The sequence below is a fragment of the Phoenix dactylifera genome, chromosome 16 (genome assembly GCF_051530095.1).
Source record: "Phoenix dactylifera cultivar Ajwa chromosome 16, Ajwa_hap1_PhDact_Kaust_v1.1, whole genome shotgun sequence".
Lineage (NCBI taxonomy): Eukaryota > Viridiplantae > Streptophyta > Magnoliopsida > Arecales > Arecaceae > Phoenix > Phoenix dactylifera.
The window spans coordinates 10,372,279-10,516,457 of NC_143205.1; the positions used below are offsets into that span (position 1 = coordinate 10,372,279).

Genomic DNA, 144,179 nt, shown 5'->3' on the forward strand with positions numbered 1-144,179 from the left:
TTTGTGCGGTGGCTTGAAGCAGCCTGTCCTAAGTAATACATTTCGAAATAGAATTTTACACCAACTCTGGATATTGTTGGAGGGCCTATCCTTTGTTTGCTTTTAGAAGGAATATAAGGTATCATCTATTTCTGTGGTTACTTTGAACTCGAATTTTTTGGGAGCTTGTAGTTCACATCTCTGGTTTGGTTTCTTCCTATAGCCATATTTACCATGCCAAATTTAGCACAGGTACACGCTGAGGCTTTGTTTGGATCAGGCATAAGAAAAATGGAAACAATAAGGGTTATGCCTATGGGAATGGTTAAGCATTGACGCATGCCTATTTTTGTTTGGCTTTACTTTTGAAAGGCAAAAGTTTCTCTTTGGAATAAATTTTAATTAATGACTGTCGTCGTAAGGAAGTAAAAAAGAGGCATAAAAGATATTTATATCAAAATATTGGTTATGGCAGCTCTTCCTTGGAATGGTTATGTTTCTTGTGAGCAGGTTTGACCGGCATGAGTATGCCTTGGTTATGCCCTTTTAAATCCCAAATGTTATTTGGTAGGCGTAAGGTTTATGCTCGAACCAAACTCAATCGTGTTAGTGAATATTTGGGATTATTTGATGAAGTATTGCCAAAATCATGACCACCCTTGTGGGGATAAGGCCTTATGATTTGTTTGTTATGTAGTCTAATTATCTTGATGTTTTATGCCAGAAGCGTATATAATATCACTTTTCGGACAAAAAGATTGTAGCTTACCAGTATGCTTTGTTTTTCTAATTATTTTTTTAACAATGGGCCTTTTTGAAACTTTCACCCATTAAGTATGGATAAATAGGGGAAGAATTAAACTTTCATGGGTCCTGGGGAAGGGTGGTTCTATATACACCCCCCCTATTGCTCAGGACACCCTCCAAAAATTAAAAAAAAATTAAATACTCTCTACACCCCCCCATTTGCTAAGGATACCCCTAAAAAATTAAAAATTTCTAAATTACCTCCCACCCTCCCCACCCCCTCACCTAAATTGCTCTCTACACCCCCTAAACCTCCCCCCCACCCCGCTCTTCCCCTCCAAAACACCTCGCCAACGCCCAAAACCCCCCCGTTCCCCCTTCTCTCTCTCGTCGCCGGCATTCTCCTGATCTCCGACCACCTCGCCGGCTTCTTCCGGAACCACCTCGCCGGCTTCTCCCGAAATTTTTTTTTTTCACGGTTCGTGCTCCGTTCGGCACTGGATCGCCGAACAAAAGGCTTCTGTTCGGCTGAACAGTGCCGGACAGAAGCCTTCTGTTCGGCACTGTGCAGCCGAACAGATCTGTTCGGTTGAGGGTTGCCGAACAGAAGGCTTCTGTTCGGCACTGTTCAGCCGAACAGAAGCCTTTTGTTCGGCGATCCAGTGCCGAACGGAGCACGAACCGTGAAAAAAAAAAATTTCGGGAGAAGCCGGCGAGGTGGTCGGAGATCGGGAGAATGTCGGCGACGAGAGGGAGAAAGGGAAACGGGGGAGGAGGGGTTTAAGGGGGGTTTGAGGGGTGTTTTTTTTTTCTCTTTTCAAAACGAAACGGAGGAGGAGGAAGGGGGGTGTATGAGAAAATTTCAAGGGCAATATGGTAATTACACTAAAGGTTAGTTTGGGTATTTTCTTTTTGGTTTTTGGGGGGTGTCCTGAGCAATAGGGGGGGTGTATATAGAACTACCCCCTGGGGAACTGTTGATCTCTGGCTATATTGGAGATGTACCTTCTAGCACTAATGTTGAAGAGGCAAGATGGAGCCCTTTTTTGTTACTGTCTCTTGGGTACCCCCACCCCTTGGCTATCTCAAAGTAAACTTCGATGGCAGTAGGTCACTAGACGGTTTGACTGGAGGGGTCGGCTTTGTGATTAGGGATCACGGTGGTAGATTGGTGGTTGCTGGTGGGCGTCGGACACCTGGGATTACAGTTGTTGGTGCGGAGCTACGGGCTGCTTGGGAGGGATTATCCTATGCCAGGCAGGTCCTTGGCGCCGAGCGAGTGTTCCTCGAGGGAGACTCTGCAGTGGTGAACGATTGGATCCGGGGAATGGACAGGTACGGCGACGGTCACCCCCTCATTCGGGAGACTCGGAGGATGGCTCAGATGATGGTCGGTTTCCAGATTGGTCATGTATTTAGAGAGGCGAACAGGGCCGCAGACTGGGTCGCCTCTTTTGTGGCCCGGCATTCCGGGGATGTTTTGTGGACGTCTACTGTAGACGCTCCTTCTTCTCTGTTGTCTTTTATTTCTACGGACATGGCAGGCTGTACTCATGTTAGATCTATATGAATGAGTAGCCGTTTTTTACCAAAAAAAAAAAAAAAAGAGGCAAGATGGAAGAGGCAAGATGGAAGGGAACTTCTATTAATGGCCTGTCTTTTTTTTTTTTGTTGTTGTTTCTCAAAATTAAAGAAAATTTATTTTCTCTTATATATCTCTTTGTTTTTTGGTTTTTTTTAGCTCCTGTATTTCTCTCTTCTTTTTTTTGTTAAGTTGATATGTAGTTTCTAAAAGATGATGTTCACTAATATATGATTCATAATTAGTTGATGAAACAATTTGAAAAATTAGCCGTTCAGCAATCCAATAATTTTGTTTAGACAAATTGATATATTGTTTCAAGAACATAATATTCTACTATATAGTTCATGGTTTGCTGATTGATATTTGACTAGTTAGTTAGCCAGCGATTTAATACATATCTTCAAACAAAGCAATACAGAACTTTTATACTATATTATTAACCAATATACTATCTATGATCAACTGATATATATTTGACAAATTAGTTATCAAGAGTATACGTCCTCTAGCTTCCAGAAATGAAATGAATGATGGTCTTTTGTTAGTTTTATTTTTTCTAGAAATAATGGGATGATCAAACTCCATTGCTAGAGAGAGTCTCCTTCTGTCTTACCTCTAATCTTGACTCTTCAAGATATATGCCATGGGATACGTGGCAAAAATAATAAAAATAAACCATCATTAGCTGATGAGGATTAATGTTCTAAATTGGATGGATTAATGTTACAAACCCAGCCCTGGCTCGAGGGGATGCCGGGCCGACGGAATGTCGGTTGCGGCAGCGCATTGCAGGCTGGAGTCCAAGCTATTTAAAAGACGGTGAAAATTGCTTGCTTATCAATTAAAATATATATATATATATATATATATATATATATATATATATATATTCCCTTGCATCCTCTCGGAATCAACGTTGTTCTATGGCAAAAAATATTGAAGTACCCTCCCATGACCCTTCCAAAATTTAGTTTTATCTTCTTATTATTATTATTCGTCACAATATGCCAAGTTGAATAGTGGATGCTGCCATCCATGAACAAAAAAAAAATGAACAAAAATTATACGGGAGTCCGTCAAATCTATATTTTTAAAAAAAAATTACATCAATAAAAACTGTATATAAGAAAAAACTATTGTATCCCCTTTTCCTTCTCATAAAGTAAAATACTCATTATCTTTTTAATATATATTTTAGTTTAGGTTTGTATATACTTAATAACGATCTAATACACATCTTTAAATCAATTGATATATAGTTTCTAATATATAATATTTATTTACATACCGTATACGGCTAGTTGATAGTATTTTTTTATTTTTTTAAGTTAGATTATTGATGGACTCTGTTCCTAAGAATTTTTTTTTATCCATATTTAACTTTTAGATTTCTATTTATATTAGGCGTAAACGTGTCAAAAAAAAAAAAATCCCCATCGTATTCTTTCTGTGGTGCCCCGCCCGTATGATCTTTGTTCGCCATTAAGTTCTTGCACGCGGCGCGATGTACGGAACCGGACGGTGGATTCGCGCGAAGGAAAGAGAATCCTTCTTTCGCCAGGAAGATCCAACCCCCTTCCTTTTTTTCCTCCTGAGTCCTGCAAAAGTAATTAAGGAGCTCACATGGCCAGCTGTTGGACCCCGTGATTACCTTTCTATCGCGGGTGGTGGCGGGCACGAATCCTTAGAAATGTCGTTTACGTCGGTAGATCTACGGTGTCGTTTACATCAAGAACATCTACGGCGGTAAATTAGAATGTAATTCGTGCCGCATGTGGACGCTGCTACGATCGAGGTGTCACCGTCTTAAAAATAAAAATGACGTGGCGACGAAGCATGAACGCAATATTGTGAAACCCGACCCGTTATGATGTCCGGGTTACGGGTAAACGGGTCGACCCGGTTAGCTGCCTCCTCGGTCTCTCTCGGTTCCTTTTTCTGAAGCATGAGTGCGCAGCTGGGGTTTTTTTTTTGGTATCTTGGTTTCCTTGATCAAGCTAAGTATGTCGGATTGGGGATGGAATCAGAAGGTACTCCTTATCTTCTCTTCTTTCATGTATTTGTGAGTAAAATTTTTATTGTATCTTTTTTGTTGGTTCCGATGTTTTGGGTTGTAAAGTGATGCATTATTTTGTGTTGTTTTCGTTATTGGACTTGGCTGGTGCCTGATATTGATCCCGTGGGTTTTAGATTCCGTTTGGCAAAGCTTTTGATGGGCCAGAAAGTATTTTCTAACCCTCTAAAAATACTTTTATATGGAATAGAGATGGTTGATAAAAATATCGGAAAATTATTGTAGCTTTGTCAGAAAGCTAAAAGAGAGCTTCTTAGAAGAAGCTCCAAAATGAAGCTTATTCGGAAAAGCATTTTTAGCATGCATCGAAAAGTTATTTTGATTTATTATTTTTTTCTTTTAGACCAAAATACCCATAATAAAATATTATAATTACATAAAATAATAATATTAATATATACTAATAATAGTAATAATAATAATAATTTATACTCTTATTATTATATATACTATAAATATAATATTATATTATATTATATTATAATACATTGATATGTTATGTTATATAATATTAATTATGTTATATTATTTATACTATAATATACAATATTATATTACTATATAATAATGATATTATATTATATTACAATAACATTATACTATATCATATACTTATGTATTAATACATATTATATTTTATTATACTTTGCTGTATAATACTATGCAATGTCCTTTATAGTCATTTGTTAGACCAAAAGTACTTTATCAGTTCATTTACCAAACATATTAAAGTTTCACATCACTTTAAAAATATAGTTATCAAACAACAAATAGCTTTTTATAAAAACTCTACTACCAACATCTCTGCCTTGGTGTATTTCTGAGATTTTTTTTTTCTTTTAGTTCTTTTCTTTTTTCATATTTGTCTTATATTGGAAATTTCTGGCCTTAAGTGGTGATTTTATTTTCTCCGCAATCCATGGTTCCAATTTTGTTTATGTTAAGATGTGTTCTACGAGTATAATCTGATTTGAGTTGTGTATATTGCGATTTGCTTGATTACTACTTCAAACCATTGCAATTTCCGCACTCCAAATACAAAATGCTAATTGTTGAAAGGCCCCTCCCCTTTTGAATGGGTTTCCTGTTGAAGTTAATAACCCAGTCGTTATTTATCAATATCTCAGCCCTTTTTCCCCCTCATTACTTCTCTTTTGAATGGGTTTCCTGTTGTCGTTAATAACCCAGTCGTTATTTATCAATATCTCAGCCTTCTTTTCCTCTTAACAAACACACACGCATATGCATATATATATATATATATATATATATATATATATATATATATATATATATATATATATATATATATATATATATATATATATATATATATATATAATAAGATTACACGGCATGAAGAATAATTTATAAATTTATTTGCAATAGAAACTTGACACTATATTTTAAAAGATGAGTGATTTATTCATGCATAATTTACTTGATGATATGTCTTTAATATACTGTATTATGAAATACTTATTTTGAAATATGTATTATTTTTTTAAATAATGCATCGACATGAAAAACTTATGCTTGATCTAATAAGGTAGTGAGAGATTTACTTACTAAACTATGTCGCTCATATACCTTTATTTTTATTTTTCTCTTACCGGACGAATAGGATCAATAGGAATGAAGAATGGTCCAGACTTGAACTTCGTACTAGCAAGCTTAGTGATCTATATAGCAGAGTAGAACTTTAGTTCTTCAGTTGATTATAAAATTATAGTTAGTAAGCTTCTAAATAGTAAAAATTATAGGTTTAGTTTTTATATTTGAATGTAAACGCTCTAAACCAATATTGATTTTATTTAATAGATACTGAAATTAATCTTTTAGTTATTTTATTTTATTTGTGATGGATTTGAAAGCTAAATATAATATTAGCTTTGTGTTATTGTGGATTGTACTCCTCAGTAGCACAACCATGTCATGCTCCGAATTTGAAGCGTGACACACGATCATCTTTTGGTTATCCTATTTCCAACTGATCCAACATTAACGGCATGCCCATGCGTCTACCTAACCTAAGCGATAAGATTATTACCACTCTCCACCAGCGGACAATTTGTGTAGTATGCCCGTCTCCATACAGAAAAGAGAGTAGGAAATAGAAATATTCTAAGGGCATGCTTGTTGAGTTGTTAACTTACAATGTTCATAGATTTTAAGTGATCTTAATTATCCAGTAAAGAGAGCTTCAACAAAAATCATGTCAATGAACTACCATGTTGTTAACAATCCACATGTTAATTGTCAGCAAGAAAAGAATCCACATGTTAATAATTGCTGGTGGAAAGTGCTTCTTCCACAACAAAAATCACATCAGTGCTGATATTAGTGGGCGAGTAGTGCCTCATCCATGAATATGAAAGTGTACTCCACAATACAACATGGTGAAAAAATTACATCTGAAAAATCTACTTTCAGAGTAGCATATGTTTATTAACATCTAGTTCAAAATCTTTTGAATGTCATTGTTCAGATAAATTGTTATCATGCAAAAATATAGTAGATGGACAAGGAATGATACATAATCGAATGGTAAATATCATAAATTCAAAACAATCTGCACCAAGAAATTTCAATACCTCATACTCATGAACTTTGAAATCTCCCTCCAGTCATCCAAAAATCAAACTTCATTCAGTTATAATCCATGCCTACATGCAGAATTTGGAGAGAATTAAGATCACTATTGCATATCGAAACATCAAAATGACCAGTGTTTGGCTTATCCATGCATGACATTTTTCACGACGATACGAACTGGTTTAGTAAAGTCAGTCTGTGTTTGGAAACAAGTGATTAGGGTTATATCCTACCCTCATCCTGATTTTGTTCAGGTTTCTCCATGCTACTTAGCTGTGGGGAGGTTGGGGGTGGGGGAATAGTTGAAGAAATTTTTTTAACCCTGAATTAGAATAATAAAGAACTCACCAAACCAAGTCCTGGGAAAAGGAGAGAGAGGGAGAGAGAGAGATTAATCTTTAAATTAGGTAAAAAAAAAGAGGTAGCCTTGCGATATTAGATAGCTTTTTTATTGAATAAAGGAACTATATTAAAATTTTTCATACAGGAACAAGAGTATGCCAATCAAATTGCAAGATATCTACAATTTAACTATATTGAAACAGTGCACATAATGAACAATGTTGTCTTCTGGGGCTTGTGCTCCCTACTATCCTCAGGCACTTTCTCTATTTTATGCAATAGTGCTCAAAATTAAACCATAGGAATAAAAAACCTCGAGAGCCCACAAAGCAATAGATGGAATAAAAAGCTTGAAATAGGCAACATATTTGATGAATAGATCAACAGAATACCATGTAGCCTTTGAATTGAAGCTGAATTTCAGCAAGAGAATACAGGTAATATAGTTCTGCAACAGAAGTTATATACCATAAATAGAAAAACTTACCAAAATAATAGAAAATAGTGCAGCGATTGATTGTTGTAGATTTCTTGGTGCCGTTGATCTGGTCTTTCCAGTCCTACATCAGCAGATATTACACTACAATCATCTCCGAGAATGATATGCCAGCGAGCGATACTGAATATATACATATACACAATGGCATCAGAACCATATAAACAGAACCTACATTTCTCTAGCTTAGAAATTAGAGGCAGGAGATTGAAACATAAAGCTTCATTGTTCAAACAACAACTTAAATTATAAATTTAAAAAGTATGTTTCTTTAGGAAACAAAAAAAACAGTGAAGGAAGTTTTATTGGAACAAAAAGGGGATGCTCTGTCCGGTGTCACCACAATCTGAAACACTAGAACTTAGAATGCATGTCTGCAACAGCATTGGATTCTCCAAAGTACAGACAGCCAAATGCATTCTTAATATTGGTTGGTTCATTTCAGAATATCTAGTGATACAAACAACTGCAAGTGGCCCTACAGCAGAACCGATCACATGGGCTAAGTCAAATCATAACAGCCATATACAAAGGCCACGATGATGTTGTTCCTGTTATTGCTAGATATTATATGGGTTGAGATTACAGATTTCCCCCCTGTTCAACCCATTGTTTAATATTGAAAGATTTCAAAAGTCTTCACATCATACGGGAAATTTGCTTAACTGAAAAAGAAAAAAAGGAGAAGTTCATGAAACTGAGAAAGAACTCAACATGGATAGAAGGTAAGGAAACCATAAACTTTTGCAGAAAATAATAACTAGAACTCTCAAGAAATTCTATTCAATTCAAGGGAAGGACATATCAACATATAATCTTTAACATCAAGCTACAAGTCCACAACATCCTTGCGAAACAAGCAACTTCAACGACGCAGAAACAGGGAAGGAAGCATAGTTTTAGTAGCTGCAGATTTCGTAAGGTCATCAAACAAATTCAGTTGTCTCTTCTATGCAGTCATGGCATCATAACTATAAACAAGAAAGATGATGAAGGACTCTGATAAGACATGTGCATAAACAATGGCATCACAACCGCATATCCAATTGCAGGAAAGAAATGAGTCCTAGCTAAATCTTTTGCATGCATAATAACTCCATCTTAGGACACATGCTGCAAAAACATATAAATTTGCCGATGAAATGAGTGCGTTGCTCCAAGTTTTGCGATTGATTTGATCGATTTTGAAAGAGATACATCCGACAACGTACAGGAGAACATGTAATACTGCTATTTCACTGAATGTGCTGCGATGCATGCAGAATAAAAAATTCCAATGTTAAGCACACAGCTCCATTACAAGACCAAAATTATATTTAAATCTAGAAATCTGCATCTTAAACAATTGTAAAAACCATAATTCAAATATTTGAAGCATGTTGCACCTGATGGACAGCAGCTTTTAGCAATTCAAATTTCTTCCAACATATACAAGTATTGGGGTAAACAACATGAAACTAAATGGCTCCCAACATCACCATACTTCAGACTAGAATGGATCTGACAGTCATAGCAGACTATATGTCAAAAAACAGACAGTCATAGCAGACCAAGAGGAGTAGTTTAATGGCAAAACTGATTAAAAAAGGCAAGCAAAGATGTGCTCAAGCTACTTAATGGCACAATAAAGACAAAACTTTGTATTTGGAGAACCATGATCACTCATTGACCTCAATTCATGATACTAAGTTAAATCAGAATGGGTCGAAAGGACAAATTGTGTAGTATGACCTGCCTGGTAAGAAAATGAGAACGAAGAAACAGCAAATTCAGAATGCTTTAAATTGATTAGAATTATTCACTTAGTTCAGCATACAAAAACTCCCCAGTTATCACGATAGATCCCAGTTGAATTAACATATATTTCTAACTCATTTTACCACAAATAACAGATAGTCTCAACGATAAGAGAGACCTGGTAGAGCAGTATAAAGATGTATAAGAAATCAAAGACATATAAAAAATGCTGGAAGATCAAAGAAAAAAATAAAAAAAACAGAGCACAAGATAGCTTTCTAAAACATTTACATAGCAACAAGTTCAAGTCGCATTTTACATATTGCCAGAAAAGCAAGAGTTGGACTTCAGTTTGCAGCCTCAACTTTCACTCTTTTATGTTTCAGAGAGACAGTGAAACATATAGTTCAGAAGGTTAAAAGCAAAATATGCAGAGAGAACAAACTTTTGACCTATTTCCTGCTAAACAAGCTCCTCAATCTCCCTCGTTCTAATCGTTCAAGTAGCTTCTTCGCGCCAGGCACATCCATCTCCGAGAGCTTCTTAAGATACCCAATCGCCCCATACGAAATCATCATCTTCTTGCACTTCTTGCTCGAAGAGAGAGATAAAAGGCAAGACACTGCATACTTCTTTGCTGTATTCTGAGGATTGGCATCGAGCAACTGAACTAGATTAGGCACACACTTCTCATCTTTCTTAACCTCCCTATTGTTCTGTCGGCAGCTTATCAAGCTAGCAATGGCCTGGGCAGAGACCTCTCTCGCACCATTCGTCGTGCCCTCGAGCATCTTCACAAGCAAAGGAATGCAACCAAATTCCCCGATCAGTCTCTTCATGTCCATCGAGCTGGAAACCTTACAAATTGTAGCCGCTGCTGCCTCCTGCGCTCCTAAAGACCCATCTTTCAGCACATGAACCAACCGAGAAAGGAGGCCGAGTGAAACGAGGCTGTCTGTCGAGACTGAGGCCACCAGATTCCTCAATGCACCGATCGCAGATTCCTGCGGCAAGGGCCCATCAAGGTAGGCCAGAAGGCTCCGAATCCCCCCTTCAGACACAACGGACCTCCTCAAACTGTCGTTACTGGATGTCAGATTCTGCAAGCATTCAGCTGCATACTCCTTCGAGCCTAACACAATTCCACAGTCAAGAAGATTGATCATCACTCTAACAACTCCCTCCTCAGCCAGACCCTGCCTCGCTTCGGGCACGATCGAAAGGTTCTTCAAAGTACCAGCAGCCGCTGTCTGAGAAATGGAGTCACCAATCTGACAGAGCTCGATAAGCGGCCGAATTCCACCATGTCCGGCGATGGAGCGGGCAGTATTGACCGACATAGACAGCCTCTGGAGCGATATCGCCGCCTTCTCTCTGCCCACCAAGCTTCCAGACTCCACCAGCCTTATCAATGGGGGAAGCACCCCTTCAGAAACCAGCAAATCCTCGCAATTCCCCGACTCGGCAAGCAAACAGATCACAGTCACAGCCTTCTCTCTAATCTGGGGCGAGGTCGCGGTGAGGAGCTGTATAAGACCTGAAATATTGCTCCGGCCGAGCACCGCCATGACGCTCTTCTCCTCGTCCCTCATCGCCTCCAGCAGGCCATCCAGCGCCCGGTGCTTCGCCTCGGCGTGGCCAATCTGGAGACGAGCGAGCAATTCGCGGAGATTCAAGCGGACGGCCACCGGCTCGCCGTAGCGGGCGGCGGCGGCGGGTGGCGGCGGCATGGTAGCCTCACCGAGGACGCCGGTCTTGACAAGGAGGCCGCAGTCGCGGAGGTTAAGGTCGAGCTTGCCGGAGAGCGCGTCGAGGTCGCTCTGGGTGCGGAGCTTGCCGGCGGGAGGGTCGCCGGAGAGGCAGCGGTCGGCCAAGTCGATCGCCTCCGCGAGGGTGTCGGCGACCGACTGGAGCTGGTCCCGGCAGAGGGCGTTTTTGGCGAAGCATGGGTGGCTGGCGAGGTCGGACAAGCATGGCGGGATGCGCTCTAGCTTGGAGACGATGGCTTTCCACCGCCCCGAGAAGCCCGTCGCTGCCCGGGCCTTTTCTTGGGCCGTGGGGACTAAAAGCTGGGCCCGGGCGAGCCAGTCCTCGGCCGATCCGGCGCCGGAGACGGGATCGGACATGGTTTCCCGGCGATGATCTGTCGCTGATTATTTGACAATTGGAAGAGCGTTACTACGAAAGAGGAAGCGGACCAATGACGAGAAAAGGGGCGGCGTGGAGGGTGGGATTAGTTGGGGATAAAATATTGGAATAGGGGAAGGAAACAAGGAGGTAACATCTTGCTTCAGTTTCTGAGAATCTTCTCGTCACAAGTACCCAAATGATGGTGGGGCGAGTAGCATTGAATAAGCCCACTTATAAAACATATAATTCTGAAAACATTGTAAACTCACCAGAAAATGAAAGAAATGGAAGAATTTTTTTTAAAAAAAAAAGAACAGAAAAGATGATAATAGCTTCCCTTAACTGCTTTTAATCGCGTTGCTTTTTGAAAAGCTAGTGAAAAGTTAAAAAAAAAAAATAGGCGAGTTTTAAGTTAAAAACGACAGGAAAGTTCGCGATTCGACGGGCGAGGGTGGAGGCGTGGCGGCGTCACCTTTTGGAAATGGAGGGGCAATATGGTCATTTGACTACATCTACTTCCGAACAGAATCCGCCGACAGCGGATCCAAGTCCTCAAGCACGGGGGCACTTGAAATCCGATGACGAAAACACCCTCGATGTAGCCGGCGATTCTTCCCCCGGAATGAGGGCAATTCGGTCATTTCTGCTACCGCGTGTCCCTCCCAACCGGCCGGCGCCGCGCCGGAAAGGCAGCTTGAAAACTGAACGATTAAGACTAGCTTTGAAAGCGGGATTTTTTCACAACATTACCAAAATCTCCCCAAGTCGAAATAAAGAGTGTGTGAGAGAGGAATTCCGTTCGAAGATTCCGGTGATACCTTCTTCTCCTAGGTGTGGTTCTCTTGAACAAAAAAACGTGGCCAAAGGTTGCAACTTTGGCGATCTTTGCTCCGTTTCTCTTCTTTGAGAGCAAGAAACAACAAAGGCAGAAAGGAAACAAGGCTGATAAGAGAAGGAAGAAGAAGAAGAAGAAGAAGAAGAAGAAAACTCTCCTCTTCCCTTGAAGCAGAAGCGACGAGAAAACGGGGACAAGCATTAAAGAAGAAACCCTTGGAAGCCAAGCCCCCTTTTGTGAAAGAGATAAAAAAAATAGAGATAGAGGTGAAGAGAGAGTTACCTTGCGATTCAAACCTCGACTCTTCGCATTCGAATCGCCTGTCAGCTTCTTCTACGGAAATGGTAGGAGGTGACCCCAGGGAAATGGAGGATATCTTTTTGATTTTATTCTCGCTAATTTTATTCCCGTTCTTAAGAACGGGGATATATTTACATATATCCCCACGGATCGGACGGTAGTGGTGGGGTTTACGGCGATGTCTCGAATTCGAAACATATGGATTTTCTAAATAAATTAATCCACCGGGTTTGGGCTTACCAAGGTACTGACACCGCCGAAACGTGCCACGTGGAACAGCAAACATGGATATCTTTTTTGGAGCGGAGCTACCGGTTAATTGTTCCTCGTGAACAACTTATTTAATGTAGATCCCGTGTTGAGAGCTGCCAGCTGGATGTTGAGATAAGAAAAGTTGCTTTGTAGCATTAGTATGGGATAAGATAAAACAGTAGAGAGGACTGATTTAAGCTATGAGTCGGAAAGACAGCTAACGCGGCTCTGGCACGGCTGAAGAGGATGACACGTGGCATGATTCGGTAGATGGATAGGTATTTACTGTAGGAGTTGATAGGAGAGAACCCTGAAATGGGGATGAATTACGGGAAACGCTACAACTTTTTGAATTAGGATCTGAGAGCCGTTAGGAGCGCGGGGGCGACGTGTGGATCTGTGCGAATCCTAAAGCAGCATGGAGATAGCGTCAAAAGAGTCGTCCGAAAAGGCTGAGGCGGGACTTCGGCGCGTACGGATGATGCTGCGGGCCAGCTCGATTATTTCGGAGGACGATTCGACCACTATTATTAGATGGATTCAGAGAGGGTCGAGGGGTGAGAGTACAAACCACCCCTTGATCCGCGATATAGTGATGATGTTGAGAAATTGGGGGCCATCTAGGTCAAGCATGTATTTAGAGAGGTCAATAGGGCGGCTGATTGGGTGGCTGCCTACGCAGTCAATTACTCGGGGTACTCTTTTTGGTCGGAGGATGGAAAGCTGTCATTGACACTCCGCAAGTTGTATTTTGATCTTATTGAATATATTTATATACATGAAGCACCAGCTTAATATATATATATATATATATATATATATATATATATATATAATGCATTGGATCGCCATCTTTGAATGATTGATGGATTTGTTTACCATATCATAATTATGAAGTGACTTATTTCGCATCAATGCGGAAGCCACATTTTGCTCCGTTGATAACTGGAAAAGAAATCATGAGTCATTATAACAGATGGAAGGCATGATTGATGCATACAATCTCTCTGACATGAGTATGTAGAAAAGATATCTTTGGGTACCCACAACAAGCAATCTAGCCAACAAAGGCAAGAAATTAGCATTACATGATGGCAATCGCTTGTGATCATTTTATGGCATTCATAGTCATGTTAAGGGAAAAATGTGGAACATTGTTGGCTGCCAACAACTAACCCAACTTTCTATTTTAACTTTGGATAATAGTTCATCACCGAACGACTCACACCAAATATGCATGAGTACAATCAATAAAATCAGAAAAAATAGTTGGAGAAAAACAAACGCTAGATCCTTCTAAAAAATCCCTTCAAAATGATGGGTCGCAAAGAAAATGACCTAGTCAGTAGTATTGTTTGCCTCTCAATAAATATGAGTGGTCCGAAAAAAGCCACTCCCTCTTGATAGCATGTGTATATTTCGGAGTAACGAGAATCTGTCATTATAGTTGTGCTGGCCTTAAATCCACTCAATCACCGTAGCCGAGTCTCCTTCAAGATAAATTATGTCCGCACCCAGAACAAGTCTCGTATAGATGATACCTTCTAACGCAGCTCTACTCCGATGATAGTAGCCAAAAATATGTCAACCCCTAACCGCAACATTGGACCACAATTGTGCATAATATACTGGTCTTATCGAATGAATGAAACCAAAAACTTCAATTTTTTGGTTGTGTATTGCTTTGGGATTGAGTTACTAAATTTAAACAAGCATTCAAATCCAGCTTATTAGATCTTTTCATAATGGAAGTTGAGATCTATCTACCTAAGATAAACATTCTAGAAGGATTGAAAAAAATAAACTATAATAGATCCCCCCAACAAATAGGTACAATCTCGAAAGTGAGATATATAATTGGCATGCTCACAATTATAATGCTAGTCTTGATGAGATTGCCACCTATAAATCTTTAAAAAGAAAATTGTTTGGGTGATCAATGTGAAATAATTGTAAACAGCCGTGACATAAATTCTAAAAGAGCGTAGCCTGCTTCTTCTTTTTTGGCTAAGGAACATAGCCTGCTTTTGGTACATGCATTTCACTTCGTGATACTCAGGTCCCTAATATTTTGAGAGCATTTGTAGCGTATATACTTAGCAGAAAATTAGTTAGGCAATTGAAAATTTTGACAAATTGTTATGCATGGATCCTTTTGATATTTTTGGGATGGTATGGAGGTAGAAAATAATCGAAAATGTATAACAACTAATAAAACTAAAGAATTAATTGATCAATATAAGTGCATTCTATAATATGGAAATATCTATATAAGTCAAAGGCTTCATAAAGATCACATTATCATTATTTAATCATAATAATATTTGACATAATATATTATTAACACATAGTATCTATCACATATTAAATTACTTTTTATTATATGAACTTTGGGAAAATAATAGAAAAGGTAAATGAAAATTTATATATAAGGCAAATCATTGGGATTTGGATAGCTAGGCTCCAAATGCCTTTTTGATATATGTTTTATTTTCTAAACTTAAAAAGGAAAAATAAACTCCCAACTTGCTACTGGAGTGTCAATATAATTCACTAGGAGAGGCATACTTAATTTCTTGAGAACATGTTAGGTTGCTTGAGAAAGGCTTTAGAAAGCTTAAATATTTCAGAAAATTTGAGTTTGTTAACATTTTGGATGCAGAAAAAGAAAAGATAATCCATAATTTTCTTACATTTCTACTAGATTTTTTTTCTTGAAAAATATTTTATTCCTTCTAAAATTTTGGAACACCAAATGTAATATTATATTCAAAGGCTAACATACTTAGAGGTCACTAAACTATTAAGTAGAATTCCCATCCTAGACGATTTGTAAATTATAGTATGGCCTCGCCAAATGTGTTCTATTTGTTATTAGTTTGTTTAAGTCTCTGAAAGAATAGTGCCTTGGGGGGCATTTGTTGAAATCACCACTTATCCCAAAAGCTTAAGCTGATGAGATAAGGTAGATTTATTTATATATTTTATATTTTCTTACACTTTCCCTTACATGTGGGCTGGACTTTCCTTTAATGGGCGAGCCCAACATGTAAAATTTTTAATAATGGAGTTAAAGAGTGTGGAGACAGGGTTCGAACTCAGGACCTCTGCACTGATACCATGTTGAAATCACCATTTATCCCAAAAGTTAAGTTCATAGGATGAGGTAGATTTATTTATATATTTTATATTTTCTTACAACATTCAATAAAGGCATTGCCAACCCCACGCCCCCCAACTACATGACATCCCTCCTCGAACCCATAAATGATCATTAGTTGCATCAATCCCTTGACTGCACGCAGGATGGGGGTTTTCGTGCGCACAAAATTAGGCCACCCTACCATTTGAATCAACTATCTTTCTAAGTTTGCTCCAAGGAATTTTCTAAATTCTCTTCATCTTAATTACTAAGTTACACATATATTATGGTTGCTACTGCTCTTTAGGCTGATGTGCAAGGAGAAATAGGTGATCTTCTTCCCTTCGAACTTGCAACATACATGGCTGCAGATGCTTTTGGCCTTTTCTCCTTCAGACTATATAATCTTCTGATGTACTTGGCTAGATATTTTCTTTGTAGCTTTGCCCCTTATGTACCCAAAAAAAAAACCACATGTATTACAAAATCATTCTTTTTTCATCTTCATATGAATGATTGAGTTTCATTCTAGTGAGGCACAAAAGATAGAATTTAAATGGTTAGTCTTTAAAAAATGAGATTGTACATAACTTATGTTAAGAAATATAGTTTATCATTGAAACTTAAATTAACTTTTGAATTGAAAATTAACATATCACTTAACATCGTAAAAGCATTGCCCTTAGTGAATGCTCTAGAAACATCCATTAATGAGACCTAAAAATTTTGAGCCCATCCTATCTAACTAAATAGCCAAAATTTTCATATTATTATAGGGGACAATCCATAGTTACCAAAACTGGGCATCCAAAGTCTCCCTGAACAAATCATACTTTGAAATAATACATTGCAATAATTAGTGGAATCAAGAATTTGAGTATTTGGTCAACCAAACAATCTTATATGATCATAATTGCTTTTTATAATCTAATGACTTAAGGACATAAAACAGGAGATATCCAACTTCCTACAAATTTGCAATGCTTCATGAAAGTTATATCAAACTTCTTTTATTAGCTAGCATCAGTGGCATCCTACATTTATACTAAGAATTACATAGGAGATTTTCATAAATCTCCAAGCCATGCCTTTTTCCAGTCTTGGATCTTCCATGAGATTTTCTTGTTCATCCCCTTGTCAATCTTGATACTGCATACTTCCTTTTTATTTTTAGGACTTCTTGAGAGTAGATGCCATATATAATGCCTACGATTTTTGTTATTCCTATTGGTTGATTAGTGAACTTAGACACAGTGTTTCCTTTATCAAACAATACTGGTATTATATTAAATGCAATTTTAATTATTATTATTTTAACTTTTTTTAACAACATCCTTCATAAAAAATATATATATATGTATATATTCAGTAACATGTCTGCCTTGTCCAAACCTGGGAAACACTCCTAATCTACAAGGACTGAACCTTGTCCATGTGGTTGGCCAAGCTCTTAAGCCAGAGCACTAATGGTCCAAAGGTTGGCTTGGAGTTGTTACAGAGGAGGACAAGTAATGTGACTCCAAAATTATATAGGTTTGTATAGGACAAATACAACTGTGCTACATGCTGCTCTTATCAATAGATAACATGATCACTTCATACTTGATGTACATCATGGTACACTTACTTGTTCCAGCAGTTCTAATGAATTTGTCCTCAAAGCATTCCTCTTCCTTCTAGCAAGCATTGCTTCTCAATATGTCAGCAGAAGTACCTGTCCCTCCCTAGCTCAAGAAGGACCTGGACTTGTTCAAACCACAATCTAACATATTTGAAGGGGAATCTAGGATAAGACAAGGCTCCAACTAGATAGATGTGTACTGAGAAAGGTAGCGCATGGGCAGAATGCTTTCACCCTATTTCTCCATTTTTTGTTTTTAAAAAAAAAAACTATTGTTTTGATGGGTGGGGCTTCCCCTCCCTTTACTTAAAATCCAAAAATTTGATGTACGAGTTATGGATGCAAATCAGAATATAATTAATTAATTAATTAATAAGTCGTTCAGATAATCTAAGGTATATGGAAAGCTAAGCCTATGTCGTATTCAATCTCGGCTTTTTAGCTTTTTAACGAGTCAAGCCAAGCTTCAATGTAATCATGTAATCCATATTTTTCATGCTTTGCTCATTCATTAGTTTGAATTCCAAATGCTAATTAAGTTCGGCTCGTTTTCTAAGCCAAGGTCGAACAGAGTCTCAATCGAGATGATCCCGAGCCTAAATTGCTCATAAGCAGCTCGAATTGTTTGTAGCCCTACAAGTAGCAACAGTGGAAGGAAAACAATTCAGAATGATACAACTGAAATCCCTTATCATTAAAAATCCATAGTGAGGAGGATGGATGAGTTGCCCTTTACTTCCTCCAACACCTTTATTACATTTTTAGGCACCAAAAACTACCTCAACACACCTTATCACAAGGATTGTAAGTTTTATGCATCTGAACAGGACCTAGGCATATTTTATATCTCCATCAGTATATGCAAAACATTGTTCCATCTACCTAATGTGCATTATAGGATAGAAAATGAGAGGAAACATTGTTCATTTGTTGGTAGGTCACATCATTTTTTCTCATTATTTAGACATCTTTGTGCTCGCACATGTTGATTGTATCTATTCAAGTGGCAAAGAAATTATAGGCTTCAATTCCATCCTATCTTCATGTATTGAAGTTTAAAATCCGCAATAATAAAAAGGAAAGGATTAGCATCTTGCTAATCCTATTAAGAATTCCCGAACAAACTAATAATTGTGTATTCGCATGCACGATTTTTGTGACACAAATTTAAAGATGTTAATGATGATGTTAGAAGAATCATATTGTTGTTAGGTATGTTTTTTTGAACTGGTTTATGGGACATGCATAGTTTGTTGCGACAACTATAGCTTGTAGATGAGTGTTATTGGATCAGACATACAGATGTTCTCATGACTTAGCTAGGTATGTTCCCACCTACTCCACATCATGTCCCTTCTTGATCACCATACCAGGACCATGTCTACTCGCTATACATCAATCTCACCCAAATGGATCTCAAAATTCTTTAGGTGTGGGAATAAGAACCACCATTTCTACGCTAGTTCTTCAGACTTTGCTGCTAAAACTCTTAATTTATGTTAACCAGCAATTATGGAGAATCTTACTGGATGAGGGATCCAATCGGATCAAAATTTCTATCCTAATCCGATCCGACGGAAAAAGATGCAGCTCGATAAAATCTAGCCCATTTTCAACCCTAACTATTGGTTGAGGTCGTGAGTCCCACAAAGTCTACCACATCATACTCCATCCATCAGCATTCATATGGAGAATCTTATTGGTTGAGGGATTTGATCATATCAAAATTTCTATCAGAATCCGATCCTCTTCGGATATGGAAAAGGATGCGGCCAGATAAAATCTAACCAGTTTTCAACCCTAACTACTAGTTAAGGTCATGAGTCCTACAAAGTCTACCATATTGTGCGTCCATCCACCAGCATCCATTTAGGAAAACCAAGAATAAAAGACAAAAGCCAACTATTACAGCTGACCTGATGATCAAATTCTGTCATTAAAACATTTGATTATTGCTTCAGATGCAGGTGATCGCTTAATGATTTAGAGTGTCTAATTAAAAGATCATGTTTGAAAAAGTATGGGGAGATCAGATGGGCTATGATAATAGTGAAAGCTTCACTAAGGGTGACAATTGTAACTTGAACCTGCAACCTGCCCAAACTAAAGGATTGGTGAGGGGGTTTTACAGATGCATTAGGCTTGGATTTCTTGTGATCAATTTAATTAATTATGTCTAGCTTCAACCTCAGAGATGATGCCATGGACTGAACAAGGTCTTAAAACTTCACCGTAGGAAAGTGAGTATAATATATGTGAGATGGGCTAGTTAAATTTTTATTTAGATGATTAGAGAAGCTGCACAGTCCATAATAATAAAGAAAACTAAACAATATTGAAAATAAAAGTGGGGCAAATAGTACTTAGGATTTAGAATCTGGCCCTCTAGGAAAATGGTATATGTGCAATGGGCTAGTTAAACTTTATTTAATTGATTAGAAAGGCAGTGAAGTTAATAATAATTAAGAAAAACAAATAATATTGGAAACAAAAGTGGATTAAATAGAAGTAAGGATTTAAAACCCGGCCCCTTAGGAAAATTGATTAATATATGTCCATGGCTAGTTAAACATTGATTTGGATGATTAAAACATCTTTGCAATCCATAATAGCAAAGAAAATAAATAATATTAAAAGCAAAACTGTATCCAATAGTATTAACAAATTGTCATATTCTTTTTTCCACTTCAATTCCCTCTCTCTCTCACACATATGTTTGGTTAATTAAACCTAATCCCCTCTTCTTGGCCTCTCATTTATACTTCTTCAAGGTATGGAACTTGCAAGAGAAACACTAGCTGGGTTATAATAGTTTAACTTTTTCTAATTATCATTTTTAATTTTTCCGGACTTAATTATAAAATGCATTTGGATTTGGATGAAGATTTTTTTTGAGTCAATCGAAAGTTGATCTTAACCAAATCCAACTCAACTTAATCCAGTACCACCTACCTCGAGACAGCATTAGCCAATCCAATTGCAGTAAAGTCACGCGGTCCATCAGAGGATCGATGCTAGATGATTGAAAGGTAATATGTTGAAAGGACATTGTTTGTTTCCTAAGGCCCGTTTGGGAAGCTTTTGGGAGGGTCAAAAGCACTTTCTGCAGCGATAAAATATTTGTCCATGATATATGAGTACCGGATAAGAAACCTAAGATAGCTTTATGGTCCTTCTGGAAGTTGAAAATCTCAATTTAATAAAAGCTCCAATTTGAAACATCTCCTTGACAAGCTATTTGTATAACCAAAATACTATCAAATTTTATAATTATTATGTTATTTATTTAAATTTTATATTAAAACAATATATATTAATAATATTTGGCACTATATTATATTAATATAAAAATAATATTATAATATTATATTATATAATATTATACTAAAATAATATTATCATATTCGTATGTTATACTCAAGAATTGCCAAACCGGTACTAGATGTTATACCGGTTGGTGCCCGATCCGGTTCGGTACCGAATCCGTACCGAGAGAAAACCAGCCGGAGCTGGAGAAGGAGAAGAAAAACAGAGAGCGAGCGGGGAAGGGAGAAAGAAAGAGCCGCTCCTCCTTTCCTCCCCTGCTTGCTCTCTTTTTCTTTTCTTCTTCTCCGGCTCAGACAACGATCCAGTTTCAAAGCCGGAACCATACCGGTAGCTTACCGGCACAGCTCGGAGCGGACAGAACCGCCCGATTTGAAACAGTTATGCATTTCTTGGTTATACTAATATTATACTATGTAATAATATATTAATATATAATAATAATAATTGATATAAACTATTATATTATAGCATATTACACTAAGATTATTACGATACTACATTACTATCATTATTTTGTCATAATAATGAGTATAAAATTGCTATAGGAGCATAATATCATACTTTTGTATCACAACATTATACTATTCTAATATTAAATTATTCAAAATAAATAATTTGTTATGATAACAGTTTTTGATAGTATAAAAACTTAAAAAAATTAAAAATACAATACAATATTCTTGATTGACATCTTCTCGTACTAAAAGTACTTATTAACTAGAGAATAAAGTTTCATGGTACTTCAAAAATGAAACTGTCAAATAGCTAACAATTTGTTGTTAAAGCTTTTACATATAAAGCTCTACTTTTAAAAACCAAGTAATTTCGAATAGAACCCAAGTTTATAAAAATTGTAGAAATGGCATTTATAAAATTTATTTATTAAATAAACAATTTGCAGCTAGTAAAATTTGCTTTCTCACAACAGAAGATCACGGTTGTCAAAGCATGGAGCAACATATTCGACTTTGGTAGATATGATCACCATCTAGGTTCTGTTTTTCCCAAAGAAGTTACAGACTGTGGCTAATGCAAGAAATTTTTACCATTTTATGTGAAATCAACTAAAAGAGTCAACAAATTTTTACCATTTTATGTGAGCTTAAAGTACCTTGGAAGCACATCCAAAATATCAGACCATCAGTAGCCTATTTCACCGTTTAAATGTATAAAATAATGAAAAGCAATTTATTTATCAAGGATGGAACATCAAGGAAAACATGAAGCAAATTGAAACAAACATGTCAAAGCAATAGACAGGCAGCTGTAGTGGAAGCAACACATAGGTTAAAAACATGGCAAACGATCACTGACAGGCAATTGCAACAACTAATTTGAAGACCAACCTTAAAGAAACTATGAGGTTTGAGCCAAAGATTATGTCATTGCATAAATGCATCAGAGAATTGTTCAAACTCCTGGAGTCACCTTCACTCATAGCTTCACTATGATAAATAACATGCCCAATCTAATCAAAGACAATATTGTCAAAATCAGGGTGAAAGTTGAAAAGCTATATACTATATAGACCAAAATATCAGTTAAAAATCAGAAAAGACAAAAGTTCTGCAGATAACATCAAGTTAATTTTCAAATGGTCTGAGAAAAGACTTGTCAAAGATATAAATCCTCTGGTGGTTACTCGATTAAGGCTATTTGATCCTCAGATTTTTCTAAAACATTGGGATTTTGCTTCCAACTTCAACCTTTTTTCTTCATGTTGCTTGTTTGTTAAAATTGAACTTCTACCAACACAGAATAGCAAAAACTGTACCATTCAATCTGAAAGTTGGGTGCATAACGACAGCTTAACTATTAATTACTAAAGGAGACAAAATCCAATTGCATATTACCTTAAATTGAGGGGAGTCAGCATTCGGCATGGGTGGCATTTATATGACCCATGATCTCATCCACTCACCAGAGTAACCATCATAATAGATAATGGAAAGCAAACTCTAATACATATAGTTGCTACTTACTCGGAACAAAAACAGGAAATTAAGCAACAAGATGAAAATAATAACGAATTTCCTACATGGCACAATTTGTCTGGTTGTACAAGCTGATGAATTAATAGAAACATTCATCATTTACCACCATGAGAAGGATTGACTAACTGTACACGAAACAGAAAAAATTATATTTTGTTCTATATACACGAGTTCACGTGATAAGTGTTGTGTCTGGTCAACTTTCAGAATCAGTAGATTGTTTCAAGTCCAACAGATCAGCACTTCCTGTCAGCCGATTGTTTTGTGTACAGTGACCCAAGGGCTGGAACATCAGCATGAGAAGAAACCATTGCAGAAAGGGGCTGAAAATTGGTATTCCCGACAAACCAGTACAGAACCCATTTCAGATTGCATAAAGTGTATTTTAGAGCCTTTGTCCAATTTTCCTGCTTATTGAAGCTCTGGGTGATGGTATAGCTCTCTACTTTGTCATTCTCGATCCTATGAAACAAAATTCTTTTAGAAAGCAATAATGCAAATATACAATACAACAACAGCAACAATAATATTAAACATTATCCACACTATAATAATTGACAAGAAAAATTAAGATAATGAACCACTTTCCTATTCATGATTCAGGCAATGTTTCAACTTTAGGCATGAAAGCTCATGTACTCTTGATTGGTGGTGCTGATAATGATGAGTTGAAACTGACTGAATGGTATAGACAAGGAAAGCAAGCAGGTTGTACTTTTTGTTAGACCGTAATGTACATTAAATTCTAACTTTCTAATATTAGCGTATTTAAACTAATCTACATATTCAAATATTAAGAGAAAAAGGCCATAGCAACATGAGTTTTACATCAGTAGGAAAAATGAAAAAGTGAGAAGAATTTAAGCAAGCAAGCATCTCCTGCTTGAGATGGGGGCGGATTTGTCTTGTTGCTTCTATGTTTCTACTCTTCCTTCAGTTACTATGTAAATCAAATCGCAAGTTAAGAGTGCAGCTAACTTTGAATCAAGAGTCAATCAGATGACTATAACCACAACCATAATTTGCCTGGTCCCAACTATTTGGATTCAGTTTTATGGGTCCTAATTTGCCAAGCATTCCTATTTAAGGATATCTCTAATGTCATCTCTTGCATATTCATCTCCTTCTTGGAACCATTTGACCTTAGGTTTTCCCCTCCGTTTCCAACATCCTTCAACAAAGATTAAGGTACCCCTCCTTTATTCCCCACAGATCTTAGGACCAACTCAGGATGTCATGGGCCAGTTGTAAGATGTTCCTAGTGCATCATGCATTGATCCATAAACATATAGATAGGACACTTTATGTACATAGATGATGACGTAGAATAAAAATTGCAGATAAAAGATTATTCAGTGATATTTAGTTGAGAAATGTTGGATAAAAGCAAAAGACAGATTCACAAGATTGCCATGGATAGGCTGTCCTTTGTGTCTCAGTGCCAAGGCATCAATATTAATCTAGAAGTATCCATAAATTGTTTACAGTTATGCACAACAATACAATAGTTAACCGTAGTTTCAGAATTTAGAAGTTCACTTATCAAACAAATATTATGATATACCCCTTATTTTAATATCACATCATAAGTGGGGATGAGGTAGACCTGTCAATGAATCAAATCTTGACCCGACCAACCTGAATGAATCTTAATCTATCCCACCCAACCCAACCCAGGAAACCAACTCGAGCCAAGGACCCAATCCAAGTCTAAACACGATGAGTTTGTGACCCAGTGCGAAGAGTGAGAAAGAGAAACAGCGGCATCTCAACTCCCTCCACCTGAGGGAGATTGACCTGGCTACTCTAGCAAGCTCATCGTCGTCCTCAACCACTCTAGCAAGCTCCTCGCCATCTTCAGAACCCTCCTGCTCTAGCAGGACAACCTTATCCACCCTCACCACCCACCTTCCCCTCCGACAGTGCGGCTGCCCCCACTTCCGCTCCATAACCTACAATGGCCCCTGAGCTCGACCTCATCCCAACTCCTTGATGTGGCTGTCAATGTGGCTTCTATCGGGGAGCAGTGGCAAGTGAGCATAGGGTCAGATCCAGTGACTAGCCCCACCACAATCCCATGTCAGGCCTGAAGCCCACGACGGCAGCAGCACATGTAGTAGAGGTACTTCGAGCAGGGGCACGCGGCGATGGTGGTAGAGGCACTTCGAGCGGTGGCATATGGCAATGGTGGTATAGGCACTTCGAGCGGTGGCACATAGCGATGGTGGTATAGGCACTTCGAGCGGTGGCACATGGAGATAGTGGTAGAGAGGAGGGAGGGTGAAGAGGGGCACGAGGAGAAGGAAAATGAGAGGTTCTCTCCCATGCCCTAGAAATCTCCTCAATATCATAAAAAAGGGTCAAATTTGGGTGATTGGGTTCTTGACCTCGGGTCAGGTTAGATTATGGGTTGGATTGGGTCAAGTAATAGATAGTTTCATATTTTTTAGACCCAATATGAAGTTTCAAGTACATGGCAGTCTAGAGGCAATTCTACATGAACAAACACTCACTGTTGCAAAAGACAAGGTGTCACAGTCATATTCGACAAGACCAGCGATGTAATCTGAATACCAGAAACCCTAAAATGTGAAACTTTATCAATACAAATAGCAGTGAAATCATATTAAGCATGGTCATATGTGATGGAATAATCCAAAGTCTAACAGAAATGATTCCACATTGCATGAATAAGTTGTACAACTTTTATTAATGCTGTTTATCACCAGCAACATCACAGATTCAAAAAGAAAGAGAACTCACCTGTAAGGAAGTTTAAATCACTTCTCTGGTGATATCGGTCTACGATGAGGTTTGCAAGATATAAAGCACAATATCTAGTAAGACACGGTGTTTGCACATGAATGCATGGATGCATGAACATATTATTACAAACAGCAGAATAACAAATTTCTCACAACCTTCCAACAATACCAGAAGATGAACATAAAATAATATATCTAATGTAAATGCACTAAAGAAAGCCACACCAAGAACTGCCAGGCGACCATGCCAATTAATAGATAGTTTCATACTTTTTAGACCCAATATACAGTATAAAGTAAATAGCATTCTAGAGGCAATTTTACATGATTAAACACTCACCGGTGCAAAAGACAAGGTGTCAGAGTCATAGTAGACAAGACCAGCAATATAAATGGCATTCTAGAAGCAATTCTACATGATTAAACACTCACTGGTGCAAAAGACAAGGTGTCACAGTCATATTAGACAAGACCAGCAATGTAAACTGAATACCAAAACCGTAAAATGTGAAACTTTATAAATAGAAACAGCAGCGAAATCAAATTAAGCATGGTTCATATATGATGGAATAATATGAACAGTCTAACAGAAATAGACTCCACATTGCATGAATGAGTTGTGAAACTTTATTAATGCCATTTATGACCAGCCAAATGACAGATTCAAAAGTAAGAGAACACTCACTTATAAGGAAGTTTAAAACACTTCTCTGGTGGTATATTGTTTTCTTGGTCTTTCAAGTTAGCAAACTCCGCAAACTCTTTAAGGCATGTTAAGAACAATGTCATCGCTTTGTCATAGCGAGTGCTCCAAAATAAATTCACAGGGCCAAACCTGGGGAAGAAAAATCTCCATGTTCTCATATTCACAGACTGAAAAGAAAATGGAGTTACATGTTCTCAAATCAATTTTAAGTACAGTTTTATGAAACTGGGTATAATGATGTTCATGATACAGCATTCAAAATGTGCAGTGCAATTTAAATCGAGCAAATATAAAGATGGCCAGCAAAGAAATCATAAATGACAAATAATTCAAACTTTACAGCATGTACAATTACAAGAATTAGGTAGAAGTGGCTTACGTCAAACACATGCAAGAGAATTTCATTACAAAAAATACCTAGTTGTATTATCAGGATGTGTATCTGTGCTTATCAAGGACTACGACCTTGATTGACCAAACTTTTCTCCTCTCATAATTTCCTGGAAGACTTAAACCATTCCACATAATCCAATCAGCTCCCCCTATTGGGACCTCTTCTGTATTCAGATGCACATGCCTTTCTCCCTGAGAGAAGTTGCACATGACAATACAATCTTTACCAGTGAAAATCATCCATCTAATATATCCTTCTCCAAGTAAACCAGAACGAGCTTTGAGAATTTTATATAAAAATTCCACAAACTAATACAGCAAAAAAGCACTGAATAAACCTAGTAACCACAAAAGCTTCGACAAAGTCAAGCTTGATCAAGGGAAGAACCCTATGCAATCACATATGTGTGTACTTTGAGAAAACAAAAACAAAAAAAAAGAGAAAAAGAAAAGACACTATACAATTTGCAAGATTGCAAAACCACCCCAAACCGCCAGGTTCAGGCTGATAGTATCAAACCAGCGTGGAATTGGTCGGTTTGCTGGTTCGATAAGGAGACTGGTCCATACCTATCCAAACCAGCCAAACTGAGCAGAGCCGCCCAGTTCCGCTTGGTACCAACTCATACCACCCGATTTCGGTTTTATGATGAAAACTGAGAAAAAGGGGGCTGGAATCTGTCTCGTTATGAAGTACATATTGTACTGTACCGAGTCAATAACATACTAGTACAGTACCAGATATTGAGATTGCAGATCTTGATTCCAACTCTTGCCTTCTTAATGTCAAGCTGTCAACACTGACATACAATAGCATATTATCCACAAGGCTCATATTACATCTAAACACTCTTTAGCTCCAATCCTGCAACCATACAACATTTTTGGCCTTCTAGTTTCTTCCATAGTTTTCACTTAGGTCTCACATGAGTGCAGGGTTAACAATCTTCCAGAAATATCTCTTACTCTTTATTCAATTGACTAATTCTTATAGACAATTTCTTTGCCAATATCTCGATTCTTTAATTTAGTACCAAGAGATAACAATAATGATCACAATTATGTTGTCACATGAAAATTGATTTTAATAGGCATGTTATGTTCACATTGATTCCTACTAAAATTGCATTCATAATTTAATTTATTGTCGATCAAAGAAATGCTGATTGTACATAACAGTGTAAACCAAAGTCTGCAGTGCCAGTATCGGAGCCCGAATCGGTCGGCCGGTGACACGGTTCGGTTAGACCTGACCACGGTTCGGTTCTAACCGAGGAACCGGACCGGAACCGAATCGGGAAGAACCGGACCGGAACCGGAACCGTGTCTTACGGTTCTTAACCGAACCGGAACCTTGAGGAATACGGTTCGGTTAAGGTTCCAGGTTTGACGGAACCGGAACCGGAACCGAACCGGAACCGAAGAAAACGACTATTTTACCCCTCCTAACAACTTAAAAACGGCTAGTTTGAGGGGCATTTTGGGAAACGACTATTTTACCCCTCCTACAACTAAAAAACGGCTAGTTTGAGGAGCATTTTGGGAAACGAAAATTATTCCCAACACTATATATATCTTTCCAAATCAATTTTTTCACCACATCACTCAATCTTCCAATCTTTCTCTCTCAATTTTTCACTCTCTCAATTATTCAATCTATTCCAATTCTCTACACATTCCATAACCTTCCCATATTTTCATTTTTTCCAATCCAATTATCAAAAATGTCTTCCTCCCGCTCAAATAAAGGCAAGAAAATATATGTTCCAAACCCAAATTCTTGGGATCCAAATTACCGACCCCCTCTATTGATGAGTAAATAATAAAATGAGGTACAAATTATCATTTTGTATTAATTATACAATCTATTTGTATTTAAAATTTTTTTCCAAATTAATTACACAATCTATTTTTTTTCAAAATTTTATAACCGGAACCGGAACCGTCTAAAACCGAAACCGTCTAAAACCGGAACCGTCTAGAACCGGAACCGGAACCGGAACCGGCGGTTCTAGAACCGGAACCGAACCGACTATTTTTGGTTCCAGTTAAGGTTCTAGGTTTTTGTGGAACCGGAACCGGCGGTTCCGGAACCGTGGTCAGGTCTAGGTTCGGTACACCCCCATGCCGTTCCATTCCGAACCCGAACCAACACAGCAAAGAGGGCGAGGGAGCAAAAGAGGGAGAACGGGAGAGAAAAAAAATAGAGGGGGGGAGGAAGGCAGAGGGAGAGGGAGGGAGGGCTGCCGGAGGGTGTGTCAAAGGGGCCGCGAAGGGCCGGAGCAGGGGCTTCGCCCTTCGGACCCCTGTTTCGTTGGTCGGGGCTCCTTTTTTATTTTGAAATGTTTAAATAAAGTCGGCAAACCCCTTGCCAACTTCACTAAACTTTTCAAAATAAACAAAGGGGCTCCGACGGACCCCTATTTCGAACGAAACAAAGGTCTAGAGGACAGAGCCCCTGCTTCGACCCTTTGGGGCTCCTCTAAAGGCCTCCTATAGCCCTCCATTCGGGTCCCCTTCTTCTCCCTCTCTCTTTTCCTCTCTTTCCTTCTCTCTCTCCCCCCTATCTGCCGGTTTACCGTTTTGAATGCCGGAACCGTCCTGGTCTACCGCCGATACGGCTCAGCACGCCCCAAACCGAGCGGTTCGAGATGGTTCCGCATTCCTCGATGTAAACACTAAAATTAGGTAAAGCTCAATTTATTCTTTTGAAAAAAAATATAATAAGAACCTTAAGATTGTAGCCCTAACTTGACAATAGCAAGCTACGATATTTGGACGATAAACAAGGAACACTTCAATGTTTGCTCATTCAATCATCAAATAAAATTGCAAATTTTTATTGTTTCATTCCACTTAAGCAAATAAATGTAAATTGTAAAGCAGTGCATATGTTACAAAATTTATCAACATCAAGTCATACAACAACATATTTATGCAAAATAAAGCAAATAACATCATAATCATCTAGAATCTAATGACTGACAGATTATGATTTTATGGTAAAAGTACCAACAATTTGCAATAAAAATCACAAGGCTGATAAAATATTGCAAAGAAATTAAAGACATAAATAATGGTGCATGGAGAAATGATCATATCAGCGTCAGAAGTTAACTTACAATTCATATGTATTGTTATTGTTGTCCATAATGCGAGGGTAACTTCCCATTGGAATAATCTTGATTCGATATCTAATGAAAAGAATAAAGGATGTTTCCCATGCCAAATCATTTTTAAAAGAAATGTGGTGCTTCATGCATGGTTCTAGCTCAAAATATTATACAATAGATGCACGAGAAGACTTCATATGCACAAGCTCAACAAACAACAAGAGGTATTTCAATAAGCATTTTCAGAAAACAAAACTTGCAACTTGCCATTGTCCATCCAAAAATTCATGTATGAGAGAAAAAGGAAGTATGCAATTACAAAAGTTAATTTATCATTTGAAGCTTCCAACTAATGTTACCAACAGCAATATAAACAAGGGACCACAACCCAGACACTATCTATAATCCACAAGCCTTATCCCACTTGGGGTTCTTCACCAATTACTACAACAAACTACTACATATACGATTGACATGAAAAAAATGAATGAGGATATGCTTGTTCGCACGTCAATTAATAGTAGAGGCTTGTCAAAAGCTTATTGAAGTTATGACATCATGGAATTATCTTGATCAAGGTTTGCCAAACCGGTACCGAGGCTTGTACTTGCTGGCAACTAGTTCGGTACAGTATTGCTGTACCGTGCCATTCTAGGACATACCGAAATAGGGAGAGGGAGTGTGGGAGGGCAAAGGAGAGGGAGGGACGGAGACGGAGTGTGAGAGGGCAAAGGAGAGGGAGGGATGGAGAGGAAGGGGAGAGAGAGAGTGGAAGAGATCGAGAGAGGGAGAGAAACTCACCTGTGAACCACATGGAAGGAGACGGGGATGGACAAGGGCATCAACAGAAGAAAGGCAATCAATGCAAGGCTTTCCATCGACCAGAAGGGGGAGGGTTTCCATCGGTTCGGCTAACCGAGGACCCTGAGAGAAGGAGAAAGAAACGAAGGAGAGCCTCGAATGCTCTTGAAATGTCGTGAGGGGAAGGAAAGCCTCAAACCGTGTGGGGAGGGTTATCAAAAATAAGTAAACACCTATTGACTTAAGAATAAGTTATTATCAAGGTTCGAACCGTGTGGAAGGGGGCTAAAACTTGTGAACTGAACCGACCCTATGAGTCGTTCCTACTTAGCATCAATTTAGTTCAGTACGAGCCGAACCACCCGATTCGGGATTCAGTAATCCATGATTTTAATACTTTCTTCTCAAGTTACAAAAAGAAAATAAAATGAATGCGGAAATTATCTCATGAGTTATGTAATTTTAGTGCAAGGATACGAAAATTTTGGCCGAAAATAAGATGCCATTGTGTGCAGAAGAAGACATGCCTGGCCCCAAGCAGCATTTATCTCATCCCACTCAACCTAAAAGATACCATACAATGGTTGAGAAAACATGTTAGCAACAATGAGATGGATGAAACTACAAACAAAAACAAGAAGTATAAAGCTTCCAAGAAAATATTTCTTGCATGAAAATTTCTCACCTTAACAACCAAAAAATTAAAAAAAAAAAAAGCATACAACCAAAAAATTAAAAAAAAAAAAAGCATACAACCAAAAAATTACAAGAAATGTTTCATATCTTCCAAGCCTTCTATTAAACGCAGAGCAACTCTAGAGAACAACTCTAGTAAATCAAGAAGGCAATATACAAGGACCGAATAGATTTTACAACCAGCTGTTAGCTTGGTGCTAGAGCACTATGAATTGGCACAAAATTCTTGGCCAAGGCAAATTAGGCAAAAGTGCAACCTACAAGTTAAACTATATGGCCAATGGCTAGAATGCAGGTAGAAAGATTGACTATATTGGTCAGTCTAAGTTCATGGAACCAAGGATCATGTAGTTAAAAGGAATCATGACAAAAGAGAAAAATCTTAACTAGAGAAAAGCACAAGGAAAATGCAAAGGGAAGTAAAACAAGGGAAAACATCAATCAAGCAAATATATCAATATATAGTATATACACACACATGCAAGCACAGATAGAAATTATTAGTTGCACAAAGAAAGCGAGTAGTACCATAACACTTGGCATATATAAAGATCAGTAAAAGAAAAATACAAATAAATAGCCATATGACCTAATTTTGGCATCAAATACCGGTATCTTAGGAAGGCGGCCAAGTCGGAAATTGTTAATAGTTCCAAATTCACCATCATGCCAAATAAGAAAGGCATCATTCAGCACATTGGTGCGTTTCAGCAATTCAAGATGTGCTTGAGAAACTTCTATCTTAGCCAAAATTGCATCTCTCTCTTCCTGTTGTATTAAAAAAACAAATCCAAACTATAAGTTGACTGGATGAAGAAAATAAATTAAAATAACATGAATTTAATTGCTCATGTCATAAGACAATATACTAAGATTGTCCTTGAATAACTAGGAGAAGCACTATGTAAGGAGTCAAGATGCACCAACCCGACCACAACTTGGGAACATTATGACTTCTATGACCAACTACATTAATGAACATTGTCCTTCAAGGAAGAAAAGACATTTCTGAGGGTGTAGTTGAAAAAATAATGAATGAAATGAAGAATTTGTTTTCACAAAATTAGTGTAGTTTACGCCTGCAAAATGCTGAATTGATTGCATTCTCGAGAAGGCCTAAAACTGGTGACTTTGACGCAAAATAATAAGTTAATGCATATATGATCTTTTATAGGTAAACCCATACAACATAAAGAGATGATGATATGAAGCATGGAATGGAACCAGCAACTGAAAATAACCAATATATGAAGGGAACAAATTAAAGTTTCATGAAAAGGCACAAGATACATGAATCGACAGCCCAGGTTATGCTCTAGGAGATACAACCCAGGCAAAAATTTATATGGCTTGAGAAAGCGAATCCCATTTACCTCTGAGCCTCAGGCAAAAGGTTATGAGTTAAATAATCAAATAAATATGCAATCAAAATGATGAGTTAAATGAGTTTTTGCCTTCTTTTTTCAACAGTCAAATAATCAATACATAAGCAACAGTCAAATAATCAGCAACCAACTTCTTTTTTCAGTTGGGAAAACAGAAACTAAACATTGATAAGGAGAAAAATGTTTTTCATCAATTATAAATAAAATTGTATAGGACTAAATAAATCTTTAAGATGGAATAAATTGAAAATTTGACAAAAAAAAAGGAATGGAAAAAGAAAAAAGTTTGTAAAGAAACATGGATCATGTGGAAACACTACCTGATGAGATATCAGCTGGAACTGGAAATTGTTGAACTCATGCCAATAACTGCACAGGAGAATCAAAGCAGCTTCATACATAAGTTTCTCAAAAATTATAGTCACAAACTGAGATTTAGAGAAGCATTAATCTCCAAGACAAAAAGCTAACCCCGACCACCAATTTGAAACAGCATTTGATTCTATAAACTAACTATGAAGAAGTACAACCCCACTAATAGGTACAACCACAAAGAAACAAAAAGTTCTACCATATCATTAACAATATATAAATATGGATCATATTCGCCCATAGTTGCAACATGAGATCAGTTGCCATTGAAATTTCTTCAAAATGACACTGAAACACTGCAGTCAATCATAATAGATATCAAGGTTCGCCGTACCGGATCCAGTAGGCGGACTGGTCGCTTACCAACCAGTACGGTTTCGGTTCGCTCCGGAACCAGCCAGTACAAACCGGCTAGCTCTTTTCTATCGGAGCCAGGGAAGAAGAAGAGGAGGGAGAGAGCGGGGAAGAGAGGGAGAGAGGAGACCCGTCGACGCCATCGGAGAGCCGCGCCCCCGCGGGTCCCCCTCCCCGGGCCTCCGCCACCCCTTCGCGGCTCTCCGATGGTGGCCACAGATCTCCTCCCTCCCTCTCTTCCCCGCGCTCTCTCTCCTTCTCTTCGTCTTCTTCGTCTCCAGCACAGAACCGGCCCGCACCGGTTTTCACTGCTCCAGCGTACCGGTTACAGGCCAGACTGGTTCAAACCGGCCGTTATGGGTCGATTCGTCAGACCTTGATAGATATGATCAAACACCATGCTTATATGCTAGTAAGCATTCGCTTTCTTTTAATTGTTTCTCCTTACATATCTTACTAAAACTTCAAGGTTGAATGTGTAGGAGGAACAAGAAAGCATAGGACAATTACTAGAACCAAAGGTAAGTTATGTATGTTATCAAGAAAGCGAGTAAAGAACCAAAAATAATGATAGCAAAGTGATTGCACATATGACTATTTTCATTAAAAAAGATGCAGTATGTGAAAGGATAAGAGATACATCAACATACATCCAATAAAAGTACAAAAATGAAGCTTAGATGTGCTGCTAAAGTGTAATGCATATGGCATGCCATTGACAATAACAAAACTTTAATATGATGGCAAGCTTAGCCTTGCTTTAGTGATAATTTCTTAAAATTATATCAATAAAAAAGATAATGAAGAAACAGGCATATCATTTATGTCTAGAAAGCCCCCCAGAAAATTCTTAATTTAACCTGAAGTGCTCCAAAAATTCAAATTATTTCAACCTTTGATAGGAATACATTACAAAGAATTATTCATATGCAAATAAAAATAACAACTGCTTGTAATATAGGATATTTGATCTTAGCATTTAACTTTCTAGTTACAAGATGGACAATATACTAAACACGATGTATCCCGAAAGAAATCTAGTCCTGACCATAACTTAAAAAAGATTAGTTTGAGAATGCATCTTATTTTGATCCATCAAACCCTTCTTTAAGCTTTAGCTTGAGCCTTCTAAGCTCCTTGTGAAGAAAAAAATTCTGTCCTCTAGCACCTTCATTGAATAAATTACTAACAAACCATTTGCATAGCATTAACAAGAACATTAGGTGCTACCATATTTATATATGATATCCCATCCCACTTTAAGTTTGTCTGCAGGCAACATATCAAAAGATCTGCAGACATGCTTGATTTGCGTGCTCAGAATCAACTTGGAATGTTGGGTTACCATCACAGACCATCGAATATTTCATCTCCTCTTCAAACTTTCTCAACAATATAGGAACCTGAGAATTTTACTCATGCAATTCAATGCTTGCCCTGGGTAAAGCCACCAACTCAAATGAAATATCTTACACATATCCAGCAAAGTACTATACCTGATGGTTTAATTGTGTCATATCTTGCATATTGATATTATTTATGTCACTGTATTTTCAGCTTCCAAATATAATTAAAATGTCAGGAACAAGTTATATTTACAAAGAGCCGAAGAACCATAACATGAATTGAGTGCCAGAACATAACTTAGAAGGAAATTATGCAATCATGACTAGATCCCATTATAGGGGCTATCACTTGGTGCTATGGTAAACAGCTTGGGCTGACGTGCAACGGTGCGTATTGATATTATTTATGCCACTTTATTTTCCGCTTCCAAATATGTTAAGGTGTCAGGAACAAATTATATTTACAAATTACAAGGAACTGAACAACCATAACATGAATTGAGTGCCAGAATGTGGCTTAGAAGGAAATTGTGCAATCATGTCTAGATCCCATTATAAGGGCTACTACTTGGTGCTATGGTAAACAGCTGGGGCTGACAAGTGCAATGGCGCGAGTTCAAGTCCAAGGGCAGCCACTTTGTGCAAAAAAGTCCAAGGGTTAGGTCTGTCCCAATCCGCCCCTCTCAGGACCCTGGGTTCCCAGACCATAACTAGGTAATGGCCTTTATGTCTAGATCCCACTATAAACATCTTATCATCCTCGAAAGATATATGTGAAACTCCTATGCAAATTGGTCAAGAAGCTGTAAGTTTAAAGCAAGAACTCGAAGACTTAAAAAAATGTCAAATCAGGGAATATTCAAAGTACCCACCGTTCCTCTAAGTCCTTGAAGAGCTTGGATTTTGCTTCTAACTCCTTCATTTCAACCTTTACTTCTGAAAACTGCTTCTCAGTTTCCTCAATTGCAGCTTCAAGTCTTCTCTCTTCTTCCTCAATCTTAAAAAAGAAATAAAATATATGAAAAATAACAGCTCTAAAGACTAAAAACACATCTTTAGATAAGGTTAATTTGCTGATCAGATCTTGTTTCCTTAGCAAATATCACTAATGGATAGATATACGAGCAGACAAGTAAATAGACAACGAAGTAATTTTCTGTCCCATATCTGCACATCAACTTTTATTTTTCATAGACCTAAAGAAAGTTAAAACACAGAATATTTCACCAAAGCATCAAATGAGATACTCACAATGACAAATACATGCCTGATAAGATGTTAAAATAAAGTAATCGTATCTGCTTATTTATTGATGCTTATAGATTCGTACGATGGTATATATTCCTATTGATTCTATGAAGTGCTAAACACTTCTACTCACTTGCCAACTTCCTTATGGTGCCACTTCTGGAAGTCAAATTATAGTCTTCAACTCCAAAAAGGCAAACAGGTACATGTCTGCTTTATTTACATGGATTGAATGCTTTAAACTCTTAAAGTGCCCTGATCAAGCAGAGGAAAAATCAAAGAACATGCTTTCAAGTACCCTGACAGGTGGAAAAAAGGCTTGCTGATCATACTGATATCGAAGGCTTGAAAACAAAAGTAATATGGCATGCACATTCTTCAGATAATATTAATGGAACCATAATGTACTTTCTATCTAATCAAACTCCCTTTCCCAACAGTATGATTAGTTCACTCGTGCTGTTGTGGGGTTTCTTAACTATGTTTTTATAACTTCATATTATATGGGGAAATTGGAACCATATGTTAGACAAAATCCAACATTTATGATAGTAGGTTGCAGTCATGACATACTGGAGTTACCAGAAGAGTATCATGGAGTATAACCATATATGGAAAGCAATATGAGAATGACAACATAACTGTGTCATTGGTGAGCCGTAAAATATGTTACTTCATCACGCAATTTAGTGAAATCATTTAAGCTTGTACAAAATAAGTATTGTGCAGATCAACATAACTTTTGTTTCTTATTCTATATGACAACATAACTGTGTCATTGGTGAGCTGTAAAATATGTTACTTCATCATGCAATTTAGTGAACTCACTTAAACTTGTACAAAATAAGTATTGTGCAGATCAACATAACTTTTGTTTCTTATTCTATATGACACCATTTATAGCTGCAAACTATGTTGTCCAATGTGAACTATTTCTGGCTTGTTTAGGCATGAATTTAGAAGAATTTTAATATTTTACATCGTTATTGATAAAAGGATATATTTTGAGTGAAATATGACAGTTAGTCAAAACAAATACCTTCTCCTTCTCCCCAAGAAAGCCAGCCTCGCTGAGAACAGCATATGACTCCAACTCAGAATGTTGCAAACACGCTTCATAAGCTTTTATGTCTCTATTCACATCTTCAATCTCTTTATCTAGTTTATCTGACAGCACCCGCATGCATTCCAAACAAAGAGGTTGTTCAACCTGTGAAAAGGTGCATCAGATTAGAAAATATACATGCAACCCAGATTTCCAATTTTCGACATCCAGATATCAGTAGCATAACACAGAATAACATAAAACACATCAAACTACAGTCTTAGTTCAATAAGCTCCAAAAGTACATTACCAAAGAGAATAAATTAGACACACAATTGGTGCTCTATGCAAAACCAATAGCTAACTGTACCTGTGTTTGGGATGTTGCAATATCAAATGCCCTCTTCAAGACAGTTATGGTTGAGTGAAACCCTCCATTGTTTGCTTGCAAAGGATTACTTGGGTTCTCGCCATATGCTGGTATTTGGACCCCTCCTCCCTCGGATGTAGACTCACCCTTGTACATGGAAGCAGCAGCAGGTGGCAAGACAACAAAAGATTCCTCCATTGCCTTTGTTAACTGGCTAGTCTCAGAATGTGGAAGCCCACCACGAGAGCGGGGCGGGAACCCATGACCCTGAGCTTTTTGTTTTGGCAACACAACAAATGAATGGTCCATTCGACTAGATCCCATCACACTCCCTTGGACCGAAGAGACTTGCATTCCTATAAGCATTCAAAGGCAAAAATTCCTAGTATAGACAATGCACTTCCAAATAGCAATTAACGTATAGATCAGAAAATTACATTAAAATATTTTAAAATAGACACTTAGATACCAAGAGCACCTACGTCTGAAAAAGGAAATAAAGATAATCTTATTAAGGCAGGTCATGATAAACTAATTACTATTTCATATACACTAGTAAAATGTATGTGCATTGCATGAGAACATTACAATTATGTGTATAATTAAGTTAGATGTCAATCATTTAACCTACACTTACAAAGCAATTTTAAACTTTCAACGAAAGGAAATTCGATGTTGTTTTTGGTATTGCTTTTCCTCCTTCACATTAAAAAGAAGGGCAAAAGTGATAGCTAATTCATTATTACATTTCTCCAGCACCGTGATTGCTACCACAATAGCAACGGGCATACAATTTGAGAAAATCGAGATATACTCAAGTTTGAAAAATCATATTACAACAATCTTTTATGAGAATTTGCTGCCTCAAACATGCAGTACTTGATTCCTAACAGCCCTCAAATGTGAAACAGCTTATGGTCTAAAGCTTTAACACGACTGTGGTTATCTTCATAAGCATGTCTAAAGTATACCAGCTTTCTCCTATGACTTTAACAAGATCAATATTTAGGCTAGGTTTGGATTGGCATATGTTCTGGACAGGCAAAGCTTGGATCAAGGCTTAAGTGGTGTGGTCAGAACTCAGGAATGCCTTAGACTTGGCTACAACCACCTAATGTGCTCACTAATGAGGACTACATATTTTCTTTAAGAGCGAAGAGTAAGCTGCTGAGGATCACTAGTTATGTGAAATGGATATTCAAGCTTAAGCCAAGCTTGGCAACATAAATTCAAGCTCAGCTTGTTTGTCAAGTAAACCAAGCTTGAACAAGGTTGTTATCTAGCCATGCCAAGTTTCCAATTATTTTGAAATCTCAGAGCATTGAAGCTCATGTCATTTATAAGTTAAGTTTCAAATGATGTTCACGAATCAAGTTTAAAATGATGTTTGAGCTCAGCTCATTAGCTTTAAATGATACTTGAGGTTAGCATATTTCCTAGTCTAGCCCACTTTTTATCACAATATGCTTGAGCTATGCATGAAAAACTTGCTTCACTTGCTGCCCTAATTTTCTTTTCTGATTGGATGGTCCAATGAAATTCTGCAAATCCTTCCCCTCAAAAGCAATTAAGAACCTCAAAGGAAAACAGGGTGCAGAACTTCTCCAGTCAACCAAGCCCCTCCAATCTTGAAAAAGGAAGGATTTGTACCTAGGCTTATGGAACAACTATTAGGGAACTAAACTTTTCCCCTCTAAGCACCAAAAAGAGAAAAACTCTAAAAGCCCACTATCTAATAGCATGATATTGGCATCCTGTAATCTCCTCTCAAAGTGTGTAACATGGCAGATTGCAATATAGAACCTACTTCTAAGCTTGCCATAGCAAAGCTTACATGAAATTTCAAAATGATACAGTTTTATTACTTTAGGATTTTGAAAATACAGAAAAATAAACAGTAGTTTTTCATTACAAAAGAAGAAAGTTTCAAGGCCTAAACCCTTGGGGAGCAACAAATGAATCCTAGCACTAATTGTGACTTTCAGTCTAGGAAAGAGGAATGCTAGCAAACCCTCAACAGAGGGTGCTACTGTCAAGGCCGTCATCCTCAAGGGGATTGAGCTTGATGAAAAATCATATATTAGTTAGCAATATAAACCAGATTTCTTTTGCAAGAGCCACTTCTCCGAGTCATCATCAAGTTCCTCCTCTGTCATTCTTCTCTTCCTATTGAGATATGATAGACAAGACTTTTATTTATAGATGATAGCATCTCCAAGGGGGTTTTGGCAAGGTTGATAACAGTGCTGGTGATGGGATGGTAGCCAAGTGAATAAAAATAACAGCACAATCCAATAAAGGATTTTTGATGGCATACATTGGCCTTAATTATAGATGTGTGCTCTTGATTGAAATGATTATCTATGCAATATCAGAGACTCTAACATAAGAGAATGTTATGGGTAAATCCTATAAAAAACATGTTGAAGTAAACTCTGACACATGTGGAAACAAATTCCATGGAGATCAACTTCACGAACATAAATTTTTTGTAGTTTGTAAAATTGCAATGAAGCTCAAATATTGTATTTATTTAAAAATAAATGTAAATGGCAAAGAGAAAGCATGAGTCCAAAGCAAGGACTACAAAACCCATCTGAACCACCCGGTTCAAGGCTTACGGTACCAAACCTATGCAGCATTGATTCAATATGCCAATTTGGTATGAGAACTAGTCCGTACCGATCTATATCAAAAGGAACCACTTGGTTTTGCTCGGTACAAATCAGTACAGCTCTGATTTCGAGTAATACCATGATAAAAAGTGAGAAAAAAGGCGGGAGCTATCTCCGTATGGACGCGCATCATACTGAACTGATTGTATCTTACCGAACCGGTAACGTACTAGTGTGGTACCCGATACTAAGATTGTGGGCATTGGTCCGGAGAGATTTATTAATAAAAAAAACAAAGTTAGGTAAGGAAGACAATATATGATTTGTACAGAAAAACTAGCACACTTCCAATGCAAAAATCTGCCACCTAAAACTTTGGACTTGGATGTACCTCCTCCTCAAAGAAGAAAAAATATTAGGGAAAAGTTCAAGCAATCATCTAATGGCATACACAAGATCATATAATTGGTCAACAGCCACCAAATGACACTCATATTTCAATTTTTTAATTAAAAAAAAGATGCGGAATCTATTAACAATGCAACATCAAACATCCATTAAAACAAAAAAGTAATTTACAATTACAAAGCATAAAATGAGCATTAGAGATATAGGCAATGTCAAACAAGAGATAAAAGAGCAACTTGCATCCAATGGTGGTAAATAGCAAGGTAGCAAGGAAGTTGTTAGCCTTCTCTACTTGGAGATGGACAAGGTGGTGTGACTAATAGGAGGGTTGGTGGAGGTTGAGCAGCCAACAGTCTGGTTTGTGATAAAAGAGGGAGATAATGGGAGAGGTGGGTGGGAAGGAGAGAATAGGTGTATAGCACTAAATATTATGGCAAAGAAAAATATATAATTTACTTTGAATGTTATTTAATTTGCAATTTTGTACATTGATAACCTAAAATATTATGTAGTATTAACATGTTAACTTAAACAAAAGGGGAAGAAGTGTTGCACCTAGTTCTTTTGCTTTTTTATTTTTGGATACAAAGCATTTCCATTTTTCTAAATTCAATTGATGCATACACAAAGAGCTACATACAAGAAACATCCAAAGTTATTATCACTAATATCTATTATGTTAAAGATGGTTATGAACTAAAAATGTTTATAAAGCATACATGTGAGGGACCATGCAGGTGTGCGTTTAGTCCCATATCAGTTATGCACTGGGGATATTCAGATACTTATGCAAGGCCAAGAAACCTAAATAATAATTTCTAACTATCTTTTTGGACAAGGTCTAAGGTTGTTGTAAATGATCTTAGAGTGGACGTAGCCCATAACCTATGTGGACTAGGTGACACTACAACATGGGTCCTTTTGAGATTAACCACAACTTGATCATAGTGTTTGTGACCAAATTTAATTGTATTTGGACCCTTAACATGGTGAGAAAGCCAGAGATTAAATAGAAAAAAAATGTCAGAAACAGTGTGGGCATGTGTTAGTCCCACGTTGGATGTGTTGTAGCGATCTTGGATACATATACAGGGCCAAAAAACCTAAATAATACCTTCTAGCTAAATTTTTGGATGAGGTCCTGGGTTGCTGTAATAAAACACTTGCTTATATACCTCTTAATTCCTAATATATATATATATATATATATATATATATTCTTATATGAGCTAGCTAGTAATTTTTGCATGCTTTTTCTTAGAAAAAAAAGATCCTGCATGTTTGAGAGCTTAACTAGTGAATAGCTGTTTGGTTATTAAGGGTCTAGTTGTAGCATAACAGAACACGTTTGGATAGTCTCAATCATGGAGGTTTTAGGGTACAAGTATATGTAACTGATTTGATGAATAGGAATTAAGGAAAATTATCATAGTTAAAAGTTGTAATGATGTAGCTCATTATTCATGTCACTTAATATATATTGATAAGTTAGTGTGTGAATTCAATCACATAGTAAAAGATAATAATAATAGAAAAATAACTCATTATTCATGCTGCTTCATAGAAAATTTGAGAAGAAAACTTAAGTTTAAGATATTTTAGTGAATTCCACTAGTATACCCAAAACTCATTCAATTTGCTTTTAGGAGTACTAGAGATATAGATTAGGGAGGAAAAAAACAAATATCAAGAACTATCATCTTGAGCCTACTAAATAACAAAGAAAGATTTCTTGAAGCATGATAAGTCATGGTAAACAAGAGTCATAAAATTAAACACAATAACTACAAGAGATCACCCAATTAAGCTAAATTGATAATGGCAAGTTTGGTTGCATAAACAAGTGCCATAAGTTTTGCTTTTCTTGCAAAAAAGTTTTCCATCTGTTTGTTTCACTAGAATGTTGATAAATTTGAAAGCTCATATCTAGATCTTTAAAAAATAACTTTTCTTTCTCCTTGCCCATTAATTTCCTCACAACCAAATGTACACTAAATGAATCGATGAGATTGCAAGTTGATTCAGTCATTCATTTCATCAAAAAATAGAATATAAAAGAGATGGTGAAAATAAGTAGCAGTTCAAACAAGAAAAATGAAATGGCTATCCTGATTGGTATATTTCAAAAGAAAAATTGCAAGAAATTGTATCAGATCAAGCAAGAATAACAGAAATTAAACAATTGAGTCAAGTATTATCAGAATCAAAGAAGAGATGGGATAAGAAAATGGAAGTAGAGGGAAAATCCTAACCAGAGCGAGAAGGGTCATTGAAGAACTTGTCAGCATAGGATTCAACCCCAACTATGCAGAGGGCATGGCGGCAGTTCTGGCAAACCCATCTAGGAAGATTGGGATCCAATGGGAAGCTCCTCCCTTTATCTCCTTCTCTGATTTCGTCTTTCATCTGCGCTCTTTTAGGGTTACTGTTTTGTCCTTTTCCTCTCCTTACTTATAATACCTACCATGGAAGCATATTGCAGAATATTAGTTACCAAATATAAACTCAGTTTCGTCACCACCATGGCAAGCATGCCACAGTAAGTTAAGAACAAAAAATGCTGTACACATATAAAACTCAGGCATGTACATTTGAGAAATCTAGGGAAGAGAGCAGGGAAACAAGATATTATCATAGCATCTAATCCCTGTTTGATCCATGTTACTTGTAAAACAAGAGAAAGAAATACGCAATTACTCATGTCATCCATCATGGAAGATTGCTTCACAATATGCATGACCAATATAGACTTGGTGCTGTCACAGCCAAGGTAAGCATGCCATACTAAGAAAATACAAGCAATAAATTTCTCCTGCAGGCATATAACAAACACAGGCATGTACAGCTATGAAATCCAAGGATGAAAGTAGAGAAACAAGTAGGTTTGTTTCCCGGTGCCAACCAACCACCAAGTAATCTATAATAAATATGTCCACATGAGGAAATTTCTGTCATTTTGTTAAATGACATATTGGAGAATTAAGCTTGCTATTTGTGTTCAATTATTCTTTTCAAAATTAGAATACATTTTCCTTACCGTACTAACATCAATTGGAATTCTACTAACAGTAACAAACATATCAGGAGAGCTCATCACCAACTCCCCTACAAGAAATCTCCAAACCCTAGCTTCAGACCAGACCCTCCGCTAAACCCAAATGGCCTAGGCGACCCTAGGCATTGGACCCACCTATAGCCTAGGTGATTAGGCGAGTGCCCATGAAACAGAATATGTATTAAATTTACAAAATAATTTATGCCTCCATAATATTTCAATTACTTATCAAAACTGGCATAACTCTCAATAAGCTATGGTGGCAATTACTATAACAAAAATACTGACCATCGCTAAATACAATAAAAAAGAAAAATATAACAAATAATTCTAACGTAGCAAAATTACTAATCAAAAACCAGTTTTGGAAACTTGGACCGACCCCTTTCATTTTGAGATCTAACAGCATCAGAATTTAACGAAAAGAAACGACACAGAGGGGATAGAGAAAGGAGGGGAGAGAGTTACCTCGATTGGCCGGCCGTCGTCAGTCCTCGCCGGACCATGGACAAGCCTGCGGCCACCGTCGACCACCGTTCGAGAAGATTGAAGAGGGGAGTTGTAGGCGAGAGGAGCCCTCTTTCTTGCCCTCGGTGGGAAAAGAATGAAAGCGGAGGCCGGAGGGGGGGTGATTCCGCGCGGATTAGCCCTGCCCGTTCTTTGCTTTGGTTTGACCCGATAGCTGTCAACTTGGTCTAGTGCTCGGATTTGAGTTTCCCCACGGCCTCCTTCTTTTCTTTTCTTTATTTATTTATTTATTTATTTATTTATTTATTTATTTATTTATTTATTATTATTATTATTATTATTATTATTATTATAATAATAAATACAACGGCGACTCACATCCTACGGATGTAGATAGGCCAACAGAATCCAAAAATAACAAAGCAGAAAGAGACTCTGATACTATGTTGTGCTCCCTCCAAACAAAACCTTCAGAGTGGTGAGCCACATAAGAAGCGGCTCAATCAGCTGCAATTTCCCCACGGTCTTCATTGGACTGCTCAGGTGGCAAAAATATTGACTCGACTTGAAAACCCTATCTACTCATTTGGATCAGGTTTGGGTTAGGGCGTTTTTCAGTTTGGGTCAGGTCAAATTTTTTACTTAAATTATAAATAGGTCGAGTATGCATCAAAGCTTTAATTCAACTTGAACCATGAAGATAGACTTCCAGTTGGATCAAAAATAGTTGGATCAAGTTGAGGTGATTTTGTATAAAAATCTCATATGGTTGGTCATCTATCAATGCTAGTTATCTTAGAAATTAGTAACTAAGGTATTAAGTGGTGGTTGTAGATTGGTTATTCACTTAACCAGCCAAACACTATAGAGGGTTGATAAATATTGTTCTATTGTTATCATCATAATCAAAATTTTAGGTAGGCATGTTCTTTATCCATGTTTATTTCTACATGCCTCCTATACAAAAAGATCTCATTTTAATCAGAATTATAGGAAGGGCAAATGCTCTCCTCGTCCTCCATAGTTCTGCCAATAATCAGGAAGGCACTAATATAGGAAGTCACAGTAAAAAATCTGCAGCATAAGATTGTGGCTAATAGATAGGGGATCAGATGAAGAGAAATATAAGAAGAAGAATATTAGTTGAGGGTGCCAACTTTTCAAGTTGCTAAAAAACCTAGGCTATTGATATAAGAGACTTGGGTTCAATTCTGCCCTTAAAGGGCTTACTTTAAATGAAATTGAACGCCTGCCTCTTTGCCCAAGTGGCAAAGGGTGTTACCATCCAAGCAAGCACTCCATGGTGTTCATTGACAATTACTTAGTATTTTTTTAATACAATTCAATTTTCAATTATCTCAAGAATAATTGCTATGATCGAAAGTTGAGAATTAGTCTTAAAAAACAATATTTATTTTGACAAAAAGCAGGTAAGGCCATGCAACATTAGCCAAACATCATGCTTTGTAAGACAAAGATGTCTTGCATGGAGTTGTAGCTCATGATCCACCCAACATCCTGCATATCATGAGTTGGAATGTTGTAAGGTGGTATGGCCTACCAAACTAGATCTATTTTTGGAGCTTAGATGGACAAGTCAGAAGTGTCCTGACTTTCCTTCTTTATACATAAGCCAATTATATTGCGAACCGTGTGGCATGGTAGAGCAAGGAGGTTACATAATTGACATCATTGATAAGAAGCTTCCCCTCAAAACAAATAAAGTTTTATACAAAAAGACAAAAAAACAATAATAAGATCTTGTAGTTGTTAGAAGAGAGATATATAAATTCATCTGTAAGAGTCCTCAACATAGGACTCTAATTGTATTTCTAACATGTTGGGCTTAAATTCCTACATGGGCGAACCTGATTTACGGTTCTTAAATAAAAATCATCTTTTCTAATAAGTTTGGTTTAATTACTTATACCTTACAACTGAGTCCTACAATCCAGGTTTATGAAAAACATGAGCTGTTGCTCGCCCATAGGAATTCTATCAGCAATAACAAAGATAAGGAGTTTAGTGGCTAGTTGTCTCAGTCTCTTTGATGTCTACTGAAGATAAGCTAACCTTAATCAATTCTATACTATAAAGTTTGCTCTCATAGTGTATGTCAGTATTTTAGGTCCCAAATTGGGTGGTAACAAGAAAAGAAACAATCAGAAGATCTTATCGTTGGAAGGGTTCAAATCATGCTAAGAGTAGTTTTGGCTGGTGAATTAGGTGCAAAGGAATTTGAGAGATCTAAACCTGGCACTCTTGGAAAGGAGGTGGTGGCAGAAATTGTTCGGTTCATAGGATCACCAATGGAAGAGGTTTGTTGGATGGTTGAACTATAGAAGGAATTCCATCTGGTGCTATAGTAGACTGCCATTGGCTTCAAGTTTGAGAGGGGTGTTTTGAAGGCCAAAGACAACTTCACCTAAGGGTTATCCTCTCATAGAAAAAGTCAAATAAAATTTTGGTACGACCAGTTGTTAGGAAAACATGCTTTTGGGACCTTTTTCACCTATTATCTTTGATCTAGTATCTGATATGGCTGCAATGGTGGCTGACATGCATCAAGGAGCTGATAATAGATTTCAATGAGTATGCCAGTTTAGAAGAAGCGCAGATGAGTCGGTGCTTGTTGAGCTCTCATGCTTGATGGATATCCTGAGAGTACTAAATCTCATTCTAACCCTAGCAATGCGTGAGGATGGAGTTATTCATGATAAGATTATATTATAAATTTTTGAATTTTAGAGGAAAGTTTTATCACTTTTCGCCAAACATCTGAAGATTTCCTATTTCAGAAAAAGTAAAAGAGAATAATTTTTTTTCGCCAACAAATCCTTGTAGCTAAAAATCTTCTTACAAGATCATGACCTGAATGGCAATATTTTCTATCCAATGTAACTCAGCTAAATAATCATCTTCCCATCTGTTTTTGAGATGCTCTTGTATGTGGTAGACTTCAGAGTTATATATGCAAATGAGAGTTTAAAGGAGTTACATATGCCAATGACAGTTTAAAGGTCGGCCTGGTTATCTCTAATTTCAGGGTTTAAGAAGAATCAAAATCAACAAGGATTAAGAAACATCTCCCTCATCTCCCCTCCCCCCCTCCTCTTTTTTCCAATTGATATTTAACCTTGTCTGTATACCACATTCATGTTTTCAGTGAAATATAGATGCAAGCAAGCAAAAAAATAAATATATTGTACCAGTTGAGCTTTCAGTATTGAGTTAATGTCAAAAGAATCTGAGATGGGAAATACGAATGACAGAGAAAACATAAATTTGGCAAATTGTCAATTTCACAAATTATTGTTTTATGCAAGAGATTTCATTGCACAAGCACTCGCCATTATTAAGTGATGATTTGAATTTCAAAGAGCATTAACATCATGATGTGCCAAGATTATCGTTCATCCAAGCACATTTGTTCTATTTCTCTTTGGAGATGGAGGGTTCACAAAGATGCTTCACTAATTTGGCAGCACAAACAAAATGATTTGCAGGTTGACAGTTACCTGCAATCTGATTTCTGGTCAGTTAGGAGATTGCCCCCACTTTTCTTTCTTTATTTTCTTTTCTTTTTTTTTGGCATATGATCATAGAAAGAATGCCTTTCCGCAAGCAGAGACAAGGCCACATATATCTGACACTCTCCAAACCTTACCGGAGCCTCATGCACCAGAACATCCTTTATATCATCATATCGAAAGAATAGCCTCCAAAGTTTAGGATAAGGATGCTTGTTTAACACAAAGTTTCAAACAAACGTGAAGGAGGTATCTTGCATTTAGGTAGACGTGAAAAACATTTATTTACCTTTATCTAGGAGAAAAATAGCATATATCACATCTGACAACTTCAAGCTGCATGTGCCATCTCAGAGGTCGCATGAGCAAGTTGGCCAGACATTCACAGAAAAAATGTCACAGAATCAGCAAAGATGACCGAATAGGCTTATGCATCCCTTAACTAAGGTTATAAGCTTACACAAAAGCAGGGATCCAAGGAAGCATGCTACACTCAAATCAACGTGAAGATCACTTCGTAATTCAGAGAAATGAAAGACTATGAACGGGAAAAAGCCACGGATAAGAGGCTGCAATATTCTTCCACCTCTTTCCAGCAAAGTTGGAAAGGCATATAAGTCTTGCCTCACTGGCTTTTCTGAGTTTTAGGCCTGACAGGTCTGGCTGGTTTGATTATATGGCCCAGTAGGATAATCACAATAGGAACAATGGTACCGACAAAATATACACTCCTGTAGGCAGCAACAGTTTCTTGCATGCTTAGTACCTGAAAGAAAATCAAAGGTATCAGATGCATATGGTCTGTTTTTTTGATACAAGCAGTGTAATATGAGAAATGACTTCAAAAAATATGCTAGTCATTCAATCAAGAGAAAGTAACATTCCAGCTTCTGATGAGGTTTAGATCTAGAACAGGAGAACAGAAGCTAAGTTTCTGTTTTGCTAACTTGGGTCGATTTTAACCAAAAAGCATAAGATCAATTTTTCACAACGTTGGTTTTGACCACTTTCAGCAGTTTTGGTCGAGGAAAAAAACGAAGATGTCAATAAAATTACAAATAAAAAAAAATATATAAGCAATAAACTAACCTAGGCATCATTCAAATATTATTATGTTTTTCAAGACCTTTCAATGTATTACTACAGTAATTCTGCTCTACAATAACTAAAATTTATTTTTTAGAAAGATCTATTGTTAGAAACATCTTTAAAAAGTACTGTATTTATTTTTTTAGTGACATTCTAACAGATGACAATCCAAATGCATATGAGATATGAGTTTTAGATACCCAAACCAACATAAATAAAAAACTCACCTTCCTCTAACCTTTTTGGAACTTGATGTTGCCATGCTTCAATGTTTTCTCAATATTCAGAATATGTAAGTTTAGTTTAAAGAAAATGCTTCCTAACATCTAAAGAAATAATAAACGTTCACAAATTTACCTACCTCATAAGCCCATTGAACTCAACCTTATAAGTTAGATTCAGTGCCCCAGTTTGGAACAAATTCAAAGCAAAACCACAGTGTTTTAAGTTCTGGAGTTTCTAGAGGAACTCTATAGGTTGGACCTGATCAATTTTGTAACTCAGTTACATTAAACTGAAATTCTGGGGAAGTTCTGGTTTCTCAAAAAGCTATTGATGGCTTCCTCCACATGGAAGGAGTACTCAACTCGTGTTTAATCTAGTTCTGCTGGACAGCTGTTAAGTCTCCTCTAGCAGAGGACTTCTATGTTCTTTTCTGTTCTGATTGTATCCATTTTTCATTACTCCAAAAAAGTTTGGGTAGGTTTTCCCTCCTTTCTAAAAATAAAAAATAAAAGAACAACACATACAAACTCTATATCATAGGCCTGGGACAATTTATATACTAGACTACAGTGCAAATATTTGTTCCTTCTTATTCTTCTTCTTTTGCGCGTGTGTACATACTCGTGCATGGGTCCTGGAAACTGTTTGTAAATGGGCACATGCAACTGGTGCAGTTAATATTCCAAAGAAAAGCAAAATGGCACCGCATAACCAAGCAGATCAATAAAACTTCAAAATGATGAACAAAAGGTGGAGAAGCTCTGTAAAGTAAATTGCTGCTACCAGATAAAAAATTGATTTTCATGACTGAACACCCGGTGAAATGGATTTAGGAAAGCAATGGATTTAGGAAAGCACGTGCATTTTCATAGAATAAATATGTAGAAAAAAGCCACATAAGATGAGAACTGACCAAGAAGCCAATGCAGGAATAGTTAAGAACAAGTAGCGTGTAGGCAAAATTGGTAAATGCCATTATCTTTCTAAGCAAAGTGTTCCTGGGGGAAATAGCTTGCTGCCATCTGTAGATTACTGCTCAAACATAAGAAAGAAAACACATCACCAAAGTGGATAGAAAGTTCAAAAACCATACATAAAGGCGGGTAGAATAGCTAAGTTTGAGATGAATACCTCGTGAACCAGCGATCATCAATGCCGATTGAACAAAAAATATCATGTATCCAGGATACAATCCCTATTGCCATAAGGTAATAAGATGCATGAGTAACTTACTGATATTGAAGAAACTTATATTTTATACTATTTGGGACAGCGTATGTTGAACCGGCCCGTACCGGCCGGTATGGGCCGGTACAAACCGGTCCGGCCAGCTACCGGTACGCCAGAGCCGTAGAAACCGGTACAGGCCGGTTCCTTGCCGGAGACGAAGAAGACGAGGAGAAAAAAAGAGAGCGCGGGGAAGAGAGGGAGGGAGCCCATCTTCGGCCGCCATCGGAGAGCCGCGGAGGGGCGTCGGAGGCCGGTGGGGGGCGGCGGAGCCCGGCGGGGGACGGGGGAACCCGCGGGGGCGCTGCGGAGGCCGAGGCCGCGGCCGCATCCCCTGTTTCAAAACGGGGGCGCTGCGGAGGCCGAGGCCGCGGCCGCGTCCACTGTTTCGAAAGAAACAGGGAACGCGGCCGCGGTTTTAAATTTGGGGAGTTTAAGTGAAGTCGGCAAATCGGTTGCCGACTTCACTTAAAAATCCCCAAATTTTTTAATTTGGGGATTTTTAAGTGAAGTCGGCAACCGATTTGCCGACTTCACTTAAAATCCCTAAATTAAAAAACGCGGCCGCGGCCTCCGCAGCGCCCCCGCGGGTTTCCCCGTCCCCCGCCGGGCTCCGCTGCCCCCCACCGGCCTCCGACGCCTCTCCGCGGCTCTCCGATGGCGGCCGAAGGTGGGCTCCCTCCATCTCTTCCCCGCGCTCTCTCTGGTTCTCTTCTTCTTCCCCGGTTCCGGCGGGGAAGAGCTTCCCGGTTCGTACCGCCCGGAGCACAGTACGAACCGGCCCGTACCGGTCCGGTAGGCAACCGGTACGCCTACCGGATCCGGTACGGCGGACCTTGATTTGGGACATGATATGTGGAAGAGAATGAAGCACGGAAGTACTTCAAGACCTTTTCTTTTTTTCTAGCTTCTCTCAAGTTCCAAATGACAACAGTAAAATAGATCAAGAAGGACAAGTACAGATAAGATCATAGCTCAAAAAATTGCGACTAGCCTAGCAAGGAGAAAGCTTATCATGATACCCATAGATAGAATGGATAGGGAACGAAAAGTATTTAAACATTATGCACCTCTACTGGCAAGAATGCATACTGACCATGCAACAATTAGACACAATCTCGCTGTGTTATATTGAATGAAAATTTTCAGATTTTAGGACTATTCTTTCATGTACACAAGAAAAATTTCTGCATAGTGGACTAATCATGGATCAGATTCATGTCTACACCGAGATTAAAATATTCAACAGTCAAGAATAATATACAATCAAACAATATTTTCTGTGTTATAAATATATAAAGAACATCTAAAGGAATTATTGGTCCTTTATAAGGCTTAAATTTGCATACAACTTATTCCAGTAAAACAAATGTAAAACTAGATAGCCCACAAATTATTCATATAGTGTAATTTTTTATAAGAAAGACACTTCAAATGAAATGACCACATTGAGATATCTTTAGGAGTGGAAAGATAACTTTATACTCACATGCCAAACAGCACTGACAGTCTGCGTAGCCAGCAACTGAAGGAATCCAGGTTTTTTCCCTTTCTGAATAAGCCTTTCATATACATCTAAAATAAAAATGACATCTCAGATTGCATGTTCATTCAGACAATCATCTGACCATTACAAACTTTTAAATGGTGCAAACTTCAAAGGCAGGTTATAGGGAGAAAAAGGATTAGACCAAATATTGGTATCAACATATTAGTAATTGACATTAAAATATAGAGTAAATTACAAAAAAAACCCCGAGATTAGGGGTAAATTACACTTACATCCGATAGTTTGAAAAACCTATGCTTACCCCGTGAGGTTTATTTTTGTGTAACACTTTAACCCATAACTTAACAAAATGTTAGTCAAGCCATTGACCTTAAATGGGAACCAATTGCGACATCAGAAAATTTAAAAATGACCAAATAGGATTAAGTGACATAACAGCGACTCAAGGACATCAGAAAACATGCAATTTTTCACATGAGGTAAACAGTTTCACTAACGCCATTAATTTAACTGGGTGCAAGTATAGGTTTCACAAACTATCGAGTGTAAGTGTAGTAAATGTAAACCTCAGGGAGAGTTTCGTAAGTTACTCTAAATATATAAAACAATCACAAGGCAAATAAAAGAGCAAACTAGCATTCATTATTCACCCATTGGATTAAAAAGTTGTGCATACACTTTAAGGACTTCCGCTTGTAAATTCTACCACCATAATTGCATTAAACTAGACCAATAAACACTCAGCAACATGATAAACAAGTGAAGATCCAGCATACACAAAAGTTTCTGATGTTATTGATCTATACAAGTCCTTGAAACCATAAATAGAAACATCCAAGTATTTGGCTTCATTAACTGTTCATTTGTTCACTAAAGCAATTGAAAGTAGCAGTTGTCAGTGCAAAAGCCAACATTTCAGGACTCGACAATAAAATTAACCTGTTTCATTTAACATCATCCATGACTGAAGCCATGCAATAAACCACACTGGCATGCATAGATGCCTTCGGACACATGCATGTGCAAATAATATTATCTTTCACAAGAATACTTGCATGCACAGGCAACAATCAGCAAAAGGTGGATGAAACCCAGACATACAACTGCCGTAGAACAATTGAACTTCCCGGAATACACCCTCAGACTCCAATTTGCACAACTTCACACAGGCTTTCAGTTCCTCATTCAAATTAAGGGCAGGGAATCTAATAAGCACATGCAATAATACGGGCAGGATACAGAATATAAACTTACAGTAACGTAGCCAGGTGCTGACTTGTATGTTCCATACAAGTGGTAGCTGAACTGCACTCGTGGCAATCTCCACACCAAGAATATCAACATTTTTTGCACGGTCCCACTGAGGTTTAGAATGTGAGGAGTCTGACCACCCAGTGAAACCCAGACCAGAAATGATGATTGAAGCCTCTGAGATTGACCAAATAAAATAGTATTTCCAACGGGCAGTAAATCCAGACATGTATTGGTATCTCAGCCGTTGCCAGAAACCCCACTCATAATATATGGGCTCATTAAACCGAGAAAGTGGATACTGTGGTACCAAGTATAAGTATAGTCCCATACATACTGCAGCTTGAACTAAAGCACGCAATGTAGCACCATAAGGTGATGGCAATGGTCTGTCATTCGAATGCACCCAAATCTGGAACAAGAAATGATAAAATTAAATAATTTAATCCTGCAGGGAAACACAGAAGTCTACATCCACATGCATACAAGAAAATGGCATTCTTCACTTACCCCCTTGTCTTCTGTCCAATCAAGATAATCCTTTATTTCATATACTGGTCCTGCAAGGTGACTGCCACAGCAAAGACAGTAACCAATATATTCAATTATTGAGGGGCAATGAATTAATCGATATTGTTTTTGTGCATCACGCAATCCTTCTTCTTTTAGTAGCCCATCGCTGTAATTTATTGCACATGAAATGACTTTAAGAGTCAACACCATTAAAGCTCCTACAACATGCAAACATGAAAGCAATTAGTTGCTATTAAGCTGGATGTACATGAAATAAGTAGGGTATTCTAGACTTCTAGTTAGCAAAGACATGTATCAGGATAGCAGCTATAACATGACTTTCTCATTCTCAGACCTTTCCTCAGTCCCCTATTCACCAAACCGTTCATTCCATCATGAATTTTTATCCCTGAGTCAACTGAAAAAATATCTGTCTCCCTCTTATTCATTGAGAAAGACAGGGGTAGGGAAATCTATTAAATATGCTTGCTTCTATTAGGAGTATATTTACTAATGAGACTCCTCTATTAGTTTTATTCTCTGAACATGCACCTCTCCGTTTCATATCTTAACTCCTTCATGCATGAATTTCTTTCCCGTTACCCCACTTTTTGGTAGGAGATAGTTCCTCTCCCCCTTAAATTCCTTGCATTGGATAGAAGCAGCCCATGGAATTCATTTTGATACCATCTCCTTGCCGGTTGGCAAAAAGTCATCTAGTGGGCAGTCGAAAGGGGGGAAACAAATTATCGAATGAATTCCTTGTGTCATTCCTTGAAGGACATATCTCTTGGGATACAGTGGATTTTCAGGGGAAATCATTCAAGAGATGCATCTTAGACACATACACCTTTTGGTTGCGTCTTTTTATAAAGGGATGTAATCCTTTTTGGAGAGATGTGAAAAGGTATACCTCCTCTTCATATTACTGCTCTTTGAATTGCATAATAGGGGTTTGCATGGTGCCAAGAGGTAAGAACCTTCGATGTGAAACAAGAGAATAAGAAATCTCTTATTCTTGAGAGTGAAAACCCTCTCAAGAGTGTCCTCTTTAATGTTTAAATCCATGGAAAGGAAGAGGAATTTCTAAAATTTCTCTTACTTGCATCCCCAATTTCAGTTTTTTGATGTCCTTTATCCTACATTCGTGCTAAGGCTAGTTCAGCTTCTTCCTTGAGCTAACTTATCAAAGTGCACCTTAAGAAAATCACAGTCTGGTTAATTGTACTTTGGGACTTCGCAACTGGGAAAAAGTTTGCATGGATCAAGCCCAATCTACTCTAACAAGAGCCTACAGCCCAATGTGCATCAAAACGGGAAGCTTCTTTCTTTTTCATAATTATGCAGCAAATTAGAGGACTTTTACATTACCTGCATTATTTTAGTAGCAAGCAAACATGACTTTTCAACTATTTACCATGACTAACTTTAGGAAAGATGAAATTGAATGGTGCATTTGAGACAGGAACATGTTGGAACTGACACAAAGTAGAAAGTCCTCATTCTAGAAGGACGCTCAAAATCAAACAAGACATGGCACACGATGCAAGTTAGTTTTCTTTGTATCTAGACATAGAACTATTCACAAAACTGATAATAAGGAACTGAAATTTGAACTTGAAGTATACTTGTGCAAAGTTTAATAATTCCATACTAAATGAAAATTTCAGCAGTTAGGATGACAACGGATAATATCATCGATGATTCTTATTTTATTTGTTATTGTATGGGTGTGCTTTGAATGGTGAGACTAGCAGAGCAAAAGCTATCAGGTTTTTACAGCATGGGTAAAACTATGTATCAGGTGCTCATACATTGACAATGATCGAAGCAGAGTAAGGACTAACTGAATGCAGATAGCAGCAAGAGCATAGTATTATTTACCACTTTATGGATCATAGTGCTTAGATCATTAATCATTACAAGCTGACTGATGGTCAAGATCATTTACTTAAAACAATATACAGAAAGAAAGTTGGATTGCCCAAGTTGGAAAGATGAGAAAGAGATCATGATAAGTTGTTCAGCATAAGGTTGTTGGTAGGGTGTTCTAGGGCACTCTGTTGACCATACTCAGCCTTCTTATTTTTGGTCCATATGTATCTTTCCTTCCTTTCACACTTAATAAATCATAATAGACATGTACTCTCTGCATTAGTGATCATGGAAAACTACTAGCAATCCGTTTCCAAGGTAACACTAAATTCATCTACAGTGTTACTATATTAAAAGCTTAATCAATAAAAACACTGGACAGTCAAGGAGCTGCTTTATATCAAAATGAATAGTGACTACCACAGATATAAAATATGTTTTCCTTAAGGAAAACAATGTCTCAAGATAACTAGATGTGAGTTCATGCTACAATAACTCAGCAGCTAGAGCCTTGGAATTCTACTGTAGAGCTTGTCTGCAAGACCAGGTCCATGATAGATAGGGATCTAAAATAATTTCAAATATGTATACAATATAAATTTACTTAGATTTATATGATGAAAATTGGTGAAGGGGGCAAAAATCTATACTTCTAAAAACAATCACATACAATATCTGGGGTGATTCCTCAGGCCCAAATAATGTCCACAAATAGATTTAAGAGTCCAAAATCTATGGCATTAAATAGCCTGTAAATTTGCCCGATAAAATTAACTATCTGCACATAGTATATGTCAAGTTGCCTGCATGCATGAAGTAAAGCTAGAAATAAATGAGCAGTTTTACTTTTCAAAGTCAATCCACTGCAATACACAATGATACTTTAAACAAGTTTACTACCAGTTGCGTCAATGCCTCCTTCCTTCCATGCATCCCCACTCATGTAGTACACATGGCTACACAGAATGTAGGAAAGAAAATAAGTGATTAAACAAATCACCTAAGGAAAAAAAAGAATTAACTGTGAGCACAGGTAGCAACTTTAAAAAAATAATGGTAAGCATATAAACAAAAGATTGTTATCATTATTCATGTGGCAAACATGCATATGAGTGCCTAGTTGACCACTATCTAGGTTGTCTAGGCTCTCTAAGAGCCTAGACAGCCAAGTCACCTAGCAGTGTTTTTGCCAACACTAGGGTTTGGGCAAGAATCTTTGGCTTATAGGGCCAAGCTAGCTCTGGAATTGAGTGTCCAATAAGGATACAGGCTGTGTCAAAGCTTACTGCGAGGTGAGAACTACCATGGCCTGACTAGATAGCCACCTATCATTAAAACATATAAAAAATATTTATTATGTTTATATATATGATTGTGACTGAGGATTCATAAAGCCGACCCAAATAGTTGGAAAAATTATATTTCTAGCTATGCTTACAGATATACTATCTCTTTCATTTATTTTCTCACCTAGATCCAATCACCAGAGATCAGGCGAGAATTTTGCTCCTCCCTCTCCTACTTTCCCATCTCTCTCTCACTCCATCCTTCCCTTGCCTTCTTGTACTTCAGAGCACCAACACCACCACTTTTTGCAATCCTAACAGCCTCACTTCTCTCTTTCTATGTCTATCTCTATCTCTTTGCCAAAATTGTTGCATTTTCCTGCCCCTTCCAACACCACCACCATCAACAAAGCCCTCAATACCATTGTCTCTACACAACCCTTCCAACAACACCACCACCTGCATTGTTACCACCACCTAAATGTTCTACCACCCATCAAAACATATGCTATCCTCTTCATCTACCCCCCTCGCCAACAAGAAATGGTCAAAACCAAACCAAAGGGTTAAATAGCAGGAAAAATTACACTTGAGTCAAGGATGGACAATGCACGAGCCAGAATGTTTGGCCTTGGAACCTGCTGCAACCTGATCCAAATCACCCTGGTCTGGGTTAATATTAGCACACACCTCAAGTCTATTGTCATGCTCCATGGGTGTAACTCTTGCAATAACATAATATTGGATTTCTTTAAAAAACATGAATTCACCAAGGAAATCGATCCTTAACTTTTTTTTTATGTTAAAGCTTCAAATTCATCGATATGTCACTGTTGCTAAAACTCCCAAGAACTACAGTAGGAAATCTGGTTAACATGGAAGATACTCATCATTAGTCTAAATCAAAAAATAAAACACACAATGAGATATTCTCTGTCAAGAATGTTAGGTGTAACCTATCACCAAAAGGTTAGAGGATAGGTTCTGAATTCTATTTGGTGTTTGGTGCATACTGATAAGGAGGCTCTGAAAACCCATATCTATTCAGCTGATAGGCAATAAACCATCAGAATTCAGCAACTAGGTGGAGTTCTTTGATAAGCTATACACAATGCTCAACAGCACTTTCAGGAATGTTATACAGGCTTCAACATCTTTTGACCACATTTCAACCTCTGCACTTTCCGTAATGTTATACAGGCATCCATCTCCCTCATGCAATTCCAAGTCTCTCTTCACCACATTTGAGAACAACATAGTCAGCAGACAGTTGCCTTAGTTTCAAGCTGGAGCATGAAGACAACAGCATAGTCAGCAGAAAATTGCCTTAGTTTCAAGCTAGAGCAACCACATATTTTGTGTCTTAAAGCTTCTAGCACTTGTTATGCTGACAAGGCCATCAGATCCTTCTGTCCATTTCTTCGATTCAAGGGGAAGCTTTGAGAGCTTCAAGTTCACCATTCCAACCATCTCTATGGTTCAAAGAAAGTGCAAGATAGAAGAGAGCAAGAGTGGACGATAATGATAGAGAGAGATCTCACAAAAAAAGGGGGAGACCTCCAGTTCTCATGAGCAGAACCCGCTAACCTTTGTTCTCCCTTGAACACCCTAATTAAATTAAATTATTAACCTACAATAGTACAATTGCTATGAATGCATTTTAAATTACATTGGATATCTCATGCTAACACAAAGTAAGGCACCATCTCCAAAATTCATGAACAAAAAGACCCCCCGAACAAACTAATCCTCTTTCATTTCCAATTACCATGTCACGGTATAGGCATTTTTGCTATATTTAAGCTATTTTGGCTGGCTTTTAGTCTATTTCCTTTATTTTCAGCTATCATAAATCAATATTTGGGGACCATTACCTTGTTCAAACTTAATTTAACATGTACATGTCTCATTTTTATCTCATAATGGTCTCTAATCCATCATATAAGACTAAATTATACCCATATGCCAATGGGTTGGGGAAGGTGTACGCTCAATTTGTAACTGGATTGAAACCTTGAACATGAACCGAGTTAAAGCTGGCCCAACGATACTAAAATCCAAACTTTCCAAAGTTTAGGTTTTCTGTCAGGCTGAAACATCCTCAAATCAGGGCCACTTTATTAATTACCATATGAACCTGGGCTTAGTGCAAATTCATCTGGGCTTCAATATTTCACTCACGATGGGATTAAGGGCTTAGTACCTGAGAATAGACCACCATGTTGGACATGTATCCAAAGCGGATACATATCAGATACTTGGATACATATAAAGTTTTTTGCTTTTAGTATTGTGGAGAGCTGGACTCTACCAACAGTGAGTTAAAACCTCTCATTTTGACATTAGAAGTTAGTAGGATAAGAAATACACACAATGTTTTCTAATTAGAAGAGTGTGTGTGTGTGTGTGTGTGTGTGTGTGTGTGTGTGTATATAATTATCTATATATATCCTACATATCCCCGTCTCTCTATTTTTTCCTCTTGTTGAGTCAGATACTTGGATACATGTCCGAATTTGACTCCTGTGTCCATGTCCATGCAACACCACAGTCTAGCCATTGGATAGTGCACATGTATGGGTTTGTCGGTAGTCCTTCAATCTTTAGTGCATTCTTTTCTGACTTATCGTCAAACACTCTTATTTAGCACCTACTGTCTTTCTTTCTGATTAGGGCTTCTTTAGGTATGATACTGACTGCATGAATCTAATAATGTCCCATCATCAACTCCATTTCAAACTTCAACATCCATTGTGTTGTTTGCTGTCTTTTACCTAACCTTTGCATTGAACTTGCCTTATATCACATGTTAGCGTTATTCTACCCTACCTTCTTGTAAGAAATTCTGATTGTAAAGTCCAGCACAACTTGACCATTATCTCCAGTAACGAAATGCTACTTGTCTCTTCAGATTTCATGCTTGCATCTACTACATAATTTCACTTCACCCTCACCCCTACATCATGTAAATCCTCTACTTCAGCAATGCCTGTTGGACAGCACTAGCATTCTACTGGTTTGATCTGGACTAAGAATTGAATAAGATTCACTAGAAAAGCATAGGATAAGTTTCACAATTTGGTGTTCAAATTTAGGTCTCCAAAATAAGTAAGCTGTCCTTATGAATGATGTTAGATGAAGGAAGAGATCTATGTAAAGGCAATAATGCATTTTGAAGTTAGTCATGTCAGTAAAGTCATTATGGGGTTAATGGGAAGGAAGAGCAAAACCGGCACTCATCAAGGAGTCATCAAACTTAGATCACCCTGCAGCTTGCTAACATCACTATCATAAAAAGATTTTGGTAGTATTAGCATATGCATCTTACTACTAAACTCCTAACGGAGTCATAACCAAACAATGATATCCAGTATCAATATTTATATTTGTACAAAATACAGCAGTTCCTCATCAAGTATATAAATTCTAACTATCCTTATGCACAAAGGATTTCACTGATAACAAGCAAGGATTGTAAGAGGACCTAGATGTCACTGCAGCGAGTATAATGTTCTTGCAGCTTCCATAAGTTCGAAGACTTTGTTGTTTCCAAGTTCCATAAAGAGATTATAATAGCATTTTAGGATGATCAAATATAAGCTGAGGTTAGGAAATAGCAAGTTTCAGCACGTGGGCCATAAGAAAGGATGAGTACAAGAAACTTGTCATTCTAGAAAACAAATTTTATTGCAATTGATTAGAATGAGCTAAAGACCATCGAAGCAGAGAGATATGTCATTTCAATATGGTCAAATTATAAATGTCACTGGACTACAAAATGTTAGCAGTGCATTGCTAAGAAAATCTCCAGTTTTGGCCATCCATATTATCCAAATGACGTAGTCTGATGAGCCAAATTGTATCCTCTACTAGATATCACTACAACAGATGATGAAGTAGAGCACTAACATGAAGTTGATATACATGCATAAATGAAGTCTGAAATGAATGTGGCGAATCTTATTGAATCATATGAAATATTGAAACAGTGCATTCAAATATAAATGTTTAGACGTATTCTTTTAACACTTGACACTTAATCCCTTTTATATTGAGCAACCATCAAAAAGAGTCAACAATTAGGAAGAAAGAAAAAACCATTGCTCAGAGGTACCTAAATTTAACTATTATTGACATTTTTGGCATTAGTATCTCCAGTAATATCACAAGTTCCACTCAAAATTAAAGTCTACATTCAGTTAAAAGAGGCCTACTTAGTTCACATGTTAGAATTATTCATCTTTTTTCCTTATTTTTTTATTGTTTCCTTTGAACAGGGTCAGACTACACTAGTCTCTCCTCTCTACTGATTATATAAGATTGAGCTACTATACCAATATCAGCAACAAACCGACAACTTCTATGCAGTATTAATGCTGTAAATCATTGCAAATTAGATGGTTAGAAGATTAAAACTGTCAACTTCTTGATATACGCAGAAGAGCCTAAATCAAGAATATAACAAAAGTGACAACTTCACCAAGTTGCTCTAGGACACACAATAAGAAATCTTCAAAATAGGAATCGTCTTTAGCTAGTAGAGATACGCTTGAATTTATAGCATCCAACTAACCACCTGGGTCTTGTTAAAAAGAAAAATATCATAAATGAATGCTATGATGGCATACAGCTGAATGCTTTTAATCAAGACAATGATATTTTCCCATTTAGCATGAAAGATCAGTATGACCCCACCTGCCTGCCAATATGACATTTCACACCACGTAAAAGAATCCTGCTTCTCAAGTTACACACAACACCATAAATTTCTATTCATCACCACGCTTTATCACAATTCATCCCATCCTCCAAGACACCAACATAACTTCGAGATCTGGAATAGATAAATTACCATTGAATGGAAAATATAAAGAATCAGCACTTCAATGACACTTCAGAGCTCAAGTACCTTCGACACTTTGCTACGAGTATGACCTTCAATTTGTCAAGAACTAAAAATAATCATTTTAGAGCACTCCTGCATGCAAGCCAAAACAACCTACCAAGCAATTTTCCACATAATCATCTCATCCAATTTCGCATAAAAAACAAAAGCTCGCACCACAAAAGGCCTCTACGAAGAAAAACAACGGCAAATCCAGCAAAAAGTCTAAGAAAAAACATGAAAACAATCATTTTCGAGCACTCCTGCATGCAAGCCAAAACAACCTACCAAGAAATTTTCCACATGAATCTTTCAATTCATCCAATTTTGCATTAAAAAAATCAAAACTTGGCATCACAAAGGACTTCTACGAAGAAAACAGCAAATCCAGCTAAAAAAAGAAACCTAAGAAAACAAAACATAATCCAAGGCCAATTACCATCCGATGAGGTAGCCAAACCCAATGAAGAAGGTGATGATGCCGCAGTGGCGTCGGAACAGGCGCATGGAGGCGTACGCCAGCCCCATGGGGATGAGGAAGTGGAGGTTGGAGGAGAAACCGAAGGAGAGATACGAGAGAACCGCCCCAGTGACCGCGGCATAGAGATGCTTCGGTAGGGTTCCCGGAACCAGCCTCCACGCGAAGCTCACCGGAATCGTCGACACAAAGCAGAGCAAGAAGCGCAGCACCGGCACCGACACCCCTATCGCCGCCGCCATGGTCTCCATCTCCACGAGAGAGAGAGAGAAGGAACTCCTTTACGAGACGCTCACTGCTCGATAGCGTTTTTATGCGAGAAGAGGAGGCCGGCGAGGGAACTCGAATTACTCGACTTTTTGGACGGTGGTGATGTGGGGTTTTGCCTCGAGATTCTCGAGTTCGGCGGGGACTGGGGAGCGAAGCTGTGGTCCTGGAGTTTGTAGCAGGTACGCGATATTGGGACCTCCGCCCAAAAATAGTACGAACGGTGGGTTAGATATAGGTTAATGGGTTGTACCAAAAAAAGAAATAGGTGGATGAGGTCCTGGAATTTGAACTGCGTATGTGGATATGGAGGTTGGGCAAGAGGGTTTTTTTTTTTTTTTTTTGGCTTAGGAAAAAGAAAGAAAGAAGGGAGGAAAGGGATAAGAAGAACCTCACTCGCATAGCAGTACTTACTGAGCCCCTTCTGTTTGGAGAGTGTTCGATACCAGCTGAATATTTTTTACTTATATCCTCTCTATCCGTAGTAGAGCCCCAACAGCGTGGCAGCTCTATCTCTATGTGAGTACGCCATACCAGCACCATCTAAGTAACGACAGACCAGATAGCGACTTCATCGGACAAAACAGGTGGGAGGCATCCAGTCTCCGCATTTAATCGACGTCCGCATGTTTCGAATCTAGACCATTTCGATGGAATCAGAGCCTTATTTCCATCGTGCTGCCACCTCAATAGTAAGAGGGGGGTTGTTTGCTCATCGCGTTTAGTTTTGGTTCATTCCTATGTATTCAGGAGACCGTTGGTTATGGGGACAAAGGTACCAAAAATAAATTTAAGGCCAAATTTGGGAAGAAAGAGTAAATGTATCTTATTTTGCCTTTCTTTTTTTTTTTTTTTTTGGGGGGGGGGGGGGGGGGGGGGGGGTGGCACGTGGAATAAGTTAGTTCCCAGATTAGGAAGAAAAAATAAAAACTGAGTTTAATTAGATTTCATTTGACATCATTTCTAGTTTTTCAGTTTTTAATTTTATAAAATTATTTTTCCTACATTCAGTTTTCATCACTTCTAGTAATTCTTTTCAATAATAAAATAAATTTAGAGTGGGCTTGAGATTTAGTGTGCTGGGAATAGTGGGATGCTGCCCATGGTGAGCTGGCAAATTAAAAAAAAAAAAAAGGATGGCAAGGGGTGAAGTGCAAGGAGGATTGTATGGGAAGAGATGAGGAGAAATAGAGATTAAAAAAAAAAAAAAAACACTGGTGATGTTGAAGATGAGGTTGTTGAGCTTCATGAGGATGAGGGGCTGGTCGAGGATGGTGACTTAGCACCCGACGTAGCGGTGGGGCTCACCAATAATATTATTTTCTTATACTATTGATTCATTGACCAATTGAAGCCTAGCTGATAGTAGTACAATATTAATATAATTTGAAGTAGAAGCAAATCAAAGCTAGAAGCAAGATTGAATTTAAAACAAGAACTAGAAGAAAAGGATAACTATCTGAAACTAAAAGGGAGTATAGAATTAGAACGGATAAATGGAAGGTCTTGTGCCTCCTCTCGCATTGAACCTTCAGCATCCCACTTTCAATCTTCACAAGGCTTGGTTGAAGAACACAGGCATCTCACTGATAACTCCTTTCCTAACTGCAGCATCTTATATGAGCCTTAAACAGCGCTCCTTACCACACAAGAGAAATTTGAAAGAAAATCCTCAGTAGATAGTTATATTGATTTCAATGATCAAAACTAAATACATAGCTAGGGTATTTATTAGATAGATATCCTGAAACCAATAGACTTTTTTTTTTAATCACTTAGGATATAGTTTATCTGAAGAAGGAAAAAAAAGATAAATATCAAATAAATAGTAGAAGAAATAAACATGAAAATTCGACCAAAAACAAAGGAAAATCATCATTGAATAAATATCCCATGGAATGGCAATTTCATAAATACTGAAAGTTCAACAGCACTGACATCTTCAACAAATCAGTCATTTTTTCCTCAACTGATATTCGTTTTCTAGTAATTTAAGATGCTTTGGAAAGCTAATTATATACCGGATGTCGTGAAAGTAGTTCTATTTAAAATTTTAAATATCCTCGATAGTAAGTTTCCTTCTAGATTAATATGCACTAGACTACTTTTTTTAATGCAACTAAGAATACCTTTGAGTCAAGTGCCATACTTTATTTTTCCTTCAAGAAATATTTATCAGTTGGGTAGACTTTTAGAGTGTTTTACCCATTAGTACGTACGTACATCTCAGTATAAATCTGAAGGGTTTGTCTTTCAAGTTTGTTCAAGCACAATTTTCAATATAGCTAGCCATGCGATGCTCTTGAGCTTTGGTGGCCTTTTATCATATGGGTTACAATGACAAAACCTCCATTTGGGTTCTTATATACTTCTCTCATAGCTGACAACCATTGAAACCTTTGCCTGCATCATTAGTGAAACAATATATAAGGTTAATCATCAAACCGTTATATAATCTTTCTATAAAAATGTGCAGTGATCTATAAATATTGCAGGATTTTCTCTCATTTTTTGTCTATCTTCTTTTCTTCTATAATATAGAGTAGCACATAATCTCTCTCCTTGACACCTCCACTCAAAATCAAGTTAGAGTCGCAACAACCGCCGCATACTCGTGGAGAATTTTCTCCACAAGCATGCAGGATATCTCACCACAGTATCATAAAGCAAACAGTGGAATATATTTAAATATCCAACATTCAAACTTTAATTTAAATAAATAAAATCAAAACTTAATATCTCACAAAATTGGCAATATTTAAAAAGTTTTGCATTAAACTTCGATAAAATCCTAATATAGAATAGAGAACTAAAATTAGGCAACTAATCACTCTTTCCTGTAGCATACCCCTATGCTATCTTAGTTTCCAAGATCTATATAAATAATAAGGTATCGAATAATGAGTTACATAGCTCAGTAAGTAGTGAACAACTTAACTAGATAAATGAGGTAATAATTTACTAAAAGTAAGGAGAAGAATCACGTCAGTTCAAAAACTAAAACTAGTTATGTAGCATTATAAACACTTTATACATGTCAAATTTGATCTTTCTCAAAATCTAGGTTTTATTGATAAATCTACTTTTTTTTTTTCAAAACATCAAGTTTATCTCAGAAGTCATGAATTATGACCACACTTATATTATATGGCTGGGTCGGATATGAGACCAGAAATAGTCAAAGTATTAGCATATAACTCATATTGGCAGACTATCAATATGTCAACATATAATCTTCACTGACAGGGTATTGATACTGTAACAACCTAGGACCTCACCCAAAATGGCTAACCGAAAGGTATTATTTGGGTTTCTGGATCATGTATAAGTACCCAAGATCTACACAGCGAATAACCGATGTGGGACTAAACACACGCCCGCACGGATCCTCACATACTCTCCCCGTTCAAGTCCTGACGTCCTCGTCAGGCTAAGGGTTCAAATCTATTCAAATCTAATCACAAACACCACGATCGGCCCGTGGTCAACCCCAATAGATTCGTGCTGTAGTGTCCCTAGTCCACATAGATTATGGGTCAGGTTCGCTCTGATATCATTTGTAAGAACCCAGGACCTCACCCAAAATGGCTAGTCGAAAGGTATTATTTGGGTTCCTTGATCTTGTATAAGTACCCAGGATCTACCCAGCGAAACCGATGTGGGACTAAACACACGCCCGCATGGGTCCTCACAGATACACTAGCATATAACCTCTATTGGCAAGGTATTGATGTGTCAACATATAACCCTTATTAGTAGGATATCAATATACCAGCACATAACTTTTACTGGCAGGATATCGATGTAATAGCGCATAACCTCTACTGGTAGGATATCAATATACCAATACATAACTCTCACTGGCAAGGTATCAATATACCAGCTATCACGCCTCCAACCCAAGTTCGCGAGCCGGGAGTTATGGAAATTGTCGGATACTCATAGAAAACTCTCTCCATAAGCATATAAGGTATCTATCACGATATCATAAAGCAAACAGCGAAATAAATTTAAATAACCAATGTTCAAACTTCAATTTAAATAACTAGAACCAAATTTTAATATCTCATAAAATCAACAATATTTAAAAGTTCTTAAATCAAGATCTAGTCAAAACCTAATCTAAATTAAAAATATCAAATTCAGCCTCTAGTCACTCTCTCGATCATAACCCCATGCTATCTTAGTTTTCAAAATCTATAAAAATAATAAGATATGGAATAATGAGGTAGATATCCCAGCAAATAATAAACATATTAACTAGATTAATCATACAATAAAACAAATAATTATTTACAAAAAATAAGCAATTCTTGTTTGTGTTTGCTTGACTTCCTCGGATGCAATAAGAGAGAGATGTTTCAGGAGGACTAGAATCATCCTTTTAGAGGCATCTTCTTAGGGGGTGAAGATTTGTTCATCAGTGGGGAGGAGCCCTTTTCCCTGGCTTGATAGTTAAATGCTGGGTCACAATTGGTTGAGATAACCAGGCATCTCTTTATAAGTCCATGCCAAGACATCTCTAAAGTTTACGAGCAATGCAACTATTCTTTTGTCCTTCTCCTTGGTCAACGATGAAAAAAAGAAAAATCTTCCTTGGTAGAGTAGGGGAGACGGTTAGGATAACAAACTTGAAACATGAAGCCCGAGTGGCCGGCAGGCGAGGGAGTGGTTAGTAGCAAATAGCAACCTAGTTGATGGCATTCCTCTCTGCGGTTGGCACTTGAGGAATAAGGACACTAGATTGCCCTATAAAAAAAACTTACTGAGGATCCTTTCCAATTCCCCAAAGATTGAGTTTCTACTTTCTTTATATTTATAATAGCCAGATTGAGAAATAAATTAAGTCAGAAGGTAATCCTCAATGGAAGCGAGATAGGTATTTTTTAAGTTTCAAACCTTGTTCATTCCAAATGCTAAATGAGATGACTAACCATAATACCCACTGATGTGCGTTGTATTGACAACACTCTCGATCAATCAAAGCCAAGTCTCTCGATATAAGGTCTCTCCCCTTCCATCAGTACATATTGTCTGGGACTCTATTCTAGTCATTTTTTAGTGCTCTTTTTAAACTTTTTTCTCCTTTGTTGATTTAAGATTGCACGAGAGAGAAAAGAAAAACGAAGTCTATCCCAAATGAGAAGGCAGTGATGATGAGAAAAAGGCGTAGGGTGGATTGGATTCTCAATCTCTAGTTTCAGTTCTACTAGTTCATCAACAATGGCTTGCCCTCCAGAGAAAAACTCTAGGTGTTCAGAGTATAATTAGTGTATAAATGACACACATAAGGATAATTGGGCCAATCTGGAAGTGAAAAGAAGGAAAGATCTAAAAGAAGATTGAGATGGAAATCAAGCACAAGCTAGAAATCAGAAAGAAGTTGCGAACTCCACAAAATGTAATTTGTTGTTCCCAAAAATTGCATGGACATAAAGAGATTAGAATTTAGAAACAAACATAAAAATTTAGGGTGAAATAGACTTCTAAAAGGTTTACAATTTTAACTGCAAGAAAATGCCCAAGATCCCAAGACAAATGAATAGCCAATCAAGTGAATTAATAGAATGATCCATTATGAAAGGACAAGATAGAAAGCAACAACGAGGTGAATTATCGAACAGTTTAATGGTTCTATGGGAGGAATTAGATATGAGATGCTTAGTGAAAGAAATTTATTTGGAGAGTCATTAGAGGATATGTAAGACAATCAAAATCCGCCAAAATCCAGAGCGAACAGGACTAGTAACTTCTGTATGAAGAATGTAATGAGAATCTAAAAGTAGCATTGAGGCGAACCAATGATTCTTAAATCAGAATGAATAGTTTGGGGGCATAACTACTGAATTTGGCATTTATGTGTTTGGCGGGTGACCGAATGGACCCACAAAATAATTGGAGTAGATATTAGGAGAGTTCCCTAAAGATGATCAGATTTGAATAGTGGTCTCAATGCATGTATCTTGTAGTGGAGTTTGTAATTGCAATTGCTTCATCTATATATCCCCATTATTGTTTAATCAGACAAGGCTAATTTTGCAATCTTATCTATATATTTATGTATGTGAACACCCAAACATATGCATTTGCATCTGCATACATACATATGTATGTGCTATGTGCATACTCACACGCACATATATAGTCACACATACAGGCATATGGACATATGTAATTTATGTACGTACACATACACATATATGTATGTATTTATGTTTGCATGTATGTAGATGAGGTTCTTCCTCATAGGTCTACTCCTTAAACTTCAGAAAATACCCTCCATATTTACTTATAAGCATGGCATAAAGTTGCTATTGTTCAGTCCAATGTGGCCTTGTAAAGAGATTTATTGAGTAGGCAATCTTCTTTATGATAGTCATCTGTCTTTCCTGGATCGTGCTTATTTTACACAAATATGTCTGTCTGCTTATCATGTGCTTCGTGTGAATGAAGTTAGACATCTGGATCAGATTGATCTAAATATGCTGCTGGTCTTGGCACTTATTTTTTAAGTATTTCTAGGTAGATTTAGTTATATTGGTGGTGATTGGATCTAGTAGCTGTTATGTTTTCAATATATCTAAGTCAGCTATAATGTCTACATCTATTCAGTTCTGATCCAATGTTGCAGATCTTGCTAAAACCCAGCTTGCAGTTGATTTGTTTCTATATATTTTTGTTTAAACAAAGTGAAATGAATGATGTCTTAGATTTGTAATTGTTCATGGACAGGAACAAAATTTATTGGGGCATAAAAATTAAGCAGAATTCTAGAAGCTAGTATATTTGGTAAAGATGATAAGCTATTTAAAAGTTTTAACCAATATAAATGGGAAGTGAAACCCTAAGGAATAGGCTCGAGTATTTGCAAATAGATCATTTCAAGATTAATATAACTATTACCATCACAATTGGATGTAGCAAACATTGCATGAGTAGTTAAACCTTCAAAAGCAAATATGGTGCAAGAATGTTGCGTTGATCGATTAGTAATTTTGGATCTGATTTGAATTCAAATCTTGACTATGTTAAGGGATGCTTTAGAAATCCTAACTTGACTAGGATTATTGTCTTGTTTGATGGATTCTTCACCTCAACATAAAATTGATAAAGTTTGTGAAATTGCTCGTCTTACATACATCATACCTTGTCATTGGATGTTAATACTATACACTAATCATCTTTTATCAATACTATTTTACATCTTCAAGATAAGCGGTAAAATCAGGCCCTCGAAAGAGTGCTGAATCTGAAATTTTGTCGGAAAGGAATTTGTTCTTTCAGTCTGTACGAGTGTTTTAGGGAGGCTATTGATCACTTGCGAGTGCATCTATATCTTGATCCATCATGCTTCCATTCATCCATCAATCTATTAGTCCTTCGCAGAAGAGTGTACCAAGCCTGCTTAGTAATCTACTCTATCGATTAATCTTCTTCTGAATATATAAAAAAAGAAAGAGAAGCAGTGAAGCGAGGAAAACAACCACAATATCCCAAAAAATGTCTGTCTATATATTCCCTTCACACACACATACACACAAAAGTGTGCGAGCGCACACACACAAGCCCACGAACTCACGCACATGCACAAGCAAGCACAAATCTGCATTGTCAATAACTAGCTTGTGCCTATTCAATGTTTAACTTAATTTTGGTTAGGCAGCAGAAATTCGTGAAAGGAAGCTGATAAAGAAGTATAATGAGATCAAGGTATGCACAAGCCCATGGAACATGATTTGGTTGATGTATAACTCACGAAGATAGTCTTTTCATTATTTGTTTCATTCTTCTCTATTGGCTCTACAGGCATCAGGAAAGCTTGACTCGTACTTGAGAAAAGGAAGAAGAATGTATCTAAAGATCATCATTATGTACCTTATCGGAGATCAAATGATGGCATAGTACAATAGGGACCTAGAGTAACTTTTCTTGTTCCATGTAAGCCATATGTTTCATCATCTCTCCTTCCCTTTAGTCTTTTTTTGTTGTTCTAATGGGTGATTAATGTGAGAGCCTTTTGTCTTGGTTCTGGGTTTAATCTGAGGCAGAGAGAAAAAAAGAAGACAATTAACTACAAAAGTAGAAATGAGCAATGTATTTTTATTGTAGCTCAACGTTAATGGCTAACAGAAAGTGAGCTTTTGAGAGTCATTCTTGGCAGTGTCAAGCTTTTGTTTGCAAGCCTTTTTCAGAGAATGTATGAAATGCTAAAATTATATCATGTCATCAACATTTACTGTAAATCTGTTTTTCTAGGTCGAGTGACCCTGGATTAGACCTAGCCCTCTTTGAAGGAAAAGAATTTGACCTAGAAGAATGAGTCCGGGATGAAAGCTCTTCCCACCTTCTTTGAAGAGAAAGTTTTTTCCTATGTTGTTGAATCGGTTCTATCTAAATCCCTCCCTAAGACTGAAAAAGGAACTACGGGCTACCAACAAGACTGAGGAGTCCAGATGAATATGGTGTAAGGCATGTTGAGCAAGCAATTCCCCAATTAGTTGCCCTTGGAGAGTATGTGAAATCTATATTTTAGCAACCGTATAATCTAAACAAAGAATATAGTCTCAATTTCCAACTAGTCATTATCTCTAACTTGTTTAATAAAACTATGCTTGAATAATATGTGATGTCCTTTTCTCCAACTGTCAGCCGCTATAACTTATCTGTACATTATCTAATTTAGGTTCTATTCTTCTTCTTCTTCTTCTTCTTCTTCTTGAAATGGAGTAATTTTTGAGCTCTATGATATGGTACCATTCGTAAGAGTGTGTATATTGAGCAATTAGGATCAAATTCCATCATTTCGACCTTAAAACGGGCTCGTCAAAGTAATATATTCCTTTTCGAGGAAGACTTTGGCCGGACATATCTTCAATCTGGAAAGCACTAGCCAAGTGGCTATAGATAAAGTTGATGTAAAAGATAGAATCTACTTTCTACAACATTTTGGTTTTTCTTGATTATTTTAATTAGTCATTGTCGATTTCGAAAAAGCAGTATCCTCTTTTAACTATAAGAGGAATTTGATTGAATTGTGAAAAGATGTACCTCACTAATATAAATAAAGATTTTGTATTATGGTTTTGTGTTCCATTACTGAAAGAAAAGGAGACATATATTCTATTTTTGCTAATTTTTATATTTTCTATTTGTTAAAATGATTCGAGTTTGAGTGGGTTAATGAATTTCTCTCTCCAAGTGATCAAATTGGTATTAGAGCTCTAGTCCTTGTATCTATGAGGATCTTAGTTTATGGTCTGGATGCATAAGCAGTACAAGCAGATGAGAGAGATTATTGGTGCTTGAAGTAAATAGCAAGATAATTTCAATATAGCTACTAATTGTACCTTGACAAATGCTGAGATGAAAGTATATCTCATACAATTGGAGGAGAAGATTGCTTAACTTATCGAGCTTGTATTTTGATTGGTGATGCCTATTATGGTAAAGCTATCTCCAACATCTAGAGATGAGGATATAATATCCGGCGAGGAGGATAAGAAACTTGAAGGCACATAATATTTTCCTTTTCAACCATTAAAAGTTGAAGCTCGAATCAAAATCCCTATATATGATGTCATTGTTAATATAAAGAAGCTGGATAACTGGCTAGATTAGTCAAAGATTTATTTCACTATCTATGATTATACTAGTATCTAAAAGGTACCATTTGTTTGTCTCCAGCTTTTTGGTCTTGCTCTTACTTGATGGAATTTGTCCATAAAAAATAATATCTATAATCTAAAATAGGAAAAGTTTAAGAGCCTGATCACAAAACAATTCTACATAATTTATAATTAGAAAAATTGGTGAATCAAGTGACAATACCTATAATATAAGTATGATCAATTTATCCATAACTACATTACCACGTTCTACAAGCAACCTATTCTACTGGAGATGTTCATTGATGATCATGAAATCTTTATAAAGTACATCGGTGGTCTCCATGAGAGCAACCGGAAAAAGTTAAAACTGTTCAAAGCTAAATATACCCATGAATCTAGCGAGAAGGCCATGGTCATGTTTCCTCGATTATGTAACCTTGGATGCTTCAATTGTTAATCTTAGCATTGAGTGAAAGGTTACACCTATGAGTTCTATATTGTAGGTCAATTCTATTCCACTGGTACCATTAGGCAAGGAGGAGTTTGCGCTTCATATGATGATAAGATAGGATTAAGATACTTTTGTTTCCAATTGGCATGAAAGGGGAGTCTGCACCATTGGGCCAACTAAATCATGATTAAGCTATAAAATCACCTCTAGATTTTATCTTCTGGGTAATAGGTACTAGTGGGTATTTCATTAGTGGTTTCTATTAATTTACCCTTGTATGATTTTTGTTGAATCCTATATTCAAGGGTGGGTGCAAGGCAAATGCTTTTCAAATGGACATCCACATTCATTAGATAGAGGTGCCAAGATTTCACGATCCACTACCTAATTTATTCTAATTCCAACAACTCAGATTCAAATCATGGGGATTGTCGAAATACTTCGTATCAATATATAAGTTATTTGATATATCAACATTGATTAGATCTGTTATTGAATTGCTTATTCAGTAAGCATTCTCAATATTATGCTTTGAAGAGGACTCAAACCTCCACACTCTTTAGCACGAGATTGCGTCTCGTGTGTCTATCATTTAGCCATTAAGATATTTTGAAAGTGAATCATATCCATAAATATGATATCTATCTTATATGGTATATGTAATTTTTGACAAAGATGAAATATTGGAGTATTCTTATCAATCCACCACGAGACATTAAAATGCTTTGATTGGAATTATTTGGGGGATACCTTACACACACGCATGCACGCGGGCGCGCGCACACATACATACACACACACACACATATATACATTGTATCTAAGATGCACAATCAAACCTAATTCAATATTGGATAGAAGCCTAGGGAAGTGAATATGGTATACAATCTTCGAGGCGTGCAATTGTATGAATGCTGGGGTTTTGAAATCTTAGATTTACGTCTCTGTAGCTCTTTATGGAAGTTTGTCAAGCTAGTTTCCTTAGATATTTGCAAATCCAAATCACATGAGTCCAATTCTAAGAATACCGGTATTGTAACAACTTGAGAAGCACTGGCATAAGGAAGGCATGAAAGGCAATAAGTTCAAGAAAGATGGTGGAAGACTAGAGCAAGAAACAAGCTAACAAATTTTGGAAAACTCACCATATAGGATCAATGGACATAGCAAGAAGTGTTAGAAGCTACTCTCATAGTTGCAACCCAAAGGAAAAAATCTGAAGAAGGATCTAGGAAGAAAGAAAGTTGCTCCTCAACGTAGATAAGGATGAGAAGCCACCTGAGCTTGCACAAGAAAACTCAAAATTGAGTTTAATGTGAGAAAACATAAGATAGTGAGTGAAGCAGACCAAGGTTTTAGTAGGGATTGCTATTGGTAATAGAGCTTTTATCAATAGAGCTGTTGGGAGTGGGTATTTTGTTAGTAGAGCTTTTAACAAAATACTTTTTATTGTTTCCTAACTACATTTCTACACTGCCATGGAACTTTAATATCTGTATGGTAATCAAACCGAAAAAATGCTTATAATATGATAAAATGACAATAAAAAACATCACATTCTATTTATAATTTTTTAACTCTTTAAGCTATCAAGAACTATTATTATAAAGTATTCTTAATTTACAAATTAGTTATTTTAAAGAGTATAATATTAGAATGGTATAATATTATAATATTATAGGAGTATCATATATTATACTATTAAAATATGATTATTATGATATAATAATGATAATAATGTAGTATTGTCATAATATTAGTATACTATACTATACTATATTATGATATAATATATACTATAATACAATATTTTGATATAAAGTATTAGTATTATTATTATTACTACATATTAATATATTATTACAGAGTATAGTATTATTGTACTCTATGAATATGATATATTAATAAATATCATTATTATTATTTTCATATTAATGAGAATGAATATCAACATTGTTATTTTCACTTCTCTGTACGTTCCAAGATTGTCTTCTTGCGTCTCTGTATCTCTTTGGTTGCTACTTTTCCTTTCTCTTGTGCCCACAGCACCTCTCGTGAATTCATGATGCCAACTTATAATTTCAACTCATATTTGACTTATGAATTCCACAACTATCAGGGAAAAGTATTCTCATTTTCTTTTCAATGTGTCCTCTCTCAATTGAAAATAAAGTTGTACCTCCCATTGGTTTGTTGACCATTTTCCAGGAAAGAGATCACTATGGATACTTCCTTGAAAAAGACTAGTCATTATAGCATATTTATTTAAAACCCTTGGAAAGATATTATGATTATTGAATTTATTAAATAATGGTGCCTAGTGATGTACTATGGAAGCATCATGTGGGTTGGCTAATCATATATTATTTAACGATGGAACAATTTAATAAATGCATTATGTAGCAGAAAATTCCAATGGTTCACAAAATGGGACCCTCCACATAAATTTTTCAAGGAAAAATCTTATACTAAATTTTTAACTATGATTGTCTGTTTTTATTAAAACAAAAAATAATACGATTGTCTATATTTCTGATGGACAAAATATTTTTTTTAAGATTCTATAATTATTTTTTAAAAATATTTATAGAATAAAGAAAAGTAAGAGAAAAAGAGAGAGAAAAGTAATTTTATTTCTTTGTTTCATCACATTTGGTGTATTTCAAGGGTTATAAATACTCATATACAGATTTTATATAAAGAAAATAATATAGACCGATATATGATCACACTAATAAAAAAATATTATGGGGGATGCAGGTTATTATGTAATCTTTAAAATTATGCTAATATCACTCCTCAAACTCAAGATGGTATTGTAGGTGCAAACTTGAATTCGAAAACTAAATCATGATTGTGCTTAGAAATTGATTTACCAGATTAAGAGCTGAAGAGCAGCTCAGAAGCTGACGTGATAGACTAGAAACTGATATAGTAACTAAGAGGCTGACGTGATAGACTAGGAGCTGATATAGCAACCCAGAGGCTAACGTGGTGGTAGATCAAGAGCTGATGTGGTAGCATAAAGTCTGATGTAGCAGAACACGAGCTATTATAGCAGCTCAGAAACTGATGTAGTAAATTAAGAGTTGACATAATAACTCAGAAGCTGATATAATAGACTGATGTGTCAAGCTGATGTGATAATATAAAATTTGAAATGGCAGAATAGAAGCAGACATATTAGTTTAAAAATTGATGCAGCAAATCAGAAAGTTAACACATCAACCTGATGTATTTGGCAATACTGACATAGCTAACTGATGCGGTAGACTAATGCATCCACTAACTTGACTAACTAACAAAGCAAATTAGTGTCTATCAATGTGTTTTTCTGATGTGCCTGCCAATGTGGCTAATTAACTTATTTGATAATGTGGTAGCAAGAAGACACAAAAGATAACAATTACAGCGACGATAGAGCTCAAAGAGAAGGCAATTGAACGTTGGTGATTCTCGTTGAAGAAGGCACGATGACAGAGGAGAAAGAGACCTCGAACTAGATGGTAAAGGAGCTGAAGGCAACAAATGAAATCAAAGATGGATAGAAAGGACCGAGCGATAATGGCGACAATAGATTAGGTGATCAATGGCTCTGATATCATATTAAAATATTTGCAGAAGAATAGAAAAATAAGAGAAAAAGAGAGAGAAAAATGATTTTATTCTCTATTTCATCACATTCGATATATCTCATGGGTTATATATACTCCACAGACTATATAAAAGAAAAATAATATAGGCTGATAAATGATCGGTCTAAAAAAGAAAAATATTATGAGTGATACGAGTTATTATGTGATCTCTAAAATTAAGATCATGCTAATAAAAAAAATAATATAGATGGATATAAAATCATGCTAATAAAAAAAATATTATGGATGATGCAGTTTGTGATGTGATTTGTAAAAATATGCTAATATTTTTTGTAACCTTTTCTAACCATAATCTCTAGGTTTATTGAGCAAAATAAATTAATGTATCCTGCTACCATCCATCCTGATTCCAGAGGCATTTTTTTTTTTTGGCTAAAAACAGAGGCATATTCTTAGGACGTGAAATTTAACAAAATAAAGCAGCTGATGTCTAGATCCCCCGGTATTTTAAAAGAAAAGCCCAAGCCCACGTGTGCAGATACGCGTAGTTAAAAAGACCAAACGAGCCCCCTGGCGCCAACTGATGTGGTCCCCACACTCCAACCACAGGGTTTCATCCGCAGTTATTCGGATTCGCGTGGTATGATCTGGTTCTCCCTATCCCGGTCGGTTTCCACATCTCTCTTTTCCGGTTACCGATGTGCACGTGTCGGAATCTTAAGTTGAACTTGCCGCGTGGACGTCCCCCGATCTCGACATCTCGCAGGTGACTGGTAACGGCCGGTGGCATCGGGCGGCTGAGGCGGTTGCTGCCGGTCACCCCCTCCCCAGGCTCGCTTTCCCCCCGCCGCTATATAAGGGAAGCTCGTCGAACGGAGTTAGCCTCAAGGAAAGGGGCGAGAAAAGCGAAAGAACCGGCGCGACCTATTCCCAATTCTCTTCTTTTGCTAAGATAATTCGTTCTCGAACTTGAAGGGTAAGTAGAGGAATTACTTCTTGAATTCAGTAGATTTGTGTTGTATTTTTTCAGATTGTTTTCTCTGTTTTTGATCAAGCAGTAAAAGTTGCGATCTTTTTTGTTGTTTGAGCGGTACTTTGCATCTTTCTGTGAGTTTTTGGAATTGAAGATGAGTTATTTCCTGCTGTTTCTTCTAATTACTGCCATCGAGGATTTTCGGAATTGGTTCCAATTTTTTTTATATAAAAAAATTGAATTGGAAGGAGATTAGGGTTTTTTTCTTTCCTTTTTTGGGTTATTGCTGCATTACTTCTTTAATTCAGAGATTTGTGTTGTATTTTTTCAGATTGTTTTATCTGTTTTTGATCAAGCAGTAAAAGTTGCGATCTTTTTCTGTTGTTTGAGCGGTACGGTTGCATCTTTCTGTGAGTTTTTGGAATTGAAGATGAGTTATTTCCTGCTGTTTCTTCTAATTACTGCCATCGAGGATTTTTGGAATTGGTTCCAATTTTTTTTATATAAAAAAATTGAATTGGAAGGAGATCAGGTTCCCCCCCCCCCTTTTTTGGGTTATCGCTGCATTACTTCTTTAATTCAGTAGATTTGTGTTGTATTTTTTCAGATAGTTTTATCTGTTTTTGATCAAACAGTAAAAGTTGCGATCTTTTTTTGTTGTTTGAGCGGTACTTTGCATCTTTCTGTAAGTTTTTGGAATTGAAGATGAGTTATTTCCTGCTGTTTCTTCTAATTACTGCCATCGAGGATTTTCGAAATTGGTTCCAATTTTTTTATATAAAAAACTTGAATTGGAAGGAGATTAGGGGTTTTTTTTTCCCTTTTTTGGGTTATTGCTGCATTACTTCTTTAATTCAGTAGATTTGTGTTGTATCTTTTCAGATTGTTTTATCTGTTTTTGATCAAGCAGTAAAAGTTGCGATCGTTTTCTGTTGTTTGAGCGGTACTGTTGCATCTTTCTGTGAGTTTTTGGAATTGAAGATGAGTTATTTCCTGCTGTTTCTTCTAATTACTGCCATCGAGGATTTTTGGAATTGGTTCCATTTTTTTTTTATATAAAAAAATTGAATTGGAAGGAGATTAGGGTTTTTTTTCTCCTTTTTTTAGTTATTTCTGCATTACTTCTTTAATTCAGTAGATTTGTGTTGTATGTTTTCAGATAGTTTTATCTGTTTTTGATCAAGCAGTAAAACTAGCGATCCTTTTCTGTTGTGTGAGCAGTACTGTTGCATCTTTCTGGGAGTTTTTGGAATTGGAGATGAGTTATTTCCTGCTGTTTCTTCTAATTACTGCCTTCGAGGATTTTCAAAATTGGTTCCAATTTTTTTTATATAAAAAAATTGAATTGGAAGGAGATCAGTTTTTTTTTTTTTTTTTTCCTTTTTTAGGTTATTGCTGCATTACTTCTTTAATTCAGTAGATTTGTGTTGTATTTTTTCAGATAGTTTTATCTGTTTTTTGATCAAGCAGTAAAAGTTGCGATCTTTTTCTGTTGTTTGAGCGGTACTATTGCATCTTTCTGTGAGTTTTTGGAATTGAAGATGAGTTATTTCCTGCTGTTTCTTCTAATTACTGCCATCGAGGATTTTCAGAATTGGTTGCAATTTTTTTTATATAAAAAATTGAATTGGAAGGAGATTAGGGTTTTTTCTTTCCTATTTTAGGCTATTGCTGCATGCAATTAATTATTTTTTTTCTTTATTATTTTGCCTCGTTTCAGCTTCTGCTGGCTGAATTAGTGGCTTTTGAGGCGATTAGGGTTTGATCTTTCTTGATAGAAATTTAAGGGTACTGTTACATTTGCTTAATTTCGTTCGTGGTTGATCTCACCCTAGTTTCTGGTGCAGTTGGCGGAAGAAAGACTTGATTTTTATTGAATGCGCCAAGATTAGGGCTTGAATTCTTTCAGTGGAAGGTTCTTTTTTTTTTTTTCCGGGGAACGTGGGTTCTGGATAGCTACCTGGATTCCAGCCCCCAACTGGGAGCCGCCCCCTCAGTGGTCCCATCACGGATCGCTGGTGGTGGAGGCCAGTCCCAGTCTTCCTCGGCCTCTGGAATATTATTTCAAGGCGACTGCCGGAGCCTAGCCCCAGTGAACTCCATGTCAGGGACCGGGCGATCTGGTCTCTATCCGGCCTCTGGAGACATGAACCACGGGGTCCTCAACAGTGCTGCAAACTCTTCTGGGCCCAGTGTCGGCGCAAACTCGCTGGTTACGGATGCCAGCTCGGCGCTCTCTGGCAGGCCTCAGCTACAAAGGAGCACCAGCATCAACACTGAGTCCTACATGCGTCTACCTGCCTCACCTATGTCCTTCTCATCAAACAATGTATCAGGTTCCCCTATGATGGATGGCTCTTCCATTGTGCAGCAGAGCCCACAACATGACCAGGTGCAGAATCAAGTGGTGTCCAGTGCCATGTCTCGGCCGACAGCTCAGGAGGTGGGTGATTTGTCAAATGCCCAAAAGAAACCACGGCTTGATATGAGGCAGGGGAGTAATTATCAGCAGCAGGTAGTCCAGCAGCTTCTGCAGAGACATGAGCCATTGCAGCTGCAGGGACATCAGAATCCACAGTTAGAGGCCATAATGCGGCAGCAGAGGTCAGCACAGCATCAAGCTCAGCAGCAGCATCAAGCTCAGCAGCAGCAATTGCTGCAATCCTTTCCACAGATACAGCAAGCCCAGACAGCCCACCAACAACAACATCAGTTGAGACAGCATCTGCAGCAGCAGAACATGCGACCAGTTACGCCTGCAAAATGCCCCCTGGATGGAGGGTTATGTGCTCGCCGTCTTACGCAATACATGTATCATCAGCGTAATCGGCCAGCTGTGAGTTGATTGTTTCATATGCACTACTAATCTGACGTGTTTGTTGGGATTATGTTTCTACTGCTGTTTTCTCATAGCCAACTTGTCTAACAGTATTTGCTCCAATTGCAGGATAATTCTATACAATATTGGAAGAAATTTGTGACAGAGTATTTTGCACCACGAGCTAAGAAAAGGTGGTGTTTGTCATTGTATGATAATATAAAAAGCAACCATGCCTTAGGTGTTTTCCCACAAGCTACTATGGTTAGCGTCTCACTAATATTGTTTCTTGTATTCCTTTTTAACTTGCTTAATGCATATCCATAGAGTTCTTGTTGTGCCTCATGTATTCTGTATCCAAATTATAGCTGAATCCCTCGATCACATGAACATGCATGCATAATGCTAATATGCATGCTCTTCCTAATGCTGTATTTCGAATAATGATAATGCAAGATGTGTCTATGGTTTGTTTGGAGGATAGCATCATTCATAAAAGATACTTTGCTTCTATTTCTGCATTTTTGGGCCGATATCTGCTTGAGTAGTGTGAATTGGATTTTAGAGCTCTAAGAATATGGAAACTGGTGGGGATGGTTGATGCGGTCAACTGCTTATGCACAAAATATGGAGACATGGTCTTTTGTTTGAGTGATTCCTTCCATGTTTCTTTAGACAAAATGAGTTTTTTCTCACTTTCATAAGTGGTACTTTGATGCTAGATGGTTACTCTTGCAAGGAGGAGCGGAGATATCATTTCCTATATTAAATGTTGTCAATGAAAATGCAAAAAACTTTATTTTCTTTCTGCAGAACTAACAAGTCATTATTTGTATATTTGCACAGACCTAATAAGTCATTTTTTTTATATTTGAACTTTAACTTTTTTTTAATTTCCTTTGCATAAATATGCCAATGATGCCTTATATTGATATATTAATAACTTTGACCTTTTTAATAGTGTTTTTAACTTTTCAAGCTCTCCATTTTACATGCTTCATAAAGTATGTTGATCTAAATGTGGAGATTACATAGTAAAAAACTGGGGCATGATATATAATACAATTTCTGACATAAGGAAACTATACGGTTATAACAAGCAACATTAAAAATATTCTGTATCGAACCAAGGATGTGAATGGTATGGCACTGAATTGCACATGACAAGGTTGGCATGCCCCTGCCACAGCTTATTTTGTCTTCTGAAAACTGGGACATGATACATAATACAATTTCTGACATAAGGGAACCATACAGTTATAAGAAACAACATTAAAAATATTCGTATCGAACAAAGGATGCAAATGATGTGGATCGAATTGCACATGATCAAGTTGCCGTGGCCCTGCTACAGCTTATTGTCTTCTGAAATCGTTTTTGTTGCTTTTTTCATATTTTTTTTAATCTTAGTGTTATGTTTTAAAAAATTGTATGGAAAGAGTATATATCTAAATGCTCTATTCATGGTTTTTGTACCAAATTTTTTGTCTTACATCTATATGACATTATATCACATAACTTGGACTTGAAGATGCATCTAGAACATGTGCTAAAAGTAGCAAAGATACTATTCAAATGCACATGGAGAGCAAGACTAACATAAAATATTGAATCCTGTATTATGCACAATCAGATTAGTAATTCTAGAGGGATCGAGTTTTGAAAAGCCACTCTGAATCAAAATTAGATAATCAACAATTTTTAGATCTAAATTCTGTACAGAAAGTGGGTGAAGTATTTGCTTAAATTCAGCTAAGGATGCTAGTAATTTTTTTCCTAATACATATATGCGAGGCAATCAAGAAATTTTTTAAACTTTAGGAATTAATTTGTTTTCTTTACAAATTAATGACTATCTAACTAATTAAATTTTTTATTTAGTTGGACAAATGAGACCCCAATTGCTCCTTGTTCTCATTTAAGAAAAGCATGACAACCAGTTCCATACCAGGAGGCTTTAATATTGGAATATGACTTAAGACGTTAATGGGAGATCTTGGTCTCATCCAGTACATGGCCATGGAAGTATTTTAAGGCATAGACACATCCAATGCACATGATATTGGAGTGGTCAGTTTGGATGGTCATATACTCATATGACTCCGCTGGTCCAATATTTGGAAAGAAGTCCTCATGGGACTGCTTCCAGGTTAGTCATGATTAGTTATAATCATATTTCCATGGATATCCATGCAGCCCAGACCACCCTCAAACTTCCTTCTTATACAATTTATAAAAGCCCAAATTATTTTGCAAAGTTATCACCGTAAACATCCCTGTTTATCCCTTTGTTGGTTTCTTTCTATTCCTTTCTCTGTGATCTAATTCACTCGCACCTCTGAATATAGCAGCTGTGGTGTCTGTTGCAGTGGCAAGACTTAAACCCTTGAATTTGCCATGACCTCCAATTATATTACAGAGGCCTAGACCTTTATCCTCAATCCTTTGATAACAAACACTACATAATGCATACCATTCAACTCATTTCTTATTTTCTCTTTCCTGCTATGCAGCTTTGCCCTTTGAAATTTTTCATGCATTCTAATTATTACTTATGTCCCTGGACCTCTCTCTTCAATCCTTAAAAGAAAAAACACATAATCCATATCATTTGACTCCTATCTTTTCCTTTATTTGTTCTGTGCTGTTTTGCTGCATAAATTGTGCAGTTGTTTCTTACTTAGCCTGTGAAGTACCTTCCTACATCAATAATGAAATTCTGATTGGAAAATTAAGCAGCCAGCTGGCTGAAGTAGATGTCAAAAATTGAGAGGACATTCAAGCCTTTTGTATCAAAAGCCTAGACCACCAGCGAGACTCATCAGTCTGTGCTTTACCTTTTTGTGAAGTGAAACTGATTAAAAAAAAAAAAATCTGATATCCTACTTCAACTTTAGATATCATCAGCACAATTATACTGATATGTTAAGGTGGCTAGAGCTTGCCTAATCTAAAGAAGACGTAAAATAAGACCTTTGAAGAAAGTTCCCGCTTGTAATAAGTCCTTTTACTTCTTTACTAACACATAAAATTGCTCCAATCTTATAATTTTGATGTTTATTTTACTCAAAACTAGGATATGTTCACCATATTATTTAGAGTTTTAGATCATTGACACCGTAGAACTTGAATCTCAAGTTTCCACTGTTATTATCATTATTTTGATGATCTTGGATTTGAACTATATCATTGTCCTTGTTGTACATGAAGTTTCAATATAGAGTAGTATCTTGTTCTGAGGTTTAAATGCATAGAGGTATCATTGTTACATGTATATTGATATATCACTCTATTTTATTTTACTTATTTGCAGGATGCATGGCAATGCAGCATCTGTGGTTCTAGATCAGGAAAAGGATTTGGTTAGTAGATTCACTAATATTAAACTCTGTTAGCAGGATACTTACTTTACTGTAACACAGGAATTCTCATCATTGGTGATTATGGAAATTGTTCCAACTCCTATCGATGTCTATATTTGTATGCCTGGCTTTTGCATGACTGCTGTTGCTTGTTTCCTTTTAGTGACTTTATTATGCACCAATATGACATATGCTTTTCAGAAGTTAAATGGTACCATTGCTTGCTTACAGTGAAACTCCTGTCTTAGCAAATGTAAAATTAGCATTGTTTTCTCAAAGCAAACTAAATTTTACGTCCAATGTTGTCACAAGAGGTTCAGATAAAAGGGAATATAATTGGAATTTTCATGATCAACAACTAACCTTCATCTGGCTGTTTCAGGTTGTGGTTTATGAATGTTACTTACCATTGCTCCCTACACAAATTATTGGTTTTGAAGTGGAAATATCTTTTGATATCTCTCAATTTTTCCATCTTAGGGAGTTTTTTGTCTTCACTTTACTTTTTAGTCAGTTCTTTCCAGAAATCGCTCGATCAAAATCACTTTTATGTGGGTTAAGAAACAGTAATTAACATTTCTATGGTTTTGTAAGTACATATTGCAGAAGTTATAATATGGTGCACTGACAGATAGTTTTAGGGGCAGGAGTAATTCTCAAAGTTGATTTGTCGGATAACAAGTCCTTCTAATTTCTAGTTTAATGCACCTTTTAAAGAATATGGATAATTGAATATGGTAAATGCAAAATATGTAGCAATAAAATGTGTGATTATTTGCTTTTAGATCAAAGGCTAGCTGATTAATATAAAAGGAAAAGGGGATAAAATAAATTTCATACCTAAGTTGAAATCCAATGGTTTCATAAAAATGGCCATTGCCTAATTATGGTCCTGGCAATTGAGGGTGCTGGGAGGGGCAAACTTTGGCATTTTTTTTGGCACAAAGTGGGTGCCCCAGGACTCGAACCCATGCCACTCACTTGAGCCCAATCCTTTTGCCATTGCACCAAGCAATGACCCTTGAAATTTAACGATTTGACTGATGGAAGAAAATTCATATTGCAAACAATATGGACATGTGCATTTCTTATTAACTTGTGTACCAAATTGACATAAAAGGAACTTGTAAGTAAAATAAACAAAAGGAGAAGGGTGTGGGGGGAAGAGAAGCCAAACTTAAATGCACTGATCCTCTCACAATCGACTGTGGTACTTCCACATATATAGATAGATGCCTCTCTCTCTCTCTCTTGCTTGCTGGCTTGCTTATTCTGGTGCTGGAAGGATGGGCCTATGATTGGAAGTTTTCGTAGTTTGAGGGATTCGAAGCAAGATAAGGGGATAGAAAAAGAGGGGTTTAGGAGGCTTATGTAGGAAAGGAGTTTAGGATCTTTGAGGGGTCAAGAAAGATTATTAAGATTTGACTAAATGTTACCTGGACCCTTTATTTTCGGTTAATTATCTGCTGCCAATGCTTAGTTATGTGTTTCAGTATGACACGGGTTCTGGTCTATAGAAGAAATTCTTAGATATCAGTAGGAGGTGTTTCATTTGAATTTTCAATGTTCAAACCATGACCTGTTTCTAAGAACTATCTCTGATGTTAGAAATTATTTTCTTCTGTCTTTGAATCCTTGGGAAAATATATAAAGTTCTCATTCAACAACTTTATATTATAAATTACGTGATCTATCTGTTCTTCCTTTTGTTCATTTCCCTATCATTAGTTATTAATTATGAAATGTGTTCAACGGTTCAACCACTCTAAATTTTCTGTTAGTCATAGTACTAGATTAAGTGCATTGCTGTGGTCAGTTTTACACTTTTCATTCTCTAATCTAAACTTCAGAGTTCCTTTATATACGTAGTTTTCTTGTTGACACTTACCGCTTATTGTATTGTGTGTACTGCATCGACCCAATAGGTTAGTGGTAGTGTGGGGCTCATGCACTCCAACCCCCCCACACCAATCCAAAAAAATAAGAAAAGAAAGCTACTACCGCCGCCCACTAGCATGTATCTTTTGGTGGCCCTGTTCCAAGATTGTACGATGTGTTGGTTGGTATAAGGGGATTCTGTACTCATGGTTGTTACAGGCTGCTGCCTAGGTGCCTAGGCAGTCCCATGTAGGTGCTTGGTGAACCAAACTGCCTTCCAGGCCTTAGGCAAGGTGATCACCCAAGTTCCTAGATGGGCAGTGAGCCTCCTAGGGGCCACCTTTAGCTCAGGTTGAGTGCCTGTTTGTTGATTTATTGAAATAGTTGTCCCCATTTATAGAGTGTTCCCTGGTACACTAATCAATTTTCAAACATATTCTGCTTTTAAGAAGCTTTAAATGCTTCAAATCACTTAATATAAAAACTGTTTAAGCAAAACTAAAATAATTAAATCAAAGTTTTTTTTTAATTCCATAATTTAAGTAGTTGACAGCCTTACCATTTATTTATATGATGTACTTTGATGCGCTCTTTAAAAACTATGATGGCTATTATTATTTTTTTAGGAATAATTTTGTTCAGGTGCCTGCTTGGCTGCATAGGAATTCTGTCTAGCCCTTTAAAGGAGTTAACACATAGGACCTAGGCAGTTTGATAATCTTGACTGTATAAATCAGATCATACTGCATTTTGCTGTAATTTACTACTGGTATGCAGTCCCATATCGATACTTAAAAGTGAGTTAAAACATTGCTTACAACTCTAAATTACCAAAAAGACATCATAGTAAATATGCAAATATGCACATTCAAAATCTTTTTTTTTTTTTGTATTGTCTTTGATTGCTTTCTTAGTGTAGATAAAGCTCACCAACATTTATATAACTTTGCTTTCACTAGATTTGAAATTGGCTGCTCTAAATTGTGTTCTATTTCATGTAATTATCTGATCATGAAGCTGTATTCACAAATAGTGAAATAGATGTTCAGGTCGTGATTTGTCTTTATCTTCAATTCTCTATTATTTTAACTTCTAGTTTCTTTTTCCTTCTAATGGATGTTTTTTATCGCTTCTCCCTGATACGTTTGTTTTTTAATTTTTTTGTGGGGTCTGACAGAGGCAACCTTCGAAATACTGCCGAGGCTTTATCATATTAAATTTAATTGTGGGGTTATTGATGAGCTACTATTTCTCGGTATGCCTCGTGAACGCCAGTTGTCTTCAGGAATAATGGTTTTGGAGTATGCAAAGGTTGCTCAAGAGACTGTTTATGAACATATACGTGTTGTTCATGAGGGGCAACTCCGAATCATGTTCACAGAAGAATTAAAAGTATGCAACTAATATGTTCCCCATGGCATTGAACAGTTGCCTATAGGCTTATATTTTACAATTCTGTTTTCCAACCTTTATGTAGTAATTATTTCATATGCATCTATCTTAGCTCAGCGACTCAGTTATTCTGTCTATTTTTCAGATTTTGTCTTGGGAGTTTTGTGCACGACACCACGAAGAGTTTCTCCCTCGTAGGTTGTTAGCACCTCAGGTATGTAATTTACTTGTATGCACATGTATGTCTACATGCATGCACTTTTTACTTATCATAAATATTTTGACAAAAAGAAAATTATAGCATGTCCATCGTGTCCCTTATTTCAAGACAAGTTAACTATAAACTTAATAAGATTTTATATCATGTTTTGTTGGTATTAGATGAATACTTGGCCCATCTAAGTTAGCCTAGAGTAAATGGGTAACTCCTAACCCAGTTTAATCAGAAGTACACTATCCATCTTACAGTCTAGAATAGTTTATCTGGGATCAAATTAAAAAAAATTGCATTGCATATCTTTTTAAATTCTTTGTGCTTTGCTAAAGAGTGTTTGGAGGGTTAATGTCAATTAAACAAGGGCATTGTTCCGCTTATCTTCCCAACCAAAACACTGCCGTAAAGCTATTAAGGAAATGCTCAATGTATAGAGGTTCTGACCTCACCTAAGTTGCTTGGGTTCATCACATTAAGAACTTGTCATTGTTATATTAGCCTTCTTATAGCTTAGTTGTTGTGGCCGCGCGGGGGGGGGGGGGGGGGGGGGGGGGGGGGGGTTGGGGTAATTTTTGAAAAGTTGGAAGTTAGGATCGGTGGGGGGTTGGGGTAATTTTTGAAAAGTTGGAAGTTAGGATCGATGAGATTAGAGAAAAAGTGAAATCAAAATCAGAGAGTGGTGTGGATCTACTAATTACGTAAAATTTCCCTTTTATGATAGAAATTATGCATTATTTTTTATGAAAGAATAAGGGCAATATGGATGACAATTTGAGAGATGGAATCTTTCCAACATATTCCTCCCTTTTTATAATAGGGTAGATTTTAATTTATTTCTCTATCTTTATTTTTCTGTGTTTTATTTTATTTATATTTTAATCTTTACAATTTTATTTTATCAGCTTAATTATCTTTTAATCCTCTACTTGTATTTTATATTTTTAGCGTTACTTATTTTAATTTTCCATTTGGTTTATTTTAAATTTTTCTTATTTGGTCTATTGTTTTTTTTATTTGAGTGTATTTATTCATATATTTTATTTTGTTTGTTTTTATTACATTTTTCTGTTTTATAAAAAATTCTTATACTCAGTTTTATTTGATTTTATGTAATTATTAATTTATGTTTATTTATTATATTGAACATGCATTGCACATGCCTGTTTGCTAGTCTCTATTATATAAAAAAATGAGAGTTTTGAAATCTAGAAATATTCCTTTCAGATTTTGTATTATTTTTTATCATGAAAATACCATTCCCCTTTTTTAGATCAACTATACGATCATCAGTATATACAAATAAGGAAAAGATAAAATTCTCATTTTATATAAATAAAGAAATTTCACCCACTCAATATCATGGTGATAAACAAATAAACAATTCAAAGCTCTTGGCTTCCAACAAAATATGGAAAAAATTGAAAATTGGTTATAGATATGCAAGGAAAGGGTCATACCAAAAACTTGTGATAGTAGATGAATAAAGAAGAATTGAAAACACCAATAATTTCTGATACAACATTTCTTTTTTGGAGAGATGATACTAAAAAAAGAAAATAAAAAATAAATAAATCAATAAGAAAATAAAAGATAAAAATGTGTCACAGGAAATAGAAGAAAGCATAATAAAGAGAGGATTTTGCAAGAAAAATGTAGTCACTTTGTTATTTGCCAATTGGATATTGTTTTTCTATTTTTTCGAATTTTGAAAACTTTTGAGAGTAGGACAAGATTGCCATCGACCCATTTACAATCTGTAGTAGTGCAGGAACCTGCAACATTGGTCTAGGGTGCACAAGTTCTAAATGGACTTTGCACAAAATTGAGAATAGTTGTGTCATGCCCCAAATCCGAGATATAACACGACCATGCTACTGAGGGGTACATCCCACAATAACACAAAGCCGATAATCATAATCAATCTACAACTCCATCACCAATAAGATATAATAAAGGGTCCAATTCCATGATCCATTATGTAATGAAACAAATATAGGTTCAGAGCATCTAAATTAAAATATAAATACCAAGACCCATAATCCTCAAAATTTAGAAAATCACTAACTACAAATTTATAGTCAATTAAAACTAAAATTATGCTACCAAATCGTAAAGTTTGCTTGTGCGAACTCCAAGCTTGAACCATTCTTCATTCTTAGTAATCCTATTCGTCTGAAAAAAGAAAAAATAAAGAGAGATATGTGCTGCATACTCAGTAAGTAAAAATTACACTATCTTATCGGATTAAGCGTAAGTTTTTCTGTGAACAATGCATCATCTGAAGACAATAATAAAGATTACAAAAATAAAATATTTTATTGTAGAACATGATAACATAAGTCATAAAGCAAATAATGCATGCACAATCCATCCATATTTATTAAATATGGTTCCAAGTATATTGTACAAATAATTATAAATCATTTTTTGTTATTAGTCATATCATAGTTCAAAGTATTGCTTACAAATATTCATGCTAAGGTGATTTTATACCCGTAACAGAGCCCGTGTTCGTAACAAAGTATCATGTTTTATGTGCCAATGTTATACCCATTGGCAGAGTTTGTGTTCGTATGGAACTAGTTCTGAATGTTGATCTTCTCCAATTCTAGGAAGGTCATACGTAGCTATTTGAGTCTCTTTAAAATAAATATTTATATTTTTTTATTAAAATATACACATAAGTAGATAGAAAAATACTAATTGATAGGATAAGATTCATGCTTCATAAGCATGCTATTTTTCATTAAAAATATTCATAGAACCATTTTTCATAACAAAGCATAATTTTCTTAATACATATGCTGATCCTTTATTTTAAGAAAATGTGATATCATCAATGATAAACCATATGCATGAAAAACATGATAGTTTGAAAATTATGGAGTGTAAAAACTACTTACCTCATTCACTTTGAACCTTCAAAATTCACTAGGCGAATCGGCTAAACTTATTTAAGACTTAAAAAGCCAAATTAATTCCTTTTTGATGACTTTAATAGTAATAAAATAACAAGAAAAGGAGGCGGTTGACCCGGTGACAATGTTCGACGGTTTAGGTTCCTTCCCCTTCACCGGGACCGCTCGATAGACAAAGCAGATAAGATACCGCTAGCCTGCAGACAACTTAGGATAGCTTTAGATGGGTCAATTCTAAGCGATTCGATCAATGAATCATGAAGCACGGATTCGATCAAGTTCAAGATTGTTTGATAAGGTTCATCAATAGTGGGTTTCAGAGGCACTCAATAGTGCCGAGGTGATTGGTCCAACAGGCTGTTTGGGTATCCGGGGGGTTCAGGACATCTTTGTGGAGGTCAACTCGGATCTATAGGACGAAGAAATTGGACCCTTCACTACGGGCCCATAGGTCTATTAGAGAGAGAGAAAGGGATGGGTCTTTTCTTTTTTCTTTTTTTCTTCTTTGAGAAAATAGGAGAAGGGGGTGGATCATGGTGGTTTTGCAAGGTGACAGTAGGCGGCGGTGAATAGTGGAGAGCGGCCAGTGGCGGCGACCGGCCGACAAGAAGCATGAAAATCAGCTAACAAACAAGGCCGAACGGGGCCCTTTGCTCGGTCATTCTTGGATCCCAGCTCAGTCGCCAGCGGTTGGGGCTCTGGCTCCGGCCAGGGGCCGATGCAGGAGATGACTGGAAAAAGAAAAACACAGAGCTGGTAATCCATGAAACAGAGGGGGTTGTGGTCGAAATCTGGCAACTTTATGCTGGTATTTGGTCGATGATGGTTCGAAAGAGAAGGGGAATGGTTCGCGAAGAAGAATAGAGAGGGATTTGGTGCTCTCCCTTGTCTCTAGTGAGAAATTTCTGCGGCCATAGTGAACTAGACACTGGCTATCAAGAAGAAAAAATGGGCGGAAAGAGGTGGCGGTGGTCAGTGATCATCGGTGCTGCTAGGAGAGTTGAGAGGCCTTTATATAGAGTAGAGACTAGGGTTTCTTGGTCTCCAGCAGAGTTCGAGGCGGAGCAGTCATCTCCGTGTTCGAGTAGGGCTTTGCCCTATTTGGAACTTGCAACGGGCCTTTGGGCCGTTCTAGGCCGGTCAGTGGACATGGCCTAATTTGGGTTTTTAGGGGTTGGGCTTCATAAGTCGATTCTAAAATATAGTTAGTATAACAGAAAACTTACATGGATCTAGTGCAAAATTGTTAGTAAACCTTCTTACTTATATATTGTGCTCTAACAACTTATAGCATTAGTTGTTATTCTACGTATTTTTTTGATGAATTTTACAATATATTTTTAATCTGTCCTTTCCAAATCCCTGTAAACCTTGTTCGAAGCTTGTGTAAAAGTTATAAGAGACTACTGCAAGTTTTCAGTATGCTAACATAGCAAGGCGAAAAAACCCAACTAGGATAGGCTAGTGGCAACCTCACTTGCTCACCAATCCACAACCTCGGTCTAGGTTACATAAGTTCTGATTGGATTTGCACAAAGTCATGGATAACTAAGTTAGCATCATGGAAAACTTACATAGATCTTGTGTAAGCTTATCAATATCTTGGCTTTATATTCTACTGATTTATTGTGCTTTAACAAGTTGTAGTATTAGTTGTTTATTCTTTATATTTATTATTGATTAATTTATAAACTAGTTATTGTGAACTTGGGCAAGTCTTCAACATGCCAATGTGATGAGGCTAAAAAAAATCCAACCTGAATGGTTTTCTCCAAACTTCAAAAAATTGTATGGAATCTACAAAAAAAAAAAAAGAAAACGATACTGAATCTGCAAAATAAAAAAGAGGGTGTATTTTCTTCAAAATCCTCAATAAAAAAATTATGATAATAAATAAATTAAAGATCAGAAATATCAATATCAACTGCAAAATGATAAGGAAATGTTTGATTGTGATGTTTGCAAGAGAAGATAAATGTGGAAAATGTACAAGACTGCAAATGAATAAGGAACAATCTAATTAATTATATATATGCACAACTTTAAATTTAATATTATTTTTCTCAAACATGCATTGCATGTGCTTGGGTACTGGTATATATAAAAATGACAGTTTGAAATCAGAAAATATTCCCTATTGATTTTGTCTGTCATTTTTGTACCAAAAATCTGCCCCCATTTTTCTGTCTTATTAAATCTTGCTATTAAAAAACTTAGGAATTTAGAATGGTTTGGAAATCCAACCTAATGAAGAGATGAAAAGAGTTCTTCCAAATCAAATTATTTGGTAATAGCTACTTTTTAAAGCTAATTTAAAAAAATGAACTAACTAAGTTATTAAAAGATTTTGGATTGCATCAAAAAATGCAGGATGATAAAAATAAAATTATATTTCTCTTCAATCGATCCGTATTTTAAAATATTTTATCAACATAATATTATTTTATATTTAATTATATTTTATCGTTTATGTCCAATGTAACTTGATATTTTATTTTATTTTATTTTTTCAGATGTACATTGCACATGCCTAGTTGCTAGAATATTCTGAAAATCAAAATCAAATTAGGAAAACTGTGCATAAAACTGTGAATCAACGCAAAGCACCAAAAGAATATAGAATGTGAATGGAAACAGGAAAAAGAAATACAAATATGAATAAGGAAAAATATTAACTATTCAGCACAAGTTAAATAAATAAAAAAAATTAGTAGCGGGATACCAGAGAAAAAGGGTTGAGAGCAAGGTCCGTCGTACCGATACCGGTTGGCGTATCGGTGGCCAGCCGGACCGATACGGTACATACCGGCCGGTACCGGTACCGTACCGGCCGGTACGCGGTGGTTTCAAAAACTAAAGCGCGCGGCGCTGTGGTTCTTAAAAAAAAAATTGTACCTGTGCGAACCGGCCGGTACGGGCGGTACGGCGTGCATCGGTACGAGGCCGGTACCGGCCGGTCCGGGCGGTACGGTGCGCACCGGTACGAGGCCGGTACCGGTGCGTACCGGTCGGTTCGGATAAAAAACCGGAAAATACCGATTTTTTTGTCGTTCCGGTACTGGTCTAGGACCGGACCGGTACGTACCGGCCCGTACTGGCCGGTACGGGCCGGTACGGCATTCCATGGTTGAGAGTAAGATCCGCCGTACCGATACCGGTCGGCGTACCGGTGGCGGCCCAGACCGGTACATACCGGTCTGGTACCGGTCCGAATCGGTTCTGTACTGGTTCGAACCGGTCCTATACCAGTTCTTCAACAATAAAATACCGGGACCGGATTCCACGTTGATCCGGTACCGGTCTCAGGTCGGACCGGAACGTACCGGCCGGTATGGAACGGTACGACAGACCATGGTTGAGACATTGGTATCTTTTGAAGGAGGCCAAAAGGGATGGGCTGAGAGAACATGTTGGGGTTTTGTGAGGGATGGTGGCGGTGAAGATTGAGAAATCTCTCTCAAAAACATTAACTTACCACCCTAATCACTAATACACCATGGACCATAAATTGAGCTCAGAGGGAGAAATTGGGGGAATTTTTTTAAATGAGGACAACCTGAGATTTGTGGGATGGGTGGAGATCAAGTGAGATGGTGATTGAGATAGATCTAGATGGAAATTGTCTAGAGGAAGAAAGCCTACGAGAAGGATAAAAATGCATGTACGAATATTATTCACAAATAAATTCATAAGAATAAGAGGAATATGAAGGAAGAAACTGGAGGAAAAAGATAGCATTGAAGATAAAATTATCACACCTTAGCAAAAAGAAAAAACCTTAGCAAAAAAAAAGATAAAATTATCACACAATCTGGCTTTTCTATTAGGTATTTAAAATTGGCATTTATTCATCGTTATGCATAAGACACTATCACTTCATAGACTATCATGCAAATTAGATTTCAAACAAGTGACTAAATGGCCATGTATAACTTATTTAGTAACCAGCTGATCCGTCTGTATCTTTTTGACTAGTTCTAGTCTGACCAGGACTGTGTGAAGGCTACCCTAGCTGATGTAGTTCCTGGTTGTCTCTATTGTTGCAGTCTAACAATATTAGAAATATGTGACACCACAAAAATATAAGTGACATTGGATGCTATTATGGTTCATATGTTTTTCAGTTTGTATCATCCAGCCAGACATTCATGCCATAGTGGTAAATAAACAACCAAAACCTTGTCTCTAAGTCCTAACTATAACTAAAAACCAGCTAGCGGTCGATGCTTCTAATGCTTGTATGCAAGAGTCCAGCCCTCTTTGCATTCAAGTTTCTAGTAATCATCTGCACATTTAAATTGATTTTAAATTTTCAATTTTGTCCATCTCCTCAGCTGCTTATTGGAATATTTGTTATATCTGGCCATTGTGTCTGAAGGTTTACCTAGTGGTTGTCATTCCATATTTGGTCTGAGTTACTTATTGACTCGATGGTTTCTTATCACCAATATCATTGTTAATTCTCAGCTAATATTTATGGAGATGAAACAATGATCTTGTAGCATCATTATAATTTAATCATCTATGCCCAACTTTGCGCAACTCTGCTGTTGTTATTTGGCATTCTAAATCAACTGCAAGTTTTGAATTTCCAAACTACATTCTTTCCAAACTGCCTTGCCTGACATGTTTTACCATTGCTTTGAATTGTGCGTATTATAGTAGATTTATTTCTGGAGGAAGTTACATAATTGCTTTAAATTTATTGTTCCTATACATTTTCTGTAGCTGAGTAACCCATTTTTATTTTTCCAGGTAAGCCAGTTGTTCCATGCTGCACAGAAATATCAAACTGCTGTACCTGACAATGGTTCTGCTGGAGTCTTGCACCAAGATTTCCAAGCCCCATGTAACATGTAGGTGAACTTACTGATGGCATGCACATTGTCTTTAAAACAAAAATCAGTTCTGTGTAGATGCAGATGTTGAGTTGCACACTTAAAATTGGAACCATGCAATACAATTTCCTATTTGAACATCTGTAGTTCGATGACTGGATGACTGCTATCTTGGCTACTTTACATACTCACATGAGAAGTAACTTGCAAAAATATATTTTTTCCTCTTTTCTTTTTTGTCTTAAAATACAAAACAGATTTGTTTGCTTAAATCAGGTGAAAGTTGAATTTTCTAATTATTTTGACAGAAATTAATAGATGAAAATGTCTGTTTGGCACATCATACTGTTAAATTATTGGATTTTTTCCTTCTCCCAATGTTTGCATAGACCAGCGGTCCTCCCAACAAGCTATTGTGAATTAATCCAGAAAATTACCTTAATAATTCTATGATAGCCCCTGTTGTGATAATCCAATTCTGCATCTACGTGTCTATCTTCGAGAGTCGTTAGTTATTATTGAAAAAAATAGTTCAAGTTCATTTTAGTTATGCCAAATGACAGCCATGGTAGAACTGAACTTGCTCCACAAATGTTCAATCTTTTTTGGTGGTACACTAATGATTAGGGATATGGTTGAAGCTCAACCTTATGATGAAAATGTTAGGTCATAGGATTCAATCATCCATATAAATATAATATCTAAAATGCTTCACTAAATGAATTCTTTATGTAAGCAAAACTTCAAATACATGGATCACTAAAATATGGTATCAAGCTTATCCTTGAATCGTGCTACGGCACCTATCTGCCACTTAGATTTGTTTTCAATTAGAGTTTATTGTTATCTCCACCCAATCTCATTTCTGCCCCCACACCTTTCTTCTAGGGGTGGACAAATATCCAAGGCAATACTAAGAGTTCAGCCTAATAAGTAGGAGTCTACTAGTAGGATTTTTTTGATAGTTTTGATGTGTACAGAAGTTCTGCCCTTCGGCTCAGCAATATGGAACCTCTCAACTGCTCCCTTTATGGGGTCCTATCGGGATAGGTAGGCCCATCCCCCTCCCTCCGCCTCAGACATAAAGGAAGTAGTTCCCCACGGCTGACAAATAGAGGAGTTTAGGCCGTAAAAAGGCACCGGCCCCCACTGGGATTTTGCTTTTCTTATCTACGCGCGCACTGCGTCAGCACTGGCGAAAAAGAGGTCGGCTTTACAGAATAAGAAGGGGCGGGCCGGGTGCTTGTGGGCCCCCCTCTGCTGCATGTGCTTGTTGGACCCCCACCCCCGTTTCCCGAGAGGGGGCCGGGCTGTGTTTCCCCAGCGGCCACCCAGTGGCGGCAGAAAACGAACTCGGGTGGGCTCCGCGCATTAATAGATAGAAATTACAAGACTATTTGTTAAATCATATGTTTAAGAATTTGTACCATATGAATATAGAACGTAGTATTATAAATACATGGAGAAAGCACATTATCTTGGTAGTGTTATGTGATAACCACATGCCTACAAATTATAAACAATATTAAGAATGTTATAAAACTAGAGGAGCTTTAGTTGTGTTTGGTAAGCGTGGTTAAGGATGTTCTCTAAGGTGACAGACAAAAATAAAAATATTGAAAATATTCTTGTAATTCTTCAGTAGTTCCAGCAATAAGAGATATTTAAATGAAGAATTGGTTACTCCCAAGTAAGAAACATATCAGCAAAATATGTATTATTGCCTCTTAACACTTTTTCATTACATATGTAACTTGTGCTCATTCAGTATATTACATTAACGGATGAGTGTTGTTTCATTAATGGATGCTTTTTTTTCCTCACAAAATATATATCCATATGCTCATTTGTAGTGATGGGCAATGATTATTTTGAGTTGCATTTATGAGCTTCCTCTTCTGATCCATTCTTTTTTGTAGACTTCTTCAAACAAGCTGTCAGGTGGCAAAAAAGCTGGAATTACCGTCCTTAAATGATTTAGGATTCTCAAAAAGATACGTGCGATGCTTGCAGGTAGTTATCATGTAGTTCTGGTAGTTTGTTTCATTATGCCGAAGAGATTATGGTCCAATATGCTTGCATCCATGAGTATTCATTTATCTTATGTATGTCCGCTGTCTACAGATATCTGAGGTGGTAAATAACATGAAAGACCTGATTGATTTTAGCCAGGAGCACAAGATTGGACCCTTAGGTATGATCCTTACAAGTTCAGAAATGAAGAAGTTTGGGATTGTTTTCTTAGATCTATGTCATGTAAGGTGTTGCCTGTGATATTTCAATTGTCCAATATCTTGGATGAAGCTTGCTTGCTCAACTGTAATTTATAGTTTCTGACATAAGATAAACTGATAAAGCATCATGACAGGAACCTCTTCAAACTTTTAGTTTTGTTGGTGAGCCATGGATCACAATACTATATCTTACCAGTATGCGTCAAAGTTCTAGAACATTGACATAAACCATCGGCTAATGAGATAGGATTTTAGCTGTCACATTTTTTATGTTACAATTCTTTCTGTTCTCTGGACTCTTTTGAAAGGTACTTGATCTTATGAAAATGGAAGAATTTTCTGCTATTAGTGGTTGTCAGGTACTAGATCTTATGAAAGACATTCTAGTTATTTTCTGGTATATAGTACAAGATGGAAGAATTTCTGCTTTCTGGTGGTAGGAGAGAAAATCCTTGGCCTCAAGATCCCTTGCTTCTATGAATTTTTGATTGGAGAAAATGTAGTTTTGATTCCATAAATCAAATTAACAAACAATTAGAAGCATCCAATCATTGAAGTTTTGGAATTTATATTGCTTGGTTAAGTTTTCCTTTTAGATTCCAATTTTTCTCCCTTGAAAATGGTAGCTAATTTCTATAGGGTTTTGTAACTTGTAAGTCAATCTGATTTAAATTTGTCCAACTAAGCTAAAAAATTGTGAAATGCTTTTTTTCTTTATGATGTTAAGTGGAGATCAAGATTCAAATAGGATTATAGATTGAAATGGTTTGGATAGAACTGAAACAAGATTTCGGCCCAGGTCAAAATCCATGTATTACTTCTACCATAAAAAAAGAACTTTAAGAAAGGTTGTTTAAACTATTGTTAGTTGAGATAGAATTAACATCGCGAAATATTTTAAACACTTTTGGTATGAAGTTCAAATTATAAGTTAATAGTAGATTTTGAATAATTTGTGGACTATTTGTGTCGTATGTTGATGGTTTTAAGATGATATAATACTTGATGTTGTAAAACACTGTATGTTCGCCATGGTGTGGTTTGTGAAATAAACTACAGTAAAAGAGGCAGCGATATGATCAATTCACAGAAAAGAAGTAGAGATAAACAGCAAATTTATGATAAAGAAGAAGATTAAGAGAGATGAGAAAAATAAGCAGAAATAAAGAGAAAGAAAGGATAGGACTGAACCTTGGCCAAAAGGTCTCTTTATTTCGTCCTTAAGAAAAGAAATTCCAGCATACTATAGCATATACTGTTCATGCTACAGTGATATGGAAAGTAACTGACCTCTTATTATCAATCAAAATTAATCTGAAGAACCATAAAAAAATAAAAATAAAACAGTGACATTTTGTGGTCGCTGGATGAAGATATGCTTATGAACTATTTCATGCATATTCATTGCAGCGGGATGAGGTTCTAAGATGCCTCCATTAACACACATCCCTCGCAATGGCACGGATCTGAGTAGCAATCTGTTGCTTTGGGTGCTCATTTTCACAGCCATTGCACCCTTCGTTAATGTTTAGCAGCTGATCTTCAATAATCACTGCATCACATTAGCAAAAAAGTATTGTTGCTAGACTTTTTTTTTCCGAAGTGTCATGCAGGGGAATTTAGTTTCAAATGTTGGATATTTTAAATATAAAGTGCTATCGTATTTTTGATCTGAAGGCATCACAATTATCGATCAACTTAAGTACTGGAAGGCATTTTAATTAACCTTAAATGTACCTATAGAAAGAATAACATAAATAACTTGCAGATTCATGGCTATTTCTTTTATTTTGTTTGTTAGATAACATGTATCTCTTTCCTTCCCCTTTTCGGTTTCTTGTTCATTTTTTGTATATACTTCAAAAGATGGTTCTACATTACACGCACACATGCATATGCTTTTGTATATTCTGTGTCCCTGTGCCTACATTTTTGTAGGCTGTTGTGTCCAACATTTAGCACCCATGCCAATTGTCCACCTTATTTGATTCCTAAAATGCCTTCTTGACTCATTAATAATACATGTAACTAAACGAGTCACTTCAGTTCTTTGCACACTATTAAACAAAAAATGGACTAAAACAGAAAATATAATTTAAATGAAAAACAAAGCTCCTATCATGGTGCCAGGGCATCCAAGTCAATCCAAAGGCTTGGATGGTTCTTTGCTCCCCTTATATAGACTCGAAATATGTCACAATCCCCATCACCAGCTTAGACTGCAGAGGAGGGAGATCACAAGAGTTAATGGAGGTAGTGGGATATAAGATGGCCTGAGCTTTTCATGTTGAGTAGGATATATAACACGGATCCTGAATTGATGGAAAATGGATTGTTTTCATGCTTAAGAGTGCATGGTTTCACGCAAGTATGTAGTACTTGTACCTATGCTCTCTCTTGATGTTGATAGATGGTGTATGCCTTTCAAGATGAAGTGGACAGGCTTTTGGATTGACTGTGAGTCATAAGTTGAGGAAATAATTGGGACAGAGGAGTCAGTTATGGATGCTCAAGAATGCCAAGAGATGTTTGGATTTATTTTTCTTTTTGAATCATATTGCACGAGTCTAATAGATTAAGATAGTTTCTAATTATTATGGAGCTGAAAAGGTTGCAGGGAAAACTTAAAAGAGTGAATGTCAAAAATGTGTAGTGTTTTTTTCCTTTAGATACTCATAAAAAGACAGCAGTTTGTTCCAACATAAAGATGAAGAGAAGTATGACATTAAGGGTGTATTGAACAGTTTTCATAAAAAAAAAGGTGTATTGAAGAGTAAAGCAGGAATGACTGTTTCTTCTTTGCCTTCAGTCTTTAGGATGAATATATTTCAGAAAGTAGTTATGATGAACAAATTCTAAAAATTGACTTCAGGGATTAAGTGTAGAGAATAATTTCCAAAAAGGGTCTTCAGCTATTAAGTCTAGATGGGTTCAAGTCTGAGGGAGCTAAGCCTGAAAATGTGAACTTTCAGGTTGTTAGACTCAAAAAACATTGAGGGTCTTTTTTAAGCTTTAAGAGGAAAGTGGAAGGGAATTATTGAGCATGATTTATAGTGTATGGTTGATGAGTACATAGGAGCACATGCAAATTTGAGTGCTTCAGAATGATATATCAGAAAGTTAACTCTAGAAGTCCATTTTATGAACTTTTATGGATGGCTTTTTTGAAAGATATGTTAGATTTGGAAGTAGAGGTACCAACAAAAGGAAAAATTTGATGAACAGAGGCAATTGATCAGCAAGTATCATGAAAGAAAAATAAAGTCATCAGGATTACCATGCTTGATGAAAATAGAAAGTCCATTGGGTTTCCTTGAAGTCTCACCTTAATTTTGTTGCATCTGTGGTTTGCCATACTGGATTAGACTGCCCATTCTGGGCATACTGTACTATACTGGTAGCAAAACGATACTCGGTATGGGGGGTCTACCAAGTGTTTGTACCATGAACTGACCCGCTCTAACACTGTACCAGAATGGCACCTGCACAGGTGCCAAAACTAGTGCTGGGAAGCTTGGTTACATCCATTATGCCTCAGAAGTCAGGTATTCAGACTCACATAATGCACTCCAAATCTCAGATTATCATATGAACTACTTATCTAACAAAAAGCATGAGAAGGACCAAACATGTTGCAAGTGAACGAGACAATGATTCAAAAAATGTGATGATTTCAAAGCTTCTTTGATGCCTTAAAAAGTCATATGACGGACTTGTACAAAACCTTAACAGGTATCAGATTATGAAATGGAAAATCTAAATTGATCTTAACAGACTTCTTTGAACCTCTTCTCTTGCAGTTTACCTCTCGGAGAGTATGCCTTTTCTTCCTTTCCCATCGTTCGCTGTATATGTTTAAATAATTTTCTGTTCTCTCATGTAGCATCGAGTAAGCTAGGTTTTGACTGTTAAGTAATTGTAGCTAATGTTCTCATACTTTCTAAGCAAGGTCCGCCATACCGGTACCGGTCGGCGTACCGGTGGCCAGCCGGACCGGTACGGTATCGGTCTGGTCTGGTACGTACCGGCCGGTACCGGTACGGTACGCGGTGGTTTCAAAAACCACAGCGCGGCGCCGCTGTGGTTCTAAAAAAATAAAAAATCGTACCGGTGCGAATCGCCCGGTTCGCACCGGTACGAGGCCGGTAACGGCCGGTACGGGCTCCGAACCGGCCGGTACGGGCCCGTACCGGCCGGTTCGGATAAAAAATCGGAAAATACCGGTTTTTTTGCCGTTCCGGTACCGGTCTAGGACCGGACCGGTACGTACCGGCCCGTACCGGCCGGTACGGGCCGGTACGGCATTCCATGTTTCTAAGTGTGTCTGCTTCTGCTTCCTTTTCTATTTTACATAGGATTTTAACATATAGAGACATCTTTCCATGTGAGATGTTGACTCTAAAATCTAACCTAGAATCTAAATGAAGCATTAGAAAATTGTGAGTAGATAGCTTTTACTCCTCTATTGCTGTTACTCTAGTATATGCTGGTTCCCTTCATCTTTACATAACCATCTAGTGAGTCATTAGCAACTCCTGGGATATGAACAAAGTGCATGTTGTACGTCGAAAAGCTACATCTGAAATTCCCATGGCTTTTTGATTACCGAACATATTAAGACCTATATTACAATTTCACCCAGTTCATAGATGTGACACACATGAAGCATGGATGGCTGTGGCCGCCTATGTGCATAAATTTTTTTACTATTTTATATAACACTTGATATATGTGTTTGCATTTTGGACTGGTTCCTTTGTTTCTCATGCAAACATGGAGAGAGGGAGAGAGTTGCATTACCATAGAAGAGATTTGAGTCATATTTAAATGCTTAAATGATTCTGTAGACAGAAGATGTCTGCATGATATGATCTTGTCAGTTAATGGTGTTTTTCTCAAATTTATAATTTGGTACTTTGATACTCCATACAACTGTTTGATGCCAAAGCATTTCCCTATTGTTGATGCTTGATATGGAATTTGTAATTGCGGACAATTCTGAAGTTTACTGGATTCCAAAGTTATCAATATCAGTTTGTCACATAATGATGTATGCTCAGAAATGAGCCTGGATATTGCATTTTACATGTGAAATCTTTCTTGCACTTTTGTTCTGGTTATTATTTTTTATTTTTTACTCTCTAATCATAAAGCAGATCCAATCCTGGGCATTTCTATATAATTTTACACAGCTTTCATGAACTGCCCTTTAGCTTTTTTACTTTTTTGTACTTAAATCACTGAAACCAAGAGTAGCTCCATTTTTTAATGATTGTGGAGTTCTGTTTGCAGAGAGCTTGAAGAATTATCCTCAACAGGTTGCTGCAAAGCTACAAAACACGAAGATGCAGGAACCGAAGCAACTGATGACTGCTCATGGTCTGCCAGCTGATCAGAGTACCCTGAGTAAAATCATTGGCGTTCATCCTGGGAGAAGCAGCAACATGAGCAATAACATTACAACCAGCCGAGTTCATAATAACATCCCGCAGAACGATGTGGTTGTGAACAACTATCAGAACTTACTGAGGAACCATGTGAACACAAACCAAAATGAATTTCTGCAGGAAGCATCAAGTACCATCAATGGCCCCAACCATGCAAAGCCTGGGCAATTTCAGGGTTCTGTTTCTTCACTTCTGACAAACATGTCTGTTAATGGTATAGGAGGTGCACATCAGCAGCATGTGTTGAATGGTACCTTGCATCAGCAGAATAACCTACAGCCTTCACAGGTGAACCAACACATGCCTCAACATGTAATGCAGCAGTTGCTGCAAGAGGTGTTCAATAACAGAGGAGCACCACAACAGGCTGTTGGTGGCCCTAATGCAAATGGTAACATGCTAACTGGTGAAGGCTTTGGCAGTGGCGTTGCTGACGCAGGAGGTTTGCCGGTAAGGATGAATGTTGGGTCAATCAAGAACGGAACGGAGTTGGGGAGTATCCCTGCCAACATGTCCGGCAATAATGCCTTGGGACCCTTTCAGAGCAGGAGCAACAGTTTCAATTCTGTTGCCTGCAACCCTGCGATTAGCGGCAACAGTCTGAATTCAAGACCAGACTTGCCCCAAAGCGTAGATCTGCCAGAGCTGGATCAAATCGCTCAAGAATTTGCAGAAAATGGGATATTTAATGGGGAGCCCTGGTGATGTAGAATATGGATGAAACACAGGAAAATATTTATGAAGTTGACAGTTTAGTAAGCTCAAAAGAGTAGCTCTGATATGAAAGTTCTTTGGATGATGACTTGACCCTGATAATTTTTTTTGTTATGTTGGCAGTTTTGAGCTTTGCCATTTCAAACTGCATCCATTACTCTTCTGAGAACAATTTCAATGTTAGTCATTTTTCAAAGCTTTGTTATGAATAGACTGTTTGCATAAATGTGTTGAGATATGGGCAATTGCAAATTTACCTCTCAGAAGCTACTAGGTGCATATTTTCCTCGTCCTACCAGCGAATAATCTTACTGTTATCATGTCTTATTGCTTGATGTTATTGATTAATGCTGCTCGTCAATGGTTATGTATTTAGTGAAATAATTGAAATATCTTTGTTGGCTATTGAGTTGGTTTTAGTTGATGGTATTTTTCTAACACATGCCACCAATGAACTAAAACCGGATTACTCCTGTTCTTTTCTGTTCTTTCCTCTCTCTTATTGGTCAACTTGAACCACCTAGAATGCTTGAAAACCTCCCTCAGTCCTCCCTCTCTGTGCCCCCCGCCCCCCCCCCCCCCCCCCCGCCCCCCCCCCCCCTCTCTCCCTCTCTGTGCCCCTCCCTCCCTTGCTCCCTCTCTAAACCCTAACCCTCTTCTCCTCTTTATGCTCAAAACCCATCTTTTCCTCTCTCTTGCCCCTAGAAAACTCTAGATCTATGATCGTGCGCTATTCTATATCTCGAAATTTCCATCTCTTCTGAAAAGATTTGGAAACCCTAGATCTCTAACCTTTAGATGTGTAAAGCTCACCTCCCTGCTTAACAGGAAGTTTGCATTTGAAAGTTTGATCAGTCCTGTGAAGTATTTGGATTGGAGTCTCAGTCTCAAGGATTGGGAGGATTGTGGGACTCAAGTGGAGCATTGTGTGAAATGTCTGTTGTAATATTTGTTCTCTCTTTGCCTGATTTAATACATTATGATGTGCATGGCTTGAGTCTTAGGCACTGAAAATATCATTAGAGTTAATGGGTTAAAGTGGATACAAGATATAAGTTGCAACTGAAAATGCCTACGTGTAGATCCGAGAAGAGAAGCAAATGAAAGCATCAGGAGGAAGTACTAGTACAAAAGATTAAATGAGTTTAAACGTGACAAAAAGACCTTAGAAAATACAGACTTGGGAGTACTTTTTGCAGGAGAAGAAGGATTTCTTATATTAAAACATGCTTTCAGTGTGTATAAATTTGTGTTTATGCTAGTTCAATGTCTGGGATGCATCTTGAATTCTTGATATGTTTGCAACTCAATGTATAATGGGTAATAGCTGAGCCCTACGACCTAGAATTGGCCAAATATTAAATATTGCTAGACTAAAATTCTCCCACTTGGCCTCGCAATTGTTCCTTAACGATTATTTAAGAACAAGTTTTGAAACATGTTAGAAAGATGAAAAAGATGCAAACAACTTTGGGGGAAGAAAAAACAACTTAGCTTGGTCAAGATGCAAAAGTCCAAACAGATTTCTTTTCTTGGTCCAATATGTATGCTAAAAATTAACAAAGCTCTGGCTTTCCATTATGTAAAACAAATATTGAGATTCCATCACACCTTTTTATTAAATGCCCTTTTGCAAGAGCTGTTTGCAAAAATGATTTCCAGCACCACTTATTATAATTCTATAATTCTTTTCAAATTTATATAGTGCTAAATAGGGTCAGTTTTCACGCATGAGTTGTCAAGAAAGAGTCAGACGGATGTTTATAGTCCTAGATTGCTTGAAGAATATTTGTGAAAAATAGTTAAGCATTTCTGCTCAAATTAAATTAATGCAAAATTAACAAGAAAATAGTTATTCAATAGATGACCAAGAAAAACTTTAGAAGAAGAAAAAGGAAAGCAACAAACTAGAATTTGGACAAAGAGTTGGTCCAAAGTGGAGCTGAAATAGGGTCTTTGAGAGTCCAAATTAAGGTTGAAATGGCCCTAAGTCACCTAGGCCCAGGTGCAGTCGAGCCACTTTGGTGAAGTGTTCTCCCACTAGGTCCACCTACAGCAAACCAAAAACTCTTCCCTCTCTCTCTCTCTCTCTCTCTCTCTCTCTCTCTCTCTCTCTCTCTCTCTCTACACACACACACGCGCGCTCACAGTCTCAGTCAGAGAGAGAGGAAGAATAAGTTATTAAGATTATTTCTTTCCATTTCTAATGATATTTCAACTCTAAAATATGCCTTTCCAATTAAAGAAGAGGTCTCACTACAAAGAAAAGTTTATCTGCAATAAAAGTTTAGCACTTAACAATAATCCTTTGGTTTTTATGAAATTCTTTAAAAATTGTACATGGTTTTTGAAACTTTCAATGTATGTGCACTTCAAAAGATAGGTGAGACAGTGACGGGAAGAAACTTGAGGAGTCTGAGTAGTTAGCAAGTTCTCTCTTTTCCCTAATTTTTGATTAGGTCTAAGAGAAGGGTGCAAATATGGTAGCCCATGCTCTGAAATGTTATATAAGTTAGGAAATAAGAAAAAACTAGAGTCAATAGTGTAGGTTAGGACTTTATAGGTTTTTTAAATCCATTGAGACTTTACATATGCAAGTCTTCTTGAATACTTTTGTTTTTTTCCTTAGATGAGGTGTCCAACCATTCTTAGCTAAGTTCTTTTACTCTTTCTTAGTGGTATAAACGTATAAAAGAAGAACATCTTAGTACATCCAATTAAAGTTTTTTTTTTTTTTTAACTTTTTTGGTTTAATTGGAACTCTTCAAGGATAGTTCAGTCATTAAAAATTATAGCCTCAAAATAATATCTAGATAACAAAAGAAGAACCCAGTCACAGAAAACTCTGTTATAAAAATTATGAAAGTAGATGTTCTGTTTTCTCTTTCAGTTGAACTGGAATTTTGTGAAGGTTAGTCCAGTCATAAAGATGCCTATTTATGCAGTAGTATTTCATTAGAAAGAGTGCAGAAACAAAAGACTCTCCCATTATAGTACAAGATGAGGAATAGTGTGTCAAAATAAATACGTATTATATTAAGTAATTAGTAAAAAATAACCATGTAACATGGACTTGACAAGGAGAAAGAAGTGTAGCAACCAACATGATTTTGGAATTCTGGAGGAGAAAAATACTATGCACAATGATATTGTCATGTTTTAAGTAACTTATATGACAATTCATAGATTGTAAATCATAGAGTCGTATGAAAAAGGGTAATCAAATGCCAGTAGGTAAAAGTTTCTAAAATAACATAAAATACTAGCGATATGACATGTGGCAATACATGTTTGAAGAAAAATTATATATATATATATATATATATATATATATATATATATATATATATATATATATATATATATATATATATATAGGTTTAAATTGTAGTTATAGGAATTTTAGTCATTATAACTATTACTCTAGAGGTGGTCATTTAATCAAATGCCTCCTTCATTTTCCCCAGATTTTATTTTTTCAATATAATCCTATAACTTTATTTGCTTAATGCTGTGAAATATCTATAGGTATCTCAACTTTATTCTTCTTTTAATTGTATCCCATTCAATCATGATCTCATTGCTTTTATCGCATGCCACCATCATATTTTTTGGAAAAATATCACACTAATCTTTGAGTACCATATAGGACTGATGGTCTTGAAACAAAGAGCATTTGTAGAAAAGGATAGGTTACTAAAAGAGAACAAAATTGGAAGAAGTTGGCGGTAGAATCTTAATTGATTATTGAAGCTGTGAAGAACTAGAATTATAGGATTCTATTGGAAAAATTAGGGGAAAAATTTTAGATTAGCATATAAAATGGCTGCAGCATAGATGGCCATTAACATGATCTTGCAATGTTGACTATATTATCCTTAGTCTTTAAATTATATAAAAGCAGCATTACTTTTTAATTTTTCATTCCAAAAATTAACTTTATTAATGATTCAAAATATTCTTATAATAATTCCAGTTAAATTTCTCTCAAAGACAAAATATGCTTGGCTTCTGCAGATGAAGGAATTCTAACATCATTAGATTTTGAGAATAAGTAAAAGAGCTAAGATAGATTTAGGAACACATGATTATGATCAAGATAGTGGATGCAGACCTATTCAACCTAGTTATGGTCTTTTGTCAAAATAGAATGACTTTACTTTCTCTTTTTATTTATCTTGAACAATTTGATCATTACATATAACAGATAAGTTTTGAATTAGGACATTCATGCTTTACCCCTCGTAACTTTTCCTCTGCAATGCTTAGGTACAATAGCAGAGCAAGTATAAGTAGTTGAGAGAATTAAGGATAGCTATTAGAAAGATTAACCTAATTATTGATGATTTATTAAAAGAAAAATGGATTTTTGAACCAACATATCAAACTTTTCTATTTAGCAACAAAGAAAAAGTATGAACTCTACAAATTTTCAAGGAAAGAGAGCAAGAGATATTTTTAAGCCAAAAGAAGAAAATAACATATAATATATTAAAAATAATTACAATAATCATTTTAAAATATTTATTTAAATTATCAAAAATATAAAATAGTTTTAGCATCTACATTCATCTCAAGTTGGGTTATACCTAGTTTTTTTTTTCTTAAGAGACAACTGAAAAACTAATATGCTCCAACCATCTCTTAGTCTATATTAACCCTTCAACTACTCTCCTCTCTCACTTGCACTAGTTTAGGAGAGAGAAAAGAATAGTTTTTAATTTTTTTTATTATTATTTTTAAAGGAAGACATCACCTTGATGGTCTCACCACCAAGCTAAACGATGGAGTTTTAGCACTATAATATTTTGTATTTCTTTGTGATTTCCACTATGATAAACTGGCTAGTCCACTTGAATGAGTCAGCCAGTCCCCCAACATCCCTATATCACATTGAGTTTGAATCCTCTACGGGGCACAATTTGTACTGTAGAGAGCAATACAGTCTTAGATGGTTGCCACATCATTTGATAATAGAGACGGTGGTTATCAAACAGGGTTGTGTGCTATACACGATACATTTTGCAAGCCGTACATCGTGCTCTTTTTGATAACTTTTTGTCTCTGTGATCGGATGACATGGTGGCTATCTAGGGCTATACAGCTCTCTACGGTGCAAAATGCACACCACAGAGGCTCCTAGGTCACATCATCTTTTTCTTTTTTCTGTACTAGGGAGTTCAATGGAAGAGTGGTTGCCCGTCCAACCAAGCATAGACTCAGATAGGAGGAGTGTGACCCTTTTTCTATTTCATTCCTCCTCTCTGCTCGAACACCAATACAAAGCTCGTCGTTTTCTCTTTCTCTTTGTGTTTGTATTGTCTCTCCTGACCGTCAAGATCTCACCTCTACTGTCACCATCTTCCTCTCTCTTTCTCTCCTCCTCTCTCTATTTATGTCAACCGCCACTATAACTATGGATGTTGCTGCTCGGGCTAAGCCTCAACCTTTCTCCTCCCTTCATTTCTCTCTTTCTTTCCAAGCCTTCCTTTGTCTCCTACCATGAGGCTAAAATCATTGCCTTCTATCGAATGCTAGGGGCCACAACCATCTTTCCAATGAGCCCTGATCCCCCCCTTTTCCTCTCTTCCTCTTTTTTCTCCCTCTTGCTCACTCAAATGATGGATGAAACAAGGTTGTTCCTTATTTCACCGCCACCCACCAACATCTTTCCTCTCACTCATCTTTCTTTTCTCTTTATACCTTACTCTCTGAGGACAGCATGGAGGTTGTCCTCTGTCTTTCCTTTCTCCCATATTCTTTTCCCTACATGGTGAGTGGTCGAGCCACAAGTTAGGATTGATGATGCTAACAACCTTCTTCCCTCTTGCTTTTTCCCTTCCCCCTCTCCCTCTCTTTTAGTTGCATGGTGGATAGTATAGGGTTGTCCCTTGTTTTGCTTCACCCTACCGATTGCCCTATTCTCCCTTCTCTCTCTCTCCCTCTCTCTTTCTCTCCCTCCGTCTTGTTCCTTGTGGCCAGTAGCAGTGCCACACTCCGATGATTGAGGGCCCATACCACCTCCTAGAGCTCCAACCTCTCTTTCTTGCTCTCTCTTTCTCTCAGCTCGCTCTCTCTCTCAATTTCTCTCTCTCCCTCATGGACATGCCCAAGGCTCCCCTTCTGCTTGCATCTCTTTCTTTGTTCTCTTTCTCTTTATATCTCTCTCTTTCTCTCTCTATTCCCAAGTTGGGCGGAACCTAGTTCATAGTTTGTCTCTTCTATCTTCTTCTTTCTCTCTCTTCCCACCAAATTTCTTCTTCAGATTAATCCTTAACCCTTAAGACAAGAATCTCCACTCTGAATCTATGACCAATAGGCCATACCCTCTCCTTCATCCTAGATTATCTCCCTAATTAGAATGGATTTAATTTTATAATTGGATAGTAGTCTACACTTGGAGAGGACCAATGTAAGATCTCTCCTAGCTCACTGAGCAAGGTAAAAATTTTGCTCTCTATTTTCTTGAATATAGTTTAATTATTAAGTTAGCCCACAAAAAATCTAGAAATAAGTTTAGGATTGAAGAATCAAAATTTTGAATTTAGGAACTTAAAAATTAGTGATTTATTATTTTAAATTAGTGAGGAGGTCGGTTTTTATATTTTGTTATGCCAATTATTGATTTTTTTAAAAGTAACTAGACACATTAGGTGTACCTGTAGATTAAGTTGGCATTTCGGGTCAGCACTTACCATATGTCGATAATTATATAATTGTTAAAATTTTACACATTCATGTATCATATGCTAATGATTAAGATAAATAATTTGTAAAGATTCTTAAGCGTGATCATCTGCATGATTGAGGATATGTTATATACTGATAAGTATGATATATTTTATTTTCTCATGATATTCTATTATGCTTAGTTAAACATGCATGTCATTAATAAATAACTCAAAGAAATTATAACTAAAAGGGGTGGGGGCATTAAATTACCCACGAGAAGGTTTGCCAATCATGGGTTAAAGCATGACATTCTGATTATGATTCTCAATTACAGGCTAGACCATGACAATTTGGTTGCTAGCCATAGGTCAAAGTGTGATATAAGTGATGTAAGATTCACGTGCCATGGTTGAAGCATGGCCGAGATTAGCCCAATGTCGAAAGATAATAAAATATTAAATAAATCCTATATAATAATAAGATGGGGAAAATGGATTATTTGGATTCGTAGTAATGAGAGTTTGCCGATCATGAGTTGAAGCATGATATTTTCATCACCAGCCACAAGCCGAAATGTGGCATAAGTGTTATGAGGTTCGCCTGCCACAAACTTGAGCATGGCTGAGGTTATTCCAATCCTTAAATATAATAAAATTTAAATAAATACTATATAATAATAAGATAGGGGAAAGGGAAGCATCTACACTCTGATAATGGCTGATAGTCATAGTCTGAAGCATGATTTTGGTTGCCAGCAATAAGCTGAAGTGAGGCAAGAACAGGATTGAGTATAGCTGTGTCCAGTCTAGATGTTAGGAAGTTATGTTGTCGAATTCAACTTGTATTGATTACTAACAACCGGAGCTCACTATAAAATGGTATTGTTACTTTGAAATTGTGCGAATATATATTGATGCTATTATTGTGCCAATACCAGATATGAATGTTGAAAATATTATTTGGCTTATATATATTGGGTATGTTAAACAAATATTTAATTACCAAACTGTTGGCACATGAATTTCATGATGATGGTGTTTTATTATTTCATTAGTTACATATTTACTACTAGTATCATTATTGCTACCATACTGGTGTGGAATTCTTAACTGTGTTGTTACCTCACATTATTGTTGTATCTCTTATCAAAGCTATAGAATACCCTAGCTTCTCTTATTTGATCAGGGATTTTGATGAGGGTGATATTTAGACTTTTGCATCTGATACTGAATTATCTGAATCATGTTTTTTGAACAGTTGTAGTCATTAGTAATTAATGAAAATATTTGACTATTTTAATTTTTTATCTTCTGTTATTTAATATTTTGATACATATTTTCAAGCTTTGCATATTTTCTAAACTATGCTTTCGAGGGTGTGCCCCCAAGCAACTATAACCCTAACAAGCATAAATCTAATAGTGTCTTAAGCAAACAGATATGCTACTGCTACTACTCTCGACTGGTAGCTAGCACCGATAAGGATAAAACACAGTTGCCTTGATAAAGCTAATGAGACTACCGTCTTATCCTCTATGGATGCTTCATAATGAAATTTTTTGAAACACAGATATCAGCATCATGCCATGCCTGGCATCTAGGGCAACACAGAAATCACTTAAATAGGTAGGAAAATGGGGAGAGGATTGAGAAGAGGAAAGGTTGGTTGATTCAGAAGATCCTGGCTTGGAAAGCTCATCATGATTCCATCTTCTGATGGTCCATGCTCTTTCTTTGCTCTTTGTTCAGCTGTCTGACATTTCAGTTCTTGAGCAGTCGTAATGTATCTTTGGACCTCCATGCTTAAATTGTAATTATCTACATGTGAAGGAGAAGAACACCTACCATGCTTGGCCCCCAAGAGTTCTTGTAACAAATTTTACAACCAAGAAACATGTAGCTTGCCAGACATCCAACAAATAAAACAAGTTAATCAAATTACAAGGGATTCCATGAGCTATTAGACTAAGCTTATTTTCCTGTTATTCTGGTTGCTTGATAGAAAGCTTAGGCTCAGGAATGCTGGAAAGTATACATCATCAGCAAATAGTCGATAATTTTTTAATCAAGAAATATATTGATGTCTAAAATTTACATGACCCATTTACAAAATCTTGAAAGGAAACCCCTCACTCTACCTCATCCCTGTAATATAAGGGAATACGTGTACATACAAAAATCTGCCATGGAAAGAAAGCTACCTTCTGCATCTAACTTTGCTATTTAATAAACCTCCACCACATCCCGCACCACCCCCCCCCCCCCTTGTGTGGCAAACCTACTTGGAAGTATGTGCCACTCTTTCCTGTCTAAACCCCTTGGGGCTTATTAACACAGAGTCCACACAAAGACCTCCTTTGGTGTGCGTGCAATCAATTTGATTCATTAAGAACATGACTTTGGTGGGTGCACTGGAGTTCTTTACAACAAAATCGCCTACATGGTAGAGGATCCAACTCCCAGGTTCACCTAAATAGCGCTTCGTTTGGACATGCTGACCATCAGAAGTTGACAGATGAAAATGCACAGGTTTTATGTCCCACCCATGGACGTGCTCATGGCTACAGACCCGACGATAAAGTCGCTTGGAGGTCCTGCCTAAATGAAGCCTGAAGAATAAGCTGTATGTACCTTCTGGAAAGCAGAACTCGATTTCTCCACGGACTTCAAGCCACCAAATTTGCTGAAGGTATGCAACGGCGCGGAATCTGCACGAACATATTTCGAGATTTATGTGACTTCCCTCCAGTTAACAAACTTCATGCGGCATATAATAATTGTAATACAAAAGCTTGTAATCAGAATTTCAGAATTGAGGACATGGGTGATAACTCTTCACTGCACTGCTGATACCTCATAACACTAATAGGAGAATATGAAGCTGAAATAATTATGCCTGATGGTTACTTCTAGTATGCCCTCTCACAGTAATGTAAGAATAACACAGATCTGAACAGATCCACATCCATCATCAGATGAGATAAAATCTTGCTGACAATTGACATTCATTGTCTTTTTCACAACTCAAGCAATTCAAAAATGGACTGTCACATTATATGTGTAACTTACACAGCAAAAATTAGTTGAAGAAATGAAAATCCTTCTGCCAACATGGTCTGTCAAAATTAAATAAGAACGATATTGATGCACAAGACTATAATGAACAGTAATGTTCATAATTGTGATGTAATACTATCAGGATAAGTGATGATGAATTAATTAAAGGAAATAATGACAGTGGACTATACTAGATTGCGATCGTTTCAGTCCAGCACAATGAGAAACTTCATGCCCCATTTCTTGTAAAACAAACCCACCAAGCCAATAGCAGCCCTAAGAACAGAATTGAAATGTCAAGATATAGAAACATAACCTACTTTAGTTATCTTCAACAATGCAAATGAATCTTTTCCATGGACCCCGATATTTCTGGGGACGAGGAAAAAATGTAAAGAAAAAGTTGGAAGAAGGCTTGATCCAATTGGGTGTTCACCATGTGGTCAAAAACCTACTAAAAAATTAAAAATCTCAACACAAGAGAACCCACACACTATAGAGACAGCAACCAAAAATAAAATGCAGGGAGGGAAAAAAAGGGCATTAAACAAAATCCAAAGAAACCTGATGAAAGTATGGATCTGCTGCAAGACAAGGGATATGGATAAGAATAGGACTACAAACAACAATATTAATCAGATCGAGACATAAAGATGCATGAAAGTCAGGACATTGTAGAGCTTTTTCAAAAGCAAGTGCGGTAACATTGGGAAAGAAGGAAAAAACGAAAAAATTAAGAAAAATGAAAACAAGAACAAAATAGAAAGGGAAGAAAATACAAGAAAAAAAAAACTTGAGACATGGCTCTCCTATGTAAGTAGGGAGGTGAGCAGACAGTAACTGGCTCCTTATCATATAACCAGATGCTAGGTGATCTATGACTAGCAACTAACTGACCTCTGAAAGAGGAAGCCAGAATAACTCATAGTTAAGCTGAAAAGCTGCTAATAATGATTATGCACCAAAAAAGAGTTCTGTAAATGACAATAAAAACATATGTAGAAGCCCCTAAAAATTTAGGGGTTTGAAAAAATAGGAAACTGAAGCTTGTGACAAATATATGACCACAAGAATCTAAAAACCAAAAGAACAGTGCAATGAAGGTCTTCAGGTGCCACTCATGACTATTAAGAACCATATAATTTGGAGCACGTCAATCTACAAATACTGACCCAGTGACCCACAACAACAAACTCAATGCTGAAACTAACTAGGAATAATCTTAAAGCAGAAAAATAGACAAAATGAGAATATTAATCGATCGGATTAATTTCACAAACAGCTTCACCCTATTTGAATGGAAGAAAAGGCAAAAACATAAATAAATTTATGTATACATAATAAAATAACAAAGTAATACCGAGATTCATTGGTAGGGATATAGTTCCAATATCTCCGATCATCAATCCCTGTGATTGATAACGCCTTTGATGAGATCAACATGCAAAACCCACCTGTGTACTTCTCCAGCCAGAATTCCTGCAGCACCAGAAGCCAAACCCCACTCCATCAATAAGATGAACAACAATTCCCTAGAATCATTGGATATTAATCCAAAGTGTCTTATCTAGTATGAAATCAGAAAATAGACTTGAATTTTCCCTCCTTTACTCCTTCCAAAACCAAAAGATTCACCTTTGACTTTAAGAACGAAATCGAACTCAAAATCCAAAAACCTACCTAAAATTTGATCTATGAAAAGGGAAATCAATTCCAATCATCATATCTAGCATCTAATTAGAAAACCCACATAAAGGTTTCTCCTTTTCTCCTTCCAACTAGAAGGATTTCAGCGTTCTCGTTGAGAACGCAAATCAAATCACGGTATCCATTTGTGCGTTGAAAGGAACCAAAAAAAAAAAAAAAAACGCGTACCTTGGTGTTCGCATCAAAGCGATTGGGCCGACAGAGCTTCGAAAATATCTCCCTTTTGCCAAACCCATGCTTGGAATTCTCCTCCCCCGGCGCCTTCTCCATCAAATACCTATAATTACTAGGAAGCTTTGCTTCCCACACGAAATCCGCCGACGCCGCCTCCCGGAATGCGCGGCTGAGCCGTGCGAACCGCCCGATCTCCGGCGGATCAAGTCGGAGCAGCACCTCCGCCACGCAACTCTCCGGCAAGTCCCCCAGCCCAATCGGCCGCTCTCCCCCATCCATACTCGACACCCAGGCCCCCATCCCAAATTCTAACTCTAACACTACCAAATTCCTACGAATTCTAAGCTCAAAACAACCGAGCTGGCCCTCAGCGTGAAGAAATCTGGGGATTTACCAGTAGAGAGTGAGGGATTTGGAAGAGAGGAGGAGGAAGGCGACGCGGCGACGCTTGGACGAAGGGGGAAGATTTAGGAGGAGGAGGAGGAGACGACCACCATGCATTCGACTCTTCGCGGGTTCTTCCTTGGGGTCGGGAATTAGATCTTTTTCGTTGTTTTCATGCCTCTCTCTTTTTCTTTATACACGAGAGCAGAATAAAGGACAAACGATAGGGTTCGCGATGCCCAAGCGTCTCGAGTTGCACCACCATTTAGGTATTTAACGAACTTTAGTAAATTTCAAGATATTTTAATTTTAGTAAACGTTATAATAAAATTTAAAATTCTACTTTGTAAAAAATGCTTTTACACTATTTATAAATATTATTGTAATCATTTTTGAGTTTATTAAGTAGCAAAAAATAGCTAACCAAAAATTCTTAATTCGATATGTCGATGACGTTATCAATGACATCAATATTGATATGCTCAGTCATCACAAAAGTTTATTATTTAAATTTCAACAAATGTTAATGACATTGATAATAATATACTTGGCTATTATTGAAGTTTATTATTTTATATACAACAAAAATTTAACTATTAAATTTTTTTATTTATTATAATTTGCTATAGTGTTACATTGCATGTCAAAAATAGTTGATAAAAAGAAAAAAATAATTATACACGGTGCATCAAGCAGTCTAATATTAATGATAATGCTATTAATGAACGAATCTTGTGCAGCTGTATTTGTTATATGGCTGCGGGACTAAAGTTCACTGTTTGATCTGGTTAGGCTTGTGTAGAATTTTTTTATTTACTTGTGGATGTCAGTATTAATGGTGTCAACATTAATGGTAGGAATTTTTGCTTAACCATAACGTATAGCCGCAATTTGGCAATTGAAGTCTTTTATTTACTATTAGTTGTTATATATCGTCATATTGTATTTTAAAAAATAGTCAGAAAAGAGAGAGAGAAAAAAAAAAAAAAAAAAAGCATCTCCCCACTTGCAGTCAACTTCATGTTATTTGGATGGCAAGTGAGGCCATTCACCAAGAACAAGATGCCCCTACTTGACTACGTACTAAATGGAGCCTAGCAACTAGCCCCCCTCGCATTTGGACATTTGCCTGGAAATACTATAGAGGAGGTCTCATGTGACTGACTAGTTCATTTCTCCAGTAAAATTACTATTGATGTTGTCGTAGTTCATACTTTGGGAGCCTGATGGAGGGCTCTTCTGTTGTCTTGTATTTGGAAGGTTAGCTAGCCTTGGCTAACTTGTGTTTTAGTCCCATCGATAATGTTTGGGTTGGGTTAGTACCTCGTTCTTTTCCTCCAGAAAAGATTGATGAGGATGATAGCGATGGCAATGGCGACCTGGGTGGTCCAGTAGGTAAGGGACCTGAGAAGGTAGGGGAGGGGAAGGAGGCATAGGAAGCTGAACAAGAAGATGAGCTTAGCTAAATGGTTAACATACATATCATCATCCTCACCAAGGAGAGCATGAGTTGCTTAAGGAAACAGAGCTTACGTGCGGAGGGCTCCTCACAAGACGAGGAGGAGAGGGTAGGCTGGACATGGGGGTAGTGGAGGAAGGGAGGGAGTATAAGGGTTTTTCTTTTATTTTCTTTCAGATCCTGGGGAGAAGTTATGGGGAGTGAGCGTGAAAAGATTAGGATCGGAACCACCATCTCTCTACCAGTTTTACTTAGTTATGTTGGAACTTATTCTACTTTGTCTTATTGGCATGATAGAGGTATAATTGGCTGGTGAAGTACTTATGATAGATGACTATTTATTTTTGGTTAAGTTGATATATATTGGATTTGTTATATAATTTCTTTATGGATTTTGTTGCTCTAAATGTACCACTAGCTACCTGTTATTTTAAAGCTTGAAACTTGTGGAATGTTTTATTATCAAATTATAGGTGTAGGCCTTGTACATTCTGTGGACCAGGTCTTAAGGGATTCACAGCCTTTTGTCTCATGCCTAGCTTGTATTTTAATGATGTTGTTGTTTCTTGGTCTAGCAAAAAATGACAGTGTTATTAGACATATGCAAAAAGCTAAATATATTGCTTGCAGTATATCCTCTACTCGAGCTATTTGGATACAAAATTTCATAAATAATATAAAATTAGGCATTTTTGTTGGTTCTCTTGGTTTATACGATGCTAATCAAGCTCGTGCAAGGTTGAGATTAATGATTTCAATGTTAATGACAGGAGATTTTACATAAAGGCTTGGTTTGCATAGATTTTTTTATTTATCGTGTGGACATCAATATTAATGATGCCAATATTAATAATGGGAGTTTTTACTTGACAACCATGAATTTTTTTTTGCTAGATATGCTATAAAACTTTAGGTATTGAAGCCTTCTATTTATTATAATTTGTTATATTGCTATATTGTAATTCAAAAATAATTGAAAAAAGAAAAAAACAAACTGTACTCTGTCATTCGTGTGGGCTATATGCTAGTTTAGATTTTATTTATTGCATGTATAAGGATCCTGATGTTGGCTCTTCGTTTATGTCTAGGTGGATTGATTGGGAGAAGATGATTGAATTGTTATCATAAATTGGAGATTCCTATATATGTTAGGCTTTGCAACCAATAAGTAGGCTGTTTTGAGCCATCATGTCACATCATTGCTAAACCAATTGAAAACAAAACTAAATTCATAATTGAACAGCTATTATGTTACTTCACCTTATAAATAAAATCGAAAAAATTGAGCGAAAGAAAGCATGTAGAAGGGATTCCAAATTGCTACTAATAGTTATACTCCTACTTCTTTTAACTAAACAAGAAATGCTGGGAAGCTGGCTTTCAATTTACAGATGATATCAACTACCAGATTTTGTTCCCCAGGTGATCAATGCTCCATGTAATAGAGGTCGAGCTCCTAAGGAGAAGTTTCCTAATCCCATTCCCTTGGAGACTTTTTGGAAATGAAATGCAATTGAACATACTAATCTTCTGTTCCAGTGTGTTGGCTTTTATTATAGAGTTCTTGGTATATACCTCTTTTCTCTTTCATTAAGGATAGCATTCTCTTTCTTCTTTCAAGGATAGGATGGAAAGAAGTGAAGAAAAATGGCTGATAGATAAAAGAGAGAATTATTAAATATTAGTTGAACTTTAATGTTTTAGAATTATATCAATTATGTATTGATGAGATTGGGCTTATTGGGATGGATAGCATAGAACATTTTGCTAGAAAGTAGACTAGATATTGTTGGATCCCGTTTTAACCATATGAATTCATTAAAGCAGAAAATACAAAAAAATGTGATTTACAGCCATTTGAAATGTGCACAATAACACATCAATTAATTTATACAGAAAAGGCCCATTTGACCGACATGCTCCTTATGCAATCCCGGGGCTATTGCTTTGGTCAAAGGATCTGCCAACATAAGCACAGTATTGATGTATTGAACTGAAACTTTATGGTCATCACATTTTTCTTTTATAACAAGATATTTCACCTCCATGTGCTTATTTCCATTGGATATCTTGTTATTCTTTATTGAGGAAACTGCTGCTAAATTATCACAATATAACTTTATGGGCCTTGAAATAGTGTCCACGATCTGTAGGCCTGCGATAAAGTTCCTCAACCAAATAGCCTGTGTAACTGCATCATAGCATGCTAATAACTCAGCCTCCATTGTTGAAGCAGCTGTCATCTTTTGCTTCGAACTCTTCCACGAGACTGCACCACCAGCTAGTAGAAAGATATAACCTGATGTTGATTTTCTACTATCTGGACATCCCGCAAAGTCTGAGTCTGAGTATCCAACTATCTCCAAAAGATCGGATTTGTTGTATGTGAGCATATGATCTTGAGTTCCTTGAAGATATCTTAATACTTTCTTTGCAGCTCTCCAATGTTCCATTCTTGGATTAGCTTGAAATCTCCCCAGTAATCCCACAACATATGCTATATCAGTTCTGGTACAGACTTGAGCATACATTAAAGTCCCAATTAGTGAAGCATATGGAAATGCTTTCATATGCTCCCTTTCAATTTCATTCCTCGGAGATTGTGATTGGCTCAACTTTTCGCCTTTAATAATAGGCACTGGGCTTGGTTTGGAATTTTCCATACCAAATCTCTCCAACATTTTCTTAATGTAGGCTTTTTGAGATAGACAAACTTTTCCCTTAGATCTATCTCTATGAACCTCAATGCCGATGACATATGAGGCTTCACCCATATCCTTCATATCAAAATTACTGGAGAGAAATTGCTTAGTCTCCCTAAGCAATGCCAAATCACTACTAGCAAGTAAAATGTCATCTACATATAGGACTAGAAAAATAAATCGACTCCCACTGATCTTAAGATAAATACATCTATCAACAACATTTTCTATAAAGCCAAATGTAGAAATGACGTTATTGAACTTAAGATACCACTGTCGGGATGATTGCTTGAGTCCATATATAGACTTATTTAGCTTGCAAACTTTTTGACTCTGACCTTCTGAAACAAAACCTTCAGGTTGTTTCATGTAAACTTCTTCCTCTAAATCGCCATTAAGAAATGCAGTTCTCACATCCATTTGGTGCAGCTCTAAATCAAAATGAGCCACCAAAGCCATAATTATCCTTAAAGAGTCCTTCTTTGAAACTGGAGAGAAGGTCTCATGATAATCAATACCCTCCTTTTGAGTAAATCCTTTGGCAACAAGTCTAGCCTTATGTCGCTCTACCTTGCCCTTGGAGTCTCTTTTGGTTTTAAAAACCCATTTGCAGCGTACTGCAGTAGCTCCAGAAGGTAGTTCAACTAGATTCCAAACATTGTTTTTAGCCATAGAATCTATCTCATCTTTCATAGCATCTAACCATTTGGAGGAATTTATTGAATTTATGGCTTGTGAGAAATTTATTGGATCATCTACATTCCCTATATCATAATCGCTTTCTTGAAGGTATACTATATAATCTGGTGGAATTGGAGATCTCCTTACCCTTGATGACCTTCTTAAAGTTGCTTCTTGATCCACTGGTTCTATAGGTGGAGGAGCAACATTCTCAGTGATAATTGGCACAGATTCAAGTGGAACATTAATAGTAGACTCATCCTCCTCTAAATCATTATTAATGATAGGTGGAGGAATCATTGGCTGCTTATTTGAATCTTGCACAGCATACGGAGTTTGCTTTTCCTCAAAATTAATTTCTTGAGGGTTTATACTCCCACTGATTTGGTCATTTTCAAGAAATCTAGCATTTCTTGTCTCCACAATCCTCAAAGTATGATTAGGACAATAAAATCTGTATCCCTTGGACTTTTCTGGATAACCAATAAAATAACAACTAATGGTTCTAAAGTCCAACTTTTTCTCTTGTGGGTTGTACACCCTTGCCTCAGCTTGACACCCCCAAATGTGTAGATGTCTTAAACTAGGTTTCCTACCTGTCCAAACTTCATAGGGTGTTTTTGGGACAGCTTTAGTAGGAACCCTGTTTAGAATATACGCAGCGGTTTTTAAGGCATCACCCCACAGAGAAATTGGGAGAGTTGAGTGACTAATCATACTTCTTACCATCTCCATTAATGTTCGATTTCTTCTTTCCGCAACTCCATTTTGATCAGGAGTACCAGGCATAGTGTATTGTGCAACTATACCTTGCTCTTGAAGAAATCGAGCAAATGGACCTAAATGTTGTCCAGTTTCAGTATACCTACCGTAGTATTCACCACCTCTATCTGATCTCACAACTTTAATCTTTTTATCAAGTTGTAACTCTACCTCTGTTTTGAAAAGCTTAAAGGCATTTAATGCCTCAGCCTTATCATACAATAAGTAGAGATACCCATAGCGTAAGTAATCATCAATAAAGGTGATAAAATATTTATGACCAGTAAAACATTGGGTCGAAAAGGGCCCACATATATCTGTATGTATGAGATCCAATATATTTGTGCTTCTTATGGCACCTTTCTTAAACTTGTTAGTCTGCTTTTCCTTGATGCAGTCTAAACAAGTTTCAAAATCACCATAGTCAAGAGTTGGTAAAATTTCATCATTTACTAATCTCTTGATTCTTTTTATGGAGATATGACCTAACCTTTGGTGCCATAACATAGAGGAATTTTCGTTTATCATGCTACGTTTTAATCCATAATGTTCTTTATTTTGCAGAGATAAAAGGGATAGCTCAAAGAATGTATCAAGGTCTAATTTGAATAAACCATCCTCTAACAAGTAATTACCAACAATAATATTATTCAAGGAAAGGTTTACAAAAGACCGTCCAAATGAAACGGTATATCCAAAGGAAACAAGTTTCGAAATAGATATTAGGTTTCTAGAAAATCCAGGTACATAGAAGGTATTTTCTAGATACAAAATATGGCCAGTCTTTAAGGTCAATTTGAACGTTCCAACAGCTTCCACATGTGAACGCATCTTATTTCCCATTATGATGCTTCGTTCACTTTCCGTTGGAATTCTTTTGTTCAACAATCCCTGCAAAGCTTTACATATATGGATAGTAGCACCAGAGTCAATCCACCATGTGTTATGAGGTACATCAATAAAATTTGATTCATAACACACTAAAGAAAGAAAAGTACCTTTCTTTTCGAGCCATTTCTTGTACTTGATGCAGTCCTTTTTCAAATGTCCCTGTTTCCTACAGAAGAAGCACTTTATTTGCCTTTTGTCAGTCACTTTGGCTGACACTTTCATTTTCTTCTTCTTAACAGGAATATGATGACTGGTACCGCCGACCTCTTTATGTCCTTTTCCCTTGTGAGAGGTGAGATAAACGCTCTCTTGCTTCTCTTGTTTTATTCTCTGCTCCTCATCAACACACAAGGCTAGAAGTTGATTCATAGTCCATTTTTCTGTATGTGTGTTGTATGAGATCTTAAATGGTGCATACTCCATAGGCAGAGAATTAAGAACAAAGTGTACAAGAAAAGTCTCTGACATGTCTACTTCCAATGATTTTAATTGGGCAGCGATGTCACGTAATTCCATAATGTGCTCGCGTATGCCACCATTATCATTATACTTTAAGGAAGCAAACCTTGATATTAAGGTGCTGGCTAGGGCTTTCTTTGAACTCACAAATTGCTCTTCTACTGCTGTTAAGAATTCTTTTGCAGTTTTGCAATCAGGAATAGAGCCCCTTATCTTTCTGGAGATATGATTTTGTATGAGTAAAAGACTTAAGCGGTTTGACCGCTCCCATCTCTCATACAACTTTTTCTCCTCTGGCGTAGTTTCCTCCGTGGGGACAGGTGGCATGTCCTCACGAAGTGCCAAATCAATATCCATGCACCCTAAAGTAAATGTCAGTTTTTCTTTCCATTCCGAGAAATTTGAACCATTAAGTATTGGGATGGATGATGTGGATTGTGAAAAAACTGTCGGAAACAAAGCTGCAAAACATATGCTTACTATCAATATGCATGCTATAATTACGCTAAAACCTTATCTAAATCACTAACCCATATTAGCAATTTAGTAAGTAAATCAAAATTAACTTTACAAGATTTACCCCTTTACGATAAAACTAATGCATTAAGTATGATATTTAATGAACTTTATATATCTAGTTAGAAAAATCCAAAGAATAACAGCCAGATCAGCTCCAGATCGGTGGTGGAGCACTAGGCTCACTTAAGTACCAGCCTTTCTTAGGCACGTATGCCTTTTTGACAAGCTTTTCTTAGACACCATTATTCAATGGATAAAATTTTACTAGATATTGTTCAATATTAATGAAGAATTCAAGGCCTTTGGGCAACAAGATTTCATCATAAATATCATACTAATAACATTATTTCATCCCATCATTAACTTTGTATAATGACTTCCCTTTGGGGCTGGTTCATTATATATGATGCAACTATTCAATTTCATGAGATGGTGATAAAAGATTCTTTATTGATTAAATTAAATTAAAGCATTCTAAAATTTATGGGATGCTTTGGCTCGTCACCATAAATATGCAAAAAATTAATTATTTATATGTCTTTTCCTACATAAGATGCTTTGGCTCGTCTCATGCATATATCACCCTTTTATCATGAAAATATGAATAATATAAACAATCATTTATCATCATAAAAAAATAAAAAGCATATAAATTGATCATTTATGTAATAAATTCATTACAGGGACCAATATGTAATAATTAGTGTACCATTTTGTAATGAATCCTAAGTACAGGATCAAATAAATATACTTTAGGACCTTTCTGTAATTTAACTTCCGGCTGGGGACCATAGATAAAGTTCGGAAGCCCTTTTGTCAGAATAATATATTTATCAGGGGCTTAACTGTAAAATGCCCAATTTAAGTCAAAAGAATTTGGGTTGCGGGTTGCGGGTCAAAACCCAATAACCCGAAACCTGTTAATCCTTCACCTCTTTATATATATTTAAATGGATTCGGATTTCGGGTTGGATTCCATGCCCGAAACCCGAAACCCATCTCTTCATCTTCCCCAAACGAAAGGAGGAGAAGGGGGCCAAAACCAGTGGCCCCTTCTCTCCTAAACAACGGCGGCGCAACCGCCGTCGCCGGCCGTAGGCACGGCCGCAGGCCGCGGGGCGGCCACAAGGCGGGGCCAGAGGCCGTGGGTCGGCCGCGGAGGCCGCGGGGTTCGGCCGCAGCCCGCGGTCACGGGCCGTAGGGGCGTCGGCCGCAGGCCTTGCTGCGGGCGCCGTGGGAGGCGCGGCTGGCGCCGCTGGCAGCGGCCGGGGCCGCTTAGTGGCGGGCCGCAGGCCATGGCGGCCGAGTCCTCCCTTTCCTCCTCCTTTTTTTTTTAATTATTTCCTTTCCTCCGCCCGCGGTGGCCATGGCGGCCACGGGGAGCCGCAGCCGCTGCGGGCTAGCCGGGACGGCGGGCCGCAGTGGCTGCCGGGGAGTCGGGCCGCTGGACGGTGGCCCTGTTGGCCACCGGTTGGACGGGGAGGGCTCTCCCTTCCTCCCTTTCTTGAACAGGAGTGGAAGAAGGGGAAAATTGGTGATAGTCCCACATCGGCCAGATAAAAATATTTCCGATGTTTAAATAACATCGCTTTCTCTACTTTTCCGTCCGCCAGATTCAATAGGTATAGTTTATTTTGGAATCTAATCCACCTGCTCTGATACCATTGGTGGAATGATTAATCTTAATGAGTCATAAACCATACCTTGACTTGCTAGATCCATCTTGAATTAAGCTTTGAGATGCGTGCGCAGCCGTGATCAATCGAGATTTGAATAGAGATTAGCGAGAGATCTTTAAAATAGAGATATATTTTGGTTACTAAGTGTATCTTGTAATATTTGTTATCCTAATCACTCCTTTGGAGATGTTTGCAAGTTACTTCACATCCATGATGGACCAAGTAGAGATTTAGTGGTTGGTTGAGCTTTTCCAAGAATAAAGGAAAATAAATTTCATAGTTATTCTTTTTAAAGAATGAAAGGATGCTTGATAGAGAAAGCATCAAGCAAATCACTAACTTATGTCGTTCTTCCATTCTTGTGCTTCTTTTTGGAACCTTATCCACATTGCACACTAATTTATTTATCCATACAATGAAACCAAGTGACCTATATGGATTTATTTATAAATATATTTGGAAATGTACTTTGCTGTTCAAGCTTATTCCATCACAAAACCAGGCAAAACCAAGTGGTCAAGCTCCATTTTGAAGCTCTGAGAAACAAGCTTTGTTAATGCCTGTCCTAATATTTGAAAGTGGTTTTCTTTTCTTCCAGAAAATATTTTAATCCGTTATCATCTTCATTCAATTACTTATTTTGATTTTTGGAGATTAATCCTATTTTGTAAGAATTCAAACACCTTAAAGAACAAAATAATTACCTGAATTAAGGCTTGCCCTAGTGGTCACAAACAGCTGATTAGCAACTAGAAGTTTTCAGTTCTTTTTTTTTTTGGATGGTGCGTCCCAAAAAAATTTAAACCGGGGAAACAAAATAAAAAAGAAAGAGAGACATTACAAACATATTAGTAGTTATATAAGTACTGAACTGAAAACCAATTCATGATAAATGCAAGTATATATAGAGGGTTGTAAAAAGGAATAGAACTAAGATGGAAAGTGAGAGGGATTTTACTAGGTAAATATTTTTCTTTGACCTTAGTTTGAAATATAGTCCAAAATTTTATTTCGAAGAAGTCAGATTCTATTTTTAATCACCACCATATTACTAAAAATTAATGAACCAAAATTCAAATATAAACACTGAACCAAAAGCCATAATTTTGGTACGGAATACTATATTGGTTTAGTTCGATATTGAATGGTACAATAGACCTGTGTGCCAAAATAGCTCTTTAACTATTTTCTTTACTATTTATCTCGGTATGTCTCGATACGGATCGGAACGCGCCTCAGTACGGATGGTATGGAGCTTGTACCGATTTGAAGCTGTGTTTCGTACCGATTTTTTTCTGATACGATATGGTATACCTCATACAAGATGGTGCGGTATGTCTCATATAAGATGGTACGAGATGTATGGCAGATTTTGCACTGAATTTTCATATAATTCTCCGGGGCATACTAAATAGACTAAATTCTATTGCCATGCATGAACACGAAGCATACCAGTCTCATACACATTTTGACCCTGCGAGATCAATCAGATAAGTGAGAATAATTTGGAAAAGGTACCATGGCATTAGCCTTATCCACCCAAGCAATTATTTGGGAGTTGGGGCCACGCAAAAAAGTGGCAACATTATTTATACTAGCTCCACGTAAGCAATCTTTGCATAAAATATTAGTTTAAATTGCTCTACCTTTATGACGCATCTTATCATAAAATATTATTATATCGTACAATCTCTTGCGAACAAATATAACACTCCCATGAGGCACGGGTGGCCCGCCTACTTCGGAGGGCCTGCCGCTCAAGCATTTGACATGGGATACATGCCCTTGTCTAACCACCAACCACGTTTTGCAATTGAAATCATCTAATTTTTTTTTGATTATTGTTATACCGAACCAGATCCTCTGCATTATAACTTTTGCACCGCAAAATATAGGCCCCATTTGAGAAAGCTTTCGGAGGGTTAAAAGCACTTTTTGGTCCTCCAAAATTACTTTTAGATGAAATAGGAGCCTCGTGTAAAAATTTTGGAAAGTTGTTTTAGCTTTTTCAGAAAACTAAAAGCATATTTTTGGAAGAAGCTTCATTTTAGAGCTTTTCGGAAAAACACTTTTAGGCCCCGTCGGGAAGCTATTTTTTTGACGAAAATACCCGTGATAAAATATAACAATTACACAAAATATCCCTTTATACTTTTGAAAATCCACAGAATGGTGAAAAATTAATTTACACTAATAATTGTAATATTTTATATCTTTATTATTATATTACACTATAAATATAATATCATATTACATTATATCATAATACATTAATATATTATGTTAAATAATTTGATATTATGTTATATTATGGAAAATTAATTTATACTAATAATTATAATATTTAAATTTTGTTATTGTATTATACTATAAATATAATATTATATTACATTATATCATAATACATTGATATATTATGTTACATAATTTAATATTATATTAAATTATTATGCTATAGTATACACTATTATATTATTATATTATAATAATATTATAGTACATTATAGTAATATTATATTGTATCATATATTTATGTATTAATACATATTATATTTTATTATGCTTTGTTGTATAATACTATGCAATGTCCTTTATGATCATTTTATCATACCAAAAGTACTTTCTCAGTTTGTTTACCAAACACATGTTAAAGTGTCATAATACTTTAGAAATATAGTTACCAAATAGCAAAAAGTTTTTTATAAAAGCCTTATTTTAGAAAATTCTACTTTCAAAAGCTCTGCTACCAACAACTTCTCCAAACGAGGCCATAGTATCCATCTCCAAGGCAAAGTAGCTCTCCTTCGTTATCACGGTACATCGTGTATCATGCTGAAAAATATCGGAATATATTTTCAAAATAAATAAGATCCATCCATATGGATATATGGTACTTATCTATGGTGGTACAGTACTGGACCATAAAATCTACTATGTTAGTTGATAATTTCACAGCCTTTTGTCTAACCAATTAATGGAATCGAAAGCAAGGAGGTGTCCCACTGAGCAGTGTCGCCTCTCTGGAGTACAGCTATTCAAAAACCAAACACTTTGTGCGTGGATGTTCCAACAAAAATGTGAATTTTTCACAGTCCAAACCAGCTCAGATGAGAACGAATGGCTAACAACCATTTTTTGACATGATGGGCCAGAAAACTGTTGATGAAGTCTTGTGTTATGGTAGTAACACTATGAGCAAACAGGCACAGCTAGTAACACTATTCTCACCGTTTTCTCAAAAAAAAAAAAGAAAAAAAAAAGGGTGGAACTAGCACCACATTTGCGTGGAAGTATTAATCCTTGAATTCATAGACATAATTATCATATGCAACGTAGCTAATAAAATAGGAGATTCCTTCTTTTTCATTCTGTGTCTTTTTGGAGCAAAAACATATCGGAGACTATTAAAAAATGGGTCTCCCTGCTCCCCTTGTTCTTTCTTTCACACCTTCCTTTAACTCCATTCTTCACCAATTGAAATCTTAAATTATATTTCCAAAAGAGCTGCTCAAAAAAAAAGAAGGAGATGGCCACAATGACAGCTTTAAGTGGAAGAATCCATCGCGTGGATCCGAGTCAGCAAAGACAAATTCTTGTCAATCCATCTTTCTTTGCAGCCGCACTTTAACATGATAGCTGAGAGGGGAAAGAGTGATTAGGGAATTTTAGTCATACTTGCATGTACTTAGTTAAGAAACGAATCAAGAAGGTATAAGACTAAAGGTAGCAATCAGATCCGATCAGATTAGATATGGATCAGATTGGATGTGGATCGCATCAAAAATTTATCAATCAAAATCCGATCTATTTAAGAAACAGATCAAAATTTCAGATCTGAATCCGACCTATTTATTAAATAGATAATCCGATTCAACCCACATAATATATTTATTAAAATAGGTTGAACGAATATTTAATCATTCAAAAAATTTAAATAGATTAAAAAGATTAAATAAGTCAGATATAGGTTAAGTAGATATGAAATAGATTAAATATAATTAAAATTTTAATTTAATTTATTTAATAAATAAGTTTAATCAAATTCATTTGTGATTCAAATTTATTTATATCATATTAAATTTATTTATGGATGGGGCCATAAATTGTCACCTCAGTATCAATGTTGTCAGTTAGTCTCGCGCCATAATCAGTGCTGTTGGTGCTGTGGACGCTCCACCAACCAACGTGGACATTAACCGATGTTGTCCCATTAAGTGGTAGGTCTCAGTCAAGATACGTCTTTGGTTCTTGACTGGGTTATAGAATGACACAGCTGGATTCAAGTGGATTGATTTCTTTTAAAGAAAAAGTTCACGGTGCACGTAATTTGATGGATGCTTGACGAGTGAGACGCATGAAGTAAATTAACCTTGACGAGTGGACCAAATGATGTCATTGGGTCTCTCCAATTAATATTATATTTATATTTATATCTGTTAAAAAAATATATATAGATATAGATAGATGACCATTCGATTTATATTCGATTCCATTTGTAATTCTATTTAATTTTATATAATACTTATGAATTTTTTTTAAAATAAATGTCGATATAAATTGATTTATCATCCACTTAGTAATATGTTTGGTTCTATAGTTATAAAATTTAATTATTTGATTTATATTCATAATTTTAGTATTCGATTTGTATTCCTCTCTATTTAAAATAAATATAAATATAAATTTTTGTTTCTAATTTATAACATCTATATCCGATTCTATATTCGTCAAATAAAACAAATATGGATATGGATATATTCGTATCTGATTTCAAGCCTAAATCTAGCTCATACGATCATTAGTGTCAATTCGAACTCTAGTTTAATAAAAACGATAGAAGATTGATACGAGTTTAACTCAAAAAAGCCTCGTGATAAGGTACTTTCATGATTCCTAATAACATTGATAGATTATTCTGTTAGACAATATTTAATTATTTAAAGGTAGGGATTTGCTTAGGTGTATTTTGTTCTTTCTTTTTTTTGAAAAAATGTGATTAATCTTGGCCGTTTATTGTCTAGGGGTATGGTAGGAAAATTAGGTCAACCAGGAATCACCTGGTTACCCTCTCTCAACCCCATTGCCTGTATCTCTTCCCCAGGTGACGTCCCAACCTCCCTACCTATCACGACTTGTTTTATTGTGGGAGGAAGCGCATTGGAGCGTTGGTGTGGAGGAGGACGTTTTTCTGTTATTTTGTTGTGGTAGGAAGAGTGTTGGTGTTGGAGCGGAGGAACCATTTTGACCCTTGAAAGTGGCCTAAATTATCAAATTATCCACCGATGTTTTCAAACATTGACTTTTGGATTTCTGATTCAAAAAAATCACTAGACTTGATATAGACTACTTTGGCCATTATTGATAGAGATAGATAAGGTTTAAGAGCGAGATCCACCATATCGAGAAACTGAATCGCGAGCTAAACTTCCGAAGGCTATCACTCTTTTTTTTTTTTTTTTTTTGAAAATTGGATAACTTGTCATGATCTACAATGTGGTATCACCCCTAAGGGAGGCTGTGCCTTTAGCGATCAAGTCCAAATTCCATCATGTGGACTCTGAAACAAACAGATCAATTTGAAAGTTTTCCTTTCGAAAAAGTTTTTGACTGAATGTATCTCCTAATCTAAGAAGAATTCGATAAAGCAATATAAGGCAAAGTAGATGTATAAGTTGAGATCCACCTTCTATAAGATTTTAGCTTTTTCGAATTTATTTCTACTAGTCAAATCTATTTTAAAAAATGAGTTCTATTAGAACTAAGAAAGAAATCTAATATGAATTGTGCAAGAACGGATCTCACCATTATAAATAGAGGCCATATATCTCGATTTTATAGAGATCAACGAAAGAAAATGCGACATAAACCCTACTTTCACCAATTGTTCCATCCTTTTTTTTTAAAATTTATTTTGAGAGATTTGAGTTGAGTAGGTTGAGAAAATTCTTTCCTCTTTCTGATCAAATTAATTTCATTCAAATTATGGTATTTGCTATCCACATGTAGCCTACCCGTCAACTGTAATTTGTGACATTTATGAAACACCTGGATCATTCATCATCAAATAAATGGTAAAAAATAAAAAAAATATTATAAAAAATATTTTAGGAAGTACCTAGCAAATCCCTTAAATGTTCTATTCTGATTTTTAGTTGCAAAAGTTCAAAAATTAAAGCATTTACTAGTTCAACAAACTTTAATCCAATAATGGAAAAATAAATGCAAGTAGAGCTACATTTAGTGCTTCTCTAACTAGCAGGTTTTAATTAGATATATGACTCTTTGGATGGCTATCAAATATGGATGCACCGGCTAGCCAGCCCCTTGTTGAAAATCAAATCTCCCTCTCCCTCCCTCTCTCTCTCTCTTTCTCTCTCCCTCCTTCCCTATGATAGACATTTACTTCTCTCTTCGTTCACCTACTTTTTTTCCATTATTTTTACTATTTTTTCTCATATTTTATACACTTTCAAAGTATTGATTTTGCTAACTAAAAGATTCATGAGTGTCAAGATCTTCATGAACTTGTGTTGCATCAATGAAGAGGTGAGTTGAGCTGGGGATTAGTTGTATCTCCAGAGCATTAGATATGTGTGCCCTACACAAGAGAGGGGTAACAAAGCTCTTAGGGCTAGTATGCCTCCAATCTAGGTGTCCCTATTTTCTAATTTCTTACTTATAGATTGTTTCTTTCTAATTTTATTCATGATTATTTTGTCACATAAATTCCTGAGTCTTTTTGAGAGTGTTTTTTGGTTTTAAAACAATTTTGATACTTTAAAGTTAGTTTCTATTAATTTTCTGATTTATAAATCTTGTTAGCTTTCAAAATAGTTATTGTTTATATTGGTCCATTTATGATAAGCATCTATAGTTTGTAATACGCAAACTATCAAGAATAAACACCTATAATTTTTTTGTAAGCTCATAGCTTAAACTCGTAACAATTGTTGCTTCTATATTATATTACTATCTTCTAGTCTGGAATTTTGGTAAACAGAAATTTGTTTCTAATAAAAACATTCTACATCATAGTAAGCACCAATTCTGATTTAGTAAATATCTATTATAGCAGTCAGATTTTCTGGTCATTTCTAGTTTTTTTAGTAAATAGCAATTTGTTTTGAATTAGACTTGGATAAACACTAGTTATGTTCTGGTAAATAGAAACAATGGTTTCAGTTTTCTGTGCATATTAGTTTTGTGCATTAATTTCTAAAATTCATATTTTCAAATGAAGATTTTAAAACCTATTTCATATCAATTATTGCTAGTTTATTGCTATAGTCATTAAGAATTTTATTATCTTTTATTATCTTGATTGCTATTTTTTTGAATGAAATTTGAAATCACAAAATCATAAAAGCTATTATTTAAAGGTTTGAAACTTCTATCCCCTTAAATTGAACCTTTGTGCGCTTGTTAATTACAAGCTCTTAAATGCTAGGTAGAAACTTATTTGACATTGATTATAAGCCACTAAATAAAATCTTTACTTAGAAAATTTAGCACGATTCCTTATATCTAACCTAAAATTCCAAGTAAGACATTGTGATTTAGTTGGGCATAATTATTTCATTAATCCTTTCCCTTGGACATTGATGTTCATGATGATCAAAACTCAATCAAACTTGAAATATTCAATGGATCCTTGTTCAAAGAGGTGGCAGAGCCAAACGAGATTTTGGTTAACCATGCTACATTTAATTTTAGCTATAAAGCATCCGCCAAGTGGCCAAGACCCTTCTCCTCGATCAGATTCAAATCCAAATCAATCTCAATCTAGTGCACTTTATACTTCAAGTTCATCTTACTCAAGTCTTACAAACCCCAAAATAAATTGGCTACCATCATTATCATAGGATCCTCAGTGCTTTATCTGATACCTTATATGTTATCAATCTTCCAACTAAAATTGCCAAAGAACTTTAGGATGCTCTTGAATTGGAGTATGGCCCAAAGGATGCTGGCCTCAACCAATTTGTAGTCAATAAATTCCAAAGATAAATGATTGTGGACAATAACTTGGTCAATGACCAAATCTATAAATTCTAAGAGCCCTTAGGAAAGCCAAAATGATTAGATTTTTCTCTGAAACCTATAAGACGTATAATCTAATAGACTACTTTTTACCTTCCTAGGCCAATTATCCAAGAGAGTTGACTCATAAGCAATGTAACTTCACCTTATTGGAAGTTATCGACTTCCTTCGGATAGAGGAACAACACTAACCAAAGGTTAAGCCAAAATATGACTACAGCCCTAGGGTGAATTAGATTGAATACCAACTTAACCATTCCTTGAAGCCAACCAGACTTTTAAACCTATACCTAATCTTAGCCAAAACTGATATAATCCCACTCGAGTTCTAAACCTACATTAGAAGCAGAATGGCAAGGAGCAATGTTATTATGTGTGTGGGAAAACAAATCATCTTGCTAGGATTTGCTTCTACAAGTAGACTAAACCACTGAGAAAAGGACATGATGGATCAAGATCTCAAGTGAACATAGTGGAAAGTGGGGTACAACCTCCTTTAAGTCTATCTCTTCATCTCCTTTAGATAATCTCACCATTGCCACCAATAATTTGTGGTTGGATTTAGGAGGAAATGCAGATGTTTATTTTGAGTGCTCTTGGTTCTCCACCTTTTAGGATTCAACCAAAGAAGGTATAACAAATGACTCCATGGTACACATACTTTGAATAAGATTAGTGGACTTGAAGATGATTTCAACAAAAATCATGATGCTTCACAATGCCTTGTTATTTACACCACATTCAGATCCATGTCTATGATCCGAAGACCGATCAATAACAGGCTTTGGAAAGCCATCCAACATAGATCGAGTAATAGCAGATCTTCAAAAACAACATATTTTGAAGGCCAAATAAGAGCTTTTGGAAGGATGTCAATCTTTGACTAAATACCAAGATATAAACAAAATCAATCAGTAGGCTGAAGTACTCGGCCAATAGGCTACAATACTACATAACCAGCAAGCAAAGTTGTACTCAATCAATAGGTCGAAGTTGTATTCGGTCGATAGGATGAAGTACACTACATCTAGTTAAAATACATGACCAGTAGGCTGAATACTACTATAAGCATATCAACCTCTTACTAAGTGTCAAAAAAACATGCCAGAACAATAAAGATTTAGACCGATACACCAAGGATGCAGACTGATACACTAAGATAGAAGAAAGCCAAAATACCAAGGTTATAAGTCAAAATACCAAGGGTACAAATTGAAATACTAAGGATAAAGGGATTCAGACCGGTATTACCAAAGATCCAGGCCAACACACTAAGGAAGGAGCAAGTCAAAAAACCAAGAATATGGACTAAAATACCAATAGTGTAGACCAAAACACCAAGAGTGCAGACCGATACATCTAAGGAGGCACAAGCTGAAACAACAAGGGTCTAGGCCGAGTGACTGTGGTGTAGATCAAAGAGGGTGAGAACTATAGGCTTAGAATGAGGTTTTTAATGGAGCGAAGGCCAAGGATGCTGGTTAGCCAGCAATTATTACTACCTATAAGATGATAGTAGTAGTCACACTACCCAAAACTTGAGAAGAGTGGTGGCAGTATCTTCCGCACATGGTAATAGTAGCTCATATGGCATGCAATATGAAAGATAGGTGTCAAATTTGAGTAGTAGCATCCATCTTACCACTACCTAGGACACAAGTGGAGTGATAGCACTATCTATCATGCATGATAATCGTGGCTTATATGGCATATAGTGACACTTGTATGGGAACCGCTTATAATTATTCAATTGTAATGCTGGAAAAAAGATCTTTTGGCCATAGGAGTAGCAGTAGAGTACTTTGTAGTCTCAGTAGCACACTAGTATTTCTTCCTTTCAAATAGACGAGGTGACGGTAGTAAAAATTTTTGAAAGTCAAGACACCTAGATTCACACTACTATTATTATCCTCCTCCCTTTCTATCTCCTTTTTGACTGGCATTGCCACGCACAACCTAGCCATCAAACTTGTTGCCACTTTCTATCAGCGAACGAGTTTTTCTAGTACCTTGGCCTCTATGCAGACTAAAAAGAGAGTGCAAACAAACTTTTTAGCATGCTCGGTGGAACTTGAGAGCAAACAAGCTTTTGGAACGTCTGGTAGGACTTGTCGCAAAACAAGCTTTTTGGCATGCACAATGGGACTTGTTGGAAAATAGCTATACATGCCAAATGTTCGACATAGTCTTATTAGTGGTTCCTTCTTAGTCCAGGGAGGCTATAAGGTTGTTGTTAAGTCCACTAAAATTATAATTTCAAAAAATAACTATTTTGTTGGCAAGGGCTCTATAAGTGGGGTTTGTTCAAACTCATTATACTTCCTTTGACTATCAATAAAGATCCTCCTTTTGTATTCGATCTTGAATCTTATCTTGTGTAGCATGGTTGACTAGGCAGGCAAACTTAGATCAAATTAGGCGGATGATAAGCCTTAACCTGATCTCTATATCAGATCTAGATCCTAAATTTAAGTGTGAGACCTATGCTGAAGCCAAGCAAACCAAGAAAATCTTCAAGACTGTTCATAGAAATATCAAGCTTCTTGAAATCATGATGTGTGTGATTCAAAATAAGGTTCCTACTAGGGGAAGAAAAGGTTGCCCTGTATCTTTCGTAGATGACTTCTCCTGTTATTATTTACTTATCTCTTAAAAATCAAGGATGAAGTCCTAGATTAATTCGAGATCTATAATGCTGAATTAGAAAATCAAACTGATAGGACCATAAAAAAAACTTAGGTCTAATCAAAGCAGTGAATATACTTTAAAGGATTTGAACTTATTCTATCAAGAAATGGTATCATACATGAGGTCAATTGTCCATATATATGCACCTCAATCAAATGGAGTAGCCAGGAAAAAAATTGAATCATGATAAAAATAACTCTCTCCCTTTTGCTCTCTTCACTCACCTACCTTTTCCATTACTTCTACTACTACAACTTTTTCCAGATTTTGTATCCCTTCAAAGTATTGATTTTAGACAACTAACGGAGATGGTCAGGTCAAGCCTTCCATGTGCTTGTGCTGCGCCAAAGATAATCTAGGCTAAGCCCTGGATCAATCATACCTTGGGAGCATTAAAGCCCTTCACCCTGCATGAAAAGGACAAGAACACTCTCAGAACAATGCCTAAAATGCGTCTGATCTATGTTTTTCTATTTTCTAATTTCTTACTTATAAATTATTCTTCTAATGTTATTCATGATTGTTTTATCAGACTATTCTTGATTTTTTTGATTGTTGTCAATAATTACCTCCAACATACTCTTCAAAGAGTTTTTATCAAGTTCATTACCTTAAATGTCCACCATTAATCCACATTAGTGATTGGTGAATGAGATAGCAATGGATAGGGATATGAATGCGGATGGGTCATGCAAGCAGGTCATGTAACTGTCACATCCTCATCATCTTGTTCGCCAATTGCCACCAAATGCATTACCGAGGGACCTCATCTGACTCATTCAAATGATTTCTCCTTTCTTAGAGAGAGAGAGAGAGAGAGAGAGAGAGAGAGAGATGAACTTATATTGCAAACTAGAAATATATAACTTGTCTTTGCTTTGGCATGACCCTTCACCTTCCAAATCAAACTATACACTACTATTTCGAATAGCTGAATAAAACTTCTGAAGTGTTTTAAGTTGATGAATTTGATCTGCATAGCTTCTGCTGACAAAAATTATGCTTCATGATTCAGAAAAATAATTGGATTTGAATCAGTGACTGGGCTCTGAACATAATACTGTACCAAGCACTGGGGGTACGTAAAAATCCTAGAGCATGTTCTTTTGAACAAGAATTTGATGCTAAGCGCCTAAGCCAAATATTGCAGACTTTGACCTAGAGATTCTAAAGCTTTTAAAGTTTAGATTCAAGTTGCCTCTCAACATTTACTAATGACTTGCTACAATTCCTAATCATTTAATTGGCCTCATAACCTAATATCCATTACCATTCTAATTTTTTACAGGTCTGAAATGGATTTACCTGATTCCATCACTTCAATAATTCAAAAGGTTTTTGCTGAAGTTATATTTTGCGAATCGAACACATACATAATATTCTACCATCATAACAATCAACAGTGCATGTCTTTGTAAATCCACTTGCACAACAAAAGGCCAGCCACTTCAGAATCAGTCAGGAAAAAGAAACAATGCTCTCATATGGATAGCTCTGGATTGCTGGGAACTGAGGCAAGCTAACCATTGAAAAGCCCACTTGAAAACATGACAGGATGTAAGAAGTAACGTTCGGAAACTTCTTAGCTCCCTACAACTTGTTACAATTGCACCATTGTGCTCAGGACGGTTGGCTCTGAAAACCCAGTGGAGCCAAAAACATCTCTTTCTGAACGTTCACCATCATACGCTTTAATGCTTGTTTTTTTTTGAACAAAAATTTTAGTTATTAGATCAAACTACTGGTTACAGCTTTAAATTGATTTCCATGTAATATAGTTGCTGAACATCATGGATCTCTAGTTTACTTTCTTGGATGTGATCCCAAAGAGGTTTTTTTTTTTTTTCAAATTCTATTCCATCTTCGACATTTCAAACGAAAACAGCTAGCATACTACGTACATCAGCAATCTATTTAAATATCTTAACCAATTAACATTGCATGTAGAGTCACAATTCTTAATTTAGACGATCAATGCATGCTTCTATGATGTATTTGTTCAAGAACCGGGACATCTGGTCTCAAACATCTTAGTCAAGTTGGCCATCAATCTTGACAAGGATGCTGGCTTTGGTAGACTGAACCACAGAACACTAGTGTACTGTTTGGTCAGCTCAGCTGGTGCAGTCTAATATGTCATGCTTGATATCAGTGTTTTGTTGGTTTATTAATAAAATATTTAATTCAAAATTTTGAGATTTTTGAATTTCATATTGGATATTTATCAAAAACATAAACCTAGTTAAATATAAAAAATATCTTAGACACCCGAATAACTTCATTTTCTATATAGATAAGATTTAATTTTCTCTCTTTATCTCTCTCCTCACCTAAAATTTTATAGAAATTCTACATATACACTTTTAATTATTTCTTATGCGGTATCTTAAAAAGAAGCGTAGAGACGCTTTCTCTTTTCATAAGATATCATGAAGGGATGCTTTTCAAACGGATTCTTCGAAAGACTTCTGTAAATTAAAAGATGCATTCTCATGAAAAGACGCATCTGATTTAATGGTGATCCCAAGAGACACAATTTTTGATGAATGGATAAATTATGTGAAGGGATGCATTCAACGAAAGGATACTTAAGTATTTAATCATACTCACCCTTTCATATCTATAAATAGGAAAGGGATCATACTTTCCATCCATCAGAATATCTCCTTTCCATATGAATAACTCCAAATTAGAAAAGAGAATTGAGAGCACTAAATAGGTGAACGCAAGTGTACCCAATAAGCATTTGAGAAGAGAATTGTATTCATATATAAGAGAATTAAGAAAAATTGCTTCAATCAAATTTGTTGATTTTCAATGTATTTGGATTTAGCTAGTTTGGGTTCGACCTTGATTCTCGTTTGTTAGAGTGCACTTAATTAATTTTATTGTTTGCACCTGTGCAAGACGAATTCTACTCTCAAGGAAGTGCCTTTCATAGTGTGTCTCAAATCGGATAACATCAAAATTAATTTATTTTTTAGTATGTGTAGAAAGCTATTAATTAAATATTGAAGATAAAACAATAAATTTCCATAAAAGATATTTATAACATTTTAGCATATAGATTATTTTCCAACATGTTTGATACTTTATTAGCCTACTCAACTTGTGCTAGATGTGCATGTTTATATCGGCCTCTAATATCTATTTGTCATGCAAGATAGAATAGCTAATCATGTAGGCCTCGTATAAGTTCTCATCCATAAGTAGGACACGACGACAAATTATACAGTTCATAGTACATATAGGTATACTTGGTAGGTCCTTATTGATGTGCTGTCGGTAAAAAAATATCTCGCAGTAGCACCTACTAATTATTTTTAGATTTCAATGGAAAAAATATAGGGCAAGGTATCTGACATGGATAGCGAATTCTAGCAAAGCCGAGCATATTATCAAATTTAGTTGTATAGCAGGAATTTAAGTAAGAAGGATTTCTATAAATTATCGTATTATAAATTTATTTTGAAATGATATCTGAACCTTTAACTTCATAAAATATGAAATACTTGTGTATTATATCACTAGTGACTTTCCTAAAATATGATTTTTCGTCAGAACTTAACAAATATAATTACTTAAAATTCCAATGTAACCACTAAGATTTTAATAGCAAGAATTTTTACGGTCCTCTCAATCTGCTACATCTTTTATATCATTCACTCTCTTAATGGCTTCTGTTGGTCACCTACACACCCAAAGGCATGGATCCACTAAATTGCGATTGATTCAATAGGTGAGGACTATTACAAAAGGTTTTTCAGAAAGATTGATTCACATTCAGCTATAAGCTTTTTCCGAGGACACAGACTAACCACCAACAAGAGGAAACCTTAAAGCGAGGAAACGTCGTCGTATGCACAAACCATACGTAAACGCCTGCTTTATGGCACAATTACTCGTTTGGATGCTTTTATCTTGCATTTTATCTTTGGATGGTGGTGGGTACCTGCCACATCTATTTGTATATATATTGATAGTTACATTCTTTGATGAAGCAGAACCAAAAGCAACATCTTTTTAGAAGACTGTTTAAAAAGTTTTTTCTGGTTACTTGAACATTGTCCATGTGAGGCCCAGGCCGCTACGGCCCAGGCCCGGCAAGACCCGCCATAAGGCCCTCCCCCTCCCTCCCTCCCTCCCTCCCTCTCTCTCTCTCTCTCTCTCTCTCTCACTCCCTCTTTCTCTCACCCTTTCCCATTCCCTCCACACCCTCCCTCTCTTCTTCCCTTCTTCCTTTCCTTCTTTTCTTCTTCTTCTTCTTCTTCTTCTCACCCCCTCCCGGACTCTCTCTCCTGCCAAAGCAAGGTAGGAAAAAACAAGAGAGGAAAGAGAGAGAAGAAAGAAGAAAGAGAACGGAAGGGAAGGCTCTCTTTCTCTCTCTCTTCCATCCGGGGATTGGTACGTGTGAGGACGTGTTAAAGGGTAAAAAATAAAAACTTTTTCTCTCTCACTCTCCTTCCATGAGTTAGATGTAGAGAGGTCTATATTGTGCCAACTCACACCTCCTACCCTATAATAGAATATAAAAAAAAGTCAGTGGCCCAAATTCTCTGTTATGATGATAATTACTGTCACGCCCCCACAGCGGAGCACGTGAGGCACCCAGTGCCCACGTGGGGGCCACATAAGAGGGGAACACGGGGCTCCCCTGCCAGATATTGTCTAGTTCCGGGCTTCACGCAAGCATCCTTCACCCCTCCCCGGTTTTGTTTTCCACCCAAAACGCGTCTGCAGGATTAGGAGACACCCGCCTCATATGCCCAGGCTTTAGAACGAATCTTTCCGATGTGGGACTATTGGGCCTCACCCCCCTCCCACCATCGGACAAGAGCCGTCCTCGGCTTTGATACCAAATGTCACGCCCCCGCCTCTGCGAGGCACGTGAGGCACCTAGTGCCCACGTGGGGGCCACATGAGGGGGGAACACGGGGCTCCCCTGCCAGATACTGTCCGGTTCTGGGGCTTCACACAAGCGTCCTTCACCCCTCCCCGGTTTTGTTTTCCACCCAAAACGCGTCTGCAGGATTAGGAGACACCCGCCTCATATGCCCAGGCTTTAGAACGAATTTTTCCGATGTGGGACTATTGGGCCTCACACCCCTCCCACCATCGGACAATAGCCGTCCTCGGCTTTGATACCAAATGTCACGCCCCCGCCTCTGCGAGGCACGTGAGGCACCTAGTGCCCACGTGGGGGCCACATGAGGGGAGAACACGGGGCTCCCCTGCCAGATATTGTCCGGTTCTGGGGCTTCACGCAAGCGTCCTTCACCCCTCCCCGGTTTTGTTTTCCACCCAAAACGCATCTGCAGGATTAGGAGACACCCGCCTCATATGCCCAGGCTCTAGAACGAGTCTTTCTGATATGGGACTATTAGGCCTCACACCCTTCCCACCATCAGACAAGAGCCGTCCTCGGCTCTGATACCAAATGTCACGCCCCCGCCTGCGCGGAGCACGTGAGGCACCCAGTGCCCACGTGGGGGCCACATGAGGGGGGAACACGGGGCTCCCCTGCCAGATATTGTCCGGTTCCGGGCTTCACGCAAGCATCCTTCACCCCTTCCCGATTTTGTTTTCTACCCAAAACGCGTCTGCAGGATTAGGAGACACCCGCCTCATATGCCCATGGTCTAGAACGAGTCTTTCCGATGTGGGACTATTGGGCCTCACAATAATGGGGTTAAAGAGTGTAGAGACAAGATTTGAACTCAGGACCTCTGCTCTGATACCATGTTCAAATCACCACTTATCCTACAAGCTTAAGTACCCAAAATTACCATTTATAACAACCCAGGACCTCATCCAAAATGGCTAGCCGGAATATATTATTTGGGTTTCTTGATCCTGTATAAGTACCCAAGATCTACCCAGCGAATAATCGATGTGAGACTAAACACACGTCCGTACGGGTCCTCACATATTCCCCCCGTTCAAGCCCTGACGTCCTCGTCAGACTAAGGATTCAAATCTATTCAATTCTAATCACAAATACCACGATTGGCCCGTGGTCAGCCCCAATGGATCGTACTGCAGTGTCTCCTAGTCCACATAGGACCTCATCCAAAATGGCTAACCGGAAGATATTATTTAGATTTGTTGATCCTGTATAAGTATCCAAGATCTACCCAGCGAATAACCGATGTGAGACTAAATACACGTCCGCACGGGTTCTCACAATTACGGTAGAGATTTAAGATTTTAGAATTTCTGAATTCTTTTGGAAGATTTTTGATATTTTGGGAGATTTTTAGAAATTAATTTTAAAGTATTATCGTGCCACTGATTTTGTTACATGCATGTGAGTTTGGATTACTCGATTATGAGGAATCTCAGTGAGGTGCTTAGATTGTCAGGAGGTTGGCATCTTCGAGGTAAGAAACATTTTCACTTTTTTATTGATTTATCATAATTAACTAAAAGTTATCTTGTCCTTAAATGGTACAAACTATTATGGTAATTTCGAATTTAATGGTGTATGAAATTTTAATAATATGGTTCAATTAATAGGTGATTTTAGTTCTGTTATGAAATTGTATGATGTTACCGAGCATAATTGGTTCAAACATATAAAATCCTAAAAAATGTATATTTAATGGTACAATTTAAGCAAATTTTATAAAAAAAGAAATATTTTAAATTATGTATGTGTGTGTATCTATGTATGTATGTATGTATGTGTAACAACCCAGACCCTCATCCAAAATGGCTAGCCAGAAGGTATTATTTGGGTTCCTTGATCCTGTATAAGTACCCAAGATCTATCCAGCGAATAATCGATGTGGGACTAAATACACACCCGCACGGATCCTCACATACTCCCCCCATTCAAGCCCTGATGTTCTCGTCAGGCTAAGGGTTCAAATCCATTCAAATCTAATCACAAACACCACGATCGGTCCATGGTCAACCCCAATGGATCCGTGCTACAGTGTCTCCTAGTCCATATAAGTTATGGGCCGGATCCGCTCTGATACCATTTGTAATAACCCAAGACCTCACCCAAAATGGCTAACCGGAAGGTATTGTTTGGGTTCCTTGATCCTGTATAAATACCCAAGATCTATCTAGCGAATAACCGATGTGGGACTAAACACACGCCCGTACGGGTCCTCACAGTATGTATGTATCATTTAGCTCCAAGCATGACTACGTGTAGAATCATACTTGATTACGTGCCCTATTATGAGGATAAATATGGCATGACCCAGACTATAGGGTTTGTATATGGCGACCTTGCCACGAGGGTAAGCGTGGTGAGCTAAGTCGTAGGGGCTAAGTGTGGCTGCATGATCACTATTCTGATTGAGAATCCAGATCACAAGGGTTAAATATGGTGACACTGCCACAAAGGTAAGCATGACGTGACATATAGTGCAGGGGACAGATGCAGCAATAGTCATTGACAGTAGGGCAAAAAATGTAAATTGGGTATTCGGGCACTAGCATGTATATAGATTGATGTATCAATGTATGAATACGTGCATAGTATAATCTAGAGACTTGAATAATTTTACTCCAATTTTAGTGATCCATTCATTCTCTGTATAATATTGAAAGATGAAATGTTTTAGGTCAGTATGTGAATATTGTTAAAACTAATTGTCATCAAATAATTTATACTAATGTATCGAGTCAATATGATTAGATTAAGATGTATTATATGATTTAGTTTGATTTATCTGTAAAAAGTTCAAATTGAAGATGATACGAGAAGTTGATGATACTTATGAGAGATCAAGCTCTCGCCTCTCAATCTTGGTTGGTTGACCAGTAGAACCAAGAGAGGAGATCAAGGGAGAGTTCCATCCCCATCATCAATGAGGAAAGATGCAAGAAGCAGCGAGTTTGCATGCAGAAGTGGGGCAAATGGGTTGTTGAGATTCGGGAGCAAATAAAACCAAGTTTAGGAACTAATGTTACCAGCTATAGATGCTCTATGGATAAAGCAAAAAAGGCAACTAGATTGTGTCATTGATGGGAGGGTCACAAAAAACAAAAGGAGGAGGATTGAGTCTTTTCAAATCGGCCAAAAGGGTCGGCTTGCTAGCAAAGTTAAGTAGTTCAACTAAAAGATAGGAAAGTAGACATTTCCTCATCTCCAATTTTAATTTAGTAGGAGCTAAATTCCTAAATATTTCTTGGAAGCTTTAATACATGAGGATCATTAGGCTCAATGTGAAATATTTTGACCATCATAGAAAGAGATTGGATAGGATCCTGAAGTAAGATCCACCATATTAAAAAGCCAAATCGTGCGCCAAATATCCTGAGGCTATAACATGCCTATATAATCTCTGACTGAGATATTCTTTTTCTTTAAAGAAAAAAGGGTAATTTTTTTAAGCTCTAAAATGTGCAACCACCCTTTAAAGGTTCGGCACAACAAGCAATTGAGGCCAAATTCGATATTTAGGCCTAAAACGGACTGATCAAATAATTTTTTTCTTTTTAAGAAAAATTTGATTGTCCATGAACTCAAGGCCTTTGGTTGGTGCGAGGAATTGAAAATAATGGAACAAGTGGAGAGAAATAGAAACTAAGTGGCTGCTTTGACAGATAATGGTGTTGTTTGCATAGATGTGTAAACCACTCGAGTTCGAGACCCTTTTCAATCAAAAAGGAAGAGGAGGGTGCAATGTGGAAGATGGTTGCTAGATTTATTTAAAGAGAAGATAACCCTCGATAAGTCAGAGAGGAGGCAGATCGCAGGTTTATTCCAAAAAGCTCTGCACCATGAAAATTGGTAACATTTAGTTTATCTTAGAAATTTGTCAGAATTGGTTCGTGAGATCCCTGTTAGTACATCTTAAACCTAATTGGGTATGTGAAGAGAAAAATAGGATTTGTTCTTTTGATGTTGGTTTTTTAATCTCTTCCCATATTGTTTTTCCTAAATGTAAAATGAATATTCTCTTCTCATCCATGGATGGAGGCAGAAGTTTGTTGAACCATGTTAAATATTGCTTTCTTTGTGTGTGATATTTATTTTATTTTTGTTATTGGACCTAAGTATGAGTGCGCCTTCGGGGTGCAATATTCAGTATTACAGGACCAAGCTTAGCCAAAAAGAATATGAATAAAGAAGCAATCTTTTTTGGTGACTTCTTTGACTACAAAGTCTAGCAGTTCATGGTGGGGTATGAGAAACATGCAAGAGAGATACAACAATGACCTACGTTGCAAGTATAGCCAAATGAAAATAGTAATTAGTTCGGCCCAACTTATCAGTATGGTATGAGACACAAACTACTCGGTTCTAGTCCTTAGAGGGCCAAACCACTCGGAACCGTGGTTCCGGTGGGTCAGCCCAATAAGGGCCTCGCTTGGGCCTAATTAACCCTTCCGCCATAATAATTGAGAGTGGTTTCAGTCAAATACTAGTTAGTAGGTATAGTATGGTACTGGTACCATACATACTGGTT

The 144,179-nt window shown here is 36.8% G+C and overlaps 6 protein-coding genes across 15 annotated transcripts in view; 1 reads left to right on the plus strand and 5 right to left on the minus strand.

Moving 5' to 3' along the window:
* Positions 1–6,691: 6,691 nt before the first annotated feature.
* Positions 6,692–12,965, minus strand: LOC103715073 (uncharacterized). 7 transcript variants are annotated; one of them, XR_015974021.2, is made up of 5 exons: positions 12,803–12,965; positions 10,008–11,704; positions 9,204–9,318; positions 7,810–7,941; positions 6,692–7,051 (listed from the first exon to the last, which is right to left on the minus strand). XR_015974021.2 is itself a non-coding variant. In XM_039114690.3 (3 exons), exon 3 carries the CDS (start codon positions 11,679–11,681, stop codon positions 10,008–10,010), a length of 1,674 nt encoding a protein of 557 aa, XP_038970618.1. In that variant the 5' UTR covers positions 11,682–11,704; positions 12,158–12,583; positions 12,803–12,964; the 3' UTR covers positions 9,831–10,007. The 7 variants fall into 7 exon arrangements, 3 of the variants coding, with proteins under 3 accessions (XP_038970618.1, XP_088568688.1, XP_008800804.1); XR_015974020.2 differs by lacking the exon at positions 9,204–9,318 and adding an exon at positions 7,214–7,339 and having other exon boundaries at positions 12,803–12,964; XR_605318.6 differs by lacking the exon at positions 9,204–9,318 and having other exon boundaries at positions 12,803–12,964.
* A 10,198-nt stretch (positions 12,966–23,163) lies between these two features.
* Positions 23,164–44,508, minus strand: ATG6 (AUTOPHAGY 6). 4 transcript variants are annotated; one of them, XR_015974203.2, is made up of 11 exons: positions 44,297–44,495; positions 43,026–43,233; positions 37,751–38,106; positions 37,375–37,545; positions 35,960–36,084; positions 33,336–33,384; positions 32,240–32,398; positions 31,412–31,497; positions 30,143–30,214; positions 26,607–26,794; positions 23,164–23,618 (listed from the first exon to the last, which is right to left on the minus strand). XR_015974203.2 is itself a non-coding variant. In XM_008802581.6 (11 exons), the coding sequence occupies exons 2-11, from the start codon at positions 43,177–43,179 to the stop codon at positions 23,393–23,395; spliced, it is 1,548 nt and encodes a 515-aa protein (XP_008800803.1). In that variant the 5' UTR covers positions 43,180–43,233; positions 44,297–44,508; the 3' UTR covers positions 23,164–23,392. The 4 variants fall into 4 exon arrangements, 3 of the variants coding, with proteins under 3 accessions (XP_008800803.1, XP_088569119.1, XP_088569120.1); XM_008802581.6 differs by having other exon boundaries at positions 26,607–26,756; positions 44,297–44,508; XM_088712994.2 differs by lacking the exon at positions 23,164–23,618 and adding an exon at positions 26,234–26,352 and having other exon boundaries at positions 26,607–26,756.
* A 3,577-nt stretch (positions 44,509–48,085) lies between these two features.
* Positions 48,086–62,641, minus strand: LOC103715071 (lysophospholipid acyltransferase 1-like). Its single transcript, XM_039114689.3, has 8 exons — positions 62,127–62,641; positions 56,417–56,472; positions 53,639–53,859; positions 53,132–53,540; positions 51,857–51,942; positions 50,272–50,335; positions 50,054–50,172; positions 48,086–48,592 (listed from the first exon to the last, which is right to left on the minus strand). The coding sequence occupies exons 1-8, from the start codon at positions 62,414–62,416 to the stop codon at positions 48,452–48,454; spliced, it is 1,386 nt and encodes a 461-aa protein (XP_038970617.2). The 5' UTR covers positions 62,417–62,641; the 3' UTR covers positions 48,086–48,451.
* A 14,323-nt stretch (positions 62,642–76,964) lies between these two features.
* LOC103715070 (putative transcriptional regulator SLK2) lies at positions 76,965–103,101 on the plus strand. The gene is made up of 10 exons (XM_008802580.6): positions 76,965–77,063; positions 78,908–79,896; positions 80,008–80,142; positions 83,192–83,240; positions 86,296–86,510; positions 86,656–86,724; positions 94,398–94,498; positions 96,400–96,493; positions 96,605–96,674; positions 102,007–103,101. Exons 2-10 carry the CDS (start codon positions 79,162–79,164, stop codon positions 102,864–102,866), a joined length of 2,328 nt encoding a protein of 775 aa, XP_008800802.3. The 5' UTR covers positions 76,965–77,063; positions 78,908–79,161; the 3' UTR covers positions 102,867–103,101.
* Positions 103,102–111,569: 8,468 nt separating this feature from the next.
* On the minus strand, positions 111,570–115,116 carry LOC103715069 (F-box protein PP2-A13-like). The gene is made up of 3 exons (XM_008802579.5): positions 114,479–115,116; positions 113,964–114,082; positions 111,570–112,254 (listed from the first exon to the last, which is right to left on the minus strand). The coding sequence occupies exons 1-3, from the start codon at positions 114,782–114,784 to the stop codon at positions 111,825–111,827; spliced, it is 855 nt and encodes a 284-aa protein (XP_008800801.1). The 5' UTR covers positions 114,785–115,116; the 3' UTR covers positions 111,570–111,824.
* A 29,005-nt stretch (positions 115,117–144,121) lies between these two features.
* Positions 144,122–144,179, minus strand: part of LOC103715068 (uncharacterized) — a 15,661-nt gene continuing 15,603 nt past the window's right edge. Inside the window, exon 8 of the mRNA XM_008802577.6 lies at positions 144,122–144,179. This exon is cut by the window's right edge and continues 283 nt beyond it. The gene's annotated coding sequence lies outside the window, so the exon portion shown is untranslated.

Excerpts from the sequence above, each read along its gene's own strand:
- LOC103715073 (XM_008802582.5), bottom strand. The coding sequence starts at position 11,681 with ATGTCCGATCCCGTCTCCGGCGCCGGATCGGCCGAGGACTGGCTCGCC.
- ATG6 (XM_008802581.6), bottom strand. The coding sequence starts at position 43,179 with ATGAAAGACGAAATCAGAGAAGGAGATAAAGGGAGGAGCTTCCCATTG. Across the intron at positions 30,215-31,411 it reads TATTTTCGGCCAAAATTTTC|ATATCGAATCAAGATTATTC; the intron begins GTATCCTTGCAC and ends TCTTTTCATTAG. Across the intron at positions 26,757-30,142 it reads AATAACAATACATATGAATT|GTTTGGCCCTGTGAATTTAT; the intron begins GTAAGTTAACTT and ends TTTCTTCCCCAG.
- LOC103715070 (XM_008802580.6), top strand. The coding sequence starts at position 79,162 with ATGTCAGGGACCGGGCGATCTGGTCTCTATCCGGCCTCTGGAGACATG. Across the intron at positions 96,494-96,604 it reads GATACGTGCGATGCTTGCAG|ATATCTGAGGTGGTAAATAA; the intron begins GTAGTTATCATG and ends CGCTGTCTACAG. Across the intron at positions 96,675-102,006 it reads GCACAAGATTGGACCCTTAG|AGAGCTTGAAGAATTATCCT; the intron begins GTATGATCCTTA and ends TTCTGTTTGCAG.
- LOC103715069 (XM_008802579.5), bottom strand. The coding sequence starts at position 114,784 with ATGGGGGCCTGGGTGTCGAGTATGGATGGGGGAGAGCGGCCGATTGGG. Across the intron at positions 114,083-114,478 it reads GCTTTGATGCGAACACCAAG|GAATTCTGGCTGGAGAAGTA; the intron begins GTACGCGTTTTT and ends CTGGTGCTGCAG. Across the intron at positions 112,255-113,963 it reads ATCCCTACCAATGAATCTCG|ATTCCGCGCCGTTGCATACC; the intron begins GTATTACTTTGT and ends ATGTTCGTGCAG.
- LOC103715071 (XM_039114689.3), bottom strand. The coding sequence starts at position 62,416 with ATGGAGACCATGGCGGCGGCGATAGGGGTGTCGGTGCCGGTGCTGCGC. Across the intron at positions 56,473-62,126 it reads TTTGGCTACCTCATCGGATG|CCATGTGTACTACATGAGTG; the intron begins GTAATTGGCCTT and ends CATTCTGTGTAG. Across the intron at positions 50,173-50,271 it reads GATGATCGCTGGTTCACGAG|TAATCTACAGATGGCAGCAA; the intron begins GTATTCATCTCA and ends ATGTTTGAGCAG.